We start from the raw sequence: 138,952 nt of genomic DNA, 5'->3' as shown, positions 1-138,952 counted from the left end.
TAGCTGTGGTAACTTGATTATTTCTTTCTGGGTAGTTCAAAGTGTTTTCAAGGTTCTTGCCTTTTTTTGAATTTTTTCTTGGAGCAGCTTCTTGTTTTACCAATTTGGCTGTTAAAAAAATGTAGCAATTAAAGTACACGCAACTCATTAGATAAATAAAATAATACAGGAATCAGAAATGTTACTCACTATATAAGTAAAAGACTATAGGCCTAATGTTTAAAATTTTCATAAAATTGTCAGAAAAACATTGAACTCCACTTTATCTCCCTTTGGACCGACTGGTTGAAATGGGTCTTACAATAATTTGATACTACTTGTTAATTTTTTGCACAATTATAGTGGCAAAATAAGTAGGGGCTAAGTGGTATTTAACTTGATTGAGGTAAAAAATAATATATGTTTTTAGTATTTAGTTTGTCAAAAATCTGACAATTTGAAAAATTGAACTCACCATAAGGTGGTGTTGTGTAGGAAACAACATTACCAAACTGGCCAATTCCATTATTATACTTTGCTCTGACCTAAAAGTAGTTTTTACAAAATATATTTAAATAATTATTCTGCTTTCATGATATGCATTTAACAAAAATGGAATTAGTTTTATAACACTTCATTTGTGGTTCAAAATCTTGTACCAATCTTCCATGCCATTTTTGTTTGTGGCATAATGTTGTTTGTAATTTTTTAATACAAATTAATTAGTAACCTAAATGTAATTTTATCTTAATTTCAAACATGTTATGGGTGTTACCTTGAAATGATAGGTTGTATTGTAATAAAGGTCAGTTATTAAATGATCATATCCACTTTCATTGCGGACTTGCCAATCAGAATCTTTTTTGTTAAGATCATCAGTGTAGTACACTAAAAAACCTATTGATACAAATAATTAAACAGAGCAGTCTTGCAGTCCTAATGGCCAATGGTATAGACATGGTTAATGTAAAATTTAACACTATTGAAAATAAGAAAATCATCACAACGATTATTGTAAAACTACAGGTTGAACTTCCATATCTTTAAACTCCAGGATGATAAAACTCTTTAGATACAGTTAAACTCCAGGATGATAAAAACTCTTTAGATACAGTTAAACTCCAGGATGATAAAACTCTTTAGATACAGTTAAACATAGACAATAGTTAAAAATTTTAAAGTAACTTACCAATAACACTGGGCTTTGAAGCTTCTGGATAAATCCAAGTTATTTTGACTGTTGTTGAGGTGTTACTGTAGTTCTCATTGATTGATGTTATAGAAGGAGGAGGCCTTTTATCTAATTTAATGGGAAAATAATTTAATATCAATTCTTATTAGTATTAATTATCATTAATAAGGATGGAAATTAATCCTAATTTCAATGTAGAAAAGCAAATAAAATAAAATTGTCAACATGTTGAACATTTTTGCATTTTCTTGATTAACCTACACACTTATAACCATAAGAGTTAGTTTATGGTAAGTATAAATGTTAGTTTTGGTTCAAGTATTGTTCTGGTTTTATACAACTATTATAAAAAAAATCAACATGATATTTCATGATAAAACTATTTTAGTGAATTCAAATAAAATTGATATTAATTTCGTTTGTGTTGTTAAGCCACCCACCTTACTATAGTATCGACAAAATGAAAATTATGATTTGAGTATATTTATCATTACATTTTTTATGCAAAAATAAAATAGGCGTACCTGTTGGAGGGTAAAATATGTTCAGATCACTTAATGGCCCATAACCTGCCTTGTTCTTTGCTTGAAGTTTGAAGTAGTAGATTGTATATGGCTCAATGTTTTTTATTTTAACACTACGTAAATTTGTAACCATAACTTTCCAAAGTTTCATATCATGAGTTTGTGTTTTTGACATATAAATAAAATAATCTGCAAAACAAAAGTGAAATTATAGTCAAAATAAGTTCAGAATATTCCTTTAATATTTAACACAATTTAAGAGAATGCTTTAAGTTTTAAAATTACTGTTGGTTTACTGATCAATTAATAGCATGTAACATACTTTCAATTACGCCATTAGGTTTCATAGGTTCTGACCAGGATAAATAAATTTGATTCATGTTTCCAGGCTGGGGATACATTTGGATATTTTCTGGTGCTGTTGATGGAGCTGGGGAATTCATTTTGAATTTTTAAAAAATATTATACATTTTAAAATAACAAATCTTAATTCGTTTAAACCAAAATTTAATTAAGCTGATTGATAAACAGAATACTGAGAATAGGCTTGCCTAATTCCTGTGTTGAGTTGACAACAGCTAAACTCCACTGACTAGAATTGCTTCCTCTAGTGGTTTTGATTGATACTTCATAAGAGCTCCCAGGCTCAAGATCTGATAGCACCAAAGACTGGGCACTTGTGTTGACATAACTATATGCTTCTCCAGATATTGAGGAATATCTAATCTGTAAGGTTTAGAACTATTAGCATATTTAAATTTGTAGGCCTTCTTAACAAATTTTCATCTCCCAATATTTAAATGTAAGTGTTGATTATATATATATAATGAAAATTATTACTTTAAATTAAAGCATATTATTTTAGCACACTTGCAAAACATAATTTAAGTATCATATTTTAAAATAATCACTTTATTAACCCTTTATCTACTGACGGTACTTATAAGTACCACTTTAATTAAATGCCTGTATTATATTAAATTAAATACGAATTTTAAAAATTATTGATGTATTTTATAGTATTATCTCCCCTGAGTCGCCGGTAGTCGGAGGTATCAATGTTTTTTAAAAATTAATGGTGTGGCGCTTTTTCAATGTCTTGCTATATCGGTAGTTCACAATTTTTCTGTACATTTCTCACACCCGTTCCTGATTTCCTTTTGTTTTACCTTATTTTTCAAGTTTTCAACCCCAAATATTTTTTATTGGCACTTTCAATAGTCAGGCAAACGTGTTTAACTTCTAGTTATACAATTTTACTCAAATTGTCTTTGTATTAGATCGATGTTTACAAGTAGACTTATAAGTACCGTCAGGGCACACGGTCATTTTTTTTTAGGATTTTTAGAAAATTGCAGATTTGTTAAGTGGAGTTACATAAATATTGTCTTGATAATTACTTAACGAAATGTACTCAAAAAATGATATTTACACATTTATAAGAAGGTTTGCATATGGTTTACCTAAGAAATGTTGTAATTACATGTTCATTTCTAGTAGTAAAAAAATAACAAGAATAAAGGTATCAGTTGCAGGCTCGTTTATAAGGTTTAGTATACTTCATTTGTATACCAAAGCCTAGTTCAGGTTGTAAGATTTAATTTGTTAGTTATATTTACTGCAATAAACTGTCTTGCCTACAACAACTGGCATTTACATAATGTAAACCTGTAGACTAGTAATAGTCCATACTTCTGCATATAGTATAGATCTATAAGATAAATTTTAATCAGTAAACAGAAAAGAGTAATCCACTACTTCTTCCAAAACACATTGAGCTCACTTCTATTTATGAACTTTGCACTGTAGTGTAGACTTGTCATAACATTATAGTAGGCTACAATTATATTAGTATTTCTAGTAGTTGTGTGCTGAATGACTAGGCTTTTGTTTGTTTATGCGGCTCATTGTACTAGTTATTGGAAGCTTCCAGCAAAAGCATGTTCAGTTTGGCAACCGTTGCTACACCAGAAAGACCACAGACAACTATGTGGGAGCATGACATGTCGGCAACTTTTGCTGTGTTTGAGGTCTAAGATGTGTTCCGATAGAAAATCCAGTAAAAATCGTACTCAAAATATACTTTTGTGCTGTATTTATGTGTGAAAATTACAAAAAGTGATTGTTAAAATGATTGCCATGTTATTAGTTAATAAATTGTATCGTTTGTTCCTGTTTTGTAAAAAAAATTTTTTTGAAAAAAAATGTCCTAGTTTACTGACGGTACTTATAAGTACCAATATCTGTTTTGGCCATTAAAAATTTATGAAACGAAATTTCCTTCGATATATGCTTTGAATGTGCCAAAAGCAATATAGTAACACATTGTTTAAGTAAAAATCTCATTCAGAACATAATTCCGTAAATAAAGGGTTAATTATTAACTTACCATATATGATCTTCCATCTTGTATTTTGGTGTTGTGTGATAGAGATGGATCAACCCATGATAGCTTTAGTGACTTTGGGCTCATGGATTCAACTTTTATTTTTACAGGTGTTAGTAATGGTGGCTCTTGAAATGGTACTGTAAATTAAAATTATTTTTATTAATATTCATAACAACTTTAAATTTTTTCTAGCTCAAAACAGCTTGTCATGAATAAATTATTCATAAAACACTATTATATAAACTAAGTCTTTTTTAAGTTATTATATTACATTTTTGTGTCCTAGAAATATTAAATGTAGGCAAGCTTTCCCCATAGGTATTGAAGGACCTCACACTGACTATATATTCAGAATCAGCCTCTGCAAGAAAAAAACAATAAGAATAATTTCAAAAGTTTAGTAGAATTTTTCACATATTAGAAAGTGAACATTTTATTTACATAAGGAAAGACTGGCATTCAACATTTTGCTATTTTTACTTTTATCATCTGATATTATTTAGTAGGCCTATTATAAACCTGCTTTGTTTAATTTGATTGCATCAACCATTAAACTACATATACATTATTAAATCTTTTTGTGTGAATTAGATGAAAATAAGTTATAACTATGAATATTACAATATGAATCAAATGAAATTTTGATCTGTGATCTGACATTTTTTTCATATTTAATTAAGTATATAATATGATTCAGACTGTAGTAAGCTAAGCTGCACATATACTTAAGACTTTTTAAAAAGTGGACTTACTTAAACCTGTAAGTGTGAAGGATGTTTGAGATGCACTAACTACTTGTCTGTAGACTTCAGGAATAAACTGGCCATAGCCAACTATATAGCCCTGTAAAGCAGAGCCTAAGGAAGTATTGTATTATCTGATAATAAATATCTTAATTAATGAATATTTACATAGATATAATAATTATTGAAGAATTACTTGTTAAAGGCAAATATTTAAAATATATTTAAAAATGCATTCAACTAAATTATTTACATAAGCCTACAGTTGATTCTGGTTGATTAGGCCACATAGAAACACAATTGTCTATGCAATGCTAGGATGTCATTTTTTTATAAGGGAGACAAGGCATGCAGTCAAGTGTATTTTGATTTAGACTTTTTCAATGGACATCAGGAGAAAGATAAAACATTGACTTTCTAAAAAGGGAACATGGTAGTTTTCAATTACTGTGGTTTCAGTAAACTTATAAACAGAATAGTAATTTGAAGGATTTACTTGTGACTGAAGTAATGAAATATTGATTTTGTCATTATTTAGTTTTTAAGTACATCAGTTTTTAGCTATAGATATAATTTTCCCTCTTGTCACTCTAGCCTGTAATGTTTTCACTACTGAACGTTATCTAGACTAACCTTTGTGAGATGGCCTCTTCCATTGGATTCTAAGAGAGTTTTCACTGGGTACAACAAGCAGATGTTCAGGTGGGCTGGGTTTAGTGGGTTCTGTAAGCAAATATTTACATTTTAGCTGATGATTTGCTGGTGCCAAAAAAAGTGAAGTCTCAACCTGTATTTTTAAACCTTCCCAATAAACATAGAAGGGGTTTAAAAGGAACAGCCTAAAATATACTAATCAAATTTTAAAAGTTTTAAAATGAATAGCAATCTAAAAAGATTTTTTTTTTACAAGTACAAAATACATCTTTTCTGTTCTTATAACAGTGCCTACTATAAATACTAATACAAATTAGATTGATATCTCCTATTGTATAGAGTTATGTATACTGTCAAGTAAAATCTATTGACATATACCATTGTGTGGAACTGAATCAATCCAAGGAGAAAACACTCCTGTTCCATTCACTGTCATGGCTGCCATTCTAAAGCTGTAGATCTTTGTAGTTGGTATATCTGTAAATAAACCCTTGGATACAAACTTGCATTGCATAACATATAGTTGGTGATAAATTACTTGCTGGTTTAGTATGAGACGATGGTTTTACAATTTAGTTAGCTATGTTTTTTTTCTAATTTAAAAATGTGTTTTTTATTCACCTGTTTAAATTACTTACTCTAAAAGAATAAAAAATATTACGTATGAAGCCAAATTATAGAGATGTGAGTTACTTAAAAATGTGTAGTTGGTTCTCAGTCTTGGCACTCTGTAGCCTGCAACTTTGTTCCCCTCCTTTTCTCTCAACACCAGCTTGTAGCCAATCACTAGGCCATTTGTTTGGTCTGGGTCTGGATGGTGCCAGGATGCCAGTAAGGCCTGATGACAAAATTATTAGTCAAGGTTTGTAAAATAAACAGATCCAAATACAGTTTTATTTTTGTTTGGTTTTCTGAAGAAAAAAATGCAACTGCAATATTCTTCTCTGTCTTACTTACAGAAGAGTTCAATGATTTAATCTGAACATTCTTGGGTGGTCCTTCAGGTTTATCACCAAATGTTTTTGCAAAAATGACAAAAGCCTCACCATGAACATCCCCAGCATATGGCAGAATCTCAAATCTACAGGTTGAAATGGTAAAAGTTAAATGTTGAAGTTTAAATTCAGGTGCAAGTTTAAGTCACTCAGTTGACTGTTAATTATTTTAATATCAATTTTGGGTGGGATTAAGACCAACATCAAAGTAACCTGCAAACATAACACAGTGAAACAGCTAGCCTATAATGTGAGTGCACTATTGCAGGCTCCATACTTCAGAAGACCCAGGTTTGGCACTCTAATCTTTACATAACATGTTGGGAGTTGAACCCAAAATCTGTCTCACAGCAAATCTTCAAAGTTTTGTATGAATACATATTCAAGTGTTCATTTTTGTTATATTAATGGATAAGAAGACAGACCTTAAATAGCTGAATATTGGTGTTAGCCTATTATTATTTGACTTATGACATCAAGTTCTGTCTAGTTTCAATGTAAGTCAGTGAAAGTAGAAGCAGCTAGGTATAATAGGCCTACACTGTCTTTTCATACACCACAGAAACAATTTAAAGTTTACTTCTTTTTATTAATAGCCATTATTTAACAATTTGAATTCTTACAAATTGCTTATTACAAACCTATAGTTGCTATTTTTGATCAAGTCCTTTGCCAAAAAATTCAACCGATGCTTGGGAATCCACTCAGTAAATTTTTCCTTCCAGCCAGGGCGCCAGTACTTTATGTTGTATTTGGTCACATGACCAGTGTCTGGAGCTTCCCACCTAACATGGATTTCAGTGGGTGAGATGGGAGTGGCTCGGACATTTTTGACAACACTTGGGGCATTATCTGACAATAAAACATAAGCATCTTAAAGCAGCTGTCTTTATTAGATACTAAAGTATAAAATGCGTACATTTGTTTGTTCATTAAGTATGACTGGTTTCAACACAGAAAGATGATTCATGCAATTAAAATATAACAATGTTTACTTATTTGTATTTATAGTTTAAAAGAATGGTCTTACTTAAGTAGGAGAGAGTTTCACCTTTTATGTTTGGTCTAGAATGTGTCAATGTATTGGGTAGATTTCTGTTCTCCTGCATTACACAAAGATTATTATAACAATGTTTTTATTTAAAAAAATGTTTTTTATTGACATATAATGTTATTATATGTTCAAAACAAATAAGAATCAAGTTATTTGGTACTTTCTTATATTTGGAAAATAATTATAATAAAATTAAAAAAAAAACACTAATTACAGTTTTTCCTGTTTCTGATAAATCAGCTGAAACTTTTAGCTTCTCCATTTCAGGGACTGATGTTATAAAATTGGCTTTTGGAAAATCTGTAAATATTTAAAATTTTACCCAAAAAGTACTGTAGCCTAACCTTATTTGTGTTAAATTTATACAATTCAAATAATAGAACAAAAATTTAAAAAAATCTGAAGTATTAATTTATGGTTAAGATACCAACATGACAAAGCTCAAAAGAAACATTTATTAACTGCTTTATATAATTTTATTTTTACCATTGTAGCTGGAGTGTATAATAATCCAACTAGAATTGGCCTCAAAGTCCCAAGTCATCAGAGTGGAGACTCGCACAATGTACATTTTTTTCTGGTCCAAATCTACATAGACATGCAGTGTTTTAAATATATATATATATATATATATATATATATATATATATATATATATATATATATATATATATATATATATATATATATATATATAAACTAGAACTATGAATGTGTGTATAATTTTTTATATGATATATATCGGAAGATTATATATTAAAGCATCTTACTCAAATTAAATCTGTTCCTTCGATTTTCCTTGGTAAAAAGTTTCTTCTCAGCAGAGCTATCTTCATTTCTGTAGTAAATATTAAACCCTTGTATGTACATTGGAGCTACATTGGTCTCCCAGGTTAATTGTATCATCTGATTATTAAAAATCAAGAAAAAATTTAATGTTAAGCTTTTTATTAGATAGCATGAGATTATAGAAACATTTTGTGTCTGGTATTACATATTTTAGATAAAATCCCAGTCTTATGAATTAAAGCAGGGGTCTCCAAACTACGGACCGCGGGCAGCATCAGGCCAGCGAGGTTTTCTCATCCGGCCCTCGGAGATCTTTTTGTCGACGGAAAAAAGTTTGTTGGAGGTGGCTGAGAAAAAAAATTCTAAAGAAACTGAAAATGTCGCATTGTGTGCAAATGCCATTGAAGCAAATGTGGCCAGTTGCCCAGCAAATGACCTCCTTAAAGACAAGTTCAAAGAAGGGCGGGTGGGTTTTCATCAGTATTTGTCCAAGGAAAACTTTCCTAATATTAACTTTGGCATCAAAGTACTTTTCAAATTTTTGAACAACATACAAACTTTATCAAGAACGAAGTAGGCCTACGTGAAGAGCAATTTGACAACAAACTTGGACATCGAATGTGTTCTCGATCCCCTACAGTGTTCTTTTCAGACTTTTTTCTCGGATGGGGGCACTTGATTTGTATATATATATATATATATATATATATATATATATATATATATATATATATATATATATATATATATATATATATATATATATATATGTATATATATATATATATATATATATATATATATATATATATATATATATATATATGTATATATATATATATATATATTCCATTGGGGGGGGGGGGTAGAAAAACTCTGGCCCCCGAACTAATATTTGATAGCTAATGGGGCCCTCGGGCTGAAAAGTTTGGAGACCCCTGAATTAAAGTAATGTTTGATGTGATATTTGTGTTCTCAGCTTTCATAAAATGAAACCATAGACTTGTTTTACTTACAGAAGAGTTAATTCTAATTGCTGATAAATTGATTGGTTGTAGCCCATGATTAGATAATGTGGTTATTTCCACAAGAGGTCCAACTTCACCCAAACCATCTGGAGTGCCAGCAGTAACTCCTGAAAGTGTTGAGATAATAAACACAGCAGTTCAACTAGAGCCTTATAGAGACTTTTGTAAGATATAAAGGCAAGCATAACATATTTTCTATTCATTTCTACAAAAAAAATTACATTTGTAAAAATATATTGTAAATTTAAAAAATGCTTTACTTTAAATTGTAAAGAATCTACACTAACTGTATGCCAGTCTTAATAAGAGAAACTTTTTCTGATATTTTTTTTAGCTCAGAGGCAAGAAAGAATTTCAATCACTAAGGAAATATATAGCACAAATAAATAAACAAATACAAATAAATCAAAGTATGTTTGTTAATATTTTATACATTACGCCACTATTTATCTGATTGCCATGAAAATTTAAGAGGTTTTTTAATCACACATATTGAATTGGATTCCTTTATGCTTTAAGTTGCAGCAACATGAAATGGGTTAGCAATAACTTATAAGTATCTAAATACTCAAAAAAATAGGTATAACATGTTAAATAAAAGCAATGTTAAGAATGGCAACCCTCAGCAGATAAGTAAAACCAAAATACATTGACAGTATTATTTTAGTATTAATTATGTTATGATATCAAAATAATTTGACAACAAACCTACTAAATAGCTTGAGTTAGGCTGAAGGTTGTAGATCTCTGACCCTACTCTGCTTGTATTGAAAAGTGTTGCTTCAATATCCCTCACCCCACGGTAGCTGACCTAAATTAATATAAAAAGTATTAAGTAGGTATTCAAAATGAAATTTTTATAATGAAATTAAATAAAATTTAACACTTCCACCTGATAGAGACTGTTTTCATCAGAACAGAAACACCAAATTTATTGGTGTATGTCCATTTTTAAAAAAGTTATGAATTTTTTAAAACTCAAAAAATGCGTTCGCTTTTTGAGCAGTAAAGGGTCTATTTGAGACCCCTACTAACTTCTACAATAACTAAGTTAGAACTCTCAAATTTCTTGCACACACAGCCAGTAATACAAATAGCAAACCCAATTTTTTTCAAGGTAGTCAGACCGATATAAATAGAAAATTTATTCACATAAAAATGAGCCAAAGCACAATTTTACCGAAGTACGAAAAGGGAGACAAAAAGTTAATTTACAGTCATTTTTAAAAAATCATAGAAAATCAACTAATTAAGCCACATTAATAATATAAATGTTCTAAGAAAGGAAATTCAAAGCATGTTAATATGAAACAAGCAGGTAAAGAATTAGTAAAGAAAGTAATTAGCGAGACCAGATTAAGCAATGTCAGTTTATAAAAATTTGAAATTTTATCCTTTTTCAAAAAATGATTTAAAAATATTTAAGTAAGGTATCTCAATAAATTTTACACCAACTTAAAGCATATGATGTTCTTAATATATAATAAACACAGAAACATAACATAATCATTCTGCAAAACAATACAAGGCATCCTTCCTTAACGCCCAAAATCAAGAATTTTCATTACCTAACATCCTTCAAAAAGTGTTCTTACTTTTAAGAAAGTAATATTAATTGTGTAGGATACATGTTAGCATTAATTTGTTATAAAAAAAACTAAATAACTATACTATTACTTTACTTATATACTATAATAATAAGAAATTTCATGCATTTTAAAAACTGACGAAGTAAGATAACTAATAGACTTGTGATGTTCATCTAGTTTTGTTACTCTGGTTCCTAATCATGACTTGCTTAGCATGAATTTACTTGTTACTAGTATATTTATTTCTTTTAGTTAGTTATTGATCAAAGTCAACTTCTGGAAATGTCTAGGTCCTAACTTATACAATTATCAGAAATCTTAGAGCAGGTTCAAAAAGACAGGTCAATATCCTGATTGGGAAAGTTCTCTATGATGTTGGGTAGCATTGTAATAATTAATAGTCAATATCCTGGTTGAGTTTGTCTTGTCTTCTTCAAGGTTTGAAGTAGCATTGTAATAAATGATTGTGAACTGCCAGCACACATCAAATTATGGAATCTAGTAAGGGATCCTTCCATTGGTCCAGAGTAGAGAAAATGTCTGTGAATAAAAACAATTAATTAGCATTTCAAATATACTGACTTATATAGCAGGACTGTATATCTTTATACCAACTTAGATATCAATCATGTAACATTACATCATTATAAATATTAAGCAAAGTGCATACAATACTAACATTTGACAAATGGTTTCCTTCAAAAGTATTCAGGAGTCCTGTTGATGCTTACACAAACAATACATATTTTTTGGCAGGCCTTTCAGTTTCCACTTTCGTTTATGCTAATATCTTGCTCTGTAAATAGAATAATAATAATAAAGGTAAGGCTGCTCAATGCTTTTTAGATATAAATGTAAGTACTATAGATAGTTCTACTACTAAATATTAACATGAAAGCAATGGTGAATCTAACTAATCTAAGTAGATCTAGAATCTAGACTAAATCTAGAAACAACTTTGGACTAAACTATTATGGAAGGGGGGCTACATTTTATTTTAAGTCGTCTGTACAATAAATCTAGAGATTAAAAATGTAAAAGATCGTAATATTCTAAAATTTAATGTAACTACTGCACATATATAGAATAGTTAACTAATAAACTAGGAAAGACAAAAAAAAGCAATGCTACAATATATTGAAAGTATGCTGTTAACCGCTGCTGTAATATAATAGTTGAACCCAACACTACGAGAAAGTAAAAAAAAACATGGCGGACAGTCGGCTTGAAATATCGACAAAATATGGATAGTTTAATCGGCCGATGTTATTAACTAACATAATTTACTAAACCAAATTAAATTGTATCATCCTTTTAAACATCTTTTTGATTTAATTGTGCATTCCTTTTTTATTTCAGTGACCATAAATTAAATACAACGGACTTTTAAAAAAGGCTAGATAATTTTTTTGAAAAAAAATTTTTAAGCGTGGAGCAATTACCGATAAGCGGGCACTAATATTCAAATGTATTAAAGCAGCAGTTAATTATAAATAAAAAGAATATAGCTAGTAATATAACGTGCATTCAACTTACCTGCACATGCTTTTAAATCCACTGTAATCAACGAATAAACACAAAATCTGGTTCCGAACCGAGGTCGGGTGTTCCGGAATTCAACAAAATCTTGACTCAAGCCGGCGAAATTTAGATGCGGGTCGTCGCGATTTGTATACATTGGTTTCATTTACTGCGGTCCGACCCCATACATGGAGTGTTCATTAAATTGTAACAGTTTTATGGCAAATTGGATGCCCTTTCGGAATATACAACTTTGGCGGCTGTAAAATTATTTTTTCATGGAAAAAAAACATTTTAAAATTTTAAATTGAACATTTTTAGCATTTAATTATATTATACAGTTGGCAAAGTTATACCATCTTACAGAGCTACCATTCTTCTTTCTAAATCAGTGGTTTCTAATTGCGTATGTGTTATGGGGTCGGACCGCCGCGCGATGCCGCAACGCGACCAAAAATTTTTAAAACCGGCTTAAATTTTTCGGCTCATTTAGAATACCTATATTAAGTTACTTTGGCTTAATTCTAGAACAAACTTCATCTTACTCTAAAGTAATCAAAGATTTTACATACATATTATCAGTTAAATATAAAAAAAAAATCATGTAATAATTTTCTACTTGAAGGTGTCATTATATTGTTGTTAAAAATCATAATAAAATGTATGGGCATCTGCCATGCTGTTACCTGGTAATAGTTGAATGTATGGGCATATGCCATGCTGTTACCTGGTAATAGTTGAATGTATGGGCATATGCCATGCTGTTACCTGGTAATAGTTGAATGTATGGGCATATGCCATGCTGTTATCTGGTAATAGTTGAATGTATGGGCATATGCCATGCTATTACCTGGTAATAGTTGAATGTATGGGCATATGCCATGCTGTTACCTGGCAATAGTTGAATGTTTGGGCTTATGCCATGCTGTAACCTGGTAATAGTTGAATGTATGGGCATATGCCATGCTGTTACCTGGTAATAGTTGAATGTATGGACATATGCCATGTTGTCACCTGGTTATAGTTGAATGTATGGGCATATGCCATGCTGTTACCTGGTTATAGTTGAATGTATGGGCATATGCCATGCTGTTACCTGGTAATAGTTGAATGTATGGGCATATGCCATGCTGTTACCTGGTAATAGTTGAATGTATGGGCATATGTCATGCTGTTACCTGGTAATAGTTGATGTTGTAGGGGTAGTTTAGTGGAGGTAACCAGCTGACTGAAATCCTTGTGGGTGAGAGGGCAATTGTTTGAATTTTATACACAGGAGGTGGGGGTGGCACTGTAACAGAATCAACACCACATAAATGTTACTGTTTTATCTAAGATTACAACACCACATAAATGTTACTGTTTTATCTAAGATTACAACACCACATAAATGTTACTGTTTTATCTAAGATTACAACACCACATAAATGTTACTGTTTTATCTAAGATTACAACACCACATATATGTTACTGTTTTATCTAAGATTATAACACTTATTAATTGTTGCTTTTTTATTTAAGATTAGATTTCTAATAAAAACAGAGAAAATACAGCCAATATATAAGACTAACATTATTAATTTTTAAAAATATTTATAGTTTTTTTTTTACATATTTTATACGATGAATATGTTAGTATATACCTTTGACTCTCAAGGTAACAAATGCCTCATCTGTTGCTGACAAGGATTTGGCTACACATTTGTAAGCACCTTCATGTGCTAGGCTGGTGTTGTGCAGGGAGAGAACAAAAGTTGTCGTAGATCTCGTCTCGTCTCTCACAGATCTGACGGAGAATCCAGTCTGGCTCTCAACACCCTGTGTGTGTCAGGCTCACAGTTAGGCAATGATGGGAAAATCAGCTGAATAATTATCTTAATAATGTTAACACTGCCATACTGTGTTCGTGTTTTAATTTAAGAGAGAAGTCTATCATACACACCTGATGGTACTCAATGTTGGAGGGTACATGGACCCATTTCACCTCAGTTATCTTTTTGCCCAATATTTCACAGATCAACTGGGCATTTGAGTACATGTCCACTGTCATTCCCTCAGCAAACTGAATTTTTGGAGGTTCTGCCAATCATTGGAAGATAGTTCATATATTTATCATGTATTCTGTTTCTAAACACATGATGGTGATTCTAATATTGTAACTCAGTCAAACTTTAGTTAATAAAACTAATAACAGAACCTGTTAACAAACCTAACCAGTGTTTCTTCCAGACTTTTTTCTCTGGGAGAGAGGGGGGGGGCACTTAATATTTACAGGGGGGAGGGGGGGGGAGGGGACGCTGGTAAAAGAATATATTTACTATATAAATTTCCATTTGGCTCGGGGAGGGGGGGGGGGGAAAGGCAGCAGACTAAAGAGATGCCTGGAAGAAACACTGACCCTACCATTAACCCACACATTTAACAAATCTGTTTACAAACCTACCATGAAACCACACAGTTAACAAACCTACCATGAACCCAGACAGTTAACAAACCTACCATGAACCCAGACAGTTAACAAACCTACCATGAACCCAGACAGTTAACAAACCTACCATGAACCCAGACAGTTAACAAACCTACCATTAACCCAGACAGTTAACAAACCTACCATGAACCCAGACAGTTAACAAACCTACCATTTACCCAGACAGTTAACAAACCTACCATGAACCCAGACAGTTAACAAACCTACCATGAACCCAGACAGTTAACAAACCTACCATTAACCCAGACAGTTAACAAACTTACCATTAACCCAGACAGTTAACAAACCTACCATTAACCCAGACAGTTAACAAACCTACCATGAACCCAGACAGTTAACAAACCTACCATGAACCCAGACAGTTAACAAACCTACCATTAACCCAGACAGTTAACAAACCTGTTAACAAACCTACCATTAACCCAGGCAGTTAACAAACCTACCATGAACCCAGACAGTTAACAAACCTACCATCAATGACCAGCTGTAACACCTCCTCATCAGTCCCTGCCATGTTTCTAGCCACACACTTGACCTCCCTGTCCCCTGCCTTGGTTATGTTGTATAAAAACAAGACTGAGGTCACAACGTCCTGTGTAACTTCTTGGGCAATGGTCACTTTCTCAGCAAAGTTCAATTCTGAACTAGGAGCCTGCTTTAGATGTTGAACAATAATGGAATAATTTTCAGCATACTAAAATGTTTATCAATTTATCAAATATTTAAACTTTAATTAAGCAAGAGAATCTGTGTAGCAGTATATAGCAGCCCCGGAATTTTTTAAATGTATAAAGTAAAGTGCAGTACAGACCTGAACAAGGCTAAGATCTCCATCATCAGATTCAATGAACCATTCAATTGTTGGCGCCTCTACACCTGAAGCCTTGCATGTTATGTTGGCATCACCACCAAGACTGACATTGGAAGCTTGGTGTAGTGTTACACTAGGCGGTGCAGTAAAGGGAGGTAAGGAGGAGCCCAGGAAATCTTCCAAGGGCTTACTGTAGCTGTCACTGGTGCTCAAACTAAAGTCAGTGACCTCAAACATGCTGCTCTGGTCTGCTGGTGCCACAGTGGATCTAAAACTGTCAGAAAACGTGGCATCTGTAAGTAGAAAACAAATTACTATATATTTATTTTGTAAGTGTGTCATTATGATATCAAACAAGTTTTAGGTTAATTTAAAAAAACCAATAAATATGAGTACAAACTGAAATATTTGTAAGATAACTCAAGAAAAATTGTCCATACCAGTATTGATAGTAGAAATAAAAAATGATTCCCATTTGGTGTAAAGACCAGTTCCATGAACCATTCTTGATGCAACACGTACTCTACACGTCTCATTCAGTCGAATGTCTGGAGCATTCATGGTGCATGGTAGACATTTTTTTATTAAACTTTTTTAAAATCAGAAAATAAGTAGGGCAGATACCAAGGATACTTGTAGCTATAAAGCATGTTTTGATAAAATCTAATAAATGGAATTAAAAGTTTTTAGTCTTCTAAGCTTTCTTTTTAAAAAAAAAACTACTGCTTTAATAAATACTGTTAATAGCTACATACATATTACATAATGAACTATATGTTATATATCTTTGCTATAAATCTAGGATAAAATATTTATGTCAAACTTTAAAATTAGAACCCAGTCTAATGCGAGCTACCTTTAAGAATGTAGCTGGTATTTCCTTTTTCAACAGATATTGTTGTCATTTTCCCTCGCCTTTTCCTTCCACATTGATGTTGTATCGTGTATCCAATTGTATTTCTTGGTAGGGGAATAGATGGCTGCCATCTTACAAGAACTTGCTAATTTTATAAAGCAACCAACAACATACATAATTACTTTTTTGTGCCGTTAAACTCTGTCGTTTATTTTATGATAATCTATTTGTTTTTAGATAATACTCTGGGATCCTCTTCAAATGACATAAAAGTTCTTACATTACCACTGATGACAAGAAAATATATTCCTCAACTAACAAAATGTTCTTACGTTTTCACTGATGACAAGAAAATATATTCCTCAACTAACAAAATGTTCTTACGTTTTCACGGATGACAAGAAAATATATTCCTCAACTAACAAAATGTTCTTACGTTATCCCCGATGACAAGAAAATATGTTCTTCAATTAACAAAATGTTCTTACGTTATCACCGATGACGAGAACTTCCAAAGATTTCGGCGCTTGGACGTTTGAAAATGTCTTAGCTTGTACCACAGTACTGAAGCTGTTTGTGCCGTCTGTCTGGTTAGGGGAAGTAAATCACGATTTACTTTTTGTAATGAGATGGATGACATGACATTAAAATTTAACATAATAAATAACTATTTAAGCAAATTATTATTTTCATTACTAGTTTACCTTCCTGCTCTGCATTTTAAAAGTGTAAAGTTGATTAGGACGGAGTTTTGTCATCTCATAGACGGTCATCTCCCTTGATATGTTCACTTGATGAAAATGTTGCCTGGATCCAGCCCGCTTGTAGAAGATTGTATAGCCCTGAATGCTGCCATCTTGTACAGGCGGTATCCACGACAACACAATATTTTCATCGGATACAGGTCTAGCCGTTAGGTTTCTCACCAAGTCTGGAAACGATTGGATACAGGATAAATTATAATGCAGCCACTGGTTAAAGTATATCTTTTATATATATATATATATATATATATATATATATATATATATATATATATATATATATATATATATATATATATATATGAAAAATGATCTGCGGGGGGGGGGGGGGGGAGAAATAATTTTCTACTACCTTTACTTGACTTCAGTTGACTCCTATATTAATACATTTATGTTTAAGCATCAGTTTTGAACAACATTGAAAAACATCGCAAAACATGCTTTGGACTGGAATCCCCAGGGAAAAAAAAGGGTTGGCCGGCCAAGGAAGACATGGAGAAGAACGGTTGAAGAAGAGGCAAAAACAGCTGGGCTCACGTGGGCACAGATAAAGGGAGCAGCCCAAAACCGAGTCCGCTGGAGATGTGTGGTTGCAGCCCTTTGCTCCCCAGGGACCACAAAGGAAAGATGATCAGTTTTGAACAATCCGAATGAATAAATTAATCCCTTATAGAGAAAATGGGATATATAAACACGTGATGTGACTGACCTTGACCTTCATGTAATGCCAAGGTCGTAAAGTAAATGGCATCGCTCCAGTCACGTGACCACCTGTCGTCATCTTTGACGGACAGCTCGTAGGTGGAGTTGGGCACAAGTCCAGACAATTTGATTTTCCTTGACCTTGACTTGACCTCCGTGTAGTTGGTGTTGGCCGACCTGTACCGTAGCGTGACCTCACGTCTGGGTTTGAGTTTAGCGCTCATGCCGCCATCTTTCCATTTCACTTCTGCCGAGTAAGGGGAGACAACCCGTGCGTGGAGCGTCAGCTCTCCCTTGTTTTGGGCTTCTGAAAACAAGTTAATAAAAAGTCTAGTGACAATTTAAGCGCAATTTCCTTAATTAATTTTTTGTGACCGAACGAAAGGATATTTTTGAAAACTTTCTTCGGCAATATTGTTCTAAATTATGACAGAAATCGATTGGTAAATGTTTCAAGGTGCTAAGTGGTCTGGTTGCCGAGATATGGGCCGAAAACAGCATTTTTTCGAGTTTTTTTGGCTTTTCCGGGAAATCCAGGAAGGAATTCCGGGAATATTTTTGGCCCACAATCATCCTCGGAACTTGCTTAACATATTTGCTTTGGAACTAGTCCTCGATATTGCTTCGTTGAGGAGGAGATACGACTTAAAGCAGCGGACACACATCGGACACACATCCATCCAGAACGAATTAATAATCGCAATTGTCAGTATGGAAATTGCGCTAAAAAAAGTATAGCATAATTACGATTAGTTAGTTACATGCTCAGATTGGAGTGAATGACGATGACGTCATGCTCTACCCACCACACTCCGATTTTCAGGCTCTCCCCTCTTCACTCACAACCACACTGAAGATTTGGAACGGGTCTACGACAAATTCCAGAAAGAAACTCTACCGAATGCCGTTTGCCAGAAAGCAGTTTTCCCGAATGGATACTTGGTAATTTATAATATAAACTATTTAAAATGTTTTTTATGTCATCAAAATGTCAAATCCAAACTTATTAAGAAAGACCCTTAATAATATAAACATATATTATAAACATTTTTTCGGAAAAAAGGCCTTAGGCAAGTGGCTTTCGGATAGTTGTCCTATTCGGGCAAGTGTCCATTCGGGCAAGTGTCTATTCGGGCAAGTGTCCATTCGGGCAAGTGTCCATTCGGGCAAGTAAAAGTGTCTGTTTGGCTCCAATTCGAAACTAAGAAAATAGTCTAGATCTGGCTACCGTAAACTTTAGTGTTAACCAGTGTGTTGGTAGACTGGTTTAACCGTTCTGTGTCAAAGGTCAATGATGTGATCTATATTAATCGTAATTAACTAAGTATTCTAAAATGCTTCGTAAAAGCTAAATTTCATTTAAAAATTTCACAATCCCATAATAGCAATGCATGAGTGCAAAAAAGAAAATGTTTAAACTATCAGCGCTCGTTTACTACTTTTAGTTCCTGACGTCATATGACAAAGAGTTTTTTGAGTTATGTACCTTGACACATCAAGAACGACAACTCGAATAAATCATCCGCTCTCATCACACAGAGTTCAACGTACAATCTTTCATTTTTACAGCTTTAGGGGCAATAAATTATTTTTAGGACAAAGCGATATTTTAATGTTAGAAAGCACGACCAAAGTATACCACAGGCCGGGTTAAATTTACTCTCATCAATAGACCACCTGCCTGTCATTACCTCCCATTAAAGGGGCGCCTGATAGTTGCTAAGCCGAAAACCCCCTGGCAGATGAGGCTCGATAGCTAGAGACTGCAACCCATCTGGGCAAGTAAACTCCAAAATCAAACAACTGCTGTCTTGTAGTTTGTTCTTGTACAGACAAAGTCAATCGAAGTAAATCCAGAAAGAAACGCAACTTGAAGAAAGGCTTTATACTTATAGAGCGTAACATGTTGACGCGTAGTCCTTGATTGTGTGGAACAGAGGCGTAGCGACCCTTCCCGGCGCCCGGGGACAAACTTTCGATTTGCACCCCCCTCGAGCTATTCATTTGCACCCCCCCCCCCCTCAAACTTTCGATTTCCACCCCCCTCGAACTTTTCATTTGCACCCCCCCTCAAACTTTCAATTTGGCGCCCCCCTAAGGTCGGCGCCCGGGGTCATATGTCCCCCCGCCCCCCCCCCCCTCGCTACGCCTCTGGTGTGGAAGATGTCCCGTCCTACATTACTTACTGGTGTTACCTTCTTTACTGTTTACTTTACCGTACCATAAACTACCATTTATAAGCTATGTAAAAAAATTTTTTTGGATTAAGTATGCAAGTAATGATGTCAAACAAGGGGGCGTATTGCTACTTTTTGGAATCACGAGGTTGCCGCCCCTTCTTATGCTCAACAAAGGGTCATGTGATAGCATGTTGTGGTCATGTGTTAGTGTGTCAGTGTTGTGGTCATGTGTCAGTATTGTGGCCATGTGTCAGTGTTGTGGTCATGTGTCAGTGTTGTGGTCATGTGTCAGTGTTGTGGTCATGTGTTGTGGTCATGTGTCAGTGTTGTGGTCATGTGTCAGTGTTGTGGTCATGTGTTGTGGTCATGTGTCAGTGTTGTGGTCATATGTCAGTGTTGTGGTCATGTGTCAGTATTGTGGCCATGTGTCAGTGTTGTGGTCATGTGGCAGTGTGTCAGTATTGTGGCCATGTGTCAGTGTTGTGGTCATGTGTCAGTGTTGTGGTCATGTGTCAGTGTTGTGGTCATGTGTTGTGGTCATGTGTCAGTGTTGTGGTCATGTGTCAGTGTTGTGGTCATGTGTTGTGGTCATGTGTCAGTGTTGTGGTCATATGTCAGTGTTGTGGTCATGTGTCAGTATTGTGGCCATGTGTCAGTGTTGTGGTCATGTGGCAGTGTGGTGGTCATGTGTTGTGGTCATGTGTCAGTGTTGTGGTCATGTGTCAGTGTTGAGGCCATGTGTCAGTTTTGTTATGGCTATGTGGCTATGCTATGGTATATATCCATCAATGCTGAGAAATACAAGTTTTTTTTTTAGACAAAAGATGTCAGAAATTTAAAGCTATGAAACATTTTAACGATCATCCACTACAAGAGGAGGATAATGGGATGCAACATAATTGTGTACATCATTCGTCAGCTGACAGTAGAAAAGCCTAAATGACTGACATTTTTGACATCAACAGCACAGATTAATCATAAACCCACTAAAACTGCGAAGTTTTAAATCATTTAAGTTTAATTCGTTCATAATTTGAATTTTTGTTTCAAGTTTGACGAAATAATTGAAATAGTTTATTATGGACAACACAGGGCAGTGTCTTTTTTGGAGAATAGCGTCAGAATATACGAGAATTTGTGCACTATGAGATGGTGGTAGTTATGGTGGTGACGTTGATTTTGCTGTTTATGGTTGTGATAGTAGTGGCGTAGATGATGCAGGTTGACGGTAGCGTCGATAATACAGTTTCTTATGGTGGTGTTGGTGGTGGAGGTGTTTTCAAAGGCGATAACGGTAATGATTGGGATGTAGATGATGTTGGTGATGATGGTGCGGTTGCTGTTGGTGATGCTGGTGGCGTGGTAGGTGTTGGTGATGCTGGTGGCGTGGTTGCTGTTTGATGATGGTGGTGTTGTTGCTGTTGGTAATGATTGTGGTGTTATTGCTGTTGGTAATGATGGTGGTGTAGTTGCTGTTGGTAATGATGGTGATGTTGTTGCCTTTAGTAGTGATTTTGGTGGTTGTGTTGATGGTGTTGGTGTTGATGGTTGTGTTGATAATGTTGGTGATGTTGAGAAAAAGCTAAAGAATGTACTCACCAGTGAGCGAGATGACGTAGAGCACAAACAGACAAATGGCGGTTGTCATCGTTGTCATCACACGTCTAGCATGTTCCAGAGGTTGTACAAGTTTTGCTCAATTACAGATTTGTTTGTTACACTCCTACCAAAAGAAAGATTTATTTTGTTACACTCCTACCTAAAGAAATATTTCTTTTGTTACACTCCTACCAAAAAGAAGATTTATTTTGTTACACTCCTACCAAAAGAAAGATTTATTTTGTTACACTCCTACCAAAAGAAAGATTTATTTTGTTACACTCCTACCTAAAGAAATATTTCTTTTGTTACACTCCTACCAAAAGGAAGATTTATTTTGTTACACTCCTACCAAAAGAAAGATTTATTTTGTTACACTCCTACCTAAAGAAATATTTCTTTTGTTACACTCCTACCAAAAGGAAGATTTCTTTTGTTACACTCCTACCTAAAGGAAGATTTCTTTTGTTACACTCCTACCTAAAGTAAGATTTCTTTTGTTACACTCCTACCTAAAGTAAGATTTCTTTTGTTACACTCCTACCTAAAGGAAGATTTCTTTTGTTACACTCCTACCAACAGGAAGATTTCTTTTGTTACACTCCTACCTAAAGGAAGATTTCTTTTGTTACACTTAAGCCGAAAGAACGATTTATTTTGTTACACTCCTACCTAAAGGAAGATTTCTTTTGTTACACTCCTACCTAAAGGAAGATTTCTTTTGTTACACTACTACCTAAAGGAAGATTTCTTTGTTACACTCCTACCAAAAGGAAAATTTCTTTTGTTACACTTAAGCCGAAAGAACGATTTATTTTGTTACACTCCTACCTAAAGAAAGATTTCTTTTGTTACACTCCTACCTAAAGGAAGATTTCTTTTGTTACACTCCTACCAAAAGGAAGATTTCTTTTGTTACACTCCTACCTAAAGGAAGATTTCTTTTGTCACATTCCTACCTAAAGGAAGATTTCTTTTGTTACACTTAAGCCGAAAGAACGATTTATTTTGTTACACTCCTACCTAAAGAAAGATTTCTTTTGTTACACTCCTACCTAAAGGAAGATTTCTTTTGTTACACTACTACCTAAAGGAAGATTTCTTTTGTTACACTCCTACCAAAAGGAAAATTTCTTTTGTTACACTTAAGCCGAAAGAACGATTTATTTTGTTACACTCCTACCTAAAGAAAGATTTCTTTTGTTACACTCCTACCTAAAGGAAGATTTCTTTTGTTACACTCCTACCAAAAGGAAGATTTCTTTTGTTACACTCCTACCTAAAGGAAGATTTCTTTTGTCACATTCCTACCTAAAGGAAGATTTCTTTTGTTACACTCCTACCAAAAGAAAGATTTCTTTTGTTACACTCCTACCTAAAGGAAGATTTCTTTTGTTACACTCCTACCTAAAGGAAGATTTCTTTTGTTACACTCCTACCTAAAGGAAGATTTCTTTTGTTACACTCCTACCTAAAGGAAGATTTCTTTTGTTACACTCCTACTGAAAGGAAGATTTCTTTTGTTACACTCCTACCTAAAGGAAGATTTCTTTTGTTACACTCCTACCAAAAGGAAGATTTCTTTTGTTACACTCCTGTGGAAAAGAATATTTCACTCGGCTTTTAAAGTTTCATACAATAATTAATGGCGCGCTGTGTAATGTGCCGTGTGTTTACGTGTTATAAATCAAGGTTAAGAAAAGATAATAAACAGCCGACCCATGCACCGCTGTAGCCAACTGATGTACAGACAAAATACTGTGGCCCAGTACTAAGGCTAGATCTGGCACCCATATATGCACCTAGGTGCAGAACAGCCGTGTCTTATAACAGACAAAATGTTCTCGGAAAATGTGTACCTGTTCACATGTGTACCTGTTCACATGTGTACCTGTTCACATGTGTATACATGTGTACCTGTTCACATGTGTATTTGTTCACTCCATCTCAAGCTATCAATGTGTACTAAAGTACTCACATTTATCCTATCCTTAATGTGTACTGAAGTACTAACATTTATCCTATCCTGTGTATTTAAGTCTCACATTTATCCTATTCTCAATGTGTACTAAAGTACTAACATTTATCCTATCCTGTGTATTTAAGTCTCACATTTATCCTATCATTTATCCTATCCTGTGTATTTAAGTCTCACATTTATCCTATCCTCAATGTGTACTGAAGTACTCACATTTATCCTATCCTGTGTATTTAAGTCTCACATTTATCCTATCCTGTGTATTTAAGTCTCACATTTATCCTATCCTCAATGTGTACTGAAGTACTCACATTTATCCTATCCTGTGTATTTAAGTCTCACATTTATCCTATCCTCAATGTGTACTGAAGTACTCACATTTATCCTATCCTGTGTATTTAAGTCTCACATTTATCCTATTCTCAATATGTACTAAAGTACCCACATTTATCATATACTCAATGTGTACTAAAGTTCTCACATTTATCCTATCCTCTATGTGTACTAAAGTACTCACATTTATCCTATCCTCTATGTGTACTAAAGTACTCACATTTATCCTATCCTTAATGTGTACTAAAGTACTCACATTTATCCTATCCTGTGTATTTAAGTCTCACATTTATCCTATTCTCAATTTGTACTAAAGTACTCACATTTATCCTATCCTTAATGTGTACTAAAGTACTCACATTTATCCTATCCTGTGTATTTAAGTCTCACATTTATCCTATCCTCTATGTGTACTAAAGTACTCACATTTATCCTATCCTTAATGTGTACTAAAGTACTCACATTTATCCTATCCTGTGTATTTAAGTCTCACATTTATCCTATCCTCAATGTGTACTGAAGTACTCACATTTATCCTATCCTGTGTATTTAAGTCTCACATTTATCCTATCCTCAATGTGTACTGAAGTACTCACATTTATCCTATCCTGTGTATTTAAGTCTCACATTTATCCTATTCTCAATATGTACTAAAGTACCCACATTTATCATATACTCAATGTGTACTAAAGTTCTCACATTTATCCTATCCTCTATGTGTACTAAAGTACTCACATTTATCCTATCCTCTATGTGTACTAAAGTACTCACATTTATCCTATCCTTAATGTGTACTAAAGTACTCACATTTATCCTATCCTGTGTATTTAAGTCTCACATTTATCCTATCCTCAATGTGTACTAAAGTACTCACATTTATCCTATCCTGTGTATTTAAGTCTCACATTTATCCTATCCTCAATGTGTACTAAAGTACTCACATTTATCCTATCCTGTGTATTTAAGTCTCACATTTATCCTATCCTCAATGTGTACTAAAGTACTCACATTTATCCTATCCTGTGTATTTAAGTCTCACATTTATCCTATTCTCAATTTGTACTAAAGACTCACACGTATCCTATCCTCACTGCGACATTAAGTTGGCCTAACCCCCCTCTGCTATAAAAAACACCACAGCTCTGAATGCGCCCAATGCTCACTGGAATTGTTTCATTACAGCCGTCAGCAAGATGTAATGGCCAGCAATTAGCTGAAGGAAACAGCAGCTTGTAATGGCTGAACACTTGGTCATCCACTTGATGGACACTCACAACAGTCCTTCAAACTTTGACACACGTACAAGTAGTCGATGTATTGTAGTAGTGCGGTTATTGTATTGTCATGTGGTTATTATTGTAATCATGTGGTTATCGTATTGTAATTTTGTGGTTATTGTATTGTAAACATGTGGTTATTGTATTGTAAACATGTGGTTATTGTATTGTCATATGGTTATTATTGTAATCATGGGGTTATCGTATAGTTATGTGGTTTTGTATTGTAATTATGTGGTTATTGTATTGTAAACATGTGGTATTTGTATTTTAGTCGTGTGGTTAGTGTATTGACATAAATTAGTTGATGTATTGTAGTCATATAGATATTGTATTGACAGAAACATAACAGAGGTTTCTATCAGTTGTTTTATAGACGTAGGCTACATTACATGTCAGATGCTTTCTAAATAAATCGTAGAAACAGGCGTGTAGTACACAGAATAGTTTTAGAACTACATCTATAATATAAGTTATATGAGGCTGGTGGTAGTGTGTCAGTCCTTCCTTCCTTCCTTCCGTCATCGCTATAGATTTTAGAACCATTAAAAGTAAACACTCTAACTATGGAGTAAATTGCATTGCATTGTCTTATCATAAGAAATGAAGTAGGATTTGTTTATATAATGACTTAAATTAATTTTTGAGTTGCCACAGTTTTATTCTTTCGCATAACGTGAAGAAAATATTAAATACACGCATATTGATAAAACATTTTAAACGGATCAATTTCAAATAATACTATCGCTTAGATTCCTAGAAAAAAATTGGATACATTTCAATAACAGTAGGGTAAAAAAATTAAATTACTTAAAATGTTTAATAATTATACAAAGGGAGGTAATTTAAAAAATCCAAATCACGCTAATAAAAAAATGTGAATGCCAATTCCGCGGAAGTCCAAAGGGCATTATTGTTGAAGTAATACACTTAACATGGATTCATAACGTGCAATATGGTAGGTAAAACACGGACTTTGAGCACTATATTTTATGTTTGAATTTAAGTTGTGTTTATGTTATGTGTGTTGCGTTTGCGTTTGTGTTTTTTTGATTTTGCATTTGTGTTTGCATGGTGTTTGTGTTAGCGTTTTCTTTAGTGTTTGTGTTTTTTTTTCTTTTGTGTTTGTGTTTGCGTGTTGCGTTTGTGCTTTCTTTTGTGTTTTTTTGCGTTTGTGTTTGCATTTGTGTTTGCATTTTTTTGTGTTTGTATTTTTTGCGTGTTTGTGTTTGTGTTGTGTATGTGTTTTCTTTTGTGTTTGTGTTTGCGTTGTGTTTTCTTTTGTGTTTGTGCTTAGTTTTGTTCTGTTCCCAAGTTGGTACATTTAAAAAAGATTCACCGTGGTGGAGCACGGGTATGCAGCTAGTCTCCTATAATGTTATTTGTCACGCTCTATGTTTGAACTGTTTTCATTCCTTCAAGATTAAGTCGTTGCTCAGTGTCGGAATGTATGGCTCTCTGTTTCAGTTACTGGACTAGTTGAGAATATTCTAGAACCCAATCGCTAGCCCTCAACTAGCGCTGACCCCAACTCAAACTTGAATCGTCTCAAGTGATGTCAACCACCGGAAGTTCATGCCACTTGAGTGACGTCATGTCATTGTGTCTGATGTCATCTGGATCCTCAGACTGTAGTTTCTGTAACATGAGGGGTATAGTGTAGGTTTTACAATAGCGTTAGTGTCAAGACTAGGACTATTCAATGAATACATATATAGACTGTTTATTACGTTTATTGAATAGTTTTATAAGAGGTAACCTGGGATATCAGAGACCTTTTGTATAGCCTTTGACCTATGTCGTCTGTCATCACTGACTCTATCATAGGTCAGCTGCGTCAGTCTTTGCCATACGGACGTTTTTAGGACTAAGTTAGTTTTCTTGCGTCTCAATGGTTGGAAAGTTGGGCTACCCGATCCACCAGAAGTGGAGGTTGGGCTACCCGATCCACCAGAAGTGGGAGGTTGGGCTACCCGATCCACCACAACTGGGACGTTGGGCTACCCGATCCACCAGAAGTGGAGGTTGGGCTACCCGATCCACCACAACTGGGAGGTTGGGCTACCCGATCCACCACAACTGGGAGGTTGGGCTACCCGATCCACCAGAAGTGGAGGTTGGGCTACCCGATCCACCACAACTGGGAGGTTGGGCTACCCGATCCACCACAACTGGGAGGTTGGGCTACCCGATCCACCAGAAGTGGAGGTTGGGCTACCCGATCCACCAGAAGTGGAGGGTTGGGCTACCCGATCCACCAGAAGTGGAGGGTTGGGCTACCCGATCCACCACAACTGGAAGGTTGGGCTACCCGATCCACCAGAAGTGGAGGTTGGGCTACCCGATCCACCAGAAGTGGAGGTTGGGCTACCCGATCCACCACAACTGGAAGGTTGGGCTACCCGATCCACCAGAAGTGGAGGGTTGGGCTACCCGATCCACCACAACTGGAAGGTTGGGCTACCCGATCCACCAGAAGTGGAGGTTGGGCTACCCGATCCACCAGAAGTGGAGGTTGGGCTACCCGATCCACCAGAAGTGGATGGTTGGGCTACCCGATCCACCACAACTGGAAGGTTGGGCTACCCGATCCACCAGAAGTGGATGGTTGGGCTACCCGATCCACCAGAAGTGGAAGGTTGGGCTACCCGATCCACCAGAAGTGGAAGGTTGGGCTACCCGATCCACCAGAAGTGGAGGTTGGGCTACCCGATCCACCAGAAGTGGAGGGTTGGGCTACCCGATCCACCAGAAGTGGAGGTTGGGCTACCCGATCCACCAGAAGTGGAGGGTTGGGCTACCCGATCCACCAGAAGTGGAAGGTTGGGCTACCCGATCCACCACAACTGGAAGGTTGGGCTACCCGATCCACCAGAAGTGGAGGTTGGGCTACCCGATCCACCAGAAGTGGAGGTTGGGCTACCCGATCCACCACAACTGGAAGGTTGGGCTACCCGATCCACCACAACTGGAAGGTTGGGCTACCCGATCCACCAGAAGTGGAGGGTTGGGCTACCCGATCCACCACAACTGGAAGGTTGGGCTACCCGATCCACCACAACTGGAAGGTTGGGCTACCCGATCCACCACAACTGGAAGGTTGGGCTACCCGATCCACCAGAAGTGGAAGGTTGGGCTACCCGATCCACCACAACTGGAAGGTTGGGCTACCCGATCCACCAGAAGTGGAGGTTGGGCTACCCGATCCACCAGAAGTGGAGGGTTGGGCTACCCGATCCACCACAACTGGAAGGTTGGGCTACCCGATCCACCACAACTGGAAGGTTGGGCTACCCGATCCACCTGAAGTGGAGGTTGGGCTACCCGATCCACCAGAAGTGGAGGTTGGGCTACCCGATCCACCAGAAGTGGAGGGTTGGGCTACCCGATCCACCAGAAGTGGAAGGTTGGGCTACCCGATCCACCACAACTGGAAGGTTGGGCTACCCGATCCACCAGAAGTGGAGGTTGGGCTACCCGATCCACCAGAAGTGGAGGTTGGGCTACCCGATCCACCAGAAGTGGAGGGTTGGGCTACCCGATCCACCAGAAGTGGAAGGTTGGGCTACCCGATCCACCAGAAGTGGAAGGTTGGGCTACCCGATCCACCAGAAGTGGAGGTTGGGCTACCCGATCCACCACAACTGGAAGGTTGGGCTACCCGATCCACCAGAAGTGGAGGTTGGGCTACCCGATCCACCAGAAGTGGAGGTTGGGCTACCCGATCCACCAGAAGTGGAGGGTTGGGCTACCCGATCCACCAGAAGTGGAGGTTGGGCTACCCGATCCACCAGAAGTGGAGGTTGGGCTACCCGATCCACCACAACTGGAAGGTTGGGCTACCCGATCCACCAGAAGTGGAGGTTGGGCTACCCGATCCACCAGAAGTGGAGGGTTGGGCTACCCGATCCACCAGAAGTGGAAGGTTGGGCTACCCGATCCACCACAACTGGAAGGTTGGGCTACCCGATCCACCAGAAGTGGATGGTTGGGCTACCCGATCCACCAGAAGTGGAAGGTTGGGCTACCCGATCCACCAGAAGTGGAAGGTTGGGCTACCCGATCCACCAGAAGTGGAGGTTGGGCTACCCGATCCACCAGAAGTGGAGGTTGGGCTACCCGATCCACCAGAAGTGGAGGGTTGGGCTACCCGATCCACCAGAAGTGGAAGGTTGGGCTACCCGATCCACCACAACTGGAAGGTTGGGCTACCCGATCCACCAGAAGTGGATGGTTGGGCTACCCGATCCACCAGAAGTGGAAGGTTGGGCTACCCGATCCACCACAACTGGAAGGTTGGGCTACCCGATCCACGAGAAGTGGAGGTTGGGCTATTAGTCCACCTGTCCACTAACAAACTAGATAACATACAGTCCACCTGTCCACTCACCTAACAAACTAGATACCAACCAGTCACGAACCAGGATGTCATTAATTAGCGCCCCGCGTGACCTACTCTAATTATGCCGGAATTTGTTCCGTGAAGGTGTTTGTACTAAAAGTATTATATGAGCTACTAGTACGGCAAGTTTACAACCAGTCCTCTCTGACAAGGGATTAGGGTCTGTCACGGATTATCTCAAGAACTCAGACATCGTTGACCATTGGGTCACTCATGTAGTTTAACTGTAGCGGGTGGGCGGCAGGACTAATTAAATAAACGTTTAGGAGAGTAGATATTAGAGGGTAGTAATTAATTTGGAGAAAACGTTTTCAAAAGTTTGACGAGAATAGGAACGGAAGGCAATCGAGAAGTAAAGTATGTCAGACGGCCTGACATTTGTGGGCCAGTGGGAGGCCGATGACAGGCTGACGTATGACGGTACAGGACACGTCCCTCTGTCCCTCCGTCCCTCTGTCCCTCTGTTTCGTGTTGCTCTACCTGTAATTTACATAATGTCGGTGTCGCTAGTCTCAGTTGCTAACCGCCATCTTTGTAATCTTTTGAGCCGTAGAGAGAACCGTAGATATTTTCCTCTTCCATTTTTTTGTGCGCTTCCAGGAGCAGTAAAATATCCAATGTTAGACAGATGTAATTAAACACAATGATCGCAGGTGGTTTTTAATTGTAACCGTTCATTGTGACGCGTTTCTGACCTGTTAATTTAATTTGTTTCTAGTGAGGTGGATTTCAGCACAGTCCAGGATTATTTTGACACAGGATTAAATTGACATTATTTTCTAAGATGGGCATTGGAAGTTTGTTTATTTACCTCAAAGTGTTTCTTGTGGGTACGTACGTTCATTTGATCTTCTTGCTTGCATGTTTGTACAAATTGTCTTAATATTTTGGTGGTTCGTTGGATGGTCTAATTAGTGGACTACCGATTTTGGTGGTTCATTGGATGGTCTAATTAGTTGACTACCTATTTTGGTGGTTCATTGGATGGTCTAATTAGTTGACTACCTTTTTTGGTGGTTCATTGGATGGTCTAATTAGTGGACTATCGATTTTGGTGGTTCATTGGATGGTCTAATTAGTGTACTACCGATTTTGGTGGTTCATTGGATGGTCTAATTAGTGTACTACCTGATGGTCCTTTCAGTTATCTGCATGATGGTACCCTCCGTGCTCTATCTTCTACCAGAACTAATAAGGAGCTACAGCTGCTAAGATTTAATTCTATTTATGATTTGACTCGGATTGAAATATTTCTAGCCGATTATAAAATTCTAATTGTGATTTGATTAGGATCGAATTATTTCTACCCGATCATATAATTATGAGTTGACTAGCATCGAAAAAGTTCTACTTGATCATGTAATTCTAATTGTGATTTGACAATGATTAAAGTATTTCTACCTGGTCATGTAATTGTAATTTTAATTGGACTAGGATCATTTCTACTTGATAATGAAATTGTAATTTGACTAGGATCGAAGTATTTCTGCCTGATCACCACTGTGATAGAAAATCTCTTGGCCACTACTTGTCAGTGGCGGAAAAAAGTGTAATGGTTTCTCGTATTGGTTTTATTCTTATATTTTTTTCGGGGTCTGGAGGTATATTAGTTCCGCCCCTGTCTGGTGGTATATTAGTTCTGCCCCTGTCTGGAGGTATATTAGTTCCACCCCTGTCTGGTGGTATATTAGTTCCGCCCATTGTTGGGCGGTATATTAGTTCCGCCCCTGTCTGGCGGTATATTAGTTCCGCCCCTATCTGGCGGTATATAGTTCCGCCCCTGTCTGGCGGTACATAGTTCCGCCCCTGTCTGGTGGTATATTAGTTCCGCCCCTGTCTGGTGGTATATTAGTTCTGCCCCTGTCTGGAGGTATATTAGTTCTGCCCCTGTCTGGAGGTATATTAGTTCCGCCCCTGTCTGGTGGTATATTAGTTCTGCCCCTGTCTGGCGGTATATTAGTTCCGCCCCTGTCTGGCGGTATATAGTTCCGCCCCTGACTCAAACATCGTCACCACTCTATCACGTCAAGGTCACAACTTATATTCAAATAATAATTTGCACAATCCCTTTTGGAACAGGCCAGATCGCTGTTGGCTATATGGTATAAAGCGTGTTTATCAATGAAAGCTGCAATGTTGTATACATTTGGTAATAGAACTTAATTAATCATGACTACCGTCAACGCTTTTATTTGGTTCCTCGTTCGTGAGTTTTATTGCCTTGTCATAGGTGCAAACTTAGGAACCAATCTTCGCCAAGTTCTACCGACATATTTTTATTTTAAAACTTGGGAACGAAACTTCACTTTTTTTTTTAAACTTGACACGTAGATAAAGACTAGGTGATGCAGCAATGCTACAAAAACTTAATCAGATGTTTAATTAATTTTAAAATTACCAATGATCGCTATAAAAAGTACTTATCTTTTACGCTGTTAAATTCAGTGTGTTCATTTGGTGTGTAAGTTAAGTAATTTTTGTTAACCGTTTAAAAAAAAATCAAACAATTTAATAAAAGCATTTTTAAAATCAAACTTCTATATTTAAATATTAGAAAGTGTACAATAAAATAAAATACATTTTTTTGCATTTTGCTCACCAACATTTTTTTCAATGCATTTGAAAATTTTTGTTATCATGCACCGAGATTTTATGAACTATCGTCATTTATAAAAACATCAACATTTATAATCCTCAATATGTTGTTATGTTATTTTCATATAATGCGAAAGCATTGCATTTTGTTTAATAGCCTAAACTAATAACAATATACACATCTTACACGTACACGAGTATTAAAACAAATAAATAATCAAGTTTTTATAGTCGTATACGTTTAAAGAAAACAAGGAAAATATTTAATGGTTATCGCCCCTGTGAGAGTATACTAGACCGATGTCATTACATCAGTTCTTTGTGCTGTATCGAAAGTAATTTATTCTCATTAATTATTGTTAAATTTCAATTAATATTTTCACTCTTTACATCACGGAAATGTAATACTAATTAAAATGACTGACTTACTCAGACATGGTATGACTGACTAAATAACTGCCTTACTCAGACATGGTATGACTGACTAAATAACTGCCTTACTCAGACATGGTATGACTGACCAAATGACTGACGTAGACATTGTATGGCTGACTAAATGTCTGACTTACTGAGACATTATATAACTAACTAAAAGACTGACTTACTGAGACATTGTATGACTGACTAAATGACTGAAGCACTTAGACCATGTACGTTACGAGTGTTTAATTACAGATTATTATTCTTCATATAAGATACAATGAAGTGACAGTCAGATCTAGAGAGAGATAATCGTTACTTAAGACCGCATATATGTGTGAAGACAATTGAAGATTTTTGTGATGATGTGTAAAGAAATATAGGTTGGGGTGGTGGTGGTGGGTGCTCAAGCAATGTGACAGGAATTTATTTTGGACACGTTCAGAACAAACATTGATACGAATCTCTTCACTAACACTAGCTGTAAGCTGTAAGGGGTAGACATAAAAGTATTAAACTATTGGACAGATCAACCCCCCCCCCCCACCTTCTACTGGAGATCTTCAACGGATCGGTCAGATGATCACAACGTGCTTATGTATAAAGTCGCCGCTGTTGACAACATGAGAAGAATGTAGTCACGTGACATGTGCTCTGACGTGTCAGGTTGTCTTTGATGTCACGTGGCCAAAGGTACAGGTCCTAAATGTCCTACAACAGGACCTGTGGGAGGGGACATGGGTGGGGGACAGTTGATCAACCAAGTTCAAGGCCGCTGACGTCATATGTTTACCTGCATTGTTTTTGTTCCCCAGCTGTTGGGGTCAGGGGTCAGTCTGACTTCATGTGTCCCCCCAACCGACAGATGGGCTTGTGTGACCCCGTGGCCACGCCCTGCTATGGCGACTCGGACTGTCTCAACGGTAAGTCTCTGTGTATTGACATCATTGGTCTAGTTCTCACTTTATATGTATATGGACATCATTGGTCTAATTCTCACTATATCTGTATATGGACATCATTGGTCTAACTCTCATTATCTCTGTATATAAACATCATTGTTCTAACTCTCATTATTTCTGTATATGGACATCATTGGTCTATCTCTCATTATCTCTGTATATAAACATCATTGTTCTAACTCTCATTATTTCTGTGTATGGACATCATTGGTCTAACTCTAATTATCTCTGTGTATGGACATTATTTTTCTCTCATTATCTCTGTGTATGGACATCTACTCATTGTTCTCTCATTATCTCTGTATCTAGACATCTACTCATTGTTCTCTCATTATCTCTGTATCTAGACATCTACTCATTGTTCTAACTCTCATAAACTCTGTCATCATAACTCTAAACTATACATTGAGTGTTCTAGCTTTTAGCGTTTGATATCAGTATATAGAGATTACACGTTTTCACGGTACATAACACGTACACAGCTATTTGAAACTTGAGAGCCACACCATACGACGTATATTCAACATTTGTAACTTTCAACATTGTGTCGGTTCACGTACTTCTGAGGACTAAATTAATCACGTGCAGCCCTTTTACACTTGTAGCTGAGACAATAATTTCCACTTAACCCTTAGCTAGACAAAGAAGAGCAGCTAGAATACTGAATTAGCTAATGAATTATTGAGAGCACGAGCAGAGACCTATGTAAACATGATGAAGCAACAGATTTGAGCCTGCTTTACATAATGGCCGGGTCTAATGAATGACTAGTAACACGGGGTTTCTGTGGCGGACATGGCCCTTGATGTGGTGTACCACGCCACACCCACGTCCTGATAGAGAAACAACGAATACATTTTGTGTTGATGGGCTTTATAAGTTTCTCCAAATAGTTTTATGAGGGTGTTGTTTACGTGGGAAACACAGGCGTATCTAGAATTTATTTGGAGGGGGGGGGGTGTGTGTGCTCCCACTGAAAGCACACACACACACATACACACATACACACACACACACCCACACTCACACCCACACTCACACCCACACCCCCCACACACACACGTTTTCTGTTTACACGAAGAAAAATAAATTAAAAGCTTGCACTGTTTCTATTCGAATTACTTTGAACAATCCATTATACAACTTCAATTCTAGAGAAGTTGAACAGTCTCTGTATACTTCGATGATATCATGACCCTAGGCAACAAAAGCGGCTCTTGGTAAACCACGGTGTAAGGAAAGGCCCCCTGTAAGAAGCTCTGGAAAAATGGTACCACGTGACCGCTTGTTTGTACCTGCTCACTCCATCTCGGTGCCTAGAACCAACCAATCAGCACTCGCTCCCAGAGACCACGTGGCTGGCATCGATTTCCGGTGTTTCATCTGGAGGAATTAGAGCGGGTTTGCGAGGGATTAAACCCCACACAGACACACAGGAGCGATTAGTGCAAGTTACACGACAGCTTTACAGTGCAAGTTACACGACAGCTTTACAGTGCAAGTTACACGACAGCTTTACAGTGCAATTTACAATCTGTGTACAAGACAGTTTTACAGTGCAATTTACAATCTATGTACACGACAGCTTTACAGTGCAAGTTACAATCTGTGTACACGACAGTTTTACAGTGCAATTTACAATCTATGTACACGACAGCTTTACAGTGCAAGTTACAATTTGTGTACACGATAGCTTTACAGTACAAGTTACAATCTGTGTACACGACAGTTTTACAGTGCAATTTACAATCTATGTACACGACAGCTTTACAGTGCAAGTTACAATTTGTGTACACGACATCTTTACAGTACAAGTTAGAAACTGTGTACACTATAGTTTTACAGGGCAGTCTCGATACATTCTTCAGAGCACATCTTTTATCTGCTAACCTGTTGTTCTTTCTCTCTGTTAGCCCTCGTTGTCCCTTCTCCCTATCATAGCACCTGTTGTCACTTCTCCCTATCATAGCACTATACACTATATTGTGTGCCGCCTGAAAGCATCCCATACTGTAGGTAAGGGTCCAGTTAACAGTTGCCTTACTTGACCCCTCAGGTGAGATCTGCTGCCCACACGCCTGTAGTCGAGTCTGTAAGCCCCGGGCCACAAGCCAGCCCACGCTCAGATCGGCACGGAGGGAGGAGATACCCGACCTACTCAACGACCCCCGGGTCTATATAGGTAGGTGGCAGGACACTTGATACAGCGGTCCTCACTTAGTGCTAGTAGGTTGTCATGACACTTGATGTAAATCTGTTTAAGGACAGTGCCCTGTTGATGTAAATCTGTTATAGTCCAGTGCCCTGATGATGTAAATTTGTTATAGGCTTGGCCCTGATGATGTAAATCTTTATAGATCGGTACCCTGATGTAAATCTGTTTTAGGCCAATGCTCTGACTGTTGATATAAATGTTTTAGACCAGTGCCCTGTTGATGTAAATTTGTTATAGGCCAGGCCCTGATGATGTAAATCTTTATAGATCGGTGCCCTGATGTAAATCTGTTATAGGCCAGTGCCCTGACGCCAGTTGTTTCGCCCTGTTTGGTGGGGGACCCAACGAGTGCAGCACGTCCAACCTGTGCCCCAGCAGCCAGTACTGCTGTCATGACGGCTGCAAGAACGTCTGTCTCCTCAAGCCTGAGTACGCGGCTCTAGCGGCACAGCAGGAGGCTAAGCAGCGGTACCAGCAGCAGGTCATGTTACAGGTAGGTCATCCGGCATACAGGTAGATCATCCGGCATACAGGTAGGTCATCCGGCATACAGGTAGGTCATCCGGCATACAGGTAGGTCATCCGGCCTACAGGTAGGTCATACGGCATACAGGTAGGTAATACGGCATACATGTAGGTCATCCGGCATACAGGTAGGTCATACGGCATACATGTAGGTCATCCGGCATACAGGTAGGTCATCCGGCATACAGGTAGGTTATCCGGCATACAGGTAGGTCATCCCGCATACAGGTAGATCATCCGGCATACAGGTAGGTCATCCGGCATACAGGTAGGTCATTCTAGCGACCCAGCAGATAAAGTAATGCCTTCACACATGAGCTACCAAACTGACAATGTCCGTGTAGTAATAACTACGGTATTATAAAAACAAGTAATTAAAAAAAGTCTAGTGACAATTTTAGCGCAATTTCCTTGTGTTATCTAAAAATAGCTCTGTCGTAGCGTAAATCAAGAGCATGGTTAGTAAAACCATTGGTTAGTTATTAAAACGTTTTTTATTAAATTTTTTTCAGTATTTTACATGTTTTATTTACAATAGAGTAAAAGGACAAAAAACCATTGCGCGCCCAGCTACCGAACGTGACGTCGCAGCCATTGAACGTAATGGCGCAGCTATTGAACGTGATGACGCGTGTGGTGTGGTTGCATAAAATGCCTACTAATTCGGTCCAAATTTTAATTAATTCAAAAAATTTTTTGTGACCAAACGAAAGGATATTTTTGAAAACTTTCTTCGGCAATATTGTTCTAAATTATGGCAGGAATCGATTGGTACATTGTTTCAAGTCGCTAAGTGGTCTGGTTGCCGAGATATGGGCAAAAAACTGCATTTTTTTGAGTTTTTTTGGCTTTTCCGGGAAATCCATGAAAGAAACCCGTAATTTTTATGGCCTATGTTCATCCTCGTAACTTGCTTAACATAATTGTTTTTGTAACTAGTCATCGATATTGCTTCGTTGAGGAGGAGATACGACTTAAAGCTGCGGACACACATCCATACATTCATCCATCCATCCATCCATCCATCCATCCATCCATCCATCCATCCATCCATCCATCCATCCATCCATCCATCCATCCATCCATCCAGAAATGACGGGTTAATAAACGCAATTCTCCAGAATGGAAATTGCGCTAAAAAGTTACCTTTTTGTTTAACTACCTAAAGTAATACCATGTTTTATCCCTACAGAAACAGCAAGAAGAAATGAGACGGCGACAAAACGAACTATACCAACAACAACAGCGGCAAATGATGGCCGCAGAGCAAGCTAGACAGCAAGCACAAGCAAGGGCCGCAGCAGATGCTGAACTGGCAGCCCAACAAAGTAGGCTGCAGGCACAGGCACAGGCAAGGGCTGCGGCAGAGGCAGAATTAGCAGCCCAACAAGCTAGACAGCAAGCACAAGCAAGAGCCGCAGCAGAGGCAGAATTAGCAGCCCAACAAAATAGGCAACAGGCACAGGCAAGGGCCGCGGCAGAAGCAGAATTAGCAGCCCAGGTTTGCTTATTTTAAATATGTAACTATTACGTCTTTTTACAAAATTTATTGACTAGCGTACATTAAAGCTACAACAAGAGCTATTTCTTACTGTAGACCTCGACACAGCCTGTTTTGAGGTCAAATCTGAGTTTTCCATCATGTTTCGCAGGCTCGGGCCACATATGAAGCTGACCAGAAAGCCAAAGCTGAAGCCGAGGCTAAAGCATCTGCTAAACTACAGAGGGAGATGGTAATGTATTGTAGCTTGAAACTTAGTTAAACGTAGTTTCAGTATTACTGGCATTTTAAACTAATAGGGTTAGCCAGCGGTTGGCAACCTTTTGAGACGAAAGAGCCAAAAGTTACAATTTACAAAATTTACCAGTTTTAAAGAACCGTAAACATTTTTAATATTTTCTTTTGTGTTTGTATTTGTGTTTCCGTTTGTGTTTTGTGTTAACATTTGCGTGTTGCGTTTGTGTTTGCGTTTTCTTTTGTGTTTGAGTTGTGCTTGCGATTTTGTTTGAGTTTGCGTTTGTGTTGTGTTTGTGCTTTTTTAAAAACTCTACTAAACTCTACTTCACCTGCCCAGTGTCCCGCTAAGTCTGAGACATGTTTGTATTAAAAAAAAACGATTCCAGCCGAGCATGGATCTGACCACACTATCCCTTCATATGCTGAGAACATAGAAACAGGTGAACTCTACTTCACCTGCCCTGTGCCCCGCGAGGTCCTGATAGTCCTGATAGTCAAATTAAACATTCACATCTAGGCTTTGAGAAAAAATAATTGAAAACATTGTTGTAAAAAGAAAATATTTTTTTTTTACTTTTAGTAAAGTCATTGTTCTAAACTTTTATAATTAATGTGGTTAATCTACTAATGAATATATCAATAAATTAATTAACGGCTTTAAAATAGTTTGTAATTAACAGTGTGTTTAAGAAAGAACAATGTTTTCCACCCAAAATCCTATTTTACAGCTCTACACATAATGCAGATTCTCCCCAATAACAAATCAGACAAAAACAAAAAATAAAAAAAATGAGTTATCAAACATGTAAACTTGAGTTTTAGTAGTATACTAGACTACCCGTCATCCGTTGGATAACTGTGGGTTTCGGGGTTCATCCATAAAAAACATCACGTCTGTCACTTATCGTCACAAAAAAACAGACCCCACATTCAAAAAGATGTTTTTTATCTTTTAAAAACACCGAAAACACCGATTTCGGACAATCCCTTCACATGCTGACGTCACAGGTGACCTACTCAACTCTACTTCACCTGCCCAGTGTCCCGCCAAGTCTCAGACAACATGTTTTTATCGTTTAAAAAAACGATTCCAGCCGAGCATGTCTCTGACCACACTATCCCTTCATATGCTTAGGACAAAGAAACAGATTAACTCTACTTCACCTGCCCTTTATCCCGCCAAGTTCAGATAGGCAACTTTATCATTCACATCTAAAAAATAAAAAAAAAATTGAAAAAAAAAATTATGATTGACGCATTGGTCTAGAACCTGCGCCACCCGCATGCAAGCCGATTACACTAATCTAAGCTATTTAACTCGTGACGTCACAGATGTTTTTTATACTATAGTTTAATACTTTGAGTCTCCTTATGCAACTTGATTTACGCGCATAGATCTAGATCTAGATCTAGTAGTTTTAACTTTCAAATTAAATTTTATCTTAAATTAGCCAAACAAAGGTTTATATAAAATAATGAAAGTTTGAAATTATCTAGATCTAGATAGAATTATCCAGATCTAGATTCTACGACTCGTTTGCTTAAGTCTTAAGTCTAGTTTTTGCGTAACTCTTGCAAGATCTAGAATCTAGATCTAATCATTAGAGTCTTAGACCTATTCTAGCTAGACAGATCTAGATCTAGATCTAGATAGATAAATCACAAAGATTTATATCAAGTATTTAAGGACTAAAAATGTATTATGATTATAAAATGGATTGTATTTTTATCTAATTAATCTTTGGTATGTATCTAATTAATCTTTGGTTTGACCTAGATTCTGGATCTAGATCTATAAATAACTTGCTTGGCCACCTGATATTTTTAGATCTATAAATAACTTTCTTGGACAGATTGTAGAGCTAGAGAAATTTATTGTAAAACTAAAAAGACAGTTGAAAATTTATATAAGTGTTGGATCGTAATAAAAAAAAACAGCAAACGGACGTATTGTTAAAGTTATGGCCGACAGAATATTAGCCTTAGAACGCGTTAAACTTTTGAATGGGCCACAAAGTCTATGATCGAAGCCACCATGTTATTGTACTAAAAAGTAAACAAAACTTGTGACGTCACTATTCAGTCAAAGAAAGCCATTGTTCTAAAACTTTAAAATTAATGTGGTTAATCTACCTATGAATAAATCAATAAATTAATTAACGTCTTTAAATAAATTTGTGATTAATAATCTGTCTGAAAACAAAAATTGTTCTTTACCTACATACTATTTTACAGTTCTGCATATAGCGTAGATCCATTTACAATAGTCAATCAGACAAACAAAAAAACAAACTAACAAAAAAACAAATAAATATTCAAACATGTAAACAAACTTGAGTTTTAGTATTATATATATATATATATATATATATATATATATATATATATATATATATATATATATATATATATATATATATATGCCTATATATATATATAATTTAAAATAAATAGCTTTAAAAATGGATATTTTTGAAAACTTTCTTCGGCAATATTGTTCTAAATTATGGCAGGAATCGATTGGTACATGTTTCAAGTCGCTAAGTGGTCTGGTTGCCGAGATATGGGCCAAAAACTGCATTTTGTCGAGGTTTTTTGGCTTTTACGGGAAATACATGAAAGAAACCCGGAATTTTTATGGCCTATGCTCATTCTCGTAACTTGCTTAACATAATTGCTTTTGGAACTAGTCATCGATATTGCTTCGTTGAGGAGGAGATACGACTTAAAGCCCGGACACACATTCATCCATTCATTCATCCATCCATCCATTCCCAGAAATGACGAGTTAATAAACGCAATTCTCCAGAATGGAAATTGCGCTAAAAAGTCTAGTGACATTTGTGCGCAATTTCCTTATGTTATCTAAAAATAGCTCTGACGTATAATGTTGGGGTGCGTTCAAGCTAGAAGAACAATCGGTTTGTAGGTGTTTATGTAATTTTAAAATTTGTGACCGAACGAGAGAATATTTTTGAAAACTTTCTTCGGCAATATTGTTCTAAATTATGACAGGAATCGATTGGTACATGTTTCAAGTCGCTAAGTGGTCTGGTTGCCGAGATATGGGCCAAAAACTGCTTTTTTTCGAGATTTTTTGGCTTTTCTGGGAAATCCATGAAAGAAACCCGGAATTTTTATGGCCTATGTTCATCCTCGTAACTTGCTTAACATAATTGCTTTTGGAACTAGTCATCGATATTGCTTCGTTGAGGAGGAGATACGACTTAAAGCTGCGGACACACATTCATCCATCCATCCATCCATCCATCCAGAAATGACGGGTTAATAAACGCAATTCTCCAGAATGGAAATTGCGCTAAAAATAACTGATCAGAGTAAAGAAGGCAGTAAAGACATCATGGACTCTTTCTTCTACTGCTGTCGGACAGACTTTACACAGTCTTTCATCGCTCTAATTAATGTAACTACACAAGTTCAGCAGATTGTGTTAATAATGATTTTTTTATAAACACTTAGCGCTATTGAAATCAGACCATTATAAATCACTTTTCTCAACTTCAGCCATTGATCTATAGAAACCGTTGAGCTACGTATACATATTTTATTTTGATTTATAAGCTTAACTGATCGACAGTGTTGTATGTGTCAAGAGTTCGATCACACAAAGCTTTTTATCGAAGTTGCATTCAATTTTAAATGTGACTGCAATAGTGTCATTTCTCACACGATGTCTAAGTCGTATTGACAAACTCTTCACACAATCATGACTGGGTTTATGCTTTCTACATTCATATATATATATATATATATATATATATATATATATATATATATATATATATATATATATATATATATATATATATATATATATATATAAATAAATAAATAAATATATATATATATATATATATATATATATATATATATATATATATATATATATATATATATATATATATATATATATATATATAATATATCAACTGAATCTTTTAGGCCCAAAACCAAGCCCAAGCGCTTCTCCAAGAACAACAAAGGTCCCAGCCTACGCCACCGCCCAACCCCTCACAGTCCAGTTTCCTGGACAACTTTGTTGAGACGCCCCAGAATCCCCCCGCCTCGGCCAAGCCCGGCAACGTCTACTCCCAGCCCAAGTGGCCGTACACAGACACGGGGGCCGGGTCTCCACAAGGTGCTGGCGGCGATGGCCCAGGGGGAGTGGTCAAGTCTCTCAACTCGCCAGCCAACTACAACCCCTACAGCATCCCGCCTCAGCAGAACACCTACAACAAAAACGACGAGGTGATTTCCATTCTGTTGAACCAGCGACCATACCCCCAGTCCAGCTACCCCAACGCCCCATCCACCGCATACAACCCCCAGTCCAACTACCCCAACGCCCCACCCACCGCATACAACCCCCAGTCCAACTACCCCAACGCCCCATCCACCTCATACAACCCCCAGTCCAGCTACCCCAACGCCCCATCCACCGCATACAACCCCCAGTCCAACTACCCCAACGCCCCATCCACCTCATACAACCCCCAGTCCAACTACCCCAACGCCCCATCCACGTCATACAACCCCCAGTCAAGCTACCCCAACGCCCCATCCACCTCATACAACCCCCAGTCCAGCTACCCCAACGCCCAATCCAACAACTATGACTCCCCTGGCTACTACCAGAACGCCCCCTCCGTTGTCCATAATGTCCCAACAACACCCCAGAACTTCGGCCCGCGCCCCCAGAGTGCCGTGGCGCCCCTATTGATGTACCACCTGATGCAGGCTGTTGCTTGAGGTCCATGTTTTACAATGTGTTGTTGATCTTTATAATATATTACAGTCAAATATTTAAATACTAATTGTACGATTTCTAACACTTTGTCTAATATCGGTCGCAGCGTTTATTTATTAAAATCCTAAGATAAAAAATTATTTTGTTTCGTTTTCGACCTGTTGTTGTTCAGCACACTATAGGGGAGACAACCTACCACAGTAGACTACAAGTGCGAGTAATCTGTCTTGAATCTAAAATGTCACACATTTTCTCATATTACCTGAAGTTTAAACGTTAATTAATGCTTTTAAAAAAGACCTATGAAGCTATTGAAACATAAATAATTAGGTGCCACATAATTAATGCTTTTGTTTCAACTGTTTGTAACGGGTTATTAAGAAAAAAAAAGTTGTTTGCAATAAACTATTATAAATTGTCAGTTTTGTCACATTATTGGTAACTTATATTCTGTTGGGGTAAGTCTGTCGTAGTTTAGGGATATATTGTTAAGTTTTATTCTGTTAGTAATTTTGTCATAATTTAGTGACTTGAGAGTAAAAACGCTTTCAATAAGCAACTCCAACAATTCAGTAAATGTAACCATTTTATTCAACATCATGTTTATTATAACTCAATGTAACTTGACATCAATCATATGGAATACGTCAAATAAACAGCAATGTAAGCTAAAACAGGACTAGACGCTTAATATGTATCACAGTATAGGAGACAGTATAGTCAATGCTAGAATACTAACTCAGTTGCAATAAATAGATCATTCATACTGTCACTATTATACACCTACACACACTCAAACACACATACAGATACACATACATACACACACTAACAGACACACACGCCTACTCACATATAGACACATACATACACACCAACAGACACTCATTCCTACACACATACAGATACAAACATACATACACACATACACATAATCAACAGACACTCATTCCTACCCACATACAGACACATACACACACATCAACAGACACACACACACCTACCCACATACAGACACATACACACACATCAACAGACACACACACACCTACCCACATACAGACACATACACACACATCAACAGACACACACACACCTACCCACATACAGACACATACACACACACATACACCAAGAGACACACACTCCTACCCACATAGCTAACTACAGACACGGCATTCATCGGTCCATGACCATCTTGATAAAAATGTAGTCCATGGTCTCAGGGAACAAACTCCGCATGAAGGAGAACGTCCACGTCGTCCAGAAAGGATAGAAGACGTTCTTCTGTCGTCTGGCGCCCGCCTCTACGATAGCCAGGGCCGTGTCCTGGGGGGATGCGGCGCTGACCGCTTGCAGGGTCTTGTCCTGTTTGTTGTTCTGTAGCTGGTTCAGCGCGTTCTCTGTCCCTGCTCACATAGATAAGGTGTTAGAGGCTAACAAACATGGGATATTAGAGGCTTACAAACATGGGATATTAGAGGCTTACAAACATGGGATATTAGAGGCTTACAAACATGGGAGATTAAAGGCTCACAAACATGGGATATTAGAGGCTTACAAACATGGGGTATTAGAGGCTAACAAACATGGGATATTAGAGGCTTACAAACATGGGATATTAGAGGCTTACAAACATGGGATATTAGAGGCTTACAAACATGGGAGATTAAAGGCTCACAAACATGGGATATTAGAGGCTTACAAACATGGGGTATTAGAGGCTCACAAACATGGGATATTAGAGGCTTACAAACATGGGATATTAGAGGCTCACAAACATGGGATATTAGAGGCTTACAAACATGGGATATTAGAGGCTCACAAACATGGGGTATTAGAGGCTCACAAACATGGGGTATTAGAGGCTTACAAACATGGGGTATTAGAGGCTTACAAACATGGGATATTTGAGGCTTACAAACATGGGATATTAGAGGCTCACAAACATGGGGTATTAGAGGCTCACAAACATGGGGTATTTGAGGCTCACAAACATAGGATATTAGAGGCTTACAAACATGGGATATTAGAGGCTTACAAACATGGGGTATTAGAGGCTTACAAACATGGGGTATTTGAGGCTTACAAACATGGGATATTTGAGGCTCACAAACATGGGGTATTAGAGGCTTACAAACATGGGGTATTTGAGGCTTACAAACATGGGATATTTGAGGCTCACAAACATGGGATATTAGAGGCTCACAAACATGGGGTATTAGAGGCTTACAAACATGGGGTATTTGAGGCTCACAAACATGGGATATTTGAGGCTCACAAACATGGGATATTAGAGGCTTACAAACATGGGATATTAGAGGCTTACAAACATGGGATATTAGAGGCTTACAAACATGGGATATTTGAGGCTCACAAACATCGGATATTAGAGGCTTACAAACATGGGATATTAGAGGCTTACAAACATGTGGTATTAGAGGCTTACAAACATGGGATATTAGAGGCTTACAAACATGGGGTATTAGAGGCTTACAAACATGGGGTATTAGAGGCTTACAAACATGGGCTATAAGAGGCTTACAAACATGGGATATTTGAGGCTCACAAACATGGGGTATTAGAGGCTTACAAACATGGGGTATTTGAGGCTTACAAACATGGGATATTTGAGGCTCACAAACATGGGATATTAGAGGCTCACAAACATGGGGTATTAGAGGCTTACAAACATGGGGTATTTGAGGCTCACAAACATGGGATATTTGAGGCTCACAAACATGGGATATTAGAGGCTTACAAACATGGGATATTAGAGGCTTACAAACATGGGATATTAGAGGCTTACAAACATGGGATATTTGAGGCTCACAAACATGGGATATTAGAGGCTTACAAACATGGGATATTAGAGGCTTACAAACATGTGGTATTAGAGGCTTACAAACATGGGATATTAGAGGCTTACAAACATGGGGTATTAGAGGCTTACAAACATGGGGTATTAGAGGCTTACAAACATGGGGTATTAGAGGCTCACAAACATGGGATATTTGAGGCTCACAAACATGGGGTATTAGAGTCTTACAAACATGGGGTATTTGAGGCTTACAAACATGGGATATTTGAGGCTCACAAACATGGGATATTAGAGGCTCACAAACATGGGGTATTAGAGGCTTACAAACATGGGATATTTGAGGCTTACAAACATGGGGTATTTGAGGCTTACAAACATGGGCTATAAGAGGCTTACAAACATGGGATATTAGAGGCTTACAAACATGGGATATTTGAGGCTTACAAACATGGAATATTTGAGGCTCACAAACATGGGGTGTTAGAGGCTTACAAACATGGGGTATTAGAGGCTTACAAACATGGGATATTTGAGGCTCACAAACATGGGCTATAAGAGGCTTACAAACATGGGATATTTGAGGCTCACAAACATGGGATATTAGAGGCTTACAAACATGGGATATTTGAGGCTTACAAACATGGGATATTTGAGGCTAACAAACATGGGATATTAGAGGCTTACAAACATGGGATATTAGAGGCTTACAAACATGGGATATTAGAGGCTTACAAACATGGGGTATTTGAGGTTTACAAACATGGGGTATTAGAGGCTTACAAACATGGGGTATTAGAGGCTTACAAACATGGGGTATTAGAGGCTTACAAACATGGGATATTAGAGGCTTACAAACATGGGATATTTGAGGCTTACAAACATGGGATATTTGAGGCTCACAAACATGGGGTATTAGAGGCTTACAAACATGGGGTATTTGAGGCTCACAAACATGGGATATTTGAGGCTCACAAACATGGGATATTAGAGGCTTACAAACATGGGATATTAGAGGCTTACAAACATGGGCTATAAGAGGCTTACAAACATGGGATATTAGAGGCTTACAAACATGGGATATTTGAGGCTTACAAACATGGAATATTTGAGGCTTACAAACATGGGATATTTGAGGCTCACAAACATGGGGTATTAGAGGCTCACAAACATGGGGTATTAGAGGCTCACAAACATGGGGTATTAGAGGCTTACAAACATGGGGTGTTAGAGGCTTACAAACATGGGGTATTAGAGGCTTACAAACATGGGCTATAAGAGGCTTACAAACATGGGATATTAGAGGCTTACAAACATGGGATATTTGAGGCTTACAAACATGGAATATTTGAGGCTCACAAACATGGGATATTAGAGGCTTACAAACATGGGGTATTAGAGGCTTACAAACATGGGGTATTAGAGGCTTACAAACATGGGATATTTGAGGCTCACAAACATGGGATATTAGAGGCTTACAAACATGGGTTATTTGCGGATCACCTACCACCACTCACCTATAAGACCTAGTGTACACAATTCTACCACTACTCACATATAAGAGTGTATACAGTTCTACCACCACTCATCTATAAGACCTAGTGTACACAGTTCTACCACTACTCACCTATAAGACCTAGTGTACACAGTTCTACCACCACTCACCTATAAGACCTAGTGTACACAGTTCTACCACCACTCACCTATAAGCCCTAGTGTACATAGTTCTACCACCACTCACCTATAAGACCTAGTGTACACAATTCTACCACCACTCACCTATAAGACCTAGTGTACATAGTTCTACCACCACTCACCTATAAGACCTCGTGTACACAGTTCTACCACTACTCACCCATAAGACTTAGTGTACACAATTCTACCACCACTCACCTATAAGACCTAGTGTACACAGTGTCACCGAGACGTCTTGCTCTAGGAAGATAAATTGACTTCTCAGAGACTCGAAGAATCCGTGGAGCGCGTGCTTAGACGCCGAGTAAGAGGCGAGATAGGGGTGGGGGACTTTACCTGGGGAAGTACAGAAATACACGGCTAGTGTCGAGATAGGCACATACACATAGTTCTGCTATATCAAAGATTACTGACACAACAGGTGCGAGCTGTGAGAGAGACTTTGTGCCAGAACAATTTGATGAAATAGATACTAAAATGGGACGGACATTCAAGATAGAATTAGAGAAAAGTTACAGAAATAAAATGGGAGTGATCTCCCCCTAAATTTCTCGTATATTCGTACTTTACAATTAGTGTTGGAATGGAACTTAGAGTGATATCGGGGTTTAGAAATATTGAACCACTCGGTTTTTTAGAATACACATTGTGGTGAACATTTCTTATAATATATTGTATGAGAATATTATATGCAATTTTATTACCTAATTCTAAAGGTTTTTTTAGAAATCGGAGATACGGCGAAACAGGCCTAACCGTTAATAAATTTTTCACCCCCTTAAACTCACTTTAAATAAAATAGAATCGTGTAGAAAAAGGAAATGCTTCCACAAAAGTGATTAGAAAATCATCAAATTCTTATGATTTTTTGAGAAGTTTAAGTTTGAGTTATTTCCTTGTTGACTTTCTGTAATGTTGAGAACTGTGGTATTTGAGTATGTAGAGTGGTTGGGGTGGAGTCGTTCCAACACACTAAATACATCAGAATGTCCTGACTTACCCAGCATGCTGTTGACGACCACTAAACTTCCTTTGTTTGCTATCAGCTGTGGCAGGGCGTGAGAGGTCAGGTGTACATACGACCTGGTACAGAGCAGATAAACAGCAGGTCAATGGCTTGCTAGGGTCATGTGTGGTACAGAGGTCAAAGGTCTGGGTAGGGTCATGTGTGGTACAGAGGTCAAAGGTCTGGGTAGGGTCATGTGTGTTACTAGAGGTCAAAGGTCTGGGTCAAGAGATTAGAGTTCCAGTTATGTGTAGGTAAAACTATTGCTAAGTCTTTTTAAAGAGTACACTTTACTTCTACTTCCAAAGTATACTTTTCTATGAATGTGCAATTTTTAACGTTTAAAATGGATTGCTACTCACCGGAAGTTGATATCGATAGTTTTATCAAAGGAAGAAATGTTTTCATTGGTCCCCAGAAACTGAACGATTGGCTGGCTGGTGATGTGATTCAAGACTAGGATATCCAGACCGCCAAGGGAGGCGATCGCTTCCTGTGGTAGAGAGAAGCCATGCTAGGTTAGAGACGTGGGACCACAGCAGATATATGGCTAATGACTAAATACCTTTAAACCAAGCCTGTGACCTATAAGGACAACCTGTGACCCCCACATACCTGTATGACAGCAGCAGTAGAGTTGAGCTGGCCCATGTCTGCAGGTATGGCGTGATGTGTCAGATTATTTGGACTAAGCTGCTTACATCTCTCTGTCACCTGAAGTAGTAATGGTTGCATGACTAACGATCTCGAACTTATGCTAGCCAGATTTAATTACAATAGGCATATGGTAGACATGGTTTCAGTTGTGACATGCCTGGCGCATCACAACATAACGGACATCACGTGCTCTAAGGATGACATCCCGTACACACGTGAGTACATCTGGCGTGGCTGGCATACGTTAGTACACCTGTCTGACACACGTGAGTACACCTGTCTGACACACGTGAGTACACCTGTCTGACACACGTGAGTACATCTGGCATGTCTGACACACGTGAGTACACCTGTCTGACACACGTGAGTACATCTGTCTGACACACGTGAGTACACCTGTCTGACACACGTGAGTACATCTGTCTGACACACGTGAGTACATCTGGCATGTCTGACACACGTGAGTACACCTGTCTGACACACGTGAGTACACCTGTCTGACACACGTGAGTACATCTGTCTGACACACGTGAGTACACCTGTCTGACACACGTGAGTACATCTGGCATGTCTGACACACGTGAGTACACCTGTCTGACACACGCGAGTACACCTGTCTGACACACGTGAGTACACCTGTCTGACACACGTTAGTACACCTGTCTGACACACGTTAGTACACCTGTCTGACACACGTGAGTACACCTGTCTGACACACGCGAGTACACCTGTCTGACACACGTGAGTACACATGTCTGACACACGTGAGTACACCTGTCTGACACACGTTAGTACACCTGTCTGACACACGTGAGTACATCTGGCATGTCTGACACACGTGAGTACACCTGTCTGACACACGTGAGTACACCTGTCTGACACACGTTAGTACACCTGTCTGACACACGTGAGTACACCTGTCTGACACACGTTAGTACACCTGGCATGTCTGACACACGTGAGTACACCTGGCATGTCTGACACACGTGAGTACACCTGTCTGACACACGTGAGTACACCTGTCTGACACACGTGAGTACATCTGGCATGTCTGACACACGTGAGTACACCTGTCTGACACACGTGAGTACATCTGTCTGACACACGTGAGTACACCTGTCTGACACACGTGAGTACATCTGTCTGACACACGTGAGTACATCTGGCATGTCTGACACACGTGAGTACACCTGTCTGACACACGTGAGTACACCTGTCTGACACACGTGAGTACATCTGTCTGACACACGTGAGTACACCTGTCTGACACACGTGAGTACATCTGTCTGACACACGTGAGTACATCTGGCATGTCTGACACACGTGAGTACACCTGTCTGACACACGCGAGTACACCTGTCTGACACACGTGAGTACACCTGTCTGACACACGTTAGTACACCTGTCTGACACACGTTAGTACACCTGTCTGACACACGTGAGTACACCTGTCTGACACACGCGAGTACACCTGTCTGACACACGTGAGTACACATGTCTGACACACGTGAGTACACCTGTCTGACACACGTTAGTACACCTGTCTGACACACGTGAGTACATCTGGCATGTCTGACACACGTGAGTACACCTGTCTGACACACGTGAGTACACCTGTCTGACACACGTTAGTACACCTGTCTGACACACGTGAGTACACCTGTCTGACACACGTTAGTACACCTGGCATGTCTGACACACGTGAGTACACCTGTCTGACACACGTGAGTACACCTGTCTGACACACGTGAGTACACCTGTCTGACACACGTGAGTACATCTGGCATGTCTGACACACGTGAGTACACCTGTCTGACACACGTGAGTACACCTGTCTGACACACGTGAGTACATCTGGCATGTCTGACACACGTGAGTACACCTGTCTGACACACGTGAGTACACCTGTCTGACACACGTGAGTACATCTGGCATGTCTGACACACGTGAGTACACCTGTCTGACACACGTGAGTACACCTGTCTGACACACGTTAGTACACCTGTCTGACACACGTGAGTACACCTGTCTGACACACGTTAGTACACCTGGCATGTCTGACACACGTGAGTACACCTGTCTGACACACGTGAGTACACCTGTCTGACACACGTGAGTACACCTGTCTGACACACGTGAGTACATCTGGCATGTCTGACACACGTGAGTACACCTGTCTGACACACGTGAGTACACCTGTCTGACACACGTGAGTACACCTGTCTGACACACGTGAGTACACCTGTCTGACACACGTGAGTACACCTGTCTGACACACGTGAGTACACCTGTCTGACACACGTGAGTACACCTGGCATGTCTGACACACGTTAGTACACCTGTCTGACACACGTGAGTACACCTGTCTGACACACGTGAGTACACCTGTCTGACACACGTGAGTACATCTGGCATGTCTGACACACGTGAGTACACCTGTCTGACACACGTGAGTACACCTGTCTGACACACGTGAGTACACCTGTCTGACACACGTGAGTACATCTGGCATGTTTGACACACGTGAGTAGACCTGTCTGACACACGTGAGTACACCTGTCTGACACACGTGAGTACACCTGTCTGACACACGTGAGTACACCTGTCTGACACACGTGAGTACATCCGGCATGTCTGACACACGTGAGTACACCTGTCTGACACACGTGAGTACACCTGTCTGACACACGTGAGTACAGCTGTCTGACACACGTGAGTACACCTGGCATGTCTGACACACGTGAGTACACCTGTCTGACACACGTGAGTACACCTGTCTGACACACGTGAGCACACCTGTCTGACACACGTGAGTACACCTGTCTGACACACGTGAGCACACCTGTCTGACACACGTGAGTACACCTGTCTGACACACGTGAGTACATCTGGCATGTCTGACACACGTGAGTACATCTGTCTGACACACGTGAGTACACCTGGCATGTCTGACACACGTGAGTACACCTGGCTGACACACATGAGTACACCTGGCTGACACACGTGAGTACACATGGCTGACACACGTGAGTACAACCAGCGAGGCTAGCAGCTGACTTGTCCACTACCTCTCAGTTACCTGACGCAAGTTTAGACGTACCTTGAGCAGAACATCTTTCCTCCTGGCTGTGACTGCGACCTTTGCCCCCAGCCTGGCGTACTGGTATGCCAGCTGTTCCCCTATACCAGTACTCGCTCCCGTCACCAGCACGCGCTTGCCCTTCAGTGTCTCTGGGGATGTGCGACAAGTGGGTAACGGAGCTAAACCAGTGGGTAACGGAGCTTAACCAGCGGGTTAACGGAGCTTAACCAGCGGGTTAACGGAGCTAAACCAGTGGGTAACGGAGCTAAACCAGTGGGTAACGGAGCTTAACCAGCGGGTTAACGGAGCTTAACCAGCGGGTTAACGGAGCTAAACCAGCGGGTTAACGGAGCTAAACCAGCGGGTTAACGGAGCTAAACCACTGGGTTCACGGAGCTAAACCAGCTGGTTAACGGAGCTAAACCAGCGGGTTAACGGAGCTTAACCAGCAGAAATGATTAACATTAGCATCAAGCGGGTTACACAAAACGTATCATACATATTCTAATGTAATTGATTACCTAGCTAATTTAATGAGACAAATTAAATTTGAGTAAGGTGTTGCAGACAGGTGAGATCACACAACTTCAGCCCACGTGACTCGCCCGCCGTCACACCTCGTCATTAAAGGCCAGAGTCCCACTCAACCGAAGACACAGTTTTATGTACCCCCCCCCAACACAATGCTACATGTGTCACGTGCATTCAATATTAGACCCTCTCCCCTGATGTAGATCACTCTGTCTAAAAAAAAAATTAAACGTGTGACGTCATTTACAATCGACCTATGTAATAGACACCTTCTACGTTATGGACACCATCTAATTGACACCATCTAATGGATACTATCTAAATAATAGACACCATCTAAGTAATGAAAACCATCTAATGGACACCATCTAAGTAATGAAAACCATCTAATGGACACCATCTAAGTAATGAAAACCATCTAATTGACACCATCTAAGTAATATGTAGATACCACACATAATCTCATCACGCATCAACTTTAATCCCCTATTTTTGTCACTTCTCTCATGGGTCTAAAACATCATGACGTAGATTAAAATTGTATGAACTTGTGTGAAATGATAAGCTACATCTATTTTATTTCAACACTGACAAAAAAATCAACTTAACAACAAGGAGGTCAAGGTCGACGCTCAAGTGTAACGGTTGTTCTAATACACTCCAGCACAAGAGGGCCGGAAACAAAACCTCTTGTCGTCTGGTCTCAAGCCGGGCAGTCACGTAGCTGGGTTAAGTACAGCCGCGCATGTACCAGCTACTGGTGTAGTGTTGTTGTACCAGCTACTCGTTATGTGTCGTTGTACCAGCTACTTGCGTAGTGTTGTTGTACCAGCTACTGGTGTAGTGTTGTTGTACCAGCTACTGGTGTAGTGTTGTTGTACCAGCTACAGGTGTAGTGTTGTTGTACCAGCTACTGGTGTAGTGTTGTTGTACCAGCTACAGGTGTAGTGTTGTTGTACCAGCTACTGGTGTAGTGTTGTTGTACCAGCTACTCGTTATGTGTCGTTGTACCAGCTACTTGCGTAGTGTTGTTGTACTAGCTACTGGTGTAGTGTTGTTGTACCAGCTACTGGTGTAGTGTTGTTGTACCAGCTACAGGTGTAGTGTTGTTGTACCAGCTACAGATGTAGTGTTGTTGTACCAGCTACAGGTGTAGTGTTGTTGTACCAGCTACAGGTGTAGTGTTGTTGTACCAGCAACTGGTGTAGTGTTGTTGTACCAGCTACTGTTGTAGTGTTGTTGTACCAGCTACTGGTGTAGTGTTGTTGTACCAGCTACTGTTGTAGTGTTGTTGTACCAGCTACTTGTGATGTGTTGTTGTCCCAGCTACTGGTGTAGTGTTGTTGTACCAGCTACTGGTGTAGTGTTGTTGTACCAGCTACTGGTGTAGTGTTGATGTTCCAGCTACTGGTGTAGTGTTGTTGTACCAGCTACTGGTGTAGTGTTGTTGTACCAGCTACTGGTGTAGTGTTGTTGTACCAGCTACAGATGTAGTGTTGTTGTACCAGCTACAGGTGTAGTGTTGTTGTACCAGCTGCAGGTGTAGTGTTGTTGTACCAGCTACAGGTGTAGTGTTGTTGTACCAGCTACAGGTGTAGTGTTGTTGTACCAGCTACTGGTGTAGAGTTGTTGTACCAGCTACTGGTGTAGTGTTGTTGTACCAGCTACTGGTGTTGTGTTGATGTACCAGCTACTGGTGTAGTGTTGTTGTACCAGCTACAGGTGTAGTGTTGTTGTACCAGCTACTGGTGTAGTGTTGTTGTACCAGCTACTCGTTATGTGTCGTTGTACCAGCTACTTGCGTAGTGTTGTTGTACTAGCTACTGGTGTAGTGTTGTTGTACCAGCTACTGGTGTAGTGTTGTTGTACCAGCTACAGGTGTAGTGTTGTTGTACCAGCTACAGATGTAGTGTTGTTGTACCAGCTACAGGTGTAGTGTTGTTGTACCAGCTACAGGTGTAGTGTTGTTGTACCAGCAACTGGTGTAGTGTTGTTGTACCAGCTACTGTTGTAGTGTTGTTGTACCAGCTACTGGTGTAGTGTTGTTGTACCAGCTACTGTTGTAGTGTTGTTGTACCAGCTACTTGTGATGTGTTGTTGTCCCAGCTACTGGTGTAGTGTTGTTGTACCAGCTACTGGTGTAGTGTTGTTGTACCAGCTACTGGTGTAGTGTTGATGTTCCAGCTACTGGTGTAGTGTTGTTGTACCAGCTACTGGTGTAGTGTTGTTGTACCAGCTACTGGTGTAGTGTTGTTGTACCAGCTACAGATGTAGTGTTGTTGTACCAGCTACAGGTGTAGTGTTGTTGTACCAGCTGCAGGTGTAGTGTTGTTGTACCAGCTACAGGTGTAGTGTTGTTGTACCAGCTACAGGTGTAGTGTTGTTGTACCAGCTACTGGTGTAGAGTTGTTGTACCAGCTACTGGTGTAGTGTTGTTGTACCAGCTACTGGTGTTGTGTTGATGTACTAGCTACTAGTGACGTGTTGTACCAGCTACTGCTGACATGTTGTATTGTACCAGCTACTGGTGATGTACTGTGCGTTATCTTGTGAGTGTGACGTGTTGTTTTACCAGCTACTAGTGGCATATTGTATCACTGGTACAGTACGTCTTACAGTCCCACACATTTGTCTGTCTATGACAGCTTTGTTTTACAGCTAACAGTGCCGTCTTATTGAATACATGTGTCTGTATGTATTGTTTCTCTCTGATATTTAAGAGAAATACACCCCCCCCCCCACGCACACAAGTCTGAATACCGTACAGCACGTCACGTTCTAGCGAGATTCACATTTTGTAGATGAGTGCCGGATTACATTTTCAATCCCCTGTATCTAGCTAGCGGGCGAATACTTGTAAATGAAAGTTCTGACCATAGACGTGGTATCGACTAGTTTCGACTCACCTAATTGGCTGTCATCAAAGAAAGACCGCGCCAACATCAGCCCCACAAGTAGGGCCGCCACAGCGCCGACCCAGTTCCTCATCATGGACACAGGCTTGGTGCTGTAATGGAACAACTTTGATGCACCGTTCAAAGAAAACATTACATTTGATGGAGCCGTAATTAGCTCGCTCCATCCTCGCTACTAAAAGCATCAAAAATGGAATAGAATTAATTGATAGAAAATTAAAGTTTCATTTTATAAATAACATCCCTCTACGGTAACCATTGATTTGATAATTACAATGTATAATAAGGCGAATAATAATTTGATAATAAAATATAAATTATATATATATATAAATTATATATATATATATATATATATATATATATATATATATATATATATATATATATATATATATAAACAGGTAGTAAAAAACGAGCGTCACGTCAAATAGGGTAGCAATAGCGCAACAAATTACAGGCTATATCTGTCAGAAGTTGCAGACAAAGACGGCTGGTGTACACGTCAATCAATACAAGGCTTAACTGTGTGACCATCACACCAGGGGACAATCAACATCAACCGCCGATAACCTCAGACTACAGAGATTTTTACCAACCTTCAACTCTCATTATAATCAGCCTAATTAGGTCACTAGACCGTCTGATTATCATTACAAACTACCTCTCTCTATCACACACATTTATGTCTTATATACATATAGTTAAAAATAAATGTATATATATAGGCCTATATATATATATATATATATATATATATATATACATATATATATATATATATATATATATATATATATATATATATATATATATATATATATATATATATAACATTTGCGAGCACTACTTACTGTACATGAATATCAAGTAGAGATAGAACAAAAAGCGTGTAGAACGCAGAGCAAGGCCTGAATGATCTTGTCAGCAAACATATTGTTGTGTTGTATAAAGCGTGCTATCTGCTACAGCAACTGTGTTATTAGAGCTATCTGCTGGTGTAATTGTGGTGGCGAGACGTGGTCTACTTGACGCCATTATCTTTACGATCATCTGATACCGTCTGTACCTCTGTCGGTTCTCGTGCACCAGAATAAATATCTGTCTAAGTCACCTTGGATCAAGTCATGTATCTGTACTATCTGCTACTACATCGACACGCGTCGTGTGTGCTGAGTGAATTGTGTAACAATATATTGAGTGGTTGAAGTTTAAATGTGTAGTACACAGATGGAAAACATAACGGAAACAAGCAACTGCTGGAACTGTTTCAGACCGACAAATGAAAACATTTTGTTGCCCTCCTCTGGACTGCCATGCCGGCAGTGTATGTTTACATAAGTCGGAAATCTTGGCTGGTCTTATAAAAACACGGAGTTCTCCCCGCTATGTTTTGTTTGCTAGCCTGCATCCATTTTCAGAGTCGGCCGTGACGCGTTCATGCCGGGATTGAATCAAGTTTCGTTTCGTGGCTCCATCGTTTTTCGTGCGTTTAGCTTTGTCTGTAGTGTAACCAACACATTGCGTATGTCGACTGATGCGTTTTACTCTGTTTATAGGCTTCAGTTAATAATAGTTAAAATATAGCTACAGCAATATTCTTCAGGGAATAAAAACTTTGTGGAATTAAAGGGAATTATAAAATAATGTAAAAGGAAAGAGAGAGAAAAGCGAATGAGTGAGAAAAAAAGTGAAAGAGAAAAAAGTGAATGAGTGAGAGAAAAGTGAAAGAGAAAAAAGTGAATGAGTGAGAGAAAAGTGAATGAGAGAAAAGTGAATGAGAGAAAAGTGAATGAGTGAGAGAAAAGTGAAAGAGAAAAAAGTGAATGAGTGAGAGAAAAGTGAATGAGAGAAAAGTGAATGAGAGAAAAGTGAATGAGTGAGAGAAAAGTGAATGAGAGAAAAGTGAATGAGAGAAAAGTGAATAAGAGAAAAGTAAATGAGAGAAAAGTGAATAAGAGAAAAGTGAATGAGAAAAAATCAATGAGTGAGAGAAAAGTGAAAGAGTGAGAGAGAAGTGAATGACAAAAAAGGAAACGAGAGAAAAGTGAATGAATGAGAGAAAAGTGAAAGAGAAAAAAGTGAATGAGTGAGAGAAAAGTGAATGAGAGAAAAGTGAATGAGAGAAAAGTGAATGAGTGAGAGAAAAGTGAAAGAGAAAAAAGTGAATGAGTGAGAGAAAAGTGAATGAGAGAAAAGTGAATGAGAGAAAAGTGAATGAGTGAGAGAAAAGTGAATGAGAGAAAAGTGAATGAATGAGAGAAAAGTGAATGAGTGAGAGAAAAGTGAATGAGAGAAAAGTGAATGAATGAGAGAAAAGTGAAAGAGAAAAAAGTGAATGAGTGAGAGAAAAGTGAATGAGAGAAAAGTGAATGAGAGAAAAGTGAATGAGTGAGAGAAAAGTGAATGAGAGAAAAGTGAATGAGAGAAAAGTGAATAAGAGAAAAGTAAATGAGAGAAAAGTGAATAAGAGAAAAGTGAATGAGAAAAAATCAATGAGTGAGAGAAAAGTGAAAGAGTGAGAGAGAAGTGAATGACAAAAAAGGAAACGAGAGAAAAGTGAATGAATGAGAGAAAAGTGAATGAGTGAGAGAGAAATGAATGAGAGAAGGTAAACGAGAGAAAAGTTGAATGAATGAGAGAAAAGTGAATGAGAGAAAAGTGAATGAGTGAGAGAGAAGTGAATGAGAGAAAAGTGAATGAGAGAAAAGTGAATGAGTGAGAGAGAAGTGAATGAGAGAAAAGTGAATGAGAGAAAAGTGAATGAGTGAGAGAAAAGTGAATGAAAGAAAAGTAAATGAGTGAGAGAGAAGTGAATGAGAGAAAAGTGAATGAGAGAAAAGTGAATGAGTGAGAGACAAGTGAATGAGAGAAAAGTGAAAGAGCGAAAAGTGAATGAGTGAGAGAAAAGTGAATGAGTGAGAGAAAAGTCAATGAGAGAAAAGTGAATGAGTGAGAGAAAAGTCAATGAGAGAAAAGTCTATGAGTGAGAGAGACTGAGAGAGAGAGAGAGAGAGAGAGAGAGAGAGAGAGAGAGAGAGAGAGAGAGAGAGAAAGAGACAGAGAGAGAGAGGAAAGCGAAAAAGTGAGATGAAATTCTGAGAGAAAATGTGTATATAAATAAAAGATGAGAAGCCAGAGAGACTAATGAAGAACTAATCTGATTAGACACCGGAAGAGCCAAGTTTGATGACTCACTACTGGCACGTGCTTTACAGACATGCGCACTGTTAACACAAGCTCGTGGGGATGAATAACGAAGGAAAATTGTTCCAGAAATGATCCAAGCACGGAGAAGACAGAAAGTGGAATCAAATTGGCCAGCTCGGCATAGCACTAGATCGTCACTGAGATTTTATCGGGGCCGCCATTTTGTTTTTCCATGACATGTTTGAGGAATAGGCACCAGAATATGTTTATATCAAAACATTGGGATAGAAATAAAATTAGGGGTTTCTAAATATCAGAATAAGATTAAAATTAGGGCTATCAAAACATTGGGATGGAAATAAAATTAGGGGTTTCTAAATATCAGAATAAGATTAAAATTAGGGCTATCAAAACATTGTGATGGAAATAAAATTCTAGAATATTTGGAATCGGCTGGAGAATAAATCAATAGATGTGATATCTTGGCTGTCAGTCAACCAATCACTGACTAGAAAAACACGAACTAAGTTAACTTTGATGGCCTCACGGTTAACAAGAGTCGGCACAAGATGTGGGGAGGTGTGTGGGTAGATGGATGGGGAAGTGTGGGGAGGTGTGGGTAGATATGGGGAGGTGTGGGTAGATATGGGGAGGTGTGGGGAGATATGGGGAGGTGTATGGTTGATATGGGGAGGTGTGGGTAGATATGGGGAGGTGTGGGTAGATATGGAGAGGTGTGGGGAGATATGGGGAGGTGTGGGGAGATATGGAAAGGTGTATGGGTGATATGGGGAGGTGTGGGGAGATATGGGTTGGTGTGGGGGTATGGGGAGGTGTGGGGAGATGCATGGGGAAGTATGGTTACATTAAAAACTTTTCAATAACATGATTTTTAAAGTTATCTTTCTGTCAAAACTTGCGTAACTACTTGGCGTCGTGAAAGAAACCAAATTGTTTGGGCTGTTGAAAAAATATAAGACAAGGGACATTACTTAAGTAGCAGTAATACAACGTGTCTAGGCCAAAGGACATTACTGGGGTTCAGTAACACCACGTGTCTAAGCCAAGGGACATTACTTGTGTAGCAGTCATACAACGTGCCTAAGCCAAGGGACATAACTTGTGTAGCAGTAATACAACGTGTCTAAGCCAAGGGACATTACTGGGGTTCAGCAACACAACATGTGTCTAAGCCAAGGGACATTACTGGGGTTCAGCAACACAACGTGTCTAAGCCAAGGGACATTACTGGGGTTCAGCAACACAACGTGTCTAAGCCAAGGGACATTACTGGGGTTCAGCAACACATCGTGTCTAAGCCAAGGGACATTACTGGGGTTCAGCAACACATCGTGTCTAAGCCAAGGGACATTACTGGGTTCAGTAACACAACGTGTCTAAGCCAAGGGACATTACTGGGTTCAGTAACACAACGTGTCTAAGCCAAGGGACATTACTGGGTTCAGCAACACATCGTGTCTAAGCCAAGGGACATTACTGGGGTTCAGCAACACATCGTATCTAAGAGAGCCCCCATGATAAATTATTTCGTCCTCCTGGCCCTGCAATGTTTACCAAAATTTGTTTCAGCTGTCACAAGTTATTGGTTTTCTACTGGTTTTCTTCTAGTTTTCTATTGGTTTTCTACTGGTTTTCTTCTGGTTTTCTCCTGGTTTTCTCCTAGTTTTCTCCTGGTTTTCTCCTAGTTTTCTCCTGGTTTTCTCCTAGTTTTCTCCTGGTTTTCTCCTAGTTTTCTCCTGGTTTTCTCCTAGTTTTCTCCTAGTTTTCTACTGGTTTTTTTCTGGTTTTCTCCTGGTTTTCTCCTGGTTTTCTCCTAGTTTTCTCCTAGTTTTCTCCTAGTTTTCTCCTAGTTTTCTACTGGTTTTCTTCTAGTTTTCTATTGGTTTTCTACTGGTTTTCTTCTGGTTTTCTCCTGGTTTTCTCCTAGTTTTCTCCTGGTTTTCTCCTAGTTTTCTCCTGGTTTTCTCCTAGTTTTCTCCTGGTTTTCTCCTAGTTTTCTCCTGGTTTTCTCCTAGTTTTCTCCTGGTTTTCTCCTAGTTTTCTCCTAGTTTTCTACTGGTTTTCTTCTGGTTTTCTCCCGGTTTTCTCCTGGTTTTCTCTTAGTTTTCTCCTAGTTTTCTACTGGTTTTCTTCTGGTTTTCTCCTGGTTTTCTCCTAGTTTTCTCCTGGTTTTCTCCTAGTTTTCTCCTGGTTTTCTCCTAGTTTTCTCCTGGTTTTCTCCTAGTTTTCTCCTGGTTTTCTCCTAGTTTTCTCCTGGTTTTCTCCTAGTTTTCTCCTAGTTTTCTACTGGTTTTCTTCTGGTTTTCTCCTGGTTTTCTCCTGGTTTTCTCTTAGTTTTCTCCTAGTTTTCTACTGGTTTTCTTCTGGTTTTCTCCTGGTTTTCTCCTGGTTTTCTCTTAGTTTTCTCCTGGTTTTCTCCTAGTTTTCTCCTAGTTTTCTCCTAGTTTTCTCCTAGTTTTCTCCTGGTTTTCTCTTAGTTTTCTCCTAGTTTTCTACTGGTTTTCTTCTGGTTTTCTCCTGGTTTTCTCCTGGTTTTCTCTTAGTTTTCTCCTGGTTTACTCCTAGTTTTCTCCTAGTTTTCTCCTGGTTTTCTCCTAGTTTTCTCCTAGTTTTCTCCTAGTTTTCTCCTGGTTTTCTCCTAGTTTTCTCCTGGTTTTCTCCTAGTTTTCTCCTAGTTTTCTCCTAGTTTTCTCCTAGTTTTCTCCTGGTTTTCTCCTAGTTTTCTCCTAGTTTTCTCCTAGTTTTCTCCTAGTTTTCTCCTGGTTTTCTCCTAGTTTTCTCCTAGTTTTCTCCTAGTTTTCTCCTGGTTTTCTACTGCTTTTCTTCTGGTTTTCTCCTCGTTTTCTCCTGGTTTTCTCCTAGTTTTCTCCTCGTATGCCGACATATGTGCAGGACTGCAAGATACAGTTTCGATGCATCTGATTGACTTGAATTTTGGGGCCCTGGGAGGTTGCCTAGGATGGGTGGGGAAGGGTGGGGACAGGGTTGGCTGGTGCAGATCTGGTTGTGTCTGTAACTCTTCTATGCTAGAGTTGTGTTAAATGAGATCCAGGTAAAGATGGGTAAACCCAAGCCACACCTAATCAAAGCTTAACCGATTTATTCATAAATTTAAGGACATCCTATTCGAATCGTTTGTGTATCTTGGAAAATTAATCATTTTCTATTGCGGCTGTGAGATTAAATAAATGACTTCAAGAAAGCCCAGATTTGCATGGTGCTGTTATTACAAATATCTAAGTTATATCAGACTTGTTATGCTCTTGTTAAAATGGTAGTATATCATTAGCCTTCACATGGTGGTAGTGTTACAAATGTCGCAACTGAGATGATGGTGGTAGTGTTACAAATGTCGCAACTGATATCATGGTGGTAGTGTTACAAATGTCGCAACTAAGATCGTGGTGGTAGTGTTACAAATGTCGCAACTGATATCATGGTGGTAGTGTTACAAATGTCGCAAGTAAGATCGTGGTGGTAGTGTTACAAATGTCGCAACTGATATCATGGTGGTAGTGTTACAAATGTCGCAAGTAAGATCGTGGTGGTAGTGTTACAAATGTCGCAACTGATATCATGGTGGTAGTGTTACAAATGTCGCAAGTAAGATCGTGGTGGTAGTGTTACAAATGTCGCAACTGAGATCAAAGTGATTGGCCTAACGTGACTTAAGCGTGCCGTCTTAAACGTGACAAAAACGTGGCTTTAGAACTTGACTTAAAAACGTGCCGTCCAAGCGAGTATATGACTTAGCCAAAGTCAATCGAAACGCTGAGAAGCGAGGAATGTGTGTGTAGGTAGAGAGTAAACAAAGATTTCGTTTTTACGGCAAGCATCTGTATTCAATACTCTATTGTAGATTAGATAATGAGTGATTGAAGATTGGGTACTATGAATTATTGAAGGTTAGTTTATTCTACTAAAGCACTAACAGTGGGACGCCACTAAAGCACTAACAGTGGGACGCCCCTCTACTAAAGCACTAACAGTGGGACGCCCCTCTACTAAAGCACTAACAGTGGGACGCCCCTCTACTAAAGCACTAACAGTGGGACGCCCCTCTACTAAAGCACTAACAGTGGGACGCCCCTCTACTAAAGCACTAACAGTGGGACGCCCCTCTACTAAAGCACTAACAGTGGGACGCCCCTCTACTAAAGCACTAACAGTGGGACGCCACTAAAGCACTAACAGTGGGACGCCACTAAAGCACTAACAGTGGGACGCCACTAAAGCACTAACAGTAGGACGCCCCTCTACTAAACCACTAACAGTGGGACGCCACTAAAGCACTAACAGTGGGAAGCCCCTGTACTGCACGGTCTTAGAGTTCCCTTTGTTCCCAAATGTCTAGAACCCCCAAGGGAGGTAACCATGGATGAACTGTGAACAAATCTTGCTGTGGTCTGGCACTGACCAGCGGCCAGCCTCTAGGCATGTTTACATAGCGTCGCGTTCAACTGACTATTTATCTTTATATCGATTACCCATATCCAGATGTTTAGATGGTATCGCTGGAAACGATACCGAACTCTAAGACTGAAACTAATCAGAACCTTCAAAATGCCTAGAACTAGAAATAATCGAATCCATTCAACTATGAAAAAACACTATATATATATATATATATATATATATATATATATATATATATATATATATATATATATATATATATATATATATATATATATATATATATTTTAGTCTTAAGTATGCGTGTGTAGCCAGATATATATATATATATATATATATATATATATATATATATATATATATATATATATATATATATTCTAAGAATCAATAAATGTGTATTTACCTGTAATAATCGGTCCATTTGATGAAAGCATTATTACGGTTCATTGCTTCTTATGCTATTTGTAAAGTTTTCTTGTCAATAGTTCACCCCGCGGTAACAGTTGGTCCTTACAATCGGCTTGCAATAGAAACAGCTCGCAACGTCTCCTTCTCTACTCACGCTAAGTCTAGCTACCATCTGATACTTGACAAAAGTTGGTCATCACAACGGTCATCTTACTAGTGTAGCACAATTTACATCCAATGTACAGGGTTTTACAAATTGGAATTCTTAGTGTCTACACCTAATCAACACCTACAACAATCTCTATATAAAAATTGTATATATTTATATATATATATATATATATATATATATATATATATATATATATATATATATATATATATATATATATTCAGTGTAAATTTGTAAATTTTAGTTATGTCTTGTTGTTATTAAATTTATTTACATCTTATATGCGGTATATAAAGAGTAGCCTATATATATATATATATATATATATATATATTTATATAAAATAAATAATACATAAGTAAATATATTATATATAGGCCAATAATCCTTTATATACGTTATAATAAAATGTATATATATCTATATATATATATATATATATATATATATATATATATATATATTCAAATATATAATCCTATCTTTAAGAAAAGCACTGATTTAAAATACGAATGAGTTCTATACCAACTGTCTGTATAGGAATGTTAAAAAACAAATCACTGACCACTGTCCACTGTGGTGATTGTGTAGCTATGACGTGCCGACCAAAATAAGAAAGCGACTAAAATAAAAGATGTTTGGTTTGGCCCTGCACAGAACCAACAGTCGCGGCCACCATGTGTACAACGGGCCGCGCAAACAAGATGCGGAGGGGAGACAACTCTACACACTGTGAGAGTTACTCATCTTTGGTGGGGGACTTGGGGAATCACCCATTAATGTTTTATCTGCAAGCTGCTCGTAGTTTTAAATAGACTTAGTCACGTGACGGTAAACAGTCACAAACCATGTGAGACTTGAATAGGAATACTTTAGAACTAGTTATACTTTATTCGAGGTCATTTCTACATCGTTGCGCTTAATCAGATAAAATCTTCTTGATCAAATGAATAGCTAACACAATTTTGAAGCTTATCATCCAAATCTAATGGGGTACTGTGTCTAGAGTTTTAGTTGTAATGTGAATTTGGCGTATGAAAACACATATGCTTATATTTCGAACAGAGATCTAGGTCGTTAGTCTAAAAATAGGCCATTGTTTTGATCTTGATCTCACGTCTAGAAATAGACGTTTGTTTACTATCTTACAATCAGGGAGATGGAGGCAAGCGTGGCCTTAGGGTGGAGGGGAAATGAAAGATTGCTGGCTAAACGGAGATATCAAATCCTGATAAAAACAGTACAGTGGTTCTAAATGTGTACAAACTGGAGTGTGATAAAACACAGTGCAGTGGTTCTAAATGTGTACATGACTGGGGTATGATAAAACATAGTGCAGTGGTTCTAAATGTGTAAATGACTGGGGTATGATAAAACACAGTGCAGTGGTTCTAAATGTGTACATATCTGGGGTATTATAAAACACAGTGCAGTGGTTCTAAATGTGTAAATGACTGGGGTATGATAAAACGTATTGCAATGGAGTTTACTATTTTAAGTGTATGGATATGACTTCACATGTCAACAATTTTTTTTCTTAACACTTAAAGAACACACCCCCTCCCCCCCCCCCCCCGTTGATACTTGTATTTTTCTTCTGTATCAATCCACATAGCTGAGACTTGAACAGCTCCCACAAGAAATAACTTGAGCAGTCTGATCACCAAGATGACACATACTACAGTAGTATAACGGTACAGTGATATAGGGGTACAGTGATATAGCGGTACAGTGATATAGGGGTACAGTGATATAGCGGTACAGTGATATAGCGGTACAGTGATATAGGGGTACAGTGATATAGCAGTACAGTGATATAGCGGTACAGTGATATAGGGGAGGGGTACAGTGATATAGCAGTACAGTGATATAGTGGTACAGTGATATAGCAGTACAGTGATATAGCGGTACAGTGATATAGCAGTACAGTGATATAGCGGTACAGTGATATAGCAGTACAGTAATATAGTGGTACAGTGATATAGCGGTACAGTGATATAGCAGTACAGTGATATAGCGGTTCAGTGATATAGCAGTACAGTGATATAGTAGTACAGTGATATAGCAGTACAGTGATATAGCGGTACAGTGATATACAGAGGCGTAGCGACCCTTCCCTGCGCCCGGGGACATACTCTCCATTTGGCGCCCCCTTGGGAGCAAATTTTCGATTTGCACCCCCCCTCGAACTTTTTATTTGCACCCCAACCCCTCAAACTTTCGATTTGCACCCCCCCTAGAACATTTCATTTGCACCCCCCCCCTCAAACTTTCAATTTGGCGCCCCCCTAAGGTGATATAGCAGTACAGTGATATAGCGGTACAGTTATATAGCAGTACAGTGATATAGCAGTACAGTGATATAGCGGTACAGTGATATAGCAGTACAGTGATATAGTGGTACATATAATAACGGTACAGTGAAAAAACGGTACAGTGATATAGCGGTCACTCACGCCAGTTTACGTCGCGAATCATCCTGCAATAAAAGACTGCAACAAATTTATTCCACTGGGCCCCACGCCATCCTTCAATAAAAGACTGCAACAAATTTATTCCACTGGGCCCCACGCCATCCTGCAATAAAAGACTGCAACAAATTTATTCCACTGGGCCCCACGCCATCCTTCAATAAAAGACTGCAACAAATTTATTCCACTGGGCCCCACGCCATCCTTCAATAAAAGACTGCAACAAATTTATTCCACTGGGCCCCACGCCATCCTTCAATAAAAGACTGCAACAAATTTATTCCACTGGGCCCCACGCCATCCTTCAATAAAAGACTGCAACAAATTTATTCCACTGGGCCCCACGCCATCCTTCAATAAAAGACTGCAACAAATTTATTCCACTGGGCCCCACGCCATCCTGCAATAAAAGACTGCAGCAAATTTATTCCACTGGGCCCCACGCCATCTTTTAATAAAAGACAGCAACAAATTTATTCCACTGGGCCCCACGCCATCCTTCAATAAAAGACAGCAACAAATTTATTCCACTGGGCCCCACGCCATCCTTCAATAAAAGACTGCAACAAATTTATTCCACTGGGCCCCACGCCATCCTTCAATAAAAGACTGCAACAAAATTCTACTATTTAAACCCATGCCAGTTAAATTTCTACCATTTAAAGTTAAACCAAGGCCAGTGGCTACACTTAAATAAAGCGTCGAAAGCTCATGAGAGATCTCACACACATTTAATGAGATGCTAATTTATTCTAACGAAACAGGATATCAAATGCAAACGGCAATCAATAATTTATTAGTTTAGCCTGAAGACGGTGTCTGTGATACAAATCTCTAACGACATTAGTTTAAATATCTGATGATCTGTTTCAGGATAAACTCAGATACTGCTACAAAAATAACGGATGATCTCTGCTGTTTCAGGATAAACTAAGATACTGCTACAAAAATAACGGCTGATCTCTGCTGTTTCAGGATAAACTAGCTAAGATGGTGTCACAAAAATCTGTCCATACCCCCCACCTCCGGAAAATACGAGTCAAATATGCTCAACCCCCCCCCCCCCCCAACCGAGTGTCTCAATAGAGCCGCATGACATGGTGTTGTCCCCCCCCCCCCCCCCTCGTAATCTGATGCTCCCTTCTTTTAGCCCAGCCAGCATGTAAGTGTAATCAGCTGTAAGATCTGATACTACCCCCCCCAATTAGTGTTAGTAGTATGTACATGTAATCAACTGTAAGACCTGATACTCCCCCCCAATTAGTGTAATTAGCATGTAAGTGTAATCACTTGTAAGACCTGATACTACCTCCCCCCAAATTAGTGTAACTAGCATGTAAGTGTAATCAGCTGTAAGACATGAGCTCTAGGTCAACAAGGACAGTCACTCGCACGTGTTAAAGCCATATCTGAGTTGTCTCCCACCTCCACCTCCCACCCCGCCCCCACACCCCACTATTTAACGAATCCGTTTGGACTCAATGTTTTCCTACCCCATATGTTTGATATATCGGGTTGCAGTCCCCCATATGTTTGATATATCGGGTTGCCGTCCTCCATATGTTACATATATCAAGTCATGTGCTCGACGTCTCTTGTGTCCATAGGATGAGACCAACACAAACAACCCGGGCCAACGTGTGTACAGCTCGGGGGTGGGGGGGGGGTTATATACAGTATAGGGCGGGGGGGGGTCTCTCATACATAGTATAGGGCCGGGGAGGGGGGTCCGTTATACACAGTGTAGGGCGGGGGGTCTCTCATACACAGTATAGGGCGCGGGAGTCCGTTATACACAGTATAGGGCGGGAGGGGGGGGGGGTCCTTCATCTACAGCATAGGGCGGGGGTGCTTCATACACAGTATAGGGCGGTGGTCCTTTACATACAGTATAGGGCGGAGGGAGTCTTTTATATACAGTACATTTATACACACTATAGGGCGTGGGGGGGTCCTTCAAATACAGTATAGGGCGGGGGGGTCCTTCATACACAGTATAGGGTGGGGAGGGGGTGGTCCTTTATATACAGTATAGGGCTGAGGGAGTCCTTTATATACAGTACATTTCTACAGTCTAGGGCGGGGGGGGGGGTCCTTCATATACAGCATAGATGAGGGGGTCTTTTATACGACGAGGGTGGGGAGGAAATCTAAAAGATTTTATGGCATACCTAGCTACCTGTTAGCCAACTCTCAAAGATTTTATAGCCTACCCCGCTGCCTTTCATTAGCAACTGGCCAAATGAAGAACGAAGGGCGCTCTCGTCAAAGTTCGGTGGCCGTCATCGGCTGCCCGTTAACTCGCTGCAGGGAGGTAATTAGTCAAAGGGAGGAAACTCGCCAAGGGAAACAAGCCACGGTAGGTGGTCCGGGATGTGGCTAGCGCGGACTTGAGCCGGGGAGTGGCGATCACGTGAGAGACTCACGTGACTAGCGCGCATCTTGAGTTTATGTTTCAAGTGGCACAAGAGCTCCGCCAATAACATTCAACAAGGATCAGACGCGCGCTCATCAAATACCCGCAGGTCACTGGCGCCGACATGCGTCTCGTTTTTTTTTTTTTACACTTTTTCCATAAACTTTTAGCGTAACTCTAGAATAACTAGTTATTTACACATTTACATTCAAATAACTTTTAGCGTAACTCTAGAATAACTATGTGATTTACACATTTACATTCAAATAACTTTTAGCGTAACTCTAGAATAACTAGTTATTTACACATTTACATTCAAATAACTTTTAGCGTAACTCTAGAATAACTAGTTATTTACACATTTACATTCAAATAACTTTTAGCGTAACTCTAGAATAACTATGTGATTTACACATTTACATTCAAATAACTTTTAGCGTAACTCTAGAATAACTAGTTATTTACACATTTACATTCAAATAACTTTTAGCGTAACTCTAGAATAACTAGTTATTTACACATTTACATTCAAATAACTTTTAGCGTAACTCTAGAATAACTATGTGATTTACACATTTACATTCAAATAACTTTTAGCGTAACTCTAGAATAACTAGTTATTTACACATTTACATTCAAATAACTTTTAGCGTAACTCTAAAATAACTAGTTGATTTATACATTTACATTCAAATAACTTTTAGCGTAACTCTAGAATAACTAGTTTACACATTTGTATTTTGTATTAAAGATGGTAGGGTAGTGTTGTTGTAGAGGTGGTAGGGTAGTGTTGTAGTAGAGGTGGTAGGGTAGTGTTGTTGTAGAGGTGGTAGGGTAGTGTTGTTGTAGAGGTGGTAGGGTAGTGTTGTAGTAGAGGTGGTAGGGTAGTGTTGTTGTAGAGGTGGTAGGGTAGTGTTGTTGTAGAGGTAGTGTTGTATTAAATATGGCGTCTTGTAATTGCCAGAGTCAAGCTAAAACAAACTAAAAACTTATAAACGTCGGTTCTGTTGCTAGTTGTTTTTTAACATGTAACTGGAGATGTTGAAGTCGGCCTGAGGTAGCTTCAAGACTTCTCAGGTCAAGTTTCGCGGCATGTATCACACAGGTGATGTGGTGGGGTGGGGGTGGGTGGTATCTTTATAAAAGGTGATTAGGGTAGAAGTTAGTAGACGCCAGCCAGATGGCGAAATGGGAAATTAAAATTTGAGTAAATAGAACAGTTACTCGCTGATTCTCTGGATATTGTGTATCATCAAAAGAAAGTAAAACCTGTAACATCATAAACGTGTAAATCATGTAACATCACAAACGTGTAAATCGTGTAACATCACAAACGTGTAAATCGTGTAACATCACAAACGTGTAAATCGCTGTAAAGAAAACAATCGTTGAAGAGCGCCATTATTGAAATGGAGCTGTAGATCAAAGTGGAATCTGATTCGATCTCCATACCATCGCCCTGCATTGACAGCACATCACATTGACAAGTTGGTAGCACATCACATTGACTAGTTGGTAGCACATCACATTGTCTAGTTGGTAGCACATCACATTGTCTAGTTGGTAGCACATCACATTGACAAGTTGGTAGCACATCACATTGACTAGTTGGTAGCACATCACATTGTCTAGTTGGTAGCACATCACATTGTCTAGTTGGTAGCACATCACATTGTCTAGTTGGTAGCACATCACATTGCCTAGTTGGTAGCACATCACATTGACTAGTTGGTAGAACATCACATTGTCTAGTTGGTAGCACATCACATTGACTAGTTGGTGCACATCACATTGACAGTTGGTAGAAGATCACATTGACTAGTTGGTAGCACATCACATTGACAGTTGGTAGCACATCACATTGACTAGTTGGTAGCACATCACATTGACTAGTTGGTAGCACATCACATTGACCAGTCGGACTAGCCTAGACGCTGTGGTTCCGATCAGAATACCAGACCACAGGAAGTCTGTTTATTTACTTTGGTCCTTTACTTCCTGGCTGAGTAGTTTGAAAGGAGCGAATGTTTTTCAAATAATCAAGCCGGACCGTAGGGGATGGGAGGGATCTTCTGTACCGAGAGTCCGGCTTAACTATACACCGTGTGGTGGAAATATTTGACACAAACCAGTAACCAGTAAACCTGGGTTTTGTGACTAGTAGAATGTACTAATTACCTTATAGAATAGATTAATTGTCATCTAAAGTACCCAGCAGGCAAATCGTGTAACATCACAAACGTGTAAATCGTGTAACATCACAAACGTGTAAATCGCTGTAAAGAAAACAATCGTTGAAGAGCGCCATTATTGAAATGGAGCTGTAGATCAAAGTGGAATCTGATTCGATCTCCATACCATCGCCCTGCATTGACAGCACATCACATTGACAAGTTGGTAGCACATCACATTGACTAGTTGGTAGCACATCACATTGACTAGTTGGTAGCACATCACATTGACAAGTTGGTAGTACATCACATTGACTAGTTGGTAGCACATCACATTGTCTAGTTGGTAGCACATCACATTGTCTAGTTGGTAGCACATCACATTGACTAGTTGGTAGCACATCACATTGACTAGTTGGTAGCACATCACATTGACTAGTTGGTAGAACATCACATTGACAGTTGGTAGAACATCACATTGACTAGTTGGTAGAACATCACATTGACTAGTTGGTAGCACATCACATTGACTAGTTGGTAGAACATCACATTGTCTAGTTGGTAGCACATCACATTGACTAGTTGGTGCACATCACATTGACAGTTGGTAGAAGATCACATTGACTAGTTGGTAGCACATCACATTGACAGTTGGTAGCACATCACATTGACTAGTTGGTAGCACATCACATTGACTAGTTGGTAGCACATCACATTGACCAGTCGGACTAGCCTAGACGCTGTGGTTCCGATCAGAATACCAGACCACAGGAAGTCTGTTTATTTACTTTGGTCCTTTACTTCCTGGCTGAGTAGCTTGAAAGGAGCGAATGTTTTTCAAATAATCAAGCCGGACCGTAGGGGATGGGAGGGATCTTCTGTACCGAGAGTCCGGCTTAACTATACACCGTGTGGTGGAAATATTTGACACAAACCAGTAACCAGTAAACCTGGGTTTTGTGACTAGTAGAATGTACTAATTACCTTATAGAATAGATTAATTGTCATCTAAAGTACCCAGCAGGCAATGCAAACTTAACCTGCAGAGTTTGGTTACCCAGTGGACTTGACACCCCAGGTTAAAGGAGTACATGCGTTAATCCATCAGATCATCCGCGTCACGTGAGCAGATTAAAGCGCCGTCACCTGGATTAACTCAGGTACCAAGTCTATAGGCACCAGGTCAAGCAGGTCATCACGTGATCTATCCTCTCCACCGTATTTTGAACACGTGTATCAAATTATTTGAAATAAGATTTCCAGTCGTGTAAATATTTTAGGTTCTGGCTATTTAACCTGTGATTAGTTCAGAAATGTTACTGTTTCAGCTATTTAAGTTAACTTGTTGATTACAACAGTTAAACTTGGTATCGTGAGCAGTTTTAAAGTTTGTTGAATTAGCATAACATTCATTAATGTTAAAGAAAAATACAAATAACAAGATAATTATGGCACACAAAGCCCTTACTGCCAGTGTTAGCGGCCACATTACGCCCCTACTGCCAATGGTAGCGGCCACATTAAGCCCCTACTGCCAGTGTTAGCGGCCACATTAAGCCCCTACTGCCAATGTTACCGGCCACATTAAGCCCCAATGTTAGCGGCCACATTAAGCCCCTACTGCCAGTGTTAGCGGCCACATTAAGGCCCTACTGCCAGTGTTAGCGGCCACATTAAGCCCCTACTGCCAGTGTTAGCGGCCACATTAAGCCCCTACTGCCAGTGTTAGCGGCCACATTAAGCCCCTACTGCCAGTGTTAGCGGCCACATTAAGCCCCTACTGCCAGTGTTAGCGGCCACATTAAGCCCCTACTGCCAGTGTTAGCGGCCACATTAAGCCCCTACAGCCAGTGTTAGCGGCCACATTAAGCCCCTACTGCCAGTGTTAGCGGCCACATTAAGCCCCTACTGCCAATGTTAGCGGCCACATTAAGCCCCTACTGCCAGTGTTAGCGGCCACATTAAGCCCCTACTGCCAGTGTTAGCGGCCACATTAAGCCCCTACTGCCAGTGTTAGCGGCCACATTAAGCCCCTACTGCCAGTGTTAGCGGCCACATTAAGCCCCTACTGCCAGTGTTAGCGGCCACATTAAGCCCCTACTGCCAGTGTTAGCGGCCACATTAAGCCCCTACTGCCAGTGTTAGCGGCCACATTAAGCCCCTACTGCCAGTGTTAGCGGCCACATTAAGCCCCTACTGCCAGTGTTAGCGGCCACATTAAGGCCCTACTGCCAGTGTTAGCGGCCACATTAAGCCCCTACTGCCAGTGTTAGCGGCCACATTAAGCCCCTACTGCCAGTGTTAGCGGCCACATTAAGCCCCTACTGCCAGTGTTAGCGGCCACATTAAGCCCCTACTGCCAGTGTTAGCGGCCACATTAAGCCCCTACTGCCAGTGTTAGCGGCCACATTAAGGCCCTACTGCCAGTGTTAGCGGCCACATTAAGGCCCTGTGTTAGCGGCCACATTAAGCCCCTACTGCCAGTGTTAGCGGCCACATTAAGGCCCTGTGTTAGCGGCCACATTAAGCCCCTACTGCCAGTGTTAGCGGCCACATTAAGCCCCTACTGCCAGTGTTAGCGGCCACATTAAGCCCCTACTGCCAGTGTTAGCGGCCACATTAAGCCTCTACTGCCAATGTTAGCGGCCACATTAAGCCCCTACTGCCAGTGTTAGCGGCCACATTAAGCCTCTACTGCCAGTGTTAGCGGCCACATTAAGCCCCTACTGACAGTGTTAGCGGCCACATTAAGCCCCTACTGCCAGTGTTAGCGGCCACATTAAGCCCCTACTGCCAGTGTTAGCGGCCACATTAAGCCCCTACTGCCAGTGTTAGCGGCCACATTAAGCCCCTACTGCCAGTGTTAGCGGCCACATTAAGCCCCTACTGCCAGTGTTAGCGGCCACATTAAGCCCCTACTGCCAGTGTTAGCGGCCACATTAAGCCCCTACTGCCAGTGTTAGCGGCCACATTAAGCCCCTACTGCCAGTGTTAGCGGCCACATTAAGCCCCTACTGCCAGTGTTAGCGGCCACATTAAGCCCCTACTGCCAGTGTTAGCGGCCACATTAAGCACTTACTGCCAGTGTTAGCGGCCACATTAAGCCCCTACTGCCAGTGTTAGCGGCCACATTAAGCCCCTACTGCCAGTGTTAGCGGCCACATAAAGCCCCTACTGCCAATGGTAGCGGCCACATTAAGCCCCTACTGCCAGTGTTAGCGGCCACATTAAGCCCCTACTGCCAGTGTTAGCGGCCACATTAAGCCCCTACTGCCAGTGTTAGCGGCCACATTAAGCCCCTACTGCCAGTGTTAGCGGCCACATTAAGCCCCTACTGCCAGTGTTAGCGGCCACACTACGTCCAACCGTTGACTGTAGATGTAGACCGGCCTACACAGGTGAACACCTGCACAGATGGCGCTGCTTGCCGCACGCGCTCAACTGTTGATCCAGACGTGAGCAGGCAATTATTTTACCCGCGTCAGCGCTGGTTGGCAAGTACAACCTGTTGAAAGGGTTGGCAGGTACTTGAAGCTTGAAGGGTTGACAGTTACAACCTGTTTAAAGGGTTGGCCTGCTTATACAGCTAAGGATACGAGCATGCTGATAGGGTTGGCAGGGGCCAGCCAGTTTAAGATTAAAATTTTTGAATTCAAACCAAAAAACAATAATGTAACTATTGCTATAAGCCCAAATCGTCAAGATACTGTAATAAGCTGCTATACTTTAACAATACCAAAACGATATCGTAATTAAGCTACAATACTTTAACAATACCAGTAAGATTCTGTAATTAAGCTGCTATACTTTAACAATACTAAAACGATATTGTAATTAAGCTACAATACTTTAACAATAGCAATAAGTTCCTGTAATTAAGCTGCTATACTTTAACAATACTAAAACGATATTGTAATTAAGCTGCTATACTTTAACAATACCAATAAGATTCTGTAATTAAGCTGCTATACTTTAACAATACTAATACGATATTGTAATTAAGCTACTATTCTGTAACAATACTAATACGATAATGTAATTAAGCTGCTGTATTTTGTCTTTGTTTATACGTACAGTTTGCTGGACGGAAAAAAAAAATTAAGCGACGTTTGTAAAAAGCTGACTGTACGATGTTGTAGATACAGTGAAGGTGTTGTTTGAACACGTGTTTAAACACATCAGCACCCCACCACACCATGTGTTTAAGCCATACCACCTTCAACCTACCATACCATGTGGTAAAGCTATACCATCAAGATCATATTTAAAAACCATTAAAATCGCATCCAGCCTTCAGACAAGAGACCTTAGCTCTCAGGGTTACCGTTCACTTCAAACTACCCAGATCTAGGCCGACTGTCTTTAATTCCAGAGTACGAAATAAGGAAGTACTAATAAAAGTGTGTTTTGCAATTGCTGTAATGTTAAATACAGTCAATAACTTTCTTCACTATTTTACTCTAAAAATATAACAAGCTCAACGTAACTAGTTTACTCTAAACACCTACTTCCATCCCTGCTTATCTAGATCTGTACATACATTATATGAAAACCGCCACTTAAAATATATCACAATAACAATAGGGCTGGTAAGTGGGTCAACAACCAGTTCTACGGCTCAATAAAACCTGCATGAGCCATAGAACTGGTTGGTGACCTACTTACCAGCCCTATTAAATTGCGTACACAAAAAAATAATGGGTTGCTAAGTATTCGATGAAAACAAAAATTAAAGTAACAATTGAAACATGAGTAAAGTATTGGTTGATATGCTCGCTTATGTTTTAACGAGTTGATTACACACTGTGTGTACACCACTGTACACATGTCTTATACCAGGCCATTCCAGCGATTGAACCTACGGCTGTTCCATCAACAGAACAATAACAAAGTCACCGCGTGCTAATACGATTAAACCCAGTTCCCTGGGAGCGACCTTTACGCAGGTATCACTGCGTTCTCGTTTCTAGTGATTGTCTTCCTTTGTTGCTTGGTGCATTTCTCTATTGCACGCCCCGATCTAAACACGTCAACTAAGCGATTGTCTCTCTTTATTTCTTGGTACATTTCTCTATTGTAAAGGAAGACGGACATTAAACTGGTCACGCTGAGCTGACCACTCAATCCCTTGACATTTGACACACTGAGCTGACCACCCAATCCCTTGACATTTGACACACTGAGCTGACCACTCAATCCCTTGACATTTGACACACTGATCTGACCACTCAATCCCTTGACATTTGACACACTGAGCTGACCACTCAATCCCTTGACATTTGACACACTGAGCTGACCACCCAATCCCTTGACATTTGACACACTGAGCTGACCACTCAATCCCTTGACATTTGACACACTGATCTGACCACTCAATCCCTTGACATTTGACACACTGAGCTGACCACTCAATCCCTTGACATTTGACACACTGAGCTGACCACTCAATCCCTTGACATTTGACACACTGAGCTGACCACTCAATCCCTTGACATTTGACACACTGAGCTGATCACTCAATCCCTTGACATTTGAAACACTGAGCTGACCACCAAATCCCTTGACATTTGACAACTGAGCTGACCACTCAATCCCATGACATTTGAAATACTAAGCTGACCACTCAATCCCTTGACATTTGCCACACTGAGCCGACCACTCAATCCCTTGACATTTGACACGCTGAGCTGACCACTCAATCCCTTGACATTTAACACACTGAGCTGACCACTCAATTAATTGACATTTGACACACTGAGCTGACCACTCAATTACTTGACATATGACACACTAAGCTGACCACTCAATCCCTTGACATTTGACACACTGAGCTGACCACTCAATCCCTTGACATTTGACACGCTGAGCTGACCACCCAATCCCTTGACATTTGAAACACTGAGCTGACCACTCAATCCATTGACATTTGACATACTGAGCTGACCACTCAATCCCTTGACATTTGACACACTGAGCTGACCACTCAATCCCTTGACATTTGACACGCTGAGCTGAACACCCAATCCCTTGACATTTGACACGCTGAGCTGACCACTCAATCCATTGACATTTGACATACTGAGCTGACCACTCAATCCATTGACATTTGACATACTGAGCTGACCACTCAATCCATTGACATTTGACACACTGAGCTGACCACGCAATCCCTTGACATTTGACACGCTGAGCTGAACACCCAATCCCTTGACATTTGACACGCTGAGCTGACCACTCAATCCATTGACATTTGACATACTGAGCTGACCACTCAATCCCTTTATACTAGCTACTGTACTGGCCACATAAAATAAACCTCTGTCTTTTAGGACCCTAAAAGCTAGTGTTTGTATTTTTAGCCGCATCAACAATGATATGTCCATGTTGTTACATAACTATTGATACATCAACATTGATGCTTCAAATTGGATAAATCAAATTTAATATATCATCATTGATTATTGCCACATCAACATTAAAACATCATCAATGATATAATATGATTGATTTACAAATAAATAAAACATTAACTACATTGAGCGAGAAACAAAAAAACAACAAAAAGGTCAACCTACAAATCCCAGTAGGATAATGAGGCGGATGAAAGAAGACGTTGTTTACATCACCTGCATACAGGTGAGGCAATAACTCACAAACACCTGTTACAGTTCACGTACATAAACAACAAACTTTTTTACCTTTAAACACATTGTAAACAAACCAAAAAACGGAAGCTAGTTTAAAAAAAAAGTACTCACGCGTGAATGTATTGGTCAAATCTCGGCGAGAGCGATGATGTAAACTCTCTTGGCACTGAGAAGCCCAAAAGTCTTAATTACGGCATGAGATAGGGACATCTATGGTACACCGAATGTGCCAGAACTTTTTTTTTTTGCTGAAGTAAATTTTATTTTCGTAAATATTTTTACATTTTAAAACAATTAATGGCAGGGACAGGAGTACGACGCAAGGTTGTTGTTATAGTGGGGTCATTTATTTAGTGTTTTGAGAAATAGCTGCACATTTAAACTTTTCGTAATGTGTGTGGTTTTTAAAATTTGCGGTAATATAGTTTATAGAATATCATTCCGAATGTTGTGTATTGCGATTACGACTTAGCAGTCACGAAATTTAAAAAAAAATCCCATTTTTTAGTTTGGTGTAAATTTAAAAAAAAATGCCGACAGTGGTAATGCGGTCTACCATAGAACTGATGTGACTACAGGGGAGGTAAAAAACTGGCACGGCACGGTTCCACCCAGCAGAGATAACAAGAGATTGCTTACATCTGGTCTTCGTCCCGCCGCTTACCTTATGCTATCAACACATTTTTTCTGGCTTCAGTCAATCATTAACCCCTTCCTACACGGGTTCAGTTGTGTTCGCTTCTTCATTAACCCATTACTTTACGGCTTCATTTGTTTTTGCTTCTTTATTAACCCATTACTTTACAGTTTAGATTGTTTTTGCTTCTTATTTAACCCATTACTTTACGGCTTTATTTTGTTTTTGCTTCTTCATTAACCCATTACTTTACAGTTTAGATTGTTTTTGCTTTTTCATTAACCCATTACTTTACGGTTAAGATTATTTTTGCCACTTCATTAACCCATAACTTTACGGTTTCATTTCTTTTCGCTTCTTCATGAACCCATTCAAAACAAAATGTTTTGTTTTCCATCTACAAGGCATTATTCTTCTTCTTTACCTATGACCTAAACTATAGCGAAAGGTCGGACTATCACAATTTGATCTATTTACTACGAATTAAGTCGATACCTCAAGGACTTACAAGATTTAACCCATTTATAAGACAATTTGAGAGCTAACTCTATTTATCTGAGATCTAAAACTTACCCTCGTCAATGCTGTAATTTTTTTTTGCTACATTCTACAGCAGCTGACACGAGGTGTAATGCAAACAATCAAAAGTCACCAAATTTTAATTAAACTAAAATCAATTAGTAGTGAAACTTGCTGAAATTAATTAGTAGCGAACGAAAGGGGAACTACACCGGCTTACATTCAATTAAAACGTCTTCCTAATTACAGATACACTAAGGCTCGGTGTATTAGGGTTGTAACTGGTTATATGGATTACATGTTATACTACAACACCTGGTTATATGGATTACATGTTATACTACCACACCTGGTTATATGGATTACATGTTAAAGTATAACACCTGGTTATATGGATTACATGTTATACTACCACACCTGGTTATATGGATTACATGTTACAGTACCACACCTGATTATATGGATTACATGTTAAAGTACCACACCTGGTACTTATCTTATGATGTGGATTATATTTAACAATAATTGGCATTTGGCCAACCAGTTTAATAATATACATGTATCTATCTATCTATATATCAATATATATATATATATATATATATATATATATATATATATATATATATATATATATATATATATATATATATACATTTGGAATTCCCCATAAAAAATGACTGGTCTTAACAAACTCTTGATATTAATAAAGATAAGATAAGCTTTCAGCATTTGCTTTCCTTCCACACATAGACCTCCAATTACTTCCATAGACCTCCAGTTACTTCCCTTCCACACATAGACCTCCAGTTACTTCCCTTCCACACATAGACCTCCAGTTACTTCCCTTTCACACATAGACCTCCAGTTACTTCCCTTCCACACATAGACCTCCAGTTACTTCCCTTTCACATATAGACCTCCAGTTACTTCCCTTTCACACATAGACCTCCAGTTACTTCCCTTCCACACATAGACCTCCAGTTACTTCCCTTCCACACATAGACCTCCAGTTACTTCCCTTTCACACATAGACCTCCAGTTACTTCCCTTCCACACATAGACCTCCAGTTACTTCCCTTCCACATATAGACCTCCAGTTACTTCCCTTCCAACCATAGACATCCAGTTACTTCCCTTCCACACATAGACCTCCAGTTACTTCCCTTCCAACCATAGACATCCAGTTACTTCCCTTCCACACATAGACCTCCAGTTACTTCCCTTCCACACATAGACCCCCAGTTACTTCCCTTCCACACATAGACCTCCAGTTACTTCCCTACCACACATAGACCTCCAGTTACTTCCCTTCTACCCATAGACCTCCAGTTACTTCCCTTCTACCCATAGACCTCCAATTACTTCCATAGACCTCCAGTTACTTCCCTTCTACCCATAGACCTCCAGTTACTTCCCTTCCACACATAGACCTCCAGTTACTTCCCTACCACACATAGACCTCCAGTTACTTCCCTTCTACCCATAGACCTCCAGTTACTTCCCTTCCACACATAGACCTCCAGTTACTTCCCTTTCACACATAGACCTCCAGTTACTTCCCTACCACACATAGACCTCCAGTTACTTCCCTTCCATTTATAGACCTCCAGCTACTGCCCTTCTACACATAGACCTCCAGTTACTTCCCTTCTACCAATAGACCTCCAGTTACTTCCCTTCCACACATAGACCTCCAGTTACTTCCCTTCCACACATAGACCTCCAATTACTTCCATAGACCTCCAGTTACTTCCCTTCTACCCATAGACCTCCAGTTACTTCCCTTCCACAGATAGACCTCCAGTTACTTCCCTTCCACACATAGACCTCCAGTTACTTCCCTTCCACACATAGACCTCCAGTTACTTCCCTTCTACCCATAGACCTCCAATTACTTCCATAGACCTCCAGTTACTTCCCTTCTACCCATAGACCTCCAGTTACTTCCCTTACACACATAGACCTCCAGTTACTTCCCTTCTACACATAGACCCCCAGTTGCTTCCCTTCCACACATAGACCTCCAGTTACTTCCCTTCTACCCATAGACCTCCAGTTACTTCCCTTACACACATAGACCTCCAGTTACTTCCCTTCTACACATAGACCCCCAGTTGCTTCCCTTCCACACATAGACCTCCAGTTACTTCCCTTCTACCCATAGACCTCCAATTACTTCCATAGACCTCTAGTTACTTCCCTTCTACCCATAGACCTCCAGTTACTTCCCTTACACACATAGACCTCCAGTTACTTCCCTTCTACACATAGACCCCCAGTTACTTCCCTTCTACACATAGACCCCCAGTTGCTTCCCTTCCACACATAGACCTCCAGTTACTTCCCTTCTACCCATAGACCTCCAATTACTTCCATAGACCTCTAGTTACTTCCCTTCTACCCATAGACCTCCAGTTACTTCCCTTCTACCCATAGACCTCCAGTAACCTCCCTTCTACCCATAGACCTCCAGGTCTTGACGTGTTATGTGATCATAAAAACATCAGGGCACCCTTTTATTACTGGCTAGATGTAAACGCCGCAGTTCTTTCCCTTTCTTCGTTTACCGCTATCAACGATACCATCTTTTGGAGACTATCATCAATAGAGGTTTGCCGGCAGGTTCTCACAGAAAGTATCGCCTTTAATCCCCGCTTATTTCAGATCAAATAATTCTGGACAAATTTTAATTAAACTCCACCGTATGTGCCAGAGTAATGTCAGATTATATGTATATATCGTATGTTTTTTTGTGGTATTTTAGAAGGTTATGGTGAAATGATTTTACAACCATTTCAACTGAAGCAATTTATTCTTAACTTTCCAAAAAAAAAAAAAGTGTAGCTTTATCTAAGAGAGGTGCATTAATGCATATATTTTATTCTAATTAGATATTAAATTAGTAATTTGAAATTAAGATGGAAGTCTCATAAAAAGTATTTATCGCCAGATACAGATCGGGTTTTAAGATAAAATTTTAGGTGGAAGATTTTGAAATGATTTGAAATGATCAATTTGGATAGCATTAATACGCTGTTGGTTGTTTTAAAATATTTATTATAATATATTTAGTTTACAATTACTAAACAAAAAATTCATTGTTGTAATCTTTGAAGCGCACTAAAGTAAGCCTATAAATAAATATTGATAATAACTATAACGTTTGAAACGGTATGATAACAGTTTTAAAAATCTTCCCAATGTTTTAACAATATTATTGCTGTAAAAAATTTGTATTGGGTTTCTTGTTTCATTTTTAATTACTGCTTATGTAAAGGGTTTTATAAAACAGTATACCTACATTCTGTTCGGCTGTATATGATTTAAAAATTACCATTAAGAAAAGATAACTAGCTAAAAAGCGAACTTATATTTATAAGAGATTACTTCCCTTTAGAACAGAGTCCCTAACGGATAGAAATTGTTAAGTTGGTTAGCACAGTGCAGCACTAAGCAACAATACAATGTTACAACGAATTTAATTTGTTGCGGACAATTACGTACTTAAGTTTGTTTACACATGAACCAGAGTTTCCTAATATGGAACGTGCATGATTCGAGTTGAGGACGTTAAGTAACAGATTACGGTAGGGATTCTGTTCTCAAATATAGAAGACAAAAAAGTCACAATACGAGCTAAATGTGAGAGGGGGTGGGGGGTGTAGTCGTCGGGTGTAAGAGCTCATGTCTGTTAACTGAAAAAGTCGCGAGTTCGAAATCCCCGGGTCGACGAGGCCGGCCAGCTAAGGACAGCAACTCATATGGGAGAGAACTAAGGACAGCAACTCATATGGGAGAGAACTACCACATCCAACAACAACTGCCTACAGATTGTACTTGAGTGGACAAAGGCTGTGGAAGTAAATCTAGAAACAAAAGCAGGCTGAAGTAGGAGACAACAAGCCATGTGGCGCATAACAAAGAAGAAGAATTAATGTTCACACACACACACACACACACACACACACACACACACACACACACACACACACACACACACACACACACACACACACACACACACACACACACACACACACACACACACACACACACACACACACACACACACACACACACACACGCACACACACACACACACACACACACACACAAAAATTATATGAATATTATAACTAAATATATATATATATATATATATATATATATATATATATATATATATATATATATATATATATATATATATATATATATATATATATATATATATTTAGTTATAATATTCATATAATTTTTAAAACCCGTGATAAATGTTAGGTGAGCTTAGTGCAAACGCCTTTAAGAAATTAAGTTTTAAGTTTTATCTCACGATTAGAAGATGACATCGAATACGACTAACATCATCAAATCTACCTTTAGTTGGTCTTATAGTCACAGCTTTGTTTATTTGAAATTCAAAGCAGTATCTTGATATAACTTAAGAGAACAGTAATACCCTTGGAACTCTTACAATAACAAGCAGGGTGTATTAATCTATATATATATATATATAATTTTCTTCTTGGAGACCCTAGAAAACACCAAGCTGTAAGCGCGCTCCCTACCACCCCCACCCCTACATGGTCTGGTGAACTGTGGTTCACGCTAAATGTTTACAATCGTAGAGCCGGGTTTAGTGACGACTATCAGGGGCAGATAATGTAGTTTGAAACGATTTTAAACTTAGGGGAGGTAACTAAGAGGAGTTTGCTTTCACGGGGGGGGGGGAGGTTTGGGAAAGGAGGGGGGGGGGTATTGTCCTTAAGGAGCTACTGAGTGTTTTTAAGCAAATATTTTCAGTGGCAGCATTGGTACTGTCGAATTCACAAATTATGAATTACTGAAAAGTAGAAAATAAAACAACTAAATAGCGGCGTATGATACGCCGCGGGTCGGCTCGTTGGTGTAATTATAGCTATTATGGGTCAAGGGGTAAAGGAATGGTAACTCGGGCTAGTAAACGATAACTAGAAAAAAATACTTGAGTTATAGCCCTTTACACAACAAATAAATTACATCATCAAAACTTATTTCGTTGTTTAATTATTGAAGCATTAGGGAAATAATAAAACATGACCTCGTGGTATTATTTTACATTTTGTGTATTTATTTTAAACTTGAAAATCAATTTGCATAAACAAAATCCAAAAATTTAAACCACTTTCATATTTTTCATACGAATTAATCTGAGAATTATGATAGCAAAAAAAGATTCAGAATTTTTTTTAAATTTCTTTTTTCCCGCCTAAAACACTATTTTAATTTTTTTTTTCAAATTGTGAGAAAATAAAGAGGATAACAAACACAAGAAAAACAAACTTGCTGTGTACCAGCTATTGAAAAACTGATGCAAAAAGACAGAAATTGTTTCTAGAACATCTCTATGACATTTCGTTTTGTTTTCAGCCTAGACACCAGTACAGGTGCACTAAATAGAGAGAACGTCCTGACTTACTGCCTGGTGTTTTAGGTTGCTTAAGTGGATCATTCCTTAGGTGTGTGTAGGTGTGTGTGTGTGTGTGTGTGTAGGGAGAAGAGGGGAAGGAGGGGGGGATTGGTGGTGGGTGTTGAGACCTCTGTTGAATAATATACTAGCATGAGTGAGAGCTTTGAATGTTAAATACATGTTGGTGGAGCAGTATACATTTCTCGCGTCATTATTGGGATTGGTTTATATGAGGGAGGGAATGGAGTGGACGAAGGGGGTGAAGGTGGGGGTGGAGTAGGGGGTGGAGGTGGGGGGAGGTGAAGGTGGGGTGGGTGGAGGGGGGGTGGGGGTGGAGGTAGGTAGAAATCGTCTTGAAATACAGCATTGATGGACGACCTGTAACAATTGAACGTGCTGCGTTAGTTAAAGTTTTAAAAATTAAATCCTCTTTGTTTTTAAAATCAACAACCTTTCGAACTAGAAAATCATAATTGTAAATATGTCGACATATTTTCTTGCTAAATGTTATAGGGGGCGTACTTGCATGACATTTTCACCTAAACTTAAGAATTCATTAGATTTTACTTGTAAAATAATGTTTCATTATCTCCAATATTTTGTTTTATATAGTCTCATAAATACCCCGACAAAAAATCTTTGATTGCAGCGATAACCCCCTGATGTAACTTAGGTGTAAAACTAACAACAGCTAGCTCTAGAGGAAAGATAACTCTAGAGAAAATCAAGGAACGATAACTCCAGCTGCCTCGAGTCAAGAGCCAATGTATCCCAACACTGCTGATTCCCACCAGACGCGCCCCTCGCTTGATGTAATGAAGGATAGCATTTTGTTTCTCGACCTGACGACTGCTTTTCTGGCAACAAATTCCTTCTTGATTATCTCCCTTCATTTCCTACAAAGACGTTCGCAAGTGCGCGATAATTAACAACAGTTTTTATCTAGTACACGGGTAAGGGGAAGTAAGTCAAGCAGAAATATTACATAGCTAATTAAAGATCCTAATTTTCAAAGCTACACGAGTGTATAGGAAGCTCTCGATTTGATGTCTGATATAAATAATAAAACAAAAAAACGCAGAATCGTGAAAAAAAAGTTAATCTACCTAACAATATTAGCGGCTGCAGGAGACTTAGTGAGTGTTCTATGATTGCATCAACTCAGTGCTGGGAAACCGACAATATTTCTGTGTTTGATACACGGTTTACCCAAGTCGGAGTAAATGATGAGCTAGCTAATCGTCCGTGTCTCTTTAAATAAAGCAGTATGGAAGACCTTGGGTGGCAGAAATAAGCATAGATGTTAGGGGAGGTAACCGGTGGTTTAAAATGGATTGATTTTTTCATAAAAGAAACCTAACTCTTGAGTCCTGTTGCTTTAGATCAGATAAACAGGCAGACACGAAAACATACAAAGAATGTGTGTGTGTGTGTGTAAAAGCGGATTAGATATAATAAAAAAACTCACAACTTTTGTGTGTGAAAGCTGATTAGATATAATAAAAAAGCCCACAACTTTTGTGTGTGAAAGCTGATTAGATATAATAAAAAAAAACTATTTTTTAAGATTTCTGATTTGTTTTATTCATAACCAAAAGGATTTTTTTTAAATTTAAGTTTTTTTTCCTTGTGAAAATAATAACACAAATAAAATAAATAAATAAATAAAACATTGAAAATCTCGAGATAGACTTCTGTTAAGTATAAGCAGCTTATTTTTTTTTATTTTTTTGCAACCGCGTGTGCACAATAAGAAATGTTTGCAACATAAATAAAAACACCCCCTCCCTCGGGCGTCGTGTGATTGATGTCATCATCATAAATAGAACGTTTAATGTGCTGTTAAATCATGCCTGTCTCTCTGTAGGAAGGTGCAGATAGTGACGTCTGTACACGTTGATGACGTCATCAGCACAGCCCACGTGGCAGCAGACGATACATGTGTCAGGGAGCAGACGTGTGGCCTGTGGGTGGCGACTGTGTGACTCTATGGTGAATTGTTGGGCTGGAACTTGGTTCATTAATACAAATTACAGAACTCTTAATGAAAATAATTTAGAATGGACCCAAAGGTAATCTCAAAGGTATTCGAGAGTCCCATTAAATATTATAAAAATCACGCACGATGTAAATAAATTAATCTCTATATATAATAAACCGGAAGTGATCTCCCCTAAATTTTCTCGAATATTCATATACAACACTACGGGGGATGGCAACTCATTTTTAATGACTTAAACTTTTTAAAATAGAATCTCGTAGTGCGGAATATTATTAGTACTTTATAAATTCACAAGCGTTTTTTGAAAAATCGGAGATAGCATAAATTACTACTTCCGGTCAACGGAAATTACTCAAAATTTGACAGAAGGCAGAGAATTCAATCTTTTACTTATGTGTGAAATTTCACTTAACTGTCTGAAACAGTCCTCAAGTTTTAGGCTTTTGAAAAATTGAAAGTAGAATAACTTCCACTTCCGTTTACCGGAATATATTTTCCGTAGGGGGGGGGGGGGGGGGAGGAGAGGAGGCGGACACTGGTAAAAGTATGTTTTCTATAGATGTCAGTGAACTGTGTCCTAGAGGTCAGTGAACTCTGACCTAGAGGTCAGTGAACTGTCCTAGAGGTCAGTAAACTGTCCTTGAGGTCAGTGACCTGTGTCCTAGAGGTAAGTTAACTCTGACCTAGAGGTCAATGAACTGTGTCCTATAGGTCAATGACCTGTGTCCTAGAGGTCAGTGAACTGTGTCCTATAGGTCAGTGACCTGTGTCCTAGAGGTCAGTGACCTGTGTCTTAGAGGTCAGTGAACTCTGACCTAGAGGTCAGTGACCTGTGTCCTAGAGGTCAGTGAACTGTCCTATAGGACAGTGAACCAGTCTGCGTCCTAGGGTACCTAAAGAATTTTTAAAAAGTAAAGAGTAAAAAAATAAAACAGGTATAAGAGTGATAATAAAACATTAGACTAAGTTTTCAAAAGTTCAAAATGTTGAAGATGATAGACAAAGTTGAAAAAAGTTCTAAAGTTGAAGATGATAAAGAAAGTTGAAACAAGTTCTAATGTCGAACAAGATAGACAAAGTTGAAAAAAGTTCTAATGTCGAACATGATAGACAAAGTTGAAAAAAGTTCTAAAGTTGAATTTGGTGTGATGGTAGACAGACTTGAAACAATTGATGTGTTGAAGTTCTTTTTTTGATCATTATGATAATATGGCCTCACCTTATCCTTGAGTAATTTATCACGTCAAGAGCCCATCCCCTAATGAAGTCAAGTCCTGCCATTTGACGGTTTATGTCTCTCCTCTCTAGCGGCGGTCCACACAGCATCCACTTGGTAAGTTTTTGTTTTATTCACCTTTCGTCTAAATAGTAGATTTAATAGTTCAACTCAATTATTAGAATATTGAACACGTTTATAAATAAAACTATTTAGAATTAAAAGATGGGAAGGGGGAATTAAATTGCTGGTGTCTGACACCCGAGTTATCTTTACTTAAACATTTTAAGCAAGTAAGTAATCGGCATTCATTCAAAATTGTATTGAGACCATTAATTTGGTACTTTGAAATGATTTTCGTACTTAAACAGTGTTTTGTTTAGACTGAATGTTGTAATAAAGAAAGTTAATTATCGCCCAGCGCTTTTACTATAATTTTTAAATTCTTTAGTGTGGTTAAACATTCCTGTCCATATATTTTCTAGACGTGTTTTATTTTGTTGAACCTGATGCAGGTCTCTGTTAGCATCTTTCTCTTATCATGTACATAGAGCCACCGACTTTATGAGAGTAAACAAATGAAATGCTTGGTGCTAAACGTTCTTAAATCACATGTTTGTGACAATCAAGCAAGTGATGGTCGTTATTCCTCTAGTATGAATTAAACTTATCTACATATATTAAAACTGAAGTTTGTATGTAAGGATATGTTTTATAGCCAGTTTAAATTTTTAAACCTATTTATCTCAAAATGTTGTTTTTGTGACTTCAGTAATTTTAGCTCTAATGTCTACACATGCAGATTTATGTTTACTTTCTCTAATCATGTACATACAACCACCCATGTTATGCGTAGGCCGGTACTTGTATACTAGGTGAGACATATTCGGTCACATTTCTCGTGTAGGACTGAACAATGGAATATATTTGATACATTTCTCGTGTAGGACTGAACAATGGAATATATTTGAACAAACTGTGAACTGAATGGTAGTCAAAGAGCAATGTGGAGGGGGGGGGGTCTTTAGTCGTAATTACATTTGTTTAGAGTTATGGAGAGGCACAGCATAGTGTATTTGTGCATTTATTCGTTATAGATATTTTGGACTTATTACTAGTTGAATGAACATTTAAAAGCTGATTTTAAACGCCATATTGTATGATATATTGAACACGTTCCATGATGTTAGACTGGTTGATGTCACTATGGGTGGGATGTTCCATGTTTATAGATGTTTTACTGGGGTATTTGATGATGCATAGTAGCATGGTGGCAAGGTTGATGCTCTATAGAAATTATAGCCACATGTGTGATATTCTATAGCACTTAAGTGCATATTTGATATTCTATAACACTCAAGTGCATATTTGATATTCTATAGCACTTAAGTGCATGTTTATTGTTCTACAGACCTTAAGTGCATGTTTGATGATCTATAGAACTTTAATAGCTTATTCTATCGAACTTTCCTGCGCCCATCCCGCCAACCATCCCGCCAACCATCCCGCCAACCATCCCGCCAACCATGATGTCTAAAGCCATCTACTGACAGCGATTGACCCGTGACAGCCAGGGCACATGGAAACTGTCAGCTGTCATGTCAGGCTGTCATGTCCCCATCATCGGTCCGTCACTCGAGACAAATGGGAAAGGTGGGGGGGGGGGGGGGGAGGTGGGTGGGGGGGGGAGCCCCACAGTGAGGCTCTCACCTAACGGAAGCGCTTAAAAGTTTGAACATGCGCAGAGATGGTCATTAAGTTATTCTGTCAATCAAGTTAGGGTTTGATCCAAGCAGCGTGTGTGTGTGTTCGTGTGTGTGTGTGTGTGTGTGTGTGTGGTTAGTTACATCTGTGCTGATGGTGTATAACTGGTATACACATGTTTTCGTGCAGGCTATTTAGTACAGATAGGCTTGTGTGTGACGTTTGTTTCATGTACAGACCAATCTACAATCTTTCTCTCATTCCAGTGACCGTGAGAAATGTCCATCACACATGTGCTGGTCAGTCTAGCCGCTCTAGCCGCCCTCCTCCCAGGTGCCTGGTGCCAAAACTTTGCCGGACAGTCCAGTGGTCTTAGATCTGACTTATGGGGAACCTCAGGTAAGTGGGCAGACACAGAGGGGGGGGGGGCATCAACGGACGGGTATTTTAATTGTAATTATACAATTAGTAACACCAGTCTTATTTAAAAGAGGAAGTGTAATAAATAACATCCCACCATTAAAAAAAACGGTAGAGACCTTAGCATTTTTATTTCTTAGAATATACTTTCGGATATTGACCAAATGAGAGAGTAAATATCTTACTTAAAAACTTGTTATTTTGAGACAGATCTAGAGTTCATTATTTTTTCTTTGAGTGCCTGTAATAAAAAAATGTACCCAGGTCTGACGTCACAACAGCTGTCCCTGCTCAGACAACAACTGACTGACCGAGGCCAGTTAGGACGCAGCGTCCTACAGAGACCACTACAGACAGACAATGACGCCAGAAGTGTACGGTAAGGACATCACTGTGGGCTGAGGTTTTTTTTACACTGTTGGTACACAACTGAATAGGGAGGAGCTTTTTAAATATGTGGTCGGGAATTATCAGTAAAGGGTTTCTTTCAGAAAATTTTCTCCTGTTGGGGTGGGGGGGGGGGGGTGTCACTTGAAACTGAAAAAGAGGGCGTGCGGACTTAAAATATCCGCGGGACGCTGGGTGAAGTGAATATTGTATATCCAAATTACAATTATTAAAGATATCGTCCGGGGGTGGGGGTGGTTGACGTGTTCTGGAGGACAGGGGCATTGCCCTTCCCCCTGGAGATATTCCCAGTATGTGTATTGTTCTAAGTTCTCGAACATGTTCCAGGCTCTCACGAGAACAGATGTTACAGCGAGATGGCCGGTTCTATCAGTCCCAAAGACAGCCGGTCAGCCTGAGACCCCAGCAGACACAAGCCGGTTACAGCCGGCTGGCCTTGCCGGGTCAAAGAATCCCAGCCAATGTCCAACTGGCCAGGTAACGTCTTCCACATCTAATTAGATGCAAATTAAATTAGACGCTAATTAAATAAGACACCAATCAAATTAGACGCTAATTAAGTTAGATGCCAATTAAATTAGACGCTAATTAAATAAGACACCAATCAAATTAGACGCTAATTAAGTTAGATGCCAATTAAATTAGACGCCAATTAAATAAGACACCAATTAAATTAGACGTTAATTAAGTTGGACGCTAATTAAATAAGACACCAATTAAATTAGACGCCACTTAAATTAGACGCCACTTAAATTAATCGCCAATTAAATTAGACGCCACTTAAATTAGACGCCACTTAAATTAATCGCCAATTAAGTGTTGACCTTTCGTAATATTGACCCAGCCAATCAAGATGTACACGTCATCAGTTGTGTCACTGAATTGTTTCAGGATAGACCGCACGGGCAGGATAATTCCCCTCACCCCACGGGAGAGCGATGACTTCATCAAACGTGGGGGTCAGGTCGTTGACCACATCCGTGTCAGGTAACTAGGTCCACAGTGACCTTACATTAGGTCATTAGGTCTGGTATTCTTTTGAACGGTGCCCGCAATCTCAAGTTTTATTTCTATACATGATTGTTTACACTTTTAATCTTCATCTTGGCTTGTAGCTACATGTCTGAGTTGCTACATGATTGTGGGGCTTCATGATTGTGTAGCTACATGATTGTGTGGCTACAAGATTGTGGTTCTACATGACTGTGATGCTACATGATTGTGGTGCTACATGATTGTGATGCTACATGATCGTGTGGCTACATGACTGTGATGCTACATGATTGTGATACTACAAGATTAGGATGCTATAAGATTGTGGTGCTGCATGATTGTGATGCTATAAGATTGTGGTGCTACATGATTGTGATGCTATAAGATTGTGGTGCTATATGATTGTGATGCTACATGATTGTGAAACTACATGATTGTAATGCTATAAGATTGTGATGCTACATGACTGTGATGTTACATGATTGTGGTGCTACATGATTGTGATGCCATAAGATTGTGGTGCTACATGATTGTGATGCTACATAACTGTGATGCTACACGATTGTGTGGCTACATGATTGTGATGCTACATGATTGTGATGCCATAAGATTGTGATGCTATACGATTGTGATGCTACATGATTGTGATGCCATAAGATTGTGTTGCTATACGATTGTGATGCTACATGATTGTGATGCTACATGATCGTGTGGCTACATGATTGTGATGCTACATTATTGTGATGCTGCATGATTGTGTGGCTACATGATTGTGATGCTACATGATTGTGATGCCATAAGATTGTGATGCTATACGATTGTGATGCTACATGATTGTGATGCCATAAGATTGTGGTGCTACATGATTGTGATGCTACAAGATTGTGTTGCAACATGATCGTGTGGCTACATGATTGTGTGGCTACATAATTGTGATGCTACATGATTGTGGTGCTACATGATTGTGATGCTACATGATTGTGATGCTATAAGATTGTGTTTCCCACAGAGATCCCTCAGCCTACAACAGCCCGTCGTCACTGGCTCGAAATGTGGTGCCTCAGTCACGTGATGACCCCAGAACTAGAGGACAGATTAGCAGTAAGTGTGTTTGTGTGTCTGTATGAGTCCCTGTGTTTGTCTGTGTGTTTGTGTCTGTATGTTGGCCTGTGTGTAACATGTGCTCATATGTTAGTGTGTTTGCTCGTGTGTATGTCTATGTGTATTTCTGTAGGTGTTTCTGTGTGTGTGCTTATTGTTATTTCCGTGTGTGTTTGTTGGTGTTTCTGTGTGTGCCTGTGTGTTTGCATGTCTGTATGTCTATGTGTGTGTGTGTTCATGTGTGTGCCTGTGTCTGCCTGTGTGTATCGCCAGGGTCCATGTGTGTGTGTGTGTTTGTATGTCTGTATGTCCATGTGTGTGTGTTCATGTGTGTGCCTGTATGTATCACTAGGGTCCATGTATGTGTGTATTTGTATGTCTGTATGTCCATGTGTGTGTGTGTGCCTGTATGTATCACTAGGGTCCATGTGTGTGTGTATTTGTATGTCTGTATGTCCATGTGTGTGTGTGTGCCTGTATGTATCACTAGGGTCCATGTGTGTGTGTATTTGTATGTCTGTATGTCCATGTGTGTGTGTGTGCCTGTATGTATCACTAGGGTCCATGTGTGTGTGTATTTGTATGTCTGTATGTCCATGTGTGTGTGTGTGCCTGTATGTATCACTAGGGTCCATGTGTGTGTGTATTTGTATGTCTGTATGTCCATGTGTGTGTGTGTGCCTGTATGTATCACTAGGGTCCATGTGTGTGTGTATTTGTATGTCTGTATGTCCATGTGTGTGTGTGTGCCTGTATGTATCACTAGGGTCCATGTATCAATGAAATGAAAACCTCTGCAGTAGACGACTAGGTCTGATATCTGGGTTGCCTTATTTAAAAAGAATGCTGTAATTAAATCTCTAATCACACTAATTGACTTAGATACGGCCCACTAATTAAACCTGTACCTGTCAGGTCCCAACAGACTGTCAGACGACAGCAGAAACCAGTTCCAGAGATCCAACGTTCAGAGACTTCCCTCACAGAGTGACAGACGGTAAGATGATAAGATTTAGATATTTGTGTTCTGTCTTTGAATATGTAATACGTCGGTTTTATTAACCCGGGCCCGTTATAGATTTTGTTTGATGCTTAGATTTTATGTTGTAGTCTAGGCCCACCAACCTGTAGATTTTGTTTGATGGTTAGATTTTATGTTTTATACTAGGCCCACCAACCTGTAGGTTTTGTTTGATGCTTAGATTTTATGTTGTATTCTAGGCCCACTAACCTGTAGATTTTGTTTGATGCTTAGATTTTATGTTTTATACTAGGCCCACCAACCTGTAGATTTTGTTTGATGCTTAGATTTTATGTTTTATACTAGGCCCACCAACCTATAGATTTTGTTTGATGCTTAGATTTTATGTTTTATACTAGGCCCACCAACCTGTAGATTTTGTTTGATGCTTAGATTTTATGTTTTATACTAGGCCCACCAACCTGTAGATTTTGTTTGATGCTTAGATTTTATGTTTTATACTAGGCCCACCAACCTATAGATTTTGTTTGATGGTTAGATTTTATGTTTTATACTAGGCCCACCAACCTGTAGATTTTGTTTGATGGTTAGATTTTATGTTTTATACTAGGCCCACCAACCTGTATTTTTTTTGCTAACAGTTCAAACAACGCCGACCTTGACCTTACAGAGCAGCGCAGACTGCAGGCACTACAGAGAGAGCAGGAAATTTATAAAAAAATTATGCAGGTAAATAGTTTTGCTGAGTAGCCCTAATAAAATCCGCCACAAAACCTACATAGATGAAGATTTTCGTAGGAGATAACCAACTCAAAACTACAACAAATTTGGTCAGGATTTTTTCTTTCTGAAGAGAGATTTTTTTGTGATATAACTGCTGTTGATTTTGACGTTCGTACATGTCAGATTTAAAATAGAAGAGAAAAAAAAAACATATGTAATATATTTAGCAAAAGAAATTACTGTCATACATGTTGTAAATAAATGAGATTTAAATTAACACAATTATAGCATACTAAAAAGTAAAAATCAATATTGAGTGGTGTTTATCACAAGCTAAATGGCACGTGATCCAACGTCACCCAACATGACCCACATGACCCACCATGACCCAACATGACCCACTATGACCCACATGATCCAGCATGATCCAACATGACCTAACGCGACCCAACATGACCCACATGACCCACTATGACCCACATGATACAACATGACCCACCGTGACCCACCATGACCCACATGACCCACATGACCTACATAACCCACATGACCCAACATGACCCACCATGACCCACATGACCCACCATGACCCAACATGACCCAACATGACCCACCATGACCCACATGACCCACCATGACCCAACATGACCCACCATGACCCACATGATCCAGCATGATCCAACATGACCTAACGCGACCCAACATGACCCACTATGACCCACATGATACAACATGACCCACCGTGACCCACCATGACCCACATGACCCACATGACCTACATAACCCACATGACCCAACATGACCCAACATGACCCAACATGACCCAAAATGACCCAACATGACCCACTATGACCCACATGATACAACATGACCCACCGTGACCCACCATGACCCACATGACCCACATGACCTACATAACCCACATGACCCAACATGACCCAACATGACCCAACATGACCCAACATGACCCAACATGACCCAACATGACCCACCATGACCCACATGATCCAACATGACCCAACATGACCCAACATGACCCACATGACTTAACATGACCCACATGACCCCACATGATCTAACATGACCCACCATGACCCACCATGACCTACATGTTTTAACATGACCCAACATGACCCAACATGACCTTACGTGACCCAACATGACCCGCCATAACTCACCATGACCCACATGATCTAACATGACCCACCATGACCCACCATGACCCACATGATCTAACATGACCCACCATGACCCACCATGACCCAACATGACCCAACATGACCCTCATGACCACCATGACCCACCATGACCCACATGACCCACCTCTCGTGTGTGCAGAAGAAACAAGAAGACCTGGCCCAGCTGAGGAGAATAAACGACGAGAAGGATCTACAGCACAAGCTGTTGCAACAGCAAATTCTGGAGAAACAGCAGCTGTTGCTGAAACAGCGGCAACAGCTGTTACTGCTACAACAGCAGAATGTACAGCCAACAGCAGCAACAGAGAAACCAGCTACAGCCGTACAGGATAAACCAGCTGTTGTTCAGGAGAAGCCGGGATCTCAAGACAAACCAGCTACAGCCGTAGTTCAGGATACTCCAGCTACAGCCGTAGTTCAGGATACTCCAGCTACAGCTGGTGTAGAAAGTACACCACTAATCTCAGCACAAGCTGGTAAGATTTGGTTGAGGTTGTGACCTTTAAATTTGATTTAACTTGCCGGTTCTAAATCTAATCTTCTTTTTCTCCTGTCGGTTGATTTGGGGGTGAAGTAGAGTTTATCTGTTTCTTTTGATACGACTTTTGAAACCATCATAATGCCAAATCTCTCTATACCTCTCTAAATAAACTGAGTGTTTGTTTAATGGGATAAACCTAACCAAACCTACATCTCCATGCGCAATGAACAAACATGCAACAACTTCAATCTTCAACAAATCTACAACTTTTGTTTTCAGCCTCAGAGCCTAACACTGTGACGAAGAATTTCCAGAATGTTACAGAACCAACAGTTCAGTACTCACACAAAGGTCAGGGTTATATGCCCGTGTGCTGTGGACCATCAATGTCCCCTGTGTGGTCAGGTGGGATAGCAGCGACAACTTAAGCGATAGCTCAATGTTCGAACCTTTGCTCAGTTTGGGAGAAACGCTGGTCTAGGGATGAGTTGTAGCCAGAACGTCATCTTAAAGAATAGATGAATGTTGAAACTGTCTTGTATAGACTAGATGAATGTTGAAACTGTCTTGTATAGACTAGATGAATGTTGAAACTGTCTTGTATAGACTAGATGAATGTTGAAACTGTCTTGTATAGACTAGATGAATGTTGAAACTGTCTTGTATAGACTAGATGAATGTTGAAACTGTCTTGTATAGACTAGATGAATGTTGAAACTGTCTTGTATAGACTAGATGAATATTGAAACTGTCTTGTATAGACTAGATGAATGTTGAAACTATCTTGTATAGACTAGATGAATGTTGAAACTGTCTTGTATAGACTAGATGAATGTTGAAACTGTCTTGTATAGACTAGATGAATGTTGAAACAGTCTTGTATAGACTAGATGAATGTTGAAACTGTCTTGTATAGACTAGATGAATGTTGAAACTGTCTTGTAATAGACTAGATGAATGTTGAAACAGTCTTGTATAGACTATATGAATGTTGAAACAGTCTTGTATAGACTAGATGAATGTTGAAACTGTCTTGTATAGACTAGATGAATGTTGAAACTGTCTTGTATAGACTAGATGAATGTTGAAACTCTCGTGTAGAGACTAGATGAATGTTGAAAGATTAAAACCTCGCATTGTTCCTATGTTTTAGAGCCAGTGAATACAAAGAGAGAAAGGATCTACCAGCTGGCTGAACTACTAGGCTTCAAGCCTACAGATCTCTTCAAGCTGGTTGCAGAAATGGAAGCCAGTAAAGTCATAGGTAGTGTTGGAATCTGGTGCTTTCATTAACCACACTATCGATTTTTTCGTTTAGATAACATTTTAGCAATAAAATATGATATTATATATGTGATGTGTAGTTTAGTACTTTGAAAACTGAAATATTCTCCCATTGAATGCAGCACAGCGTCCTGTAGACACAACAAAGCCATACCTAAATACAGCTGAACAGACGACCCAATCTTTACTACAGCAACCAGAGCAGACGACAGAACTACCGCATCTGGTAACTTGGTTACATTACTCACCACACCTGGTTACATTACTCACATTTGGTAACCTGGTTACATTACTCATCACATCTGGTTACCTGGTTACATTACTTACCACATCTGGTTACCTGGTTACATTACTCATCACATCTGGTTACCTGGTTACATTACTCACCACATCTGGTTACCTGGTTACATTACTCACCACATCTGGTTACATTACTCACCACATCTGGTTACCTGGTTACATTACTTACCACATCTGGTTACCTGGTTACATTACTCATCACATCTGGTTAAATTGTTACAAAACTCACCACATCTGGTTACCTGGTTACATTACTTACCGCATCTGGTAACCTGGTTACATTACTCACCACATCTGGTTAAATTGTTACAAAACTCACCACATCTGGTAACCTGGTTACATTACTTACCACATCTGGTTACCTGGTTACATTACTCATCACATCTGGTTAAATTGTTACAAAACTCACCACATCTGGTTACCTGGTTACATTACTCACATCATCTGGTAACCTGGTTACATTACTCACCACATCTGGTTAACTGGTTACATTACTAACCACATCTGGTTACATGGTTACATTACTTACCGCATCTGGTAACCTGGTTACATTACTCACCACATCTGGTTACCTGGTAACATTACTCACATCTGGCTACCTGGTTACATTACTTACCACATCTGGTTACCTGGTTACATTACTCATCACATCTGGTTAAATTGTTACAAAACTCACCACATCTGGTTACCTGGTTACATTACTTACCGCATCTGGTAACCTGGTTACATTACTCACCACATCTGGTTAACTGGTAACATTACTCACATCTGGCTACCTGGTTACATTACTCACCACATCTGGTTAACTGGTAACATTACTCACATCTGGCTACCTGGTTACATTACTTACCGCATCTGGTAACCTGGTTACATTACTCACCACATCTGGTAACCTGGTTACAAAACTCACCACATCTGGTTACCTGGTAACATTACTCACATCTGGCTACCTGGTTACATTACTTACCGCATCTGGTAACCTGGTTACATTACTCACCACATCTGGTTAAATTGTTACAAAACTCACCACATCTGGTAACCTGGTTACATTACTTACCGCATCTGGTAACCTGGTTACATTACTCACCACATCTGGTTAACTGGTTACATTACTAACCACATCTGGTTACACGGTTACATTACTTACCGCATCTGGTAACCTGGTTACATTACTCACCACATCTGGTTACCTGGTTACATTACTCATCACATCTGGCTACCTGGTTACATTACTCACCACATCTGGTTACCTGGTTACATTACTCACCACATCTGGTTACATGGTTACAAAACTCATCACATCTGGTTACCTGGTTACAATACTCAACTCATCTGGTTACCTGGTTACATTACTTACCACCCAACCACCAACTAAAACAACACATCCCCAAACACCAACTAAAACAACACATCCCCAAACACTAACTAAAACAACACATCCCCAACTTCCAACTAAAACATGTTTCCCCTCCACTATAGCACATACCCAACTACCAACTAAAACAACACATCCCCAACTACCAACTAAAACAACACATCCCCAAACACCAACTAAAACAACACATCCCCAACTACCAACTAAAAGAACACATCCCCAACTACCAACTAAAACAACACATCCCCAACCACCAACTAAAACAACACATCCCCAAACACCAACTAAAACAACACATCCCCAACTACCAACTAAAACAACACATCCCCAACTACCAACTAAAACAACACATCCCCAACTACCAACTAAAACAACACATCCCCAACTACCAACTAAAACAACACATCCCCAACTACCAACTAAAACAACATATCCCCAACTACCAACTAAAACAACACATCCCCAACTACCAACTAAAACAACACATCCCCAACCACCAACTAAAACAACACATCCCCAAACACCAACTAAAACAACACATCCCCAACTACCAACTAAAACAACACATCCCCAACTACCAACTAAAACAACACATCCCCAACTACCAACTAAAACAACACATCCCCAACCACCAACTAAAACAACACATCCCCAAACACCAACTAAAACAACACATCCCCAACTACCAACTAAAACAACACATCCCCAACTACCAACTAAAACAACACATCCCCAACTACCAACTAAAACAACACATCCCCAACCACCAACTAAAACAACACATCCCCAAACACCAACTAAAACAACGCATCACCAACCACCAACTAAAACAACACATCCCCAACCACCAACTAAAACATGTTTCCCCTCGACTACAGCACATCCTTAATCAAGATCCAGGACTGGCCACAAAGATCAACGTCTCACTGGTTGTTGGAATACAGAACGAGGTGGGTGTAGGGGGAGGGGCAAGGTGTCCAAGAACGGGGTGGGTGTAGGGGGAGGGGCAACGTGTCCAAGAACGAGGTGGGTGTAGGGGGAGGGGTAATGTGTTCAAGAACGGGGTGGGTGTAGGGGGAGGGTCAAGGTGTCCAAGAACGGGGTGGGTGTAGGGGGAGGGGGGAGATGTCCAAGAACTAGGTGGGTGTAGGGGGAGGGGTAATGTGTTCAAGAACGGGGTGGGTGTAGGGGGAGGGTCAAGGTGTCCAAGAACGGGGTGGGTGTAGGGGAGGGGCAAGGTGTTCAAGAACGGGGTGGGTGAAGGGGGAGGGGCAAGGTGTCCAAGAACGGGGTGGGTGTAGGGGGAGGGGCAAGGTGTCCAAGAACGGGGTGGGTGTAGGGGAGGGGCAAGGTGTCTAAGAACGGGGTGGGTGTAGGGGGAGGGGCCAGGTGTCCAAGAACGGGGTGGGTGTAGGGGAGGGTCAAGGTGTCTAAGAACGGGGTGGGTGTAGGGGGAGGGGCAAGGTGTCCAAGAACGGGGTGGGTGTAGGGGGAGGGTCAAGGTGTCTAAGAACGGGGTGGGTGTAGGGGGAGGGGCAAGGTGTCCAAGAACGGGGTGGGTGTAGGGGGAGGGGCAAGGTGTCCAAGAACGGGGTGGGTGTAGGGGGAGGGGCAAGGTGTCTAAGAACGGGGTGGGTGTAGGGGGAGGGGGGAGATGTCCAAGAACGGGGTGGGTGTAGGGGAGGGTCAAGGTGTCCAAGAACGGGGTGGGTGTAGGGGGAGGGGTAAGATATCCAAGAACGGGGTGGGTGTAGGGGAGGGGCAAGGTGTTCAAGAACGGGGTGGGTGAAGGGGGAGGGGCAAGGTGTCCAGTCGTTAGTGTCCAAGTAACCAGTCTAGACACCATGTACTAGTTGACTGATAATTTTTTTACTGCTATTTATCTTGACCAGCAGCATCCAACATCACCAGCTAATAACATCCTCGACATCCACGGTACCGACCTCACCACGCTACATCATGGTACAGATGTGTTTTCTAGCCAAACATCAACATCTGGCCAACCATCAACATCTGGCCAACCATCAACATCTGGCCAAACATCAACTTCTGGCCAACCATCAACATTTGGCCAAACATCAACATTTGACCATCAGCTAGCCGTGGAACAGACGACCACATCCTACAGGCCAACGGCCAGTGTAGTGGACCCAACAAGTTAGATATCTAATGATAGGTTTTAGCTAATGATAGGTTTTAGGTAATGTTAGGTTTTAGCTAATACTAGATTTGAGCTAATGACAAGTTTTAGCTAATAATAGGTTTTAGCTATCGCTGGATTTAAGTTGTTGAGGGGCGGGAGGGGGGGGGGGGGTGCGGACCGCACCGGGTGACACCATTTAGGGGGCGGGGGTCAGAACGAGAAAAAAATCCTACATATGTAGAATAAATGTTCACTAGAATAAAAAAAAATATTTCAGTACATAATGACGATCCAGAAAAATGAGGGATTGGGGGGGGGGGGGGGAGACAAAAAAGGGGCGGGGGTTGACATAATGAGGTGCCGCACCAGGTGACACCCGACCTAGCGACGCCATATATATATATATATATATATATATATATATATATATATATATATATATATATATATATATATATATATATATATATATATATATATCCACGCTTTTGATAAGTTAAAGTTCCCAATAGGTTTTAGCTGGTAAAATATAACAATCGTAAAAATAGCAACTGAGAATATCACTTTCAGCCAAAAGCTAATTTCATCTTTTCTCATGCATGGATGAAAATTAAATTTTTTGCCGAGCATGTAATGTTTGATTAGATACCGCCTTCAAAATCTGTAGATCTTCATTAGTTTTGTTTGATGACAAATATTGATTCTAGTGGGAATTTCATGCACTCATTTTACAGTTTATGTTTTTTCTTTCACTGTGAATGTCTCTTCACTTTATTTACTTCTTTTTATTTTTCATTAACAGACAGTGCTAGGGTGAATGACCTCATTAGACAAATGGTCATTGATATGCTAATGAGCAAGATCCAGAACACAAAGAAAAACTCAACTTCCGGTGTAACCGAGGCCCAGCTGACCAATGAACTGTTAAAATTACTGGGCGGCGTCCCCGTGAGTACACCGGATGTGACGTCACAGGTCCAGCAGACGACACAAAGCGCAGTCACCAGCACTGTGGCAAACTCGAAACCAGTTGTGGGAACTGATCCTGGTAATGGTTCATTAAATAAAACAGGTCTAGAGAATCTAGATCTAGTCTTAGTTTAAGGATGAGCATTTGAATATCGTTCATGTTACCCCTAAACCATTCAGTATTAAAAGCAATTTAAATTTAATTTCAAGTTTAAATATTAATAAGGAATATTTCAAATCTAAAAAAAAAAATTAAAACGGAAACGGGTCTTGTAAATAGGTAACAAACTTCTACTTTTCGTACTTGCCAGCAAGAATTTTTCAAACCAAATTTTAATATTTTTATTAAATAGTTAAAATTTTTTTTATTAAATAGTGATGCGACTTCTGCCATTGCTACGTTTTGTAAAATAGTAAACAAAGATAGCGATAGACTACAATAAGCTTAAATAAAAATATAGCCTACGTTTAATTGTGATTTTGTTATAGAAGCGTAAAGCTTGTTATCATTATTCGAATCCGTAACAAAATGTCCTAAACAAGTTATAATATAATAATAGCCCCGCCTACCAGTAATTAATTTGATTCAAATATTTGTAAAAAAAATTGATTTTATTAATTGTAAAATGTTATAATTATAATATTTTGGGTACTCGGAAATTTAAAATCTAAAAGCGAGGCCTAGAAACAAATAGCCGCCATGTTTTTTGTCATGGGAATAATGTTCACAACGATTAAGTTTTTCGAAAATGTGTATCTCTCCCTGGCTAACGAGATTTCGAATTTTAATTGAGAGAGACCGAGACTTACAAGCCATAGCCTTGCGTTTTGTTTTAGCATTGACTGAGTATATGCCCGTACACATATTGCACATTTTCTCTGTTAGAATGAGACTGTGTGTGTGATGTGTGTATGTTAGTAACTGAAACGTTTTGCAAAAAAGTGTATTTCTTTTAGAACTGGATGACTTTTGTTTTGATATTTTTTGTCTCACCATTTTGTAACAAATATTTCAGTGCCTGCAGTAGGGCCAGTTTTTGCTCCCGCTCCACCATCCACATCGGCTCCAACAAGCTCAACTCCACCAACGGCACCTCCACCAAGTTTACCTGCTGATCAGATCATTAAGGTACCAGTAGTTTTGTTTCCTCATTAGTCAGGTACCAGTGCTTTTGTCATTGGTCAGGTACCAGTACTTTTGTCATTGGTCAGGTACCAGTACTTTTATTTTCTCATTAGTCAGGTACCAGTTCTTTTCTCATTGGTCAGGTACCAGTACTTCTGTTTTCTCATTAGTCAGGTACCAGTTCTTTTCTCATTGGTCAGGTACCAGTACTTTTGTTTTCTCATTAGTCAGGTACCAGTTCTTTTCTCATTGGTCAGGTACCAGTACTTCTGTTTTCTCATTAGTCAGGTACCAGTTCTTTTCTCATTGGTCAGGTACCAGTACTTCTGTTTTCTAATTAGTCAGGTACCAGTTCTTTTCTCATTGGTCAGGTACCAGTTCTTTTCTCATTAGTCAGGTACCAGTACTTTTGTTTTCTCATTAGTCAGGTACCAGTTCTTTTCTCATTGGTCAGGTACCAGTACTTCTGTTTTCTCATTAGTCAGGTACCAGTACTTTTGTCATTGGTCAGGTACCAGTACTTCTGTTTTCTCATTAGTCAGGTACCAGTACTTTTGTTATTCGCCAGGTACCAGTACTTTTGTCATTCGCCAGGTACCAGTACTTTTGTTTTCTCATTAGTCAGGTACCAGTTCTTTTCTCATTGGTCAGGTACCAGTACTTCAGTTTTCTCATTAGTCAGGTACCAGTTCTTTTCTCATTGGTCAGGTACCAGTACTTCTGTTTTCTCATTAGTCAGGTACCAGTTCTTTTCTCATTGGTCAGGTACCAGTACTTCTGTTTTCTCATTAGTCAGGTACCAGTACTTTTGTTTTCTCATTAGTCAGGTACCAGTACTTCTGTTTTCTCATTAGTCAGGTACCAGTTCTTTTCTCATTGGTCAGGTACCAGTACTTCTGTTTTCTCATTAGTCAGGTACCAGTTCTTTTCTCATTGGTCAGGTACCAGTACTTCTGTTTTCTCATTTGTCAGGTACCAGTTCTTTTCTCATTGGTCAGGTACCAGTACTTCTGTTTTCTCATTAGTCAGGTACCAGTTCTTTTCTCATTGGTCAGGTACCAGTACTTCTGTTTTCTCATTAGTCAGGTACCAGTACTTTTCTCATTGGTCAGGTACCAGTACGTCTGTCATTGGTCATGTACTAGTACTTTTGTGTCCACCTCTAAAAGGTTGTGTCCACCTCTAACAAGTTGTGTCCACCTCTAACAAGTTGTGTCCACCTCTAACAAGTTGTGTCCACCTCTAACAAGTTGTGTCCACCTCTAACAAGTTGTGTCCACCTCTAACAAGTTGTGTCCACCTCTAACAAGCTGTGTCCACCTCTAACAAGTTGTGTCCACCTCTAACAAGTTGTGTCCACCTCTAACAAGTTGTGTCCACCTCTAACAAGTTGTGTCCACCTCTAACAAGTTGTGTCCACCTCTAACAAGTTGTGTCCACCTCTAACAAGTTGTGTCCACCTCTAACAAGCTGTGTCCACCTCTAACAAGTTGTGTCCACCTCTAACAAGTTGTGTCCACCTCTAACAAGATGTGTCTACCTCTAACAAGTTGTGTCCACCTCTAACAAGTTGTGTCCACCAAGTTGTGTCCACCTCTAACAAGTTGTGTCCACCTCTAACAAGTTGTGTCCACCTCTAACAAGTTGTGCCCACCTCTAACAAGTTGTGTCCACCTCTAACAAGTTGTGTCCACCTCTAACAAGTTGTGTCCACCTCTAACAAGTTGTGTCTACCTCTAACAAGTTGTGTCCACCTCTAACAAGTTGTGTCCACCTCTAACAAGTTGTGTCCACCTCTAACAAGTTGTGTCCACCAAGTTGTGTCCACCTCTAACAAGTTGTGTCCACCTCTAACAAGTTGTGCCCACCTCTAACAAGTTGTGTCCACCTCTAACAAGTTGTGTCCACCTCTAACAAGTTGTGTCCACCTCTAACAAGTTGTGTCCACCTCTAACAAGTTGTGTCCACCTCTAACAAGTTGTGTCCACCTCTAACAAGTTGTGTCCACCTCTAACAAGCTGTGTCTACCTCTAACAAGTTGTGTCCACCTCTGGTTCCAGAAGGTCAACGTCCAGCTTGCCCACCTGGCAGAAAACATCATCGAGGCCCTGATTGTGCAGACGTCAACTGGCACCCTGTCTGGAGATGATCCGCTCATCCGAGCAGCCAAAGCTCTACTCATGGAGATCAAGGACCTAACCCAGCCCACAAACAACACCTCGCAGTTATCTCCCTTAAAGCCCGTGTCGCCAACCTCTTATCCTGTGTTACCTCCCTCTAAACCCGAAAACAACAGTCTTTTCAATCAGCTGTCATCGGGCAGTCCATCACCCCCAGGTTTTGACAGTCTGTCAACCCACAGCCCTGTTCATGACAACACCACTGTGCTGTCTGATGCTGTCTGGTCCAGCACTACGGCCAACTACACCACTGATGGTGGTTTTACCTACAGCACAAACATGGGGAACAGCACAAACATAGGGAACAGCACAAACATGATAAACAGTACAAACATGGCGTATAGCGCAGACATGATAAACAGCACAAACATGGCGAACAGCACAGACGTGTCAAACAGCACAACAGCTGAGGTAACAACGGAGGCATCAACAAGCACCGTTGTCATGACAACAGACCCAGGGGAAGCGGCACCAACACCACCCCCTCCCCCACCAGGCATGCCCCACATGTTTGAGGCTCAGCCTGGGATGGTGAGAAGAATTTTTTTTTTGGTAGCTCAAGACAGAAACTAACACAGGTCAACTAACAAATACACGAAAGATGTCCGCACTAATATTTTGTTTCTCATAGATTTAATTAACACTTCAGTTTTGTTTTACATCTTTGGTGAAAACGTGCTTTTATTAATTTAATCTTGGAAAAATAACACATTTCTATCTAAAATTAGTTCGAAGAAATTTAAAAAAAATTGTAACATTTTAAAATTATTGTTCATAAACTTCCTTATTAGAAATTGGTTATTTTGATGAATATTTCACACCTCACCCTAGCCTAAACGCAGCCAAATGGAAATCATATTTTTATGATTCAAAACATGGTGTTTTATTTATTTGCATGGTTCTGCGTTGCTTTCCTCTTATTATTTTTGATTGATTATTTTTGCCAGACTAATTAACTTAAACAACTGTCTGTGTTGAAATAGTTGATGAAATATATCTTGTTGTAATGAAATAGACGAATGTGAATCATTTTCTGCTTGTACTTACAATCAGCACTGTACCCTGCTTGTTTGTAAACATTGATCGTCCATCATGTGTGATTGATGGAACAGCCCTTCTCATTTCTCTCACCAGCAGCCCACAGAGAGCACGAGTCCCGAGAGTTTGAGAACCCCTGGCCAAACGCTGGCCCTACTGGAGCAGGAACGGTCGGCTCTCATTGCAACACTGGCCAGATTTTACGGTGTGCCACTTAGTCAAGCCGAAAGTATTTTTAAACTCATTGAGGCGAACAAAAAGGTAGCGGCAGATAGCAGTACCCAAAGACAAGGTCAAAGTTCAACCCAAACACAAGGTCAAAGTTCAACCCAAACACAAGGTCAAAGTTCAACCCAAACACCAGGTCAAGGGTTAACCACGGCGGATAACGTTAACCAAACAGATGGCCAAAATGTAGAATACAACCCAACTGAATCTCCCGTGTCCAGAACTAGCAGTGAATACACAACAGTTAGAGACTCAGGCTCAGGTGTCAGAGGGACATCAGAAGCAACTGATCTCTACACAGACCTGCGGCAGTGGTCAACTAGCAGTGCTACACAGTCAGTGGGAGGACAAGATGTCACACCTCAGTCTGTCACTGACATGACAGGTGGGTCAATGCTGACAACTGATCCATCACTTGCTCATCATCCTGATGATACGGTTGTACCACCCAATGATGTTACGGTTGTACCACCCAATGATGTTACGGTTGTACCACCCAATGATGCTACGGTTGTACCATCTATTGATGGCAAAGATGTCGCGACAATGAATGGTACAGTGCAAACAACCACCAGTGGTGCTGTGTTAGCCAGCAGCCAATCAACAACCACCAGTGGTGCTGTGTTAGCCAGCAGCCAATCAACAACCAGCAGTGGTCTGGCGCCTCCTGCCATTCAGCAGATGGCCAGTGATATCGCTAGGATGTACGGCCTTCCACTAGATGACGTTATCCAATTGTTCTATAGCGCTAAGACCACAGTCACGGCACAGAAGATGACGTCAACCCCAAACCCATCCAATGGAGAGATGACGTCAATTTCAAACCCATCCAATGGCGAGATGACATCAGTATCAAACCTATCCAATGGAGAGATGACGTCAATTTCAAACCCAATCGATGGCAAGATGACGTCAGTATCAAACCCAACCAATGGCGAGATGACGTCAGTATCAAACCCATCCAATGGAGAGATGACGTCAGTATCAAACCCATCCAATGGAGAGATGACTTCAACCCCAAACCCAACCGATGGCGAGTCTCAAATTACAAACCTAGGAACCACACCTGGAAGGGAGGTACCTGTGGGTAGTGAGGTACCTGCGTCTGCCTCCTATACACAGGACAACTCTACTGGATCTACTCTCCACGAGGGTGCGACAAATGGAGACCTTGTTTCACCAACTAACAACATAACAGACACACAATGGGCACAAGAGACAACCACACAACCACAGTGGGCACCATTGACAACCACACAACAACCACCATCCAACCTGAATCTGCTGATGAAATCATTATCCAAGTTGGCCCAGGAACTCCAGGCTAGAAAACTCCAACAAGAGGAAACAACCACCCTCAGTGGTCAGACAGTCAACGAACCTGCACCTAGTAGCCCCACCCTCAGTGGTCAGTCAGTCAACGAACCTGCACCTACTAGCCCCACCCTCAGTGGTCAGTCAGTCAACGAACCTGCACCTACTAGCCCCACCCTCAGTGGTCAGTCAGTCAACGAACCTGCACCTACTAGCCCCACCCTCAGTGGTCAGTCAGTCAACGAACCTGGACCTACTAGCTCCACCCTCAGTGGGCAGTCAGTCAACGAACCTGGACCTAGTAGCACCGCCCTCAGTGGGCAGTCAGTCAACGAACCTGCACCTAGTAGCTCCACCCTCAGTGGGCAGTCAGTCAACGAACCTGCACCTAGTAGCCCCACCCTCAGTGGTCAGTCAGTCAACGAACCTGGACCTACCACCTATTTAGGTGCGGCAGGTAACACAGGACAGGAGGCGTAAGGTTGTGATTTAACACACGTCAAATGACAGGTACGTTTGTTATATAGGGCTAGAACTATGTCAAGTGATTTAGTTAAGATGACAATTTATAAATGGCATTTAACATGTGTACGTTTATGGTATCTATTGTCAGTTTTAGTTCATTAGCATATACTAATAGTATAGTCCTCTTTAAAACGTGCCAAGCCCCTTCTTGTTATGAGCATTACATTGGCAGTTAATTAAGATCTAATGCCTAGTTAGTAGCAAGTTGACTTTGAGGCTATAGTTTGTTCAGTTGGTGCATGATTGTTTGATTTTTGCATGATTGTTGATTAGTGCATGATTGTTTGATTATTGCATGTTTGTTTGATTATTGCATGCCTGTTTGATTTTTGCATGAGTGTTTGATGAACTAGTCATTTAACAGCATATGGTAGTTTATTAAAACACTGTTAAGTCTTAGATTAACCTGCTATTTTAACACGTTCGCCATTTGGCTCCAGTTATTTTATTAACTGTACTAGTATAGATGTGTTTACAATTGCTTTGCTGTAAATGGTACTGATATATTTAAAATACGCATTATTATATTATATGCCCCCGTCCGAGGTTCTAGAGTTTAATTGCCTGTCCTGTCCACTTAATTACCTGTCCTGTCCACTTAATTACCCCCTGTCCATGTAATTACCTGCCCTTTTACACTTACCTGCCCCTGCCCTGTTATTTTGCTGCCCTAGTCATCTTAATTACCTGTCCCAGTCCAAATAATTAACTGCCCCTGTCCAACTAATTATTTGACCCTTTCATAATTGCCTCTGACCACTCAATTATCTGCCCCTGACCACTTAATTATCTACCCCTATCCATTTAATTATCTGCCCCTGTCCACTTAATTACCTGCCCCTGTCCACTTAATTATCTGCCCCTGTCCACTTCATTACCTGTCCCAGTCAACTTAATTACCTGCCCCTGTCCACTAAATTACCTGCCCCTGTCCACTTAATTACCTGCCCATGTCCACTGAATTACCTACCCTGTCCACTTAATTACCTGCTCCTGTCCACTTAATTACCTGCCCCTGTCCCCTAAATTACCTGCCCCTGTCCACTGAATTATCTGCCCCTGTCCACTAAATTACCCACCCCTGACCACTGAATTACCTGCCCCTGTCTGTCTGCAGGCGGTAGATTCCCTAGCAACAGCCCTAGCGACGGTGGCCAGCAGGTTCAACATGACCCCCACTGAGCTGCAACTCATCCTGGCATCGCGCTCTCAGAGCAACACATCAACACACACAACAGCTGATCACGTGACTCCCGTAGAGACAACACCCACAACACCTTTGGAAACTCCAGAACCACCAGAAACACCGGAACCGATTGATGGATTGTTTCCCTTTTTCTTCGATGCCAAGCCAATCAGCAACACTCCATACAACTCTAACCCTAATTCTTATCACAATTCTAATCACAATTCTAATCACAATTCTAATTTCAATTCTAAATTCTTAAATTTCCTGGGTTATTCAGTCTGAAATAAAACTGTAGTTTTGTTTATTTGTTAAGTTTTTTTCTCTCTCTCTCTCTCTCTCTCTCTCTCTCTCTCTCTCTCTCTCTCACACAAATTTTGTGGATGTTTGTGTAATGTCTACATCAAATTTTGTGACTATTTGCTTTATTTTTTGATTACTTCTATTTTAATGGATTTTTGGGTATTTCTATGTTTACATCTAATGTTGTGGATGTAGGCCTATGTGTAGTACTTGATTGTGTAGTATTGCTTTACTTCAAATATTTAAAACACAAGTTGTTGTAATTGTAAAACACAGGTGTCAACTTTGTACCATAAACAATGATAAATGTAGCACTAATGCTTCATTATAACCTTGTTTTTGTTATTTTTTCCTTTTTTATTACTTTTAGGAAAATAAGTCTTGTCAAACATAGTCAAAACATTGCAATGTGGTTAAATGTATTTAATGCTTTATAATAATAATACTTTATATAAAAAGCAACTATTGACAGTGAACTGTTTCATTTTTAGGGACAATGAATTTGAGCTGCATTTTGGCTAGGGTGATTTACAGTGTGATAAGTCCTTTCATTTTCTTTTGTAGTCAAATAATTAATTTAGGAAAAAGTGTCCAAAATGTTAAATTTATCTTTTTTGTTTGAAGGAATTGACCGAAGCACAGGCCGAGTACAACGAAATGAGGGAAGGTCTTATGGTGTAGCTGGACACGCTGACCTGTGGACATGACATCATGATGTCAAAGGATGATGTTAACATCTTTGTGTTGTGCTCACACATGCATTAAGACCGAACCAATGAATAAATACAAGTCCATAACCAGCACAGCACTACACACACCTACACACCCACACATCTACACACCTACACACCTACACACCTACACACATACACACCTACACACCTACACACCTACACACCTACACATCTACACACCTACACATCTACACACCTACACACCCACACACCTACACACCTACACATCTACACACCTACACACCTACACACCTACACATCTACACACCTACACACCTACACACCTACACACCTACACACCTACACACCTACACACCTACACACCTACACATCTACACACCTACACATCTACACACCTACACACCCACACACCTACACACCCACACACCTACACACCCACACACCTACACACCCACACACCTACACACCTACACATCTACACACCTACACACCTACACACCCACACACCTACACACCTACACACCTACACACCTACACATCTACACATCTACACACCTACACACCCACACACCTACACACCCACACACCTACACACCAGCCAATGATCTAATCCATACATCTGCGTGGTGCCTGCTGTCGTGAATCTAGAGCGCGTCTGTGATTGGTCAGTTTTATTGAATAGATGTTGTAAGAAATAAAGGCGTTAATGCATGAACATTTCTTGCTTCTATTTCTATTGGCTGTTTTAGTATGTCTATGTATCTTGATATATATTTTTTTTTGTGGGGGTCTTATGTGTTATGATATGTGTCTCATGTGTGCTGATATGTGTCTTATGTGTTATGCTATGTGTCTTATGTTTGATGATATTGATATTGTATTGTCTGTGTGGTTGTCCTGGTATTATATGTATTGTTTGTGTGGTTGTCCTGGTATTATATGCATTGTTGGTGGGGGAGGGGGGTACATATGTCCCCGGGCGCCGACCTTAGGGGGCGCCAAAATGTGTTGGAAAAACAAATTGAAAATTTGAGGGGAGGGGGTGCAAATTGAAAGTTTGAGGGGGTGCAAATTGAAAGTTTGAGGGGGGGGGGGGTGCAAATAGAAAATTGAAAGGTTGTTCCCGAGGGGGGTGCCAAATCGAAAGTTTGTCCCCGGGCACTGGGAAGTGTCGCTACGCCTCTAAATATAGAAGGTTATAGCTGAGGCCCTATGATCCACAAGGTGTAAAGAGTAATAGATCTAAGGCAAGTTATAACAGTGTGTCGTTATATTATTTATATTTTTAGTAGTTGTATAACATTGACATTGTGTCTCTGTATTTTTTTACAAAGGTTATGAGCACAAAAATAATAGGCTTAATGAAATCATTGAATACGCCGATATCACAATCTGTAAACGGAAATTCCCTATTCGTTCTTTACGCGTTAAACAGAAGCGCACACAACAGCACCGCAAACTGCACTATCACCCCCAGTAGATTGGGACAAGGAGTGTTTAGTTAGTATGAAGTATTAATCACTCATTTCACTCTCCAAACATTTCAAGGTAAAACTAGTTGAATGGTAGGACTTAGATTATCTTCAAACTCTAGGTACTGTTTTATTGAAAATATCAATATATTAAGACGACGGATTATCTGTAGAGGTAGATGATCTCTAGATTATATGGCCGCTAACTCTCAACTCCTGGTGCAGCCTAAATTTAATGGCAGCAAATTTGTTGAAATCCCAAGATGAAGTTGGAATATTTTTAAAAGCTTATGTTGAAACTGTATAAATATAAAATAACGATAGGCATAAGTGTATGTGTTGTGCCAGTTTTACTTAAATACAAAAGTGATGTAGATCAAGGCAATTATTTTTTTTTTGTCATCGCTATCTGCTGTGAAAAAAGAATCCATTAAATTATTTAAATTAATGGAAATTACCGAAAATACGTACCAGAGTTTTTTTTTTTAATTTAACAATTGTTGCAAATATGCTACGGTAAATTACAAATTATACAATACCCAAAACATGCTGAATCTTTCTTTTTAAAGACGAAATGGACGAAACAGTTTTTTTAGGTTAAGACAACACTAGGTTTCACAGCATAATGTCAGATGACATCAAGGGCATGAGGGCCATACAACTCAGCTGACATTTCATATGACATCCAGATGTCACAGACTTACAGGGCCTCATGAGGGCCATACAACTCAGCTGACATTTCATATGACATCCAGATGTCACAGACTTACAGGGCCTCATGAGGGCCATACAACTCAGCTGACATTTCATATGACATCCAGATGTCACAGACTTACAGGGCCTCATGAGGGCCATACAACTCAGCTGACATTTCATATGACATCCAGATGTCACAGACTTACAGGGCCTCATGAGGGCCATACAACTCAGCTGACATTTCATATGACATCCAGATGTCACAGACTTACAGGGCCTCGTGAGGGCCATACAACTCAGCTAACATTTCATATGACATCCAGATGTCACAGACTTACAGGGCCTCATGAGGGCCATACAACTCAGCTAACATTTCATATGACATCCAGATGTCACAGACTTACAGGGCCTCATGAGGGCCATACAACTCAGCTAACATTTCATATGACATCCAGATGTCACAGACTTACAGGGCCTCATGAGGGCCATACAACTCAGCTAACATTTCATATGACATCCAGATGTCACAGACTTACAGGGCCTCATGAGGGCCATACAACTCAGCTAACATTTCATATGACATCCAGATGTCACAGACTTACAGGGCCTCATGAGGGCCATACAACTCAGCTAACATTTCATATGACATCCAGATGTCACAGACTTACAGGGCCTCATGAGGGCCATACAACTCAGCTGACATTTCATATGACATCCAGATGTCACAGACTTACAGGGCCTCATGAGGGCCATACAACAAACAGCGGGAGATTTACTTTGTTTTTACTTTGATCTTTGATGTAGCTTTAAAACATCATATGACCGATTCACTGGAGTGCGCTCAATATTTGGATAAGAAATAACTTGAAGAAACATTATCACCAGACTTTTGCGTCAATTACTTTCTTCTCATCGATTTTTGCTCCACAGTTTATATCAGACAGATATCTGACAAACTAGACTCATCTAATTATCTCTATCTGCAGACAATATCTAACAAACTAGACTCATCTAATTATCTGCAGACAGATATCTGACAAACTAGACTCATCTATAATTATCTCTATCTGCAGACAATATCTAACAAACTAGACTCATCTAATTATCTGCAGACAGATATCTGACAAACTAGACTCATCTAAGTATCTCTATCTGCAGACAATATCTGACAAACTAGACTCATCTAATTATCTCTATCTGCAGACAATATCTGACAAACTAGATTCATCTAATTATCTGCAGACGATATCTGACAAACTAGATTCATCTAATTATCTGCAGACAATATCTGACAAACTAGACTCATCTAATTATCTGCAGACGATATCTGACAAACTTGACTCATCTAATTATCTGCAGACAGATATCTGACCAACTAGACTTGTCTAATTATCTCTATCTGCAGACAATAGCTGACAAACTAGACTCATCTAAGTATCTCTATCTGCAGACAATATCTGACAAACTAGACTCATCTAATTATCTGCAGACGATATCTGACAAACTAGACTCATCTAATTATCTGCAGACAATATCTGACAAACTAGATTCATCTAATTATCTGCAGACAGATAGGCCCTATCTGACAAACTTGACTCATCTAATTATCTGCAGACAGATATCTGACCAACTAGACTCGTCTAATTATCTCTATCTGCAGACAATAGCTGACAAACTAGACTCATCTAATTATCTGCAGACAGATATCTGACAAACTAGACTCATCTAACTATCTCTATCTGCAGACGATATCTGACAAACTAGACTCATCTAATTATCTGCAGACAGATATCTGACAAAATTGACTCGTCTAATTATCTGCAGACAGATATCTGATCAACTAGACTCGTCTAATTATCTCTATCTGCAGACGATATCTGACAAACTAGATTCATCTAATTATCTGCAGACAATATCTGACAAACTAGATTCATCTATTTATCTGCAGACAGATAGGCCCTATCTGACAAACTAGACCCATCTAATTATCTGCAGACGATATCTGACAAACTAGACTCATCTACTTATCTGCAGACAGATATTTGACCAACTAGACTCATCTAATAATCTTTATCTGCAGACAGAAGACCCGTCTGACGAACTAGAATCATCAACAGAGAACAAACAACAATGTCTCGCTACTACAAAATCATTAGGAAATCATTAACACGTACAGAAGGCTTTATTAAGACTTACGGTAGGTCTAGATAGAACATTCATTAACAATTACGGTAGGTCTAGATAGAACATTCATTAACAATTACGGTAGGTCTAGATAGAACATTCATTAACAATTACCATAGGTCTAGATAGAACATTCATTAACAATTACGGTAGGTCTAGATAGAACATTCATTAACAATTACGGTAGGTCTAGATAGAACATTCATTAACAATTACGGTAGGTCTAGATAGAACATTCATTAACAATTACGGTAGGTCTAGATGGAACCAAACTTAACAAAAAGGCTTTATTAACAATTACTTCAGTTTTAGCCGTAAGAAACAAAGATTGGGCAGACTTTAATAGCAAATTGTTTTATCTTTTTTTTTAATGATAGTGATTTATGAAGGCTTCATGTTGAATGTGTGACGGTGGCGGGTTGTAAGGTGTTGTGTGTGATAGAGCTGTTAAGTCTTGTGTAGATCAATCTCTGATGACAATACACAAATCTCTGTTGGGTCTAGGATTATCTCAACAACTCACAGAAAACGTCCTACAGTACAGCAAATGTTTGGTACGACCTAACACAAAAGACATCGACGATTTAATCTTCATAGCGGAGATGTCACGACACTTTAAGTTGTACAACAACTTCATGCTCAACTTGATGTACAACTGTAAGTACAACTTCAGTGGTGTCTAGAGGTTTTAATGGGGAGTACAGCTTCAGTGGTGTCTAGAGGTTTTAATGGAGATTACAGCTTTAGTGGTGTCTAGAGGTTTTAATGGGGAGTACAGCTTCAGTGGTGTCTAGAGGTTTTAATGGAGAGTACAGGTTCAGTTTTGTCTAGAGATTTTAATGGAGAGTACAGGTTCAGTTTTGTCTAGAGATTTTAATGGAGAGTACAGGTTCAGTTTTGTCTAGAGATTTTAATGGAGAGTACAGGTTCAGTTTTGTCTAGAGATTTTAATGGGGAGTACAGGTTCAGTTTTGTCTAGAGATTTTAATGGGGAGTACAGGTTCAGTTTTGTCTAGAGATTTTAATGGGGAGTACAGGTTCAGTTTTGTCTAGAGATTTTAATGGAGAGTACAGGTTCAGTTTTGTCTAGAGATTTTAATGGGGAGTACAGGTTCAGTGGTGTCTAGAGGTTTTAATGGAGAGTACAGGTTCAGTGGTGTCTAGAGGTTTTAATGGGGAGTACAACTTTAGTGGTGTCTAGAGGTTTTAATGGAGAGTACAGGTTCAGTGGTGTCTAGATGTTTTAATGGAGATTACAGGTTTAGTGGTGTCTAGAGGTTTTAATGAGGAGTACAGCTTTAGTGGTGTCTAGAGGTTTTAATGGGGAGTACAACTTTAGTGGTGTCTAGAGGTTTTAATGGAAAGGACCGGTTGGGTGGTGTCTAGAGGTTTCAATAGGGCTGTCTCATAGCGGTATTTGGTGGGCAGTACCTTTCATGTACCCCCTGACTATTCCAGCACTAAAACACCCTTTCATGTACCCCCTATTCCAGCACTAAAACACCCCTTTCATGTACCCCCTATTCCAGCACTAAAACACCCCTTTCATGTACCCCCTATTCCAGCACTAAAACACCCCTTCATGCAACCCCTATTCCAGCACTAAAACACCCCTTTCATGTACCCCCTATTCCAGCACTAAAACACCCCTTCATGTACCCCCTGACTATTCCAGCACTAAAACACCCCTTCATGCACTCCCTATTCCAGCACTAAAACACCCCTTCATGTACCCCCTGACTATTCCAGCACTAAAACACCCCTTCATGTACCCCCTGACTATTCCAGCACTAAAACACCCCTTCATGTACCCCCTGACTATTCCAGCACTAAAACACCCCTTCATGTACCCCCTGACTATTCCAGCACTAAAACACCCCTTCTTGTAACCCCTATTCCAGCACTAAAACACCCCTTCATGTACCCCCTCTCTATTCCAGCACTAAAACACCCCTTCATGTACCCCCTATTCCAGCACTAAAACACCCCTTCATGTACTCCCTAACTATTCCAGCACTAAAACACCCCTTCATGCACCCCCTATTCCAGCACTAAAACACCCCTTCATGTACCCCCTCTCTATTCCAGCACTAAAACACCCCTTCATGTACCCCCTATTCCAGCACTAAAACACCCCTTTATGTACCCCCTATTCCAGCACTAAAACACCCCTTTATGTACCCCCTCTCTATTCCAGCACTAAAACACCCCTTCATGTACCCCCTATTCCAGCACTAAAACACCCCTTCATGTACCCCCTATTCCAGCACTAAAACACCCCTTTATGTACCCCCTCTCTATTCCAGCACTAAAACACCCCTTCATGTACCCCCTGACTATTCCAGCACTAAAACACCCCTTCATGCACCCCCTATTCCAGCACTAAAACAACCCTTCTTGTACCCCCTGACTATTCCAGCACTAAAACACCCCTTCATGCACCCCTGACTATTCCAGCACTAAAACACCCCTTCATGTACCCCCTGACTATTTCAGCACTAAAACACCCCTTCATGCACCCCTGACTATTCCAGCACTAAAACACCCCTTCATGTACCCCCTGACTATTCCAGCACTAAAACACCCCTTCATGCACCCCCTATTCCAGCACTAAAACACCCCTTTATGTACCCCCTATTCCAGCACTAAAACACCCCTTTATGTACCCCCTGACTATTCCAGCACTAAAACACCCCTTCATGTACCCCCTGACTATTCCAGCACTAAAACACCCCTTCATGTACCCCCTGACTATTCCAGCACTAAAACACCCCTTCATGTATCCCCTATTCCAGCACTAAAACACCCCTTCATGTACCGCCTCACTATTCCAGCACTAAAACACCCCTTCATGCACCCCCTATTCCAGCACTAAAACACCCCTTCTTGTACCCCCTATTCCAGCACTAAAACACCCCTTCATGTACCCCCTGACTATTCCAGCACTAAAACACCCCTTCATGCACCCCCTATTCCAGCACTAAAACAACCCTTCTTGTACCCCCTGACTATTCCAGCACTAAAACACCCCTTCATGCACCCCCTATTCTAGCACTAAAACACCCCTTCATGTACCCCCTGACTATTTCAGCACTAAAACACCCCTTCATGCACCCCTGACTATTCCAGCACTAAAACAACCCTTCTTGTACCCCCTGACTATTCCAGCACTAAAACACCCCTTCATGCACCCCCTATTCCAGCACTAAAACACCCCTTTATGTACCCCCTATTCCAGCACTAAAACACCCCTTTATGTACCCCCTGACTATTCCAGCACTAAAACACCCCTTCATGTACCCCCTGACTATTCCAGCACTAAAACACCCCTTCATGTACCCCCTGACTATTCCAGCACTAAAACACCCCTTCATGTATCCCCTATTCCAGCACTAAAACACCCCTTCATGTACCGCCTCACTATTCCAGCACTAAAACACCCCTTCATGCACCCCCTATTCCAGCACTAAAACACCCCTTCTTGTACCCCCTATTCCAGCACTAAAACACCCCTTCATGTACCCCCTGACTATTCCAGCACTAAAACACCCCTTCATGCACCCCCTATTCCAGCACTAAAACAACCCTTCTTGTACCCCCTGACTATTCCAGCACTAAAACACCCCTTCATGCACCCCCTATTCTAGCACTAAAACACCCCTTCATGTACCCCCTGACTATTCCAGCACTAAAACACCCCTTCATGCACCCCCTATTCCAGCACTAAAACACCCCTTTATGTACCCCCTCTCTATTCCAGCACTAAAACACCCCTTCATGCACCCCCTATTCCAGCACTAAAACACCCCTTCATGTACCCCCTGACTATTCCAGCACTAAAACACCCCTTCATGTACCCCCTATTCCAGCACTAAAACACCCCTTCATGCACCCCCTATTCCAGCACTAAAACACCCCTTCATGCACCCCCTATTCCAGCACTAAAACAACCCTTCTTGTACCCCCTGACTATTCCAGCACTAAAACACCCCTTCATGCACCCCCTATTCCAGCACTAAAACACCCCTTCATGTACCCCCTGACTATTCCAGCACTAAAACACCCCTTCATGCACCCCCTATTCCAGCACTAAAACACCCCTTTATGTACCCCCTATTCCAGCACTAAAACACCCCTTTATGTACCCCCTGACTATTCCAGCACTAAAACACCCCTTCATGTACCCCCTGACTATTCCAGCACTAAAACACCCCTTCATGCACCCCCTATTCCAGCACTAAAACACCCCTTCATGTATCCCCTATTCCAGCACTAAAACACCCCTTCATGTACCGCCTCACTATTCCAGCACTAAAACACCCCTTCATGCACCCCCTATTCCAGCACTAAAACACCCCTTCTTGTACCCCTATTCCAGCACTAAAACACCCCTTCATGTACCCCCTGACTATTCCAGCACTAAAACACCCCTTCATGCACCCCCTATTCCAGCACTAAAACAACCCTTCTTGTACCCCCTGACTATTCCAGCACTAAAACACCCCTTCATGCACCCCCTATTCCAGCACTAAAACACCCCTTCATGTACCCCCTGACTATTCCAGCACTAAAACACCCCTTCATGCACCCCCTATTCCAGCACTAAAACACCCCTTTATGTACCCCCTCTATATTCCAGCACTAAAACACCCCTTCATGCACCCCCTATTCCAGCACTAAAACACCCCTTCATGTACCCCCTGACTATTCCAGCACTAAAACACCCCTTCATGCACCCCCTATTCCAGCACTAAAACACCCCTTCATGCACCCCCTATTCCAGCACTAAAACACCCCTTCTTGTACCCCCTGACTATTCCAACACTAAAACACCCCTTCATGTACCCCCTGACTATTCCAGCACTAAAACACCCCTTCATGTACCCCCTGACTATTCCAGCACTAAAACACCCCTTCATTAACCCCCTATTCCAGCACTAAAACACCCCTTCATGTACCCCCTGACTATTCCAGCACTAAAACACCCCTTCATGTACCCCCTGACTATTCCAGCACTAAAACACCCCTTCATGTACCCCCTGACTATTCCAGCACCAAAATACCCCTTCATGCACCCCCTATTCCAGCACTAAAACACCCCTTTATGTACCCCCTGACTATTCCAGCACTAAAACACCCCTTCATGTACCCCCTATTCCAGCACTAAAACACCCCTTCATGTACCCCCTGACTATTCCAGCACTAAAATACCCCTTCATGCACCCCCTATTCCAGCACTAAAACACCCCTTTATGTACCCCCTGACTATTCCAGCACTAAAACACCCCTTCATGTACCCCCTGACTATTCCAGCACTAAAACACCCCTTTATGTACCCCCTGACTATTCCAGCACTAAAACACCCCTTCATGTACCCCCTGACTATTCCAGCACTAAAACACCCCTTCATGCACCCCCTATTCCAGCACTAAAACACCCCTTTATGTACCCCCTGACTATTCCAGCACTAAAACACCCCTTCATGTACCCCCTATTCCAGCACTAAAACACCCCTTCATGTACCCCCTATTCCAGCACTAAAACACCCCTTCATGTACCCCCTATTCCAGCACTAAAACACCCCTTCATGTACCCCCTGACTATTCCAGCACTAAAACACCCCTTCATGTACCCCCTGACTATTCCAGCACTAAAATACCCGTTCATGCACCCCCTATTCCAGCACTAAAACACCCCTTTATGTACCCCCTGACTATTCCAGCACTAAAACACCCCTTCATGTACCCCCTGACTATGCCAGCACTAAAATACCCCTTCATGTACCCCCTGACTATTCCAGCACTAAAACACCCCTTCTTGTACCCCCTATTCCAGCACTAAAACACCCCTTCATGTACCCCCTGACTATTCCAGCACTAAAACACCCCTTCATGTACCCCCTGACTATTCCAGCACTAAAATACCCCTTCATGCACCCCCTATTCCAGCACTAAAACACCCCTTCATGTACCCCCTATTCCAGCACTAAAACACCCCTTCATGTACCCCCTGACTATTCCAGCACTAAAACACCCCTTCATGTACCCCCTGACTATTCCAGCACTAAAATACCCCTTCATGCACCCCCTATTCCAGCACTAAAACACCCCTTCATTTACCCCCTCTCTATTCCAGCACTAAAACACCCCTTCATTTACCCCCTCTCTATTCCAGCACTAAAACACCCCTTCATGTACTCCCTAACTATTCCAGCACTAAAACACCCCTTCATGTACCCCCTATTCCAGCACTAAAACACCCCTTCATGTACCCCCTATTCCAACACTAAAACACCCCTTCATGTACTCCCTAACTATTCCAGCACTAAAACACCCCAAGTCACCATACATGACAGTCGATGAGTACGCCAGATGTATCTTCACCTTTCTCTCCGACAACATCGACCACAAGATTGACCTGGTTTTTGATGTGTATGACGTCAACCGTGACGGCTATATCAGTATCACGGAAATGTTTATGTTGTTAAAGGTAGCATCAGTACAGGTTAAAGGTAGCATCAGTACAATTTAGAGGTAGCATCAGTATATGTTAGAGGTCGCACCAGTGCAGGTTAAAGGTAGCATCAGTACCGGTTAAAGATAGCATCAGTACAGGTTAAAGGTAGCATCAGTACAATTTAAAGGTAGCATCAGTACAGGCTAAAGATAGCATCAGTACAGGTTAAAGGTAGCATTAGTACAGGTTAAAGGTAGCATCAGTACAGGTTTAAGGTAGCATCAGTACAGGTTAAAGGTAGCATCAGTACAGGCTAAAGATAGCATCAGTACAGGTTAAAGGTAGCATTAGTACAGGTTAAAGGTAGCATCAGTACAGGTTTAAGGTGTCCGGTCAAAAACCCCCTGGACAAAAACCCCCTGGACATAAACCCCCCGACATAAACCCCCTGGACAAAAACCCCCCGCGACATAAACCCCCTGGACAAAAACCCCCCGCGACATAAACCCCCTGGACAAATACCCCCCGCGATATAAACCCCCCGGATAATAACCCCCGGACTGAGGTTTATATAAAGAAAAAATAACGATGATGTGAACCAAGAAATTAAAAAAAAATTACATTAAATTAATTTAATTTTTTACGACTAACAAAATAGTTTCTACCTAAAAAAATGCTTTTCGAAATCAAGGAGTGACCTTAGTTGTATTTGATCAAAGAACGGGCACCGACAACACCTTAGATATAGGTCATCCACATGTGGGAGCCGTGCGGATCAAAGCAACACATTCTTAACAATTCGAAAGATGTGAGGGGTTCACCGGCGGAAGCTTGGTTCATATCCACCTTGGCATACAGAACCATGGTATAAATATAAAATCAAATTTATTTCTCGACAAATCGTATATTTTCTGGAATGGAGTTTGTTCAATCCAATAAAGGAAATTTAAAGGTGATTTTTGAAGGCTATGTTAATGTCAAGCAAAAAGATCTGGCGAACGGCGTTGTGTCATTTGAGTGTTCCAAAAGACGCAACAAGGCAGAATGCAAAGCAAAAATAAAGATTCATGGTGAACAGCTTGTTGGACGATGTAATGAACATTCGCATGGACCAGATCCATCTCAACTGGAAGTGTGTAAAGTAGTGTAAAGTAGTGCAGCAGATGAAACAACTGGCAGAAGAAATGGAAGCAACACCCCAGCAGATCATCACTCAGTCCATTACTACGATTACTGAAGATGCCAAGGCTAAGCTGCCCTCGATTCCACACATACGGCGTAACATCAGGCGTCAACGTCAAACGCTAAAACACCCACTGTCTGATCCAAGGAATGTTGATGATATAATCATTCCTGAACAATATACAATGACACAAGATGGACAACAATTTCTTCTGTTCGATTCCGGTGCCAAATCAAAAGGTAGGATGTTTTTGTTTGGAACAAAGGACAACCTTAGGTTATTGGAGGTTAATCAGCACTGGTTTATGGATGGTACATTCAAAACAGCTCCTGCATTGTTTTCACAACTGTACACAGTCCATGCATTGGTCAATGGACGCACTGTTCCATGTGTTTATGCCTTGCTTCAAAACAAAACACAGGAAACATACACAGCACTCTTACAGCAGCTAACGGTCTTAAACACAAACCTGCAACCAATTTCTATTATGATTGACTTTGAAATGGCTGTGATAAAAAGTGTTGAAAGGGTATTTCCAGAGTGTGAGGTAAAAGGATGTTTCTTCCATCTTAGCCAAAATATATACAGAAAAATTCAGGACTCTGGCCTTCAACAACTCTACCAAGTTGATAGTGAATTTGCTCTCAAGCTCAGAATGCTACCTGCGTTGGCCTTTGTTCCCATCGAACACATGAGTTATGCCTTTGAAAAATTATTGGAAATTTTCCCCCAAGAAGCAATGCCGATTGCAGACTACTTTGAGGACTACTATATTGGCAGACCACAACGTCGAGGTCGAAGACAACCTATGTTTCCACTTGACATTTGGAACATGCACACACGTGCAGAAGACCATATGCCAAAAACAAACAACTCAGTTGAAGGCTGGCACAGAAGTTTTCAGTCGCATATGGGATGTTGCCACCCAAATATTTGGAAATTTATTGACTTTATTAAAAAGGAACAATCTCTCCAAGAGGTTTATTGTACACAGATTAATTCAGGTCACTGTTTACCAAAACGCTCACAATCTGTCTTTTTAAAGTTATAATAAAAAATAATTTTTTTTTCCTAATGTTTGTTTTGTATTTTTATATTAATTTTGTTTCTCGTCATCTTTGGTTTTTCCTTATATAAACCTCAATTGGGGGGTTTTTGTCCAGGGGGTTTATATCGCGGGGGGTTTTTGTCCAGGGGGTTTATATCGCGGGGGGTTTTTGTCCAGGGGGTTTATGTCGCAGGGGGTTTTTGTCCAGGGGGTTTATGTCGGGGGGTTTATGTCCAGGGGGTTTATGTCCAGGGGGTTTTTGACCGGGAGCCCAGGTTTAAGGTAGCATCAGTACAGGTTAAAGGTAGCATCAGTACAGGTTAAAGGTAGCATCAGTACAGGTTAAAGGTAGCATCAGTACAATTTAAAGATAGCATCAGTATAGGTTAAAGGTAGCATCAGTACAGGTTAAAGGTACATCATTACAGGTTAAAGGTAGCATCAGTACAATTTAAAGGTAGCACTAGTACATGTTAAAGGTAGCGTCAGTACAGGTTAAAGGTACATCATTACAGGTTAAAGGTAGCATCAGTACAGGTTAAAGGTACATCATTACAGGTTAAAGGTAGCATCAGTACAGGTTAAAGGTAGCATCAGTACAGGTTAAAGATAGCATCATTACAGGTTAAAGGTAGCATCAGTACAGGTTTAAGGTAGCATCAGTACAATTTAAAGGTAGCATCGGTACAGGTTAAAGATAGCATCAGTACAGGTTTAAGGTAGCATCAGTACAGGTTAAAGGTAGCATCAGTACAGGTTTAAGGTAGCATCAGTACAGGTTAAAGGTAGCATCAGTACAGGTTTAAGGTAGCATCATTACAGGTTAAAGGTAGCATCAGTACAGGTTTAAGGTAGCATCAGTACAGGTTAAAGGTAGCATCAGTACAGGTTTAAGGTAGCATCAGTACAGGTTAAAGGTAGCATCAGTACAGGTTTAAGGTAGCATCAGTACAGGTTAAAGGTAGCATCAGTACAGGTTAAAGGTACATCATTACAGGTTAAAGGTAGCATCAGTACAGGTTAAAGGTAGCATCAGTACAGGTTTAAGGTAACATCAGTACTTGATCTGTGTAATTGTTCCATGTTTGTTTGTTTGTGTAATTGTTCTATGTTTGTTTGTGTAATTGTTCTATGTTTGTCTGTGTAATTGTTCCATGTTTGTCTAATTGTTCTATGTTTGTCTAATTGTTCCATGTTTCATTGTTTGTCTACTTATTCCATGTTTGTCTAATTGTTCTATGTTTTTCTAATTGTTCCATGTTTGTCTAATTGTTCTATGTTTTTCTAATTGTTCCATGCTTGTCTAATTATTCCATGTTTCTAGCCAGTAGTTGGGAGCCTAGACATGGATGAAAACAGAGACGAATCAACCAAAGAACTCGTGGATGTCGTGGTGAAAATCTACGACATAAAGAACAATCCGATGATTGATTTAGAGGCTTTCAGGTGGGTCCACGCTAGGAAAGATTTTACTCTACCAAATTAGTTATACAAATACATTATTTTTAACTTTTACCTGTGAAGTTTGACAACCAAATACATTTTGTCTTTGGAGATTTTATATGCACGATTAAAGGTCTACAAAACACATTCGATAATCAATGCTTCAGGATGAATCAGCTACAGATAAAAATGGGTTGTTAATCATATGACAAATATAAAGCTAGTCCAGATACATAAAAATAATAGTTTGACGCCTTTACAGATATATAGTAAAGAATAAATTCAGTTTGATCCTATTACAGATATATAGTAAAGAATAAATTCAGTTTGATCCTATTACAGATATATAGTAAAGAATAAATTCAGTTTGATCCTATTACAGATATATAGTAAAGAATAAATTCAATTCGATCCTATTACAGATATATAGTAAAGAATAAATTCAGTTTGATCATATTACAGATATATAGTAAAGAATAAATTCAGTTTGATCCTATTACAGATATATAGTAAAGAATAAATTCAGTTTGATCCTATTACAGATATATAGTAAAGAATAAATTCAATTCGATCCTATTACAGATATATAGTAAAGAATAAATTCAGTTTGATCATATTACAGATATATAGTAAAGAATAAATTCAGTTTGATCCTATTACAGATATATAGTAAAGAATAAATTCAGTTTGATCCTATTACAGATATATAGTAAAGAATAAATTCAATTCGATCCTATTACAGATATATAGTAAAGAATAAATTCAGTTTGATCCTATTACAGATATATAGTAAAGAATAAATTCAGTTTTATCCTATTACACATATATAGTAAAGAATAAATTCGGTTTGATCCTATTACAGATATATAGTAAAGAATAAATTCAGTTTGATCCTATTACAGATATATAGTAAAGAACAAGGAACCTTTGTGCTTGCAGTTGCTCGGCCCTTGTTTACCATGTGATGAAGATATTGAAATGTAAGTACTTGTGGTAGAGGCTTAGCTCAGGGTTGTATTCGTTTAGTTATGTGGTTATGTGGTAGAGGCTTAGCTCAGGGTTGAATCCGTTTAGTTATGTGGTAGAGGCTTAGCTCAGGGTTAAATCCGTTTAGTTATGTGGTAGAGGCTTAGCTCAGGGTTGAATCCGTTTAGTTATGTGGTAGAGGTTTAGCTCAGGGTTGAATCCGTTTAGTTATGTGGTAGAGGCTTAGCTCGGGGTTGAATCCGTTTAGTTATGTGGTAGAGGCTTAGCTCAGGGTTGAATTCGTTTAGTTATGTGGTAGAGGTTTAGCTCAGGGTTGAATCAGTTTAGTTATGTGGTTATGTGGTAGAGGCTTAGCTTAGGGTTGAATCCGTTTAGTTATGTGGTGGAGGTTTAGCTCAGGGTTGAATCCGTTTAGTTATGTGGTTATGTGGTAGAGGCTTAGCTCAGGGTTGAATCCGTTTAGTTATGTGGTAGAGGCTTAGCTCAGGGTTGAATCCTTTTAGTTATGTGGTTATGTGGTAGAGGTTTAGCTCAGGGTTGAATCCGTTTAGTTATGTGGTTATGTGGTAGAGGCTTAGCTCAGGGTTGAATCCGTTTAGTTATGTGGTTATGTGGTAGAGGCTTAGCTAAGGGATGAATCCGTTTAGTTATGTGGTAGAGGCTTAGCTGAGGGATGAATCCGTTTAGTTATGTGGTAGAGGCTTAGCTCAGGGTTGAATCCGTTTAGTAATGTTTTGAACTATTGATATCCGGGTTAGAAGCTTAGCTGAATGGTGTGAGGGAAGTGCCGATGTGTTGGCTAAGCGCTTGTTGATTCTGTTTTGGAAACAAAGGTTGTGTGCTCCACTTGTCTTTTGTGTATACCTGGTAATTGTCTGGTTTTAAAAAGTTGAGAAGTGATAATGTTCTATAAAAAAATAAATTGTGTAGCTGATTATGTTCTATTAAAAAATAAATTGTGTAGCTGACTATGTTCTATTAAAAAATAAATTGTGTAGCTGATTATGTTCTATTAAAAATTAAATTGTGTACGATAATGTTCTATTAAAGATTTAAGAATGTAACTAATTATGTTCTTGTTTCCTCCAGCTTTAGGCAGACGCTAGACTCCAAGTCCATGTACGACATCCGGCATTACTTTAGGAAAGAGCGGCAAGAAGCGTTGGCCGAGATCGAGTTTAGGCCGCCTGAGAAGGCTCTGTACCCCATCCCACTCGAGTTGCCCTAGTCAGCCTCTGTCTCAGCCAGACCTACTGCTTTACATTCAGCTACAGCTTTGCTAGCTACAGCCATACCAATACTTACCGCCTTCAATTCAGCTAACACTTCGATGGCTGCAGCTATTCAAAGACTTACTTACTGCCATACATTAACTCACGATGATAGCTGCAGCCATACACATGGAACTTATACCACTATAACTTCAGCCATTTAGTTTCATTTATAAAGCCTAAACTCTCTAGACTTAAGCTAACTCAGAGTTTCTGATAGTTTCTGATCTATTAGGTCCGTCTGTATTACAAATCTGCTCATACATGTGCTCAGCTATTGTGCTAACGATAGTTTTCTTACAAGGGATAGGCTTTAAGTGTTCAATAGGACTGAGAATAATTGAGGGTAGAAAGTTCATTCACAACTTCAGCGGAGACAATTTGCAACATAACTGACAGAACTTAAGAATGGTTGTAAGAGGAAAAACAGGTCACCAACAGGTTTTCTGTAGAGTTCCTCTATTGGAGTTTAAAAGACGAATATTTCATAGTAAGTTTCATGCTAACAATTGGTTGCAGAAACCCTAGATTATTTAGGTGCAAGTTAAAATGTCTGATTTTAATAGCGAGTGTATTTAATGTTAAGAACAAGTTAAAGGCAGATAGCGCGAGTTCACTAACTTGATAGCAGTTATGTTAGCGGCTCAAAACTACCTAACTTACAAAAACTAGTGACGGTCGATATGGGGTAGGTAGAGGGACGTCTTGCTGGTCTGGTGACAACATACATACAACATACAGACAACATACAGACAACATACAGACAACATACAGACAAACGTAGACAACATATAGACAATACACACACTACATACAGACAATACACATACAAAATACAGACAACATACAGACAAAAATAGACAACATACAAACAATACACACACTACATACAGACAACATACAGACAACATACAGACAACATACAGACAACATACAGACAAACATAGACAACATATAGACAATACACACACTACATACAGACAATACACATACAAAATATAGAATACCTACGGACAACATACGGACAACATACACATAGCCTACAGACAACATTCAGTTCATTGTCCAGCCAATACACATTCAACCTACTGACAACATAGAGCCAACATAGAGACAACATACTGACAATATACAGATAATTCACAGACAGTTCACAAACATACACATTCAACATATAGAAAACATACGGACAACATACAGACAACATAGAGACAACACACACAACATACAGACAACATAGAGACAACACACACAACATACAGACAACATACTGAAAACATACAGACAACACACCCAACATACAGACAACATACAGACAACATAGAGACAACACACACAACATACAGACAACATACTGAAAACATACAGACAACACACACAACATACAGACAACATACAGACAACATAGAGACAACACACACAAAATACAGACAACATACTGAAAACATACAGACAACACACACAACATACAGACAACATAGAGACAACACACACAACATAGAGACAACACACACAACATACAGACAACATACAGACATAACAATGAAGGCACCGGTAAAAGTTTATCTATTGTATTGTAAGGCGTTTTTCTTGGGCGTGTTTTATCTAGAACATTCGATTAGTCGACAACACCAACACCAACACATATTACAACACACTCACAGAACAATAGCAAAAAACAAGCAACACATTTACTTAACATGCAACATCAATCAAAATTAGCCAATAACAAATCAAATTAAGCACATGAATCAAATAAACTATTTCATAATAATTATCTCTGTTTTTTTTTTAAATATGACGTCGTCCCACTACTGTCTTCTTAAGTATACACACATAAACGCATACATACAAACATATTTACAAATAGGTTGACATATAAGGTGAGGCAAAATAAAGGATATGTATATATATATATATATATATATATACATTATATAAAGGCCTATATATATATATATATATATATATATATATATATATATATATATATATATATATATATATATATATATACATGTTTATATAAATAAAGTATATATATATATATATATATACATGTTTATATAAATAAAGTATATATATATATATATATATATATATATCCAACAAAGTGTGCATTCTATTGTTTAACGTGGAATGAATCAAGAAAATGAGTCGTGTATGCACACATTTTTTTCATGCTTACAGTGTTATGTAAGAGAGTACCGTTACCAGCCTAATACAGTGTTAGATCAATTGAGACATATTTTCTTATCGGCATCAGGTTTCTATCATACTTCTACCTGTTAAACAAACAATACAACATCAATGCTGCAGGGAGCTGCATTAAATCACCGACGTACAAGAGAATCGGATATGCGACGAATGGAAGATGACAAAAAATTGTGTGATCTAGTGTAACTCGGGGGAAGTAATCAGCTATTTTAAAGCACTGTAGTTGTAACCGTTGTAGTCGGTCTTGGTAGTGGAGGGTCGATACAAACCTTCTTTGTGGCCCACAGATACATGCCTGTCGTATTGGCCCACACAACAGATACACAACTGTCTTAGTGGCCCACACAACAGATACACAACTGTCTTAGTGGCCCACACAACTGTCTTAGTGGCCCACACAACAGATACACAACTGTCTTAGTGGCCCACACAACAGTCTCTTGGCCCACACAACAGATACACAACTGTCTTAGTGGCCCACACAACTGTCTTAGTGGCCCACACAACAGTCTCTTGGCCCACATAACAGATACACAAAAGTCTTAGTTGCCCACACAACAGATACACAACTATCTTAGTGGCCCACACAACAGTCTCTTGGCCCACATAACAGATACACAACTGTCTTAGTGGCCCACACAACTGTCTTAGTGGCCCACACAACAGTCTCTTGGCCCACACAACAGATACACAACTGTCTTAGTGGCCCACACAACTGTCTTAGTGGCCCACACAACAGTCTCTTGGCCCACACAACAGATACACAACTGTCTTAGTGGCCCACACAACTGTCTTAGTGGCCCACACAACAGTCACTTGGTCCACATAACAGATACACAAAAGTCTTAGTTGCCCACACAACAGATACACAACTATCTTAGTGGCCCACACAACAGTCTCTTGGCCCACATAACAGATACACAACTGTCTTAGTGGCCCACACAACTGTCTTAGTGGCCCACACAACAGTCTCTTGGCCCACACAACAGATACACAACTGTCTTAGTGGTCCACACAACAGATACACAACTGTCTTAGTGGTACACACAACAGATACACAACTGTCTAAGTGGTCCACACAACAGATACACAACTGTCTTAGTGGTCCACACAACAGATACACAACTGTCTTAGTGGCCCACACAACTGTCTTAGTGGCCCACACAACAGTCTCTTGGCCCACACAACAGATACACAACTGTCTTAGTGGCCCACACAACTGTCTTAGTGGCCCACACAACAGTCTCTTGGTCCACATAACAGATACACAAAAGTCTTAGTTGCCCACACAACAGATACACAACTGTCTTAGTGGCCCACACAACAGTCTCTTGGCCCACATAACAGATACACAACTGTCTTAGTGGCCCACACAACTGTCTTAGTGGCCCACACAACAGTCTCTTGGCCCACACAACAGATACACAACTGTCTTAGTGGTCCACACAACAGATACACAACTGTCTTAGTGGTACACACAACAGATACACAACTGTCTAAGTGGTCCACACAACAGATACACAACTGTCTTAGTGGTCCACACAACAGATACACAACTGTCTAAGTGGTCCACACAACAGATACACAACTGTCTTAGTGGTCCACACAACAGATACACAACTGTCTTAGTGGCCCACACAACTGTCTTAGTGGCCCACACAACAGTCTCTTGGCCCACACAACAGATACACAACTGTCTTAGTGGTCCACACAACAGATACACAACTGTCTTAGTGGTACACACAACAGATACACAACTGTCTAAGTGGTCCACACAACAGATACACAACTGTCTTAGTGGTCCACACAACAGATACACAACTGTCTAAGTGGTCCACACAACAGATACACAACTGTCTTAGTGGTCCACACAACAGATACACAACTGTCTTAGTGGCCCACACAACTGTCTTAGTGGCCCACACAACAGTCTCTTGGCCCACACAACAGATACACAACTGTCTTAGTGGTCCACACAACAGATACACAACTGTCTTAGTGGCCCACACAACAGATACACAACTGTCTAACTGGCCCACACAACTGTCTTAGTGGTCCACACAACAGATACACAACTGTCTTAATGGCCCACACAACTGTCTTAGTGGTCCACACAACAGATACACAACTGTCTTAGTGGTCCACACAACAGATACACAACTGTCTTAGTGGTCCACACAACAGATACACAACTGTCTTAGTGGCCCACATAACTGTCTTAGTTGCCCACACAACAGATACACAACAGTCTTAGTGGCCCACAAAACAGTCTTTAGTGGCCCATACAATAGATACACAAACATCTAATACATAGGGAATCAAATCATGCAGTCTTCAAGTCTTAAAGTCATCAACTTGGAGTAATCAATTCTTGCAGTCATCGACTCATGCAGTCATCATCTCCTGCAGTCATCAACTTCTGTAGTCATCAAATCTTGCAGTCATCAACTCTTGCAGTCATCATCTCTTGCAGTCATCAACTTGCAGTCATCTCATGCAGTCATCATCTCGTGCAGTCATCAACTCTTGCAGTCATCATCTCTTGCAGTCATCAGCTCTTGCAGTCATCTCCTGCAGTCATCTTGTAGTCCTGGATGTAGGTGTGTGTGGGGGAGGGGGGGTGGAGATACCGTACAGCCCGATAGCTCTCCTAACTGTTCCACTAACGACCTTGACCTAGCTATGGTGAGCCGACTGGAAGCAGCGTTGTATCTAGTTCTGCCTGAAGATGGTATCAATACATTATGTCTTCAGGCACCCCCACTCCTCACCCAGCCTCTCACCCACCCCTCACCCACCCCTCAATCTACCTACATATCTAACCCAGCAGTCACTGTATGACGTCATCACTCTGCTCTACATAAGATAACTCCCCGCTAAGAAGATAATTATCTAATTCCTGTCGTCTGCTAATTTTCTTGATGGGAAAAATCATTTTGTATAAAATAAGCTTAATACGTAGCCACAGTGCGATTAATGGAAAATAGGGTAATGTACTGGGGAGGGATGGGGTTGTATTAGGTGTCGAGTAATGGGGGTGCGGTGGTGAGATCCTACATACATTATATATATAATAAATTTATAAAATATAAATATAAATATAAACCTGGTGCTAGGGTTGGTTCGACATGGTGCTAGGGCTGGTTCAACCTGGTGCTAGGGTTGGTTCAACCAAAATTTCACAGTATATATATATATATATATATATATATATATATATATATATATATATATATATATATATATACTGTGAAATTTGCACAAAAGATAAAATGATAAAGAATATAATTCACAAAATGTTACTATGTATTAAGCACTGACTGGGAAAGTTAGAAAATGAAAGAGTTCATATCGTGTCGTTAAAAGATGTGAAGCCAAACGATGACTTGTTAAATTATTTTTCACTTTGGATGAGAGTCTTCACATCATTATTTTAAAACCCGCAGGCGGTAGGATCTAACTGATAGCACCGGGGTACCCTAAACACTGCCTCTAAATGGGACCTTTATGCTCCTGTTGGGACCTACATAATTCTACCAAGTATGACCTAAATACTCCACCTTGGACGTAAATACCAACTGAGACCTACGTATTGCCCTAAATGTGACCTAAATACTCCACCAACTGGGACCTAAATACTCCACCAAGACCTAAATATTCCACCGAGACCTAAATACTCCACAATATAAAATCTAAATACACCAACTGAAATCTAAATTCTCCACGAACTGAGACCAAAATATTCCACCAACTGGGACCTAAATACTCCACCAAGACCTAAATATTCCACCGAGACCTAAATACTCCACAATATAAAATCTAAATACACCAACTGAAATCTAAATTCTCCACGAACTGAGACCAAAATACTCCACCAACTGGGACCTAAGTACTCCACCGAGACCTACATACTCCACCAGCTGAGACCTACGTATTGCCCTAAATGTGACCTAAATACTCCACCTAATGTGATCTAAAATCTGGCTACTGTGATCTGATTACTGCCACCACGAGTCCACAATGAAGCTCCTCCCCAGGGATACAACGACTGTCTTCCACCCTGTGAAAGCCTTACAAAAATGTCCTTGGATTTCGACTAAACTCATGACGCAGCGTTGATAAAAAATAAGATATTTTTTGTTATGGATTCTGGGATTTCCATAGCAACCAAAATGTTGATGGTATGCTAGTTGGTTTAGTAGGTCTTGGCAAGATTTCCCATACAAACAAAAAAAGACAGGTAAAAACGTTGATGTACCTCCATATGCTCGCAATTACTACACCTTGATTTACGTACGAGGGTTGATTAGTTAGATGGGCGGTGGGAGGGGGGCGGAACAGTTCGACACTCTCACACTTAGAGACATGGCGCGGGGGGTGGGGCGATACGACCCCAGGTACACATGGGGTGAATTAAAACAGATTATCATCTAATTAGGACAAATGGCGTTTACTTATACTATGTGTTTCACTTCTCTACAAGAGACGGTAAAATTGTAATGAAAAACTGTTAATATTTGAACTGGTAAATAAAATAATCGAGATCTTGGAAGTAAGCGAGCACTTACATTCGCTTTACATGGTGCTAGGGTTGGTTCAACTTTGTGCTCAATTGGTGCTAGGGTTGGTTAACCTGGTGCTAGGGTTGGTTCAACATGGTGCTAGGGTTGGTTCAACATGGTGCTAGGGTTCGTTCAACCTGGTGCTAGGGTTGGTTCAACATGGTGCTAGGGTTCGTTCAACCTGGTGCTAGGGTTGGTTCGACATGGTGCTAGGGTTGGTTCGACATGGTGCTAGGGTTGGTTCAACATGGTGCTAGGGTTGGTTCAACATTGGGCTATGAAAATATGACTGAGGTCAATGAACTGTTTGTGAAACCATGCGAGACGTAGACCAGTGCAAGAAGTCGACAATTTTTAAAAGATTTGGCGTTGGCCACCAATTTCTATTGGCAATATTTCAATTAGACTTGAGCTCTTTGCACGTGAGCATTTTATTTACTCGTTTAGTTCAAGAAATTGGGAAACGGTATGAGTGTGTGTATGTGTGTATGTGTGTATGTCTATGTAAGTGTGTAAGAGGTAGGGTAATCATGCCGGAAACGTCACATTAAATGTCAGTACATTGTTTCATAAGTCGTTGATTATTCTCTTTTTTACTTTCTCGTATACGTAGCAAAGAGGAAGTTTGATAATCGGGCTAATAATCGATATCGAGATTTTCACAAATCTTGACGTTTTACACCTCCCTGAGTCGGAAAAAATTTGCAGGTTTGTCCGTGTGTGTGTGTGTATGTTAGTATTTCTTTGAACACGATAACTTGAGTACCGTTACAGTTAGGTTGATGAAATTTCATAAGTATGAATTATTTCAAATCTGTAGTTCTTTTTCAACTTTTCAGCGATTTCCGGTAAACGGAAGTGGGATTTATTCCACTTTTGGTTTTTCAAGTATATAACTTGAGTACTACTTCAGATAGATAAATGAATTTTCACATGCAAGTAAAAGATCTAATTCTCTACCTTCTGTCAAATTTTGAGTAATTTTCGTTGATAGGAAGTAGTAGTTTACGCTTTTTGTGATTTCTCAAAAAACGCATATAAAGTGCGAATAGTCCGCACTATTATACACTCATTGTTTGGCGTTCACTAGGTGCGCAATTCTTATTTCTACGAGATTCTGTACTATTTTTAAAAGTTTAAGTAATTTAAAATTGAATAAAAATCATGTCTATATCCCGAGTTGCCATATTCGAGAAAGTTTAGGGGAAATCACTCCCGCTTACTTATATAAGTTTAGTGGCTTTTGGGATTTATAAATTTTACTGTTAGATGTTTCGATGTCTCAGTGTCATTCTGAGTGACAATTTATCCTCACTGATATAAATTACCGTTATGACATTCATCATATACATTTTTAGTAGTCGTTGAACAAAAAAATATGAATTCGTAAAAGTGAAATTGAAGTCTTACGTGGCCTCTAGCGACACTTGCAGTTTTCTATCCTCCTGTTTTAACTTTACTTATGTATCCCCCTTCTCTCATGTGACCCCACCCCTCCCATATCTCCCTTCTCTCATGTGACCCCACCCCTCCCATATCTCCCTTCTCTCATGTGACCCCCACCCCTCCTATATCTCCTTTCTTTCATATGACCCCCACCCCTCCTATATCCCCCTTCTCTCATATGACCCCCACCCCTCCTATATCCCCCTTCTCTCATGTGACCCCACCCCTCCCATATCTCCCTTCTCTCATGTGACCCCCACCCCTCCTATATCTCCTTTCTTTCATATGACCCCCACCCCTCCTATATCCCCCTTCTCTCATATGACCCCTACCCCTCCTATATCTCCTTTCTTTCATATGACCCCCACCCCTCCTATATCCCCCTTCTCTCATATGACCCCCACCCCTCCTATATCCCCCTTCTCTCATATGACCCCCACCCCTCCTATATCCCCCTTCTCTCATATGACCCCCACCCCTCCTATATCCCCCTTCTCTCATATGACCCCCACCCCTCCTATATCCCCCTTCTCTCATATGACCCCCACCCCTCCTATATCCCCCTTCTCTCATATGACCCCCACCCCTCCTATATCCCCCTTCTCTCATATGACCCCCACCCCTCCTATATCCCCCTTCTCTCATATGACCCCCACCCCTCCTATATCCCCCTTCTCTCATATGACCCCCACCCCTCCTATATCCCCCTTCTCTCATATGACCCCCACCCCTCCTATATCCCCCTTCTCTCATGTGACCCCCCACCCCTCCTATATCTCCTTTCTTTCATATGACCCCCACCCCTCCTATATCTCCTTTCTTTCATATGACCCCCACCCCTCCTATATCCCCCTTCTCTCATATGACCCCCACCCCTCCTATATCTCCTTTCTTTCATATGACCCCCACCCCTCCTATATCTCCTTTCTTTCATATGACCTCCACCCCTCCCATACCCCCTTTCTCTCCAAGTTTATACACGTCCATCAAGATGTCTGATGGTCAATTATTTAAGGTACACTACCTTATCTCCGATGGCTTTGTAAGATATTGAGTGGGAGAGGGGAGAGGGGAGGGCGTGTTAAATTATCACAAAAAAACGACGGTCACCGAATCTACATAATTTTATGACTATATTTTTCTTTCTAAGATAATTTCAAACGCATGTGCTATTTTAAATAAAGTTTGTATTTTGCGTGTATTTATACCAGAGGGTGCAAATGACGTCAACAGAGGTGCTTGATACTTTACAACAATCAACGCTTCTGTTCTCTACTTCAAAACATCCCACGTTTGTAGTGATGTAATACAACGAATACGTCGCGTCATAATGCTCATACGTCACATTGCTAGAGTGTCTTAACGGGATTTCTATTAATAAACCTAGTCATGCGCAGAGCATCCTTTGACTCGCTTCCAAAATAGAGCTGCCTCGTCCTGAGGTATAAGTTCGGGGAGTTCTTTCTTCTTGGTGTGTGGTTTGATACCCTAGATTGATGTGTGTACAATGTGTGGGGAATTGGGGGTTAGATTTGTTGGGGGTTTATGTGGCTAGATTTGTGTGGTTTGTGGGGCTAGACCTATGTGTGTGGTGTGTGGGGCTGGATTTATGTGGGGAGTGTGTGGGGTTGGGTTTATGTGTGTGTATGTGGGGGGGGGGGGTTGTGGGGCTAGATTTATGTGGGGGGGGGGGTTGTGGGGCTAGAATTATGTGTGGGGTGTAGAGATATATTTATGTGCGGTTTGTAGAAATATATTGGAAGTGTGTGGAGAGTGTGTGGGGAGTGTTTGGGTAGTGTGTGGAGTGTGTGTGGAGAGTGTGTGGAGAGTGTGTGGGAGTGTGTGGGGAATTGTGGAGAGTGTGTGGGGAGTGTGGGGAGAGTGTGGGGAATATGTGGGAGTGAATGAGTATACGGGGAGTGTGTGGGAGTGTTGGGGGAGTGTGTGGGATGCGTGGTGAGTGTATGATGAGTGTGTGGGGGTTTGATGTTCGGTTTATAAATGTCAATATCTGAGAAATTGTTTCTAAGGACTAACACAGAATAATATTGTAAGAAGTTTTTTTTTTTAATTTATTCATACAACTTGAACGAAAGCCATATTGATTCTTTACCTGTCGAAAAGGTTTGCTCTAAAACGTGAATTTAAAAAAACATTTGATTTGCTAAACCTCGGCGTTTTATTTATGTGAATGTTGACGTTTACTACAGTGTACATTATTTTATCAATTTTAATTTCTCGTATATACGAAGTATAGAGAAAGTCTTGTAATCGTGCAAAAAATAAATAAACCGGGAGTGTTCTCCCCTAAACTTTCTCGAATATTATTATATAAAACAACAGGGGATGGGTACTCGAGATATAGATATGGTTTTTAATCCATTTAATCCGATACATTATGGGTATATATATATATATATATATATATATATATATATATATATATGCCTATATATATATATATATATATATATATATATATATATATATATATATATATATATATATATAGGCATATATATATATTTATAAATAAATATATATATATATATAGGCATATATATATATATATATATATATATATATATATATATATATATATATATATATATATATATATACCCATAATGTATCGGTTTAAATGGATTAAAATCGTATCTATAGGGAAACTATTATAATTCCAGCTAGCAAACACTGACTCTATGTCTAATCAGATCAATCACAGCATGAGACATGGGTAAACATGGATGGGATTGTGGTCAGACTGTGGTGAGACATGGGTGAGACTGTGGTGAGACATGTGTGAGACTGTGTTGAGACATGGGTGAGACTGTGGTGAGACATGGGTGAGACTGTGGTGAGACACAGGTGAGACTGTGGTGAGACATGGGTGAGACTGTGGTGAGACATGGGTGAGACTGTGGTCAGACATGGGTGAGACTGTGGTGAGACATGGATGAGACTGTGGTGAGACATGGGTGAGACTGTGGTCAGACATGGGTGAGACTGTGTTGAGACATGGGTGAGACTGTGGTGAGACATGGGTGAGACTGTGGTGAGACATGGGTGAGACTGTGGTGAGACAAGGGTGGGATTGTGGTGAGACTGTGTTGAGACATGGGTGAGACTGTGGTGAGACATGGGTGAGACTGTGGTCAGACATGGGTGAGACCTATGTAGATAAACGTTAGTATGACTAAAATGAGATAAGAGTGAGGTGGAAGTGAGGTGGGAGTGAGGTGGGAGTGAGGCGGGAGTTAGGCGGGAGTGAGGCGGGAGTGAGGTGGGAGTGAGGTAGGAGTGAGGTGGGAGTGAGGTGGGAGTGAGGTGGGAGTGAGGTGGGAGTGAGGTTGGAGTGAGGTGGGAGTGAGGTGGGAGTGAGGTGGGAGTGAGGTGGGAGTGAGGTGGGAGTGAGGTGGGAGTGAGGTGGGAGTGAGGTGGGAGTGAGGTGGGAGTGAGGTGGGAGTGAGGCGGGAGTGAGGTGGGAGTGAGGTGGGAGTGAGGTGGAAGTGAGGTGGGAGTGAGGTGGGAGTGAGGTGGGAGTGAGGCGGGAGTGAGGTGGGAGTGAGGCGGGAGTGAGGTGGGAGTGAGGTGGGAGTGAGGTGGGAGTGAGGTGGGAGTGAGGCGGGAGTGAGGTGGGAGTGAGGTGGGAGTGAGGTGGAAGTGAGGTGGGAGTGAGGTGGGAGTGAGGTGGGAGTGAGGTGGGAGTGAGGCGGGAGTGAGGTGGGAGTGAGGCGGGAGTGAGGTGGGAGTGAGGTGGGAGTGAGGTGGGAGTGAGGTGGGAGTGAGGTGGGAGTGAGGCGGGAGTGAGGTGGGAGTGAGGTGGGAGTGAGGT

At 40.0% G+C, this 138,952-nt stretch overlaps 5 protein-coding genes across 9 annotated transcripts; 3 read left to right on the top strand and 2 right to left on the bottom strand.

The window, feature by feature from the left end:
* Positions 1 to 25,330, bottom strand: LOC131942687 (neogenin; the record flags this gene model as incomplete). Its single annotated transcript, XM_059302590.1, is given in 33 exon segments — positions 1 to 108; positions 455 to 524; positions 755 to 876; positions 1,169 to 1,279; positions 1,696 to 1,884; positions 2,018 to 2,125; positions 2,247 to 2,421; positions 4,085 to 4,221; positions 4,356 to 4,445; positions 4,837 to 4,941; positions 5,461 to 5,550; positions 5,860 to 5,958; positions 6,175 to 6,319; positions 6,439 to 6,562; positions 7,118 to 7,328; positions 7,507 to 7,579; positions 7,745 to 7,830; positions 8,017 to 8,118; positions 8,301 to 8,436; positions 9,336 to 9,454; positions 10,056 to 10,158; positions 13,636 to 13,748; positions 14,101 to 14,275; positions 14,400 to 14,536; positions 15,417 to 15,600; positions 15,757 to 16,049; positions 16,197 to 16,304; positions 16,613 to 16,757; positions 17,101 to 17,199; positions 17,317 to 17,543; positions 18,086 to 18,385; positions 21,858 to 21,981; positions 25,243 to 25,330. Coding segments are annotated over 32 exon segments (4,342 nt in total), but the record flags the coding sequence as incomplete, so codon positions are not given.
* A 4,995-nt stretch (positions 25,331 to 30,325) lies between these two features.
* Positions 30,326 to 43,491, top strand: LOC131942692 (mediator of RNA polymerase II transcription subunit 15). The gene is made up of 7 exons (XM_059302597.1): positions 30,326 to 30,677; positions 33,678 to 33,785; positions 35,881 to 36,006; positions 36,336 to 36,532; positions 37,757 to 38,065; positions 38,217 to 38,297; positions 42,266 to 43,491. The coding sequence occupies exons 1-7, from the start codon at positions 30,632 to 30,634 to the stop codon at positions 43,070 to 43,072; spliced, it is 1,674 nt and encodes a 557-aa protein (XP_059158580.1). The 5' UTR covers positions 30,326 to 30,631; the 3' UTR covers positions 43,073 to 43,491.
* Positions 43,492 to 43,642: 151 nt separating this feature from the next.
* Positions 43,643 to 77,824, bottom strand: LOC131942693 (hydroxysteroid 11-beta-dehydrogenase 1-like protein). Of its 5 annotated transcripts, none has more exons than XM_059302598.1 (9): positions 64,510 to 64,669; positions 63,768 to 64,073; positions 55,766 to 55,866; positions 52,347 to 52,477; positions 49,205 to 49,303; positions 48,952 to 49,082; positions 48,584 to 48,666; positions 47,782 to 47,919; positions 43,643 to 44,479 (listed from the first exon to the last, which is right to left on the bottom strand). In XM_059302598.1, exons 2-9 carry the CDS (start codon positions 63,809 to 63,811, stop codon positions 44,250 to 44,252), a joined length of 957 nt encoding a protein of 318 aa, XP_059158581.1. In that variant the 5' UTR covers positions 63,812 to 64,073; positions 64,510 to 64,669; the 3' UTR covers positions 43,643 to 44,249. The 5 variants fall into 5 exon arrangements, with proteins under 5 accessions (XP_059158581.1, XP_059158582.1, XP_059158584.1 ...); XM_059302599.1 differs by having other exon boundaries at positions 63,768 to 63,985; XM_059302601.1 differs by lacking the exons at positions 63,768 to 64,073; positions 64,510 to 64,669 and adding an exon at positions 77,761 to 77,824.
* Positions 77,825 to 87,554: 9,730 nt separating this feature from the next.
* On the top strand, positions 87,555 to 107,457 carry LOC131942686 (mucin-2). Its single transcript, XM_059302589.1, has 19 exons — positions 87,555 to 87,592; positions 89,446 to 89,578; positions 89,864 to 89,978; positions 90,335 to 90,484; positions 90,899 to 90,994; positions 92,010 to 92,101; positions 93,017 to 93,098; positions 93,725 to 93,812; positions 95,145 to 95,481; positions 95,766 to 95,837; positions 96,640 to 96,750; positions 96,893 to 96,996; positions 99,324 to 99,395; positions 100,338 to 100,602; positions 101,391 to 101,636; positions 102,574 to 102,686; positions 104,744 to 105,394; positions 105,998 to 106,833; positions 107,328 to 107,457. Exons 2-19 carry the CDS (start codon positions 89,458 to 89,460, stop codon positions 107,455 to 107,457), a joined length of 3,681 nt encoding a protein of 1,226 aa, XP_059158572.1. The 5' UTR covers positions 87,555 to 87,592; positions 89,446 to 89,457.
* Positions 107,458 to 111,609: 4,152 nt separating this feature from the next.
* On the top strand, positions 111,610 to 128,661 carry LOC131942690 (calaxin). Its single transcript, XM_059302594.1, has 7 exons — positions 111,610 to 111,700; positions 114,401 to 114,517; positions 115,009 to 115,161; positions 120,827 to 120,993; positions 124,516 to 124,637; positions 125,537 to 125,614; positions 126,711 to 128,661. The coding sequence occupies exons 2-7, from the start codon at positions 114,451 to 114,453 to the stop codon at positions 126,847 to 126,849; spliced, it is 726 nt and encodes a 241-aa protein (XP_059158577.1). The 5' UTR covers positions 111,610 to 111,700; positions 114,401 to 114,450; the 3' UTR covers positions 126,850 to 128,661.
* The last annotated feature ends 10,291 nt before the right edge of the window (positions 128,662 to 138,952 follow it).

Source organism: Physella acuta, unplaced genomic scaffold (genome assembly GCF_028476545.2).
Source record: "Physella acuta isolate Inbredline_101_S28 unplaced genomic scaffold, ASM2847654v3 ptg000419l, whole genome shotgun sequence".
In the NCBI taxonomy this organism is placed as follows: domain Eukaryota; kingdom Metazoa; phylum Mollusca; class Gastropoda; family Physidae; genus Physella; species Physella acuta.
This window is presented reverse-complemented; position numbering and strand designations above follow the sequence as displayed.

Coding starts and splice junctions, on each gene's coding strand:
- LOC131942693 (XM_059302598.1), bottom strand. CDS start 63,811: ATGAACCGTAATAATGCTTTCATCAAATGGACCGATTATTACAG. Junction 52,478..55,765: donor CTTTGATGACAGCCAATTAG/GTGAGTCGAAAC, acceptor GCACATCCCCAG/AGACACTGAAGGGCAAGCGC. Junction 44,480..47,781: donor GTGTACACTAGGTCTTATAG/GTGAGTGGTGGT, acceptor CTATGTGAGCAG/GGACAGAGAACGCGCTGAAC.
- LOC131942692 (XM_059302597.1), top strand. CDS start 30,632: ATGGGCATTGGAAGTTTGTTTATTTACCTCAAAGTGTTTCTTGTGG. Junction 33,786..35,880: donor CGACTCGGACTGTCTCAACG/GTAAGTCTCTGT, acceptor TTGACCCCTCAG/GTGAGATCTGCTGCCCACAC. Junction 38,298..42,265: donor CTAAACTACAGAGGGAGATG/GTAATGTATTGT, acceptor TGAATCTTTTAG/GCCCAAAACCAAGCCCAAGC.
- LOC131942690 (XM_059302594.1), top strand. CDS start 114,451: ATGTCTCGCTACTACAAAATCATTAGGAAATCATTAACACGTACAGAA. Junction 114,518..115,008: donor AGGCTTTATTAAGACTTACG/GTAGGTCTAGAT, acceptor TGTTGGGTCTAG/GATTATCTCAACAACTCACA. Junction 125,615..126,710: donor TGTGATGAAGATATTGAAAT/GTAAGTACTTGT, acceptor TGTTTCCTCCAG/CTTTAGGCAGACGCTAGACT.
- LOC131942686 (XM_059302589.1), top strand. CDS start 89,458: ATGTCCATCACACATGTGCTGGTCAGTCTAGCCGCTCTAGCCGCCCTC. Junction 100,603..101,390: donor CAGTGTAGTGGACCCAACAA/GTTAGATATCTA, acceptor TTTCATTAACAG/ACAGTGCTAGGGTGAATGAC. Junction 101,637..102,573: donor AGTTGTGGGAACTGATCCTG/GTAATGGTTCAT, acceptor CAAATATTTCAG/TGCCTGCAGTAGGGCCAGTT.